The 144,179-nt window shown below is 44.3% G+C and overlaps 1 protein-coding gene and 1 pseudogene across 1 annotated transcript; both read left to right on the forward strand.

The window, feature by feature from the left end:
* Nucleotides 1-58,810: 58,810 nt before the first annotated feature.
* Nucleotides 58,811-110,441, forward strand: LOC123124948 (cycloartenol synthase-like; annotated as a pseudogene).
* Nucleotides 110,442-116,399: 5,958 nt separating this feature from the next.
* On the forward strand, nucleotides 116,400-118,289 carry LOC123124066 (cytochrome P450 94B3). Its single transcript, XM_044544769.1, has one exon. The coding sequence runs from the start codon at nucleotides 116,576-116,578 to the stop codon at nucleotides 118,100-118,102; it is 1,527 nt and encodes a 508-aa protein (XP_044400704.1). The 5' UTR covers nucleotides 116,400-116,575; the 3' UTR covers nucleotides 118,103-118,289.
* The last annotated feature ends 25,890 nt before the right edge of the window (nucleotides 118,290-144,179 follow it).

Below are 144,179 nucleotides of genomic sequence, written 5' to 3' on the forward strand. Positions count from 1 at the left end.
ATATCTCCTACAACTATTGCTTTCTTCATGACTTATACATGTTCCTATGACTATGAGATTATGCAAGTCCCGTTTACCGGAGGAACACTTTGTGTGCTACCAAACGTCACAATGTAAATGGGTAACTATAAAGGTGCTCTACAGGTGTCTCCAAAGGTACTTGTTGGGTTGGCGTATTTCGAGATTAGGATTTGTCACACCGATTGTCGGAGAGGTATCTCTGGGCCCACTCGGTAATGCACATCACTATAATCCTTGCAAGCATTGTGACTAATGAGTTAGTTGCGGGATGATGTGTTACGGAATGAGTAAAGAGACTTGCCGGTAACAAGATTGAACTAGGTATCGAGATACCGATGATCGAATCTCGGGCAAGTAACATACCGATGACAAAGGGAACAACGTATGTTGTTATGCGGTCTGACCGATAAAGATCTTCGTAGAATATGTGGGAGCCAATATGGGCATCCAGGTCCCGCTATTGGTTATTGATCGGAGAGGTGTCTCGGTCATGTCTACATAGTTCTCGAACCCGTAGGGTCCGCACGCTTAACGTTACGATGACAGTTATATTATGAGTTTATATGTTTTGATGTACCGAAGGTTGTTCGGAGTCCCGGATGTGATCACGGACATGACGAGGAGTCTCGAAATGGTCGAGACATAAATATTGATATATTGGACGACTATATTCGGACACCAGAAGTGTTCCGGAGAAGTTTCGGATTAAACCGGAGTGCCGGAGGGTTACCGGAACCCCCCGGGGAAGTATTGGGCCTTAGTGGGCCTTGAGGGGAGAGAGAGGGAAGCAGCCAGGAGGTGGTGCGCCCCCTCCCAGGAGGAATCCTAGTTGGACTAGGAGAGGGGGGCGCAGCCCCCTTTCCCTCTCCCTTTCCCTCTCTTTCCTTCCCCCCCTCTTTTCCTAGTAGGACTAGGAAAGGGGAGTCCTACTCCTACTAGGAGGAGGACTCCCCCTCTCTCCTTGGCGCGCCTAGGGCAGCCGGCCTCCCCCTTGCTCCTTTATATACGGGGGCAGGGGGGCACCTCTAAACTCACTTGATATACGATATTTTAGCCGTGTGCGGTGCCCCCTCCACCACATTACACCTCGATAATACCGTTGCGGAGCTTAGGCGAAGCCCTGCGTGGGTGGAACATCATCATTGTCACCACGCCGTCGTGCTGACGAAACTCTCCCTCAACACTCGGCTGGATCGGAGTTCGAGGGACGTCATCGAGCTGAACGTGTGTAGAACTCGGATGTGCCGTGCGTTCGGTACTTGATCGGTCGGATCGTGAAGACGTACGACTACATCAACCGCGTTGTTATAACGCTTCCGCTGTCGGTCTACGAGGGTACGTGGACAACACTCTCCCCTATCCTTGCTATGCATCACCATGATCTTGCGTGTTCGTAGGAATTTTTTTGAAATTACTACGTTCCCCAACAGGCGTGTACCGCAGATCGGGACGTGCTGCCTCGGCGCCGTCAAACGGAGAAACGATGCACTTCCTCCCTTTCCCCCGGCGAACGGGATGCGGCCGGAGCAGTGACCAACGGTGAGAGAGAGAGAGAGAGGCCACCGCACTCCCTTTCCCCCGGTGGACGGGATGCGGCCGGATTAGTGACCAACGGTGAGAGAGAGAGAGAGGCCACCGCAGCCTTGTGTGAGATACTTTGAAGAGCGACAAACCAGGCAGGCAGGCTCCATTGTATATAGTGAGCGGACTACCTTTTTCTCCATAAAAATCGTTTTATATTCTGTGTACGTGCCATTGAGCGCTATAACTTTATTTAAAAATAACGCGACAACGCGTCAAGTCGAACTTTGTTTCATGCACGCGTGGTACACGACCTCCCTAGGTAAACAACCGCTACAGGCATTCAAATTAGCACGTGGGCTGTCATTTCGTAAAGAAATGAGCTCCACCGTGTACCCGCGCGGGTGTGGCTGGGCACGAAGCGTGAGTACGTGCACGGTGCACCTATTCTCTTCTTGTATACGTACACCACCTACGTGGGGTTGTGTGAGAGAGATACAAACCTAGAGAGATATAGTGTGTGGGTTCTTGAGAGTTTTTTTGGGGGGGAGGGTCAATAAAAAAATGTAACATATGCAATGTGTGTGAAATAGAGTCTTGGATATAACATATATATAGAGGGGGCGATCCACGAGAAGTGAGTGGAGGTATCATCGGCTTGAGGTGTCCATAGAATCGAAGAGAGGGATGATGTGTGTGTGTGTGCGCGCGATCGATAAAGAGTGCCATCGAATTTGTGTGTGCCCACGTCAAAGATATAGAGTGGCTGGCCTACTGGAACGTGAGATGGGACATGTGCAGTTTGTCTCTGTGGCATGGATACCTACCTGCAGCGCTCGACTATCGGTGTGTGGTGGGGGAAGAGGGAGGCCCAATTAACTATAGAGGTACAATGGCTGGTATATGTGTGGAGGAGGAGAGAGGCCTACCTCATGTATTAAGGAGATCGATCTGCCTCATGTATTAAGGGAGATCGATCGGCATCCATGCATATGTGCAGGAGAGGAATAATGTTGGGAGAGAGACAGAGCTAGAGTGCTGGAGGGGGGTGGTAGTGGGGTTGCTTCTAACAAATGGTGGGATAGGCTTGCTAGACAAACGGAGGGCACGCCCGCAATATCAATAAGAGAGGAGATGGCTGCTTGTTGTCTGTGCACGTGCGTGTGAGAGACGGGTCAGGAGGCATGCACGAATGATGAGGGGGGACGATGTGGCTGTGGTAAGCAGACGTAACTACATAGGAAGATCAATCGCCCTTTGTTAGAGAAAGGAGAGACATAACTTGTGAGGTACGTCGATCGATGGGGGGGGGGTAGTTAAAGTCGATCTAGGTATATGTTGGGAGATCGATCGGTATACATGCATGTTTGTGTTAGAAGCAAATGAGGCACGAGGAGAAGGATAGAGAGAGAGGGATGCATGTAGGAGGTGGTACGAGAGGCATACTATATCGAGGGGGGAGGAGTGTGCGAGTACGAGAACGACAAAAAGAGTGGTGGGAGTGAGGCATGGACGGTGACAAGAGAAGAGGGGAAGCTTGTGTTTGTGATAGGCACACCTGGCTAGAGAGGCATATCGATTGATGTGTGCCGTAAACAAGGAGCTGGGGGGGGCCTACACACACCGTGGGTGAACGACCTAAAGTGAAAAGACGAATTTGTGCGATGGAGCTAGAGAATGCTGAGGGAGGGTGAGAGGGATGCGGGCGTGTGCATGCACAAGAGAAAGTTAGCGCTAGCTACAAAGATAAGAGGGTTGTGTGGGTGTAAAAGACGAATAGAGATCATATATACTTCATTATAAAAAGCGAATTCGGATATTTGAAGAATTTATCATAGTGTTTCAAACCGACACATGTGTGAATATATATAACGGTGATACACATGGTGTGGTTATGAACATGTTATACTACATTTAATATATTTTATCTCTACTCTTATAAGAAAACGGAGTTGTTGATGATGGTGTGCCTGCCATCCTGCATTATAGGCCGTCCGATTTATATCTGGCGGATAGCAAGGAAACTATGATGGTTGAAGTTGGCAACAATGATGATTGTAGATTCTTATTGAAATAGAGAAACGAATTCAAATTTAGTTCGAATTGCAGCGGTAGTATAGACATTTGGAATGCACTAAAATGTTGGTATGAGTAGGTTGCATGCATTATACAGCAAGCAAAAAAATTTAATCGGACATAACATGGATTCATACTCCCTCCTTCCATCTATATAGGGCGTAATGAGATTTTTAAGACCGCCTTTGACTATTGACAAGATTAATAGTACATGACATGCACAATGTGAAAATTATATCATTGAAAGAACCTTTCACAGACGAATTTAACGGCGTGATTTGTGTAAGTTGCATGTCATATATCATTGCTCTAATATTTGGTCAAAGTTAGCATCAAAAAACGCATTAGGCCCTATATAGATGGAAGGAGGGAGTAGCTTTGAATAGCATTTGTATAATAAAACGGGGCAAGACACCCTCTTTGTGTGGTGTGAATAGTTTTATTTTTTTTGTTTTCTTTTTGGTTGAGGGAAGTGCGAATTGATTTGGTACGTACAAGTACAATATTACTACACGTTAGGCTTGTCCCTAAAATTCAACCCGTGTCTTGTTATATCCCGAAAATTCAGATATCGTGCTCCCAAAACTGGCGCCTTCACAACCCGCGCCTTGCTATCCCGAAATTACAACGCGCGCGAAAACTCCCTCCAGCTGCCAAATCCCGACACGCGAAATCCCCCTTCTAACCCTGAGCCGAAAGGGCCGCTAGTTCAAATCGGTGGGGGGTACTTTTGTAACACACCCTACATTTTGGACAAGCGCGTCCCTAAGTCATGCTTCACCCCCTCCCATCGCCCCCTTTTCGCCATTCGGAATCCCAGGCCGCCATAACCTCTCCGCTCCAGCCGCGAAACCCCACCCTCCTCCATCCGCCACATCACCGCTGCCCAGCCGAAGCCTCTTCCCCGACGACATCGTCCACCGCAACAGCTCGACGTCCCTCGTCCACCTCCCCGGATGAGGATCCGTCGTCCATCTCGCCGTCCCGCCGGTTCAGCCGCCCCGTCCTCCACCTCCAAGGAGCTGCTCCGACGATCGCCTCGTCTATCACGGCTGCTCCATCCCCACAGCGCCGCCTTAACCTGCTCCACCGGAACCATAGCATCCTCCTCGAACGAAGCCGAGGCCTACTCGGCGCCACCAAAGAGGTTGTACACTCATCGCATCGCACCTTCTCCTTAACTCGACCTCCCGGCGCCGACGGTGCTCCATCCCGCACCCCCATGGAGCGGCTACGTTGAAGCCGGTGCCACGGGCGACATCTCCACGGCGGCTCTCCCCCAGTGCGAGGCCCCTTCAGCGGCGGCGTCCATACCAGCCGGATCTGCTGCTGCTCCGGCTCTCGCTCGCTCGCGCTGCTGCTGCTGCTCTGGCTCTCGCTCGATCGCTTGCTCGCCCAGCTGCTGCTGCTGCTCTCCCCCTCGCTCGTGCTGCTGCTCTGCTCCGATTAAGCCACACTTCAGTCGACTGAATCGACTTTTGGGTCAGTCAATTTTCAGGGGTTGGGGGGGGGGCTCGCCGGAGTTAAGGAAGAACCACCCGCAGCGGGGACGGGGGCTCGCCGGAGAGGTACCCCACTATCTATCTTAGGGTTCAGGGTGGGGGGCGGGGGGCCTAGAGGGCTGGCCGGGGCGGCGGTGGCGAGTTGTTTCGGGGCGGCGAGGCGGCGCTGGGGCCGGCGGTTCGGCCGGTGGTGGCTGGCGGCTCAGGGGGGTGCAGGTTGAAGATGAACTGCAGGCCCTCCCTAAACTACATGTCAAGTGCCTCTCTGCTACCATTGCGTTCAGTTTCGACAGTAGCATTCAGATTCCACAGTAAATTTCAGTTTCGACAGTTAAGTTCAGAGTCAACAGTTTTTACCTCATCTGTTCTAGTCAGGTGGTTTTTGGTGATGTTAATTTTACATCCATTTTACATCATCTATTGGAGATGCTATTAGAATCCCACTTGAGATTGACGATGTCTGTCTTGTGCTGCTTCAGCCTTGACGTCTTACGGCTCACCGGAGCTGCTCCAACGACAGAACGATCCATCACAACAGAGCAGTGCCCTGGACGCCGTCTACAGATTCCTCAGATCTTCCTCCACACCTCCGACAGCCACCTCTGCCTCAACTGCTTCAGCGACCAACCCAATGATGCTGAGGTCGACACGGCTACGGCAAAGAGGTTGTACACTTGTTGCATCACTTATTACTATACATTCACGTCGATCCATTAGGGCTATTTTGGTTCAACGGAAAAACGTCGATCCACTGGTTGTTACCATCACTCTAAATTTCTGCATGCTCTCCTTACATAATCTCACCATATTTTTTTCGTATGCATGTCAGATATTGTACACAGTCATGCTGAACATGTAGAGAAAAAGAGAAGAGTTTTGCGCGGCAATACAATGTCATGCAGACATCGCTCCATGGTGGGTTCAATGGCAAACCCTCCCCACCCCTCTCCAGATTGTAATCCAGAGGAAGATATCTGTTCTGAGGCGGATTCAGACGCCGCTGACCACTCCTATTTACCCCCCAAGGTGTTTGCTCTACCTTGGCATGATGATGTTAGTCATATCATGCATATGTTGCCTTGCAGTGCCTACTTTTGACATCATATATGTCATCTGCTTAGTTTAGACATGTTCTGTAATGCCACCTGTTTAGTTTCTATATCATATATGGGAATTATGCAGTCTCATGTCTTTTAGCCAGCCATAATATATGTGAAATGTGCAATGCCATCCTGTTTAACCAGGCATCATATATTTGAATGATATCTTGCCCATCCTTTTCTTCATTACATTTCCATTTGTCGACAATGTTTGTACATTAAACTACTCTTCCTGTGAATCAGCCATTTGGGTGGGAGATGGAAAAATCTGGAGTGAAAACAAGGCCTTCAGAGCAGACAGTGCTACCTGTCGAAGCAGATCTCTTGTTGGGTCCCGATAGCTCCTCAGAGATGGATTCAGAGACAGATGACCAGTCCTATTCCCCCACTGAGGTGTATGCTCTAACTTGGCACGGTTATACTGCTCATATCATGCATACGGTGTCTTGCATTGCATAGTTTAGACATCATATACACAATATTCAACACCATGTTCTTAGTTCAGACATCATATCGAATGCCCTCTGTTTAGCATATAAATCACATATGTGAATTAAATGATGCGATCCTGATTACTTAGATAACATGTAGGTGAATTATGTCATGCGATCCTGTTTAGTTATTCATCATATCTTTGAATTATGTTATGCTATGCTATCCAGTTTAGATAGACATCATATATGTGAAATTATGTCATGCTATCCGTTTTAGTTAAACAATATACATGTCAACTATTTCATGCCCTCTTTTTTCCACACTATCTATTGCATCTGTCTCTCATACAATGTCTGTACATTCAACTATGTTTCCTGTTTATCAGCCATTTGAATTGGAGCGGGTGATGCCAGTATCTAGCGGACTAAAAACACGGTCTTCAAATAAAACAGTGCTACCTCTTGGTGGAGATAGCACCCCGGTTGTACATGCACAAGAACCAGCCCTACCACACATAACCCAAACTCTCGCAGATTGTACCCCTACTGCGATGGACAGAGAACCAGCTTCACCCAATCTAACCCCAACCCCAGCCGATAGTAACCCAGTTCCTGTTGACACAGCACCATCTCCACCACAGAGCTCCCAAACAAGAGCAGTTAGTAAGGCAGCTCCAGTGCCCAAAGGGCCAGTACTATCACGGCGAACCCCAACTCCACCAGTTAGTACGCCTATTCCTGTGGAGGAAGCACAACCAGCTAGTCGTAGTTTAGCATCTATCGCATTTGATGTTGTTAAATCGTATGTGCGTATCTTCCCATCTTGGAAATATTATACTGAAGATGAAGGAAAATGCCAGTTGCAGGTGTTTGTCCAGGAGTTATGTGTAAGTAATGTTATTCATGGCAATTACTTTGCTTCGTCCCATACATCCTACCTCCATGATGGTTATAATACAGCAAATTTTCCCATTTTTCTCTATAGAGAAGGACCGATTTGGAAACTCAGGATGAGGTAACCTGTGCTAATACCTCTGCTATCTTCAAGAATGCTTGGTGGCAGTATCGGAATTACCTGAAGAAAACGTACTTCACCGGCAAAGAAACTCATCAAATTCCCTTACGTTCTCCTGAGACACATTTACTGGACGATGACTGGGAACGCCTTGTTCTGTACTGGTCCCGAACCAAGAATGTGGTAAGGTCTATGAGCTCATTTTCTATTTTTAAGTATTATATTCTTGCGTCTTACTGTACTCTGTTCATGTAGAACAAGTGCCTAAACCTGAAGAACAACTGTTCTAATTTAAGATTCCATTGCTATCATAGTTCAAAAAAGCGCTAGGCGTTAATTGTGCGTTTTGCCACCGCCTTGCGCTTTACTGACCAAAGCGCATGCTTATGCGCAGTTATGCACAGATTATGCGTAGTTATGCGCAATGCGTTTTGCCAACGCCTAGAGCCTAGGCGCGCTTAAGCGCTCGCTTAGGCGCGCCTTTTTTAACTATGATTGCTTTGCTCTTGTATCACTGTATTTACTCATACAAACTTATTTTTAAATTGAAGGATCCAATCGAAACTCCAATGGCACAGCAGGTATGTTCACGCATGTTTCTTTAACAGGTTTGCTCTTATCAATAGCTCTGTTGATTTCAATTTCAATTGTGTATACAGTTGACTTTCATATCATGCACATTACTAGCATCACAACAGAGCCAATAGTGTTGTTGTACATGTAGACCCGTGGTACCCATCTGAAATCTTGTTGTGCCGTGTAGTTTCCCACGCTTTGTATTCTTTCACTGCTGCTTTGTCTTGAACTGATATGATTTGAACCGTGTCTCTATTTTGATTTGGCAAGACAATGCAGTGACCATAGGACATAGATATATGTTTGTTTGATGCTTTTATTATGTACTAGTACTTGGCAATAGAAGACTTGGTAGTTTAATCCTGTCCACCTTACTAATGAACTGGTTCACCGAAATGAGTTTCATATACTAGTACATGCTAAACTTGTTATGTGTCTGCTTGTTTCTTCTTTTAGAATGCTGACAGAATATTGGGGAAGAGTGCCTTATTAAGCAATGGTAAAGGAAGTAATGCAGATAAGGTTCAGGATAGTGACACATCCTTGTTGGTCTCCAACAAAGCTGATAAAACAGCTAAGGAAGACTATCTTGAAGACAGCGAGACAACCCCAAAGTCCTGTCTTGGTTTAGTGTTCGAGTTACTGGCCACTACCGCTTGCACAAGCTATTCAAACTCACTGTCTGAATCAGTTCGGTTTCTTGAGTCTCAACTACAAGCTGAAAGACATCGATCAGCTGTGCTGCGACAAGAAGCGGAAGGACTGCGGAAGTCCCTGGAGCATTCAGATGCATACTTTCTGGTGCAACAGCAAGCGTTGGAGGATTTTAGCGCCAAACAGGACAAAGCTAATCAGCTTGCTAAGCTTATTGCCAGCATGGTGGATACCCAGGATAACGTTTCTTGAGCTCTTCTGAAGTTGTTTCAGTTATGCTCTTGTTTTGCTGCCGCGTTTATTTGCACTGGTGGCCAATTTTGACGGCCAGTGTATGTAATGTGCTGCTTTGTTCCCTATATTTGCACTGGTGGCGAACTTTGATGCCCAGTGGATGTAATATGTGTAATAGCGGTAATAGGCTAGCGTTAATTGCTTGCTTATTTATTTCCTTATTGTCTTGTTTAGTTGTTTGCTTGTAGTCACTGCAGTTCTTTTTCTGTTTGTTTCTAGTGGCCACAATAGCCTATTTTTGGTAACTAGGCCAAAATAATCGTGGCAACACACGGACTGTTGTAACCATGGGCCTCCTGCAGGCCATATGATCCATGGGCCTTCGTCCGGCCATAGGATCCATCGGCCTTCTATACGGGCCTTAGGGTCCATGGGCCTTCTACGGGCCGTAGGGTCCATGGGCCTTCTACGGGCCGTACGATCCATGTGCCTTCTACGGGCCGTACTATCCATGGGCCTCATACGGGCCGTAGGATCCATGGGCCTTCTACGGGGCGTATCATCATTTCGCCAATCATGGGCCGTACTATTCATGGACCATAACGGGCCGTTAATAGGCCGTATTTGATAACTCTATGAAAACAGCCCAGCGGGTGTTTTGACATGAAAACGGCCCAATGTATTAACGGTCCGCAAACAGGCCGACTGTAACGACGGGCTGAATTTGGCCCACAAGCAGAAAATGACAGTAACGAGCCGTATGTAACCGAATGCTGCAAATGAGCCCAAGAATCAATGGGCCCTGAGAAGGCTGAAAGATAACTTGGGCTGGAAACGGCCCAATAGAATAACGGGCCGTTAATGGGTATAAAGTGATACACTGTTCATTACGGGCCAGTTTCACCACGGGCCGTTAATGGGCCAAGAGTTACAAAGGTCCTCATATGGGCCGAAAGAAGTCATGGGCCACACATGGGCCGGATGTTAAAACGGGCTGAATCATATTGGACAGCCCAGATGACGCTACTGGGCCTAATTCGGATAGGGCGTAACAGGCCCTGGGTTAGCAAGCTGTAAATGGGCTATATGCGAACATGCCGTTAACAGGCTTTCCGTGGGCCGGCCCGCCACCTTTTGACCAAGTCAAACGGGCCGGCCTTTTCACAGGAATGGGCCTCTGTTGGGCCGTGCCACGTGTCGCCGTATCATAGGCGCCTTCGGTCCAATGAGCGGATGACATCTGTCCCAACGGTGAGCCGACACGTGTTTCCTCCAGCCAATGATGATTTGACACATGGAAAATCCCCATTGGTCGGGGCTGTTAACGGGTTATCGGATCCAAAACCCGACCCGATAGCTTAACGGCGTTCCGTTACGGTGGATGCCATGTGTCGGTCACCCTTGACGAAAGCACTTCTGTGACGCGCGATTTATCGTCATGGAAGTGGACACTTCCGTGATGATAATTTTGGTAATGTCATGGAACACTTCTATGACAGCACAGGTATGACTATCTTGATTCTGTCATAAATTTGTCATGGATGTACATGCATGACAAAAAATGTAACCTACTGTGACAAACACGTATCATCACGGAAGTGTATTTTTTTGTAGTGTTGGTTAAGGAAAGGACTCGCACACCTACGAAGTCTTCAACAACGTCCACCACAAAGTTGTTGAAACTGTAGATGTGCGGTTCGATGAGACTAATGGCTCGCAAAGAGAGCACCTACCTCGTGTGCTAGATGAACAGTCACCTGAGGAATCCATCAAGTTCAAGGCTACTGAGGATGTCATTCCTACCGAAGAATCTGCTGAAGAAGTCATTCCAGAACGCGAGGAACATCATGCTGATGCACCTGAGGAAAATGGTGCTGAAGAAAATGCTGATCCAATTCCTTGACGACAACCCGCTCATCCTCGCGTCGCAAACAAAGTGCAGATTGAGAAAATCATCAGCGACATAAACGCACCAGGTCCTCTCACACGCTCAAAAGCTTCACATTTGTCTAACTTTTGTGGGCACTTTGCTTTCGTCTCTATCATAGAGCCCACTAAGGTAGATGAAGCGTTTTTGGAGCCTGAGTGGATTCAAGCTATGCAAGAGGAATTACATCAATTTGAGCTCAACAACATCTGGGAATTGGTCAAACGTCCAGATCCTCGCAAGCACAATATCATTGGCACAAAGTGGATCTACCGCAACAAGCAAGATGAAAATGGCCTTGTGGTGAGGAATAAGGCACGGCTTGTAGCTCAAGGCTACACACAGGTTGAAGGAATTGATTTCGATGAAACTTTTGCACCTGTTGCTAGACTTGAGGCTATTCGCATATTACTTGCTTATGCTAACCATCATAATATCATGTTATATCAAATGGATGTGAAAATTGCATTCCTCAATGGTAAGCTTGAGGAAGAAGTATATGTTGCTCAACCCCCAGGTTTTGAAGATCCAAAGCATCCTGACAAAGTCTTCAGACTCAATAAGGCCCTCTATGGCCTCAAGCAGGCCCCTCGGGCGTGGTATGATACTTTGAAAGAATTCCTCATGAAGAAAGGCTTCAAACCCGGTTCACTTGACCCAACTCTTTTCACTAAATCTTATGATGGTGAATTGTTTGTGTGCCAAACATATGTTGATGATATTATCTTTGGCTGTACTGACCAACGTTACAGTGATGAATTTGCCTATATGATGAGTGAAGAATATCAAATGTCTATGATGGGAGAATTGAAATTCTTCTTATGTCTTCAAATTCGTCAACAACGCAATGGCATATTCATATCTCAGGAGAAATACCTCAAGGATGTACTGAGGAAATTCGGCATGCAAGACTGCAAAGGCGTCAAAATCCCGATGCCCACAAATGGCGATCTATGCACTGATGAAAATGGTATTGACTTCGATCAAAAGGTATACCGCTCCATGATTGGTTCTATATTGTGCATCTAGGCCAGATATTATGCTTAGTGTTTGCATATGTGCCCGATTTCAAGCTACACCAAAGGAATCGCACCATAAGGCTGTGAAGCATATTCTTCAATATCTAGCTCACACACCAACACTTGGATTATGGTATCCCTAGGTCTCGGCTTTTGATCTCATTGGATATTCAGACTCTGACTATGCTGGTGATCGTGTGGACCGCAAGTCAACATCAGACACATGCCATTTCCTCGAACGATCCTTGGTCTGTTGGTCCTCGAAGAAACATAACTGCGTATCACTGTCTACTGCTGAAGCTGAGTACATTGCTGCTGGTTCTTGCTGTGCTCAATTGCTATGGATGAAGCAAACCCTCAAGGACTACGGCGTCAACATGAAGAATGTGCCTCTCTATTGTGACAATGAGAGTGACATCAAGATTGCTAATAACCCAGTTCAGCACTCGAAGACAAAGCACATTCAGATTCGTCATCATTTTCTTCATGATCATGTGTTGAAGGGCGACATTTCTATTGAGCATGTGAAGACTAAAGAACAGCTAGCCGATATCTTCACAAAGCCCTTGGATGAGAAGAGATTTAGCAAATTGCGGTGTGAGCTAAATATCCTAGAATCTTCGAATGTTCTTTGAAAAGGACACACATCCTAACACTTATGCAAAATTGATGACTTTGATGTGCATCACACGAAGAAACATTTGTCTTCAATCAATGAAGACTAACACTCTAAGTGTGAAGAAATTAATGAAGAATTTGATTCTCAGAACCCTACGACAATTGTACGCGGTGTCTGAAATCATCATTCTTATACGGTGGGTCACGCCACCAACAAAAGTTGAAAATCTTCAATTTGAGTTTTTCTTCAATTTTTTGAAATTCCTCAGTTGTTCAATTTCTTCAACTTTTAGATGTCTTATATATATATATATATATATATATATATATATATATATATATGAGTTTATGTCCTCTACAACATTCACTTATTGCTACTTCTTCAAGTTACTTTTTCTGCTAAGTGAATGTGATCGGACCCTTCCCCCTCTATGCTAAACTCAACCCAGTCTATTCACAAATTCTTCATGTGCGTTCTATTTGAAACTCGTTCAAACTCTTCACTGTGTCCTTGACAGCTGAAGAATTCACGAACGAAACTTTAAAATTTATCTTATCTGAATTTTTGGCTTTTGCCGCTCAAACCGTTCCACATTCCATGATGAACTTATCTATTCACCCACGATCTCGCACGATTGCCACCACTCAGTACGAGGGTGACACATGTCACGCGAATGAGAAGGGTCAGGGGCACGTTCGTCCAATTTCCTCGGGCGAGCAGTTTTTCACTTTGGCTATAAATACCCCCTCCCTTCCTCACTTCGTTTTTACTCCGCTCGACCTCGCTCCCTCGCTCGAGCTCTCAAAACCTAGGGCCACCGCTAGTTCCATCGTCGCCGGTGAGAAGAGCTTCGCTGCCTCGACCTCGTCGCTGTCGTACTCGCGTCGGCCACGGATTTCTTCACTTCGCCACCGCCGTAGCTGTCTTCCTCTACCAAGTTAGGGCGTGGAAGATCCGAACTGACAAACTTCTAAATCTACACCTCACAGTTCTTCGTGTTCCCCGTCAAGGGTAATTAAAATTTGCTTTTACTGCCCTTGTTGATTCTGATGTTTTGTACAAAATCTTCAAAAGGTGTTTATTCTTCAAATCTTCACACACTAAACACCTCACACAACATCTATTCTTGATCTGTTTCCCTAAGCAACATTTTTTCTTCAAGATTCCTCAATTATGTGGATTTTCAATCTATACAACTTTGGAACCTAAGTCAAAGAATGCTTAGTGAAATTCCTCAAGACTCATCTGGTCAAATTCCTCAAACTTGTTCTATTTGCAAAAACTTCTGAGAACGCATATGACCTCTCCAAATTCTTCGCAACTATATTCTGTTCACAGGTACACATGTCCGCTGCTGAATCTCTAGGTTCTCATCAACTTAACTCATTTGCAGCATTCCTCGAAGAAAATTTGCACACCTCTTCAAAGAATTCTATTGTTCAGATTCCTCAGCTGAAGAAAATGGCTGATGGCAAGAAACCTCAGAAGGGTGGAAAGAAATTGGAAGTCAACACAGCGTTTGAAATCCTTGAGGATATATATGATGAATATTGCACTCCTGATGAGGCCAAACATGGCAAGGAGACCAAGAATGAGCGCAAGGTGCACATTCAGAGGATAGAGAGGAGATGGGCCAGAGAATGGAGGCAATATCGCTACGTTACACCCAAGTACATGAAGAAATTCTCTATACACCCTCCATGCCCAAGACCTCCATTGGAACCAGGCCAAGTTGCTGATGCATCTAGCATTAGAAGAGGTGAAGAATTCCCAAAGGAATGGGCTAAGCAACAAGCCAAGCGGGCCAAAGTGGCAAAAGAAGTAGTGAAGAAATTCAATGAAGATTCTGCTGCTGCTGCTGCTATTGAGGCCTTTGATAGCAAGCCTAAGAAGGCTATGCCCAAGAAGCCCGCACACAAGACCATGGCCTCTGCATCAAAGTCCTCACAGCCAAGCTCATCTGCAATGCCCTCACGGCCCAGCTTCGCAAAGCCCTCACAGCAAATTCCTCAAGCTGCACCAGCTCCTCCAAAGTCCTCAGCTCCTCCTTCCAAATCCTCAGCACCTGTGCATCTCGCCTCGTGCCAAAGGACAACAGGCATCTCAATTGCCTCAGGAGCCTCTGCAAGTTCTTCTGGTCCTCCGCATGCTTCAACTGGCCCCACTCTGCTGAAGACTAAGGACACTGCTGGACGAGGCTCTCGACCAAGTCCTCACAAGAAGCAGGTCGCCTTCCATGTGCCGTCTGATGATGACGAAGCTGATGATGAAGAACTCGCTGAAATAATCAGAGACAGGTAGCACATGGCCGCTAGAGCCAAAGGCTTAAATGTACCTCTGATTTTGGATCCAAAGTTGATCCTTGAGTACATTGATCTCTGGCACAAGGACCCCAACACTCCTATGCCTGACTTCAATCTTACTCCTGGTCAAAGCCACGTGCTTTCCGCCTTCATAGGCGAAGAAACATGGAAATTTGAAAAGGCCAGGTAGTTGAAGAAAGCACAGTACAAGAAGGAGTGCCTTCTGAAGAAGAACATTGTGAAAATGACCACTGATGAACTCATTGCTGCTCAAACTGAGATCAAAAACCTCAGTGATGAATTTGACACCTACCGTGCAGACTGGCTTGGAGCCAAAGTCAGATTTGTCAAATTGGCGAAAGGTTTTTCTTCAAATGTTGCTTCAACGCACATTGAAATTCCTCAGGCTGAAGCATCTGCCCAGCCGACTGAAGAACATGCCAACACCGCGGATGAAAATCAGGCTACTGATGGAATTGCTAGTACCAGGGCTGATGACAGCATTCTAGTCGCTGATGAAACTGCCAGGGCAACCACTAGTGTTGCACCTGAAGAACAAGTCAGGCCAGCTGAAGCTTCAACCGCTGTGCCTGAAGAAACTGATCATGCCAGGGCAACTGCATCAGTTGTGCCTGGAGAAAATGAGCCAATTTCCTCTGCTCCTCCTGCACCTACACCAAGTCCAATTCTTCCTTTTGCATCAGATGCGAAGAAGACCAAGGCTGCGGAGCGTGCAGCCGTGAAGAAAAGGAAAGCATCAACTTCATCAGAATCTTCAGCTCCGAAGAAGATGAAGAAATTGACAAGCTCTCTTGAGAATCCAATTGATGTTGTTCCAGTCTCATGCATGCCATCAAAGGAACTTGTTCCCTTTGGTGAGGACTATGCGATCCCAAGCGGATCCGATGAACATATTCCTTCTACTGCTACTTCAGAGCAGTTGGATGAAGAAATTGAAGTGGATACAATCCCTTCAACTCTAGTTGTCTCATCGCCCATGCCTCAGTTCATAGCTGAAGAGGCAGGCGTTGAAGAACTAAGTGAAGAAGATGAGGATGTGGACATTGGGAGCACAACACCTATGATGAATGATGACTTTTGGGAAAGTCAGCACCCCAATTCTCCCTTGTTCACTCCATTGCAAGAAATTCCTCAGTCCCCTGTGCATACTGAAGTTCAAATGGGCTCTGAAGAACCTCACCCCACTCCGTCTATTCATGAAGAGATTCCAGCCACTAGTGCTGATGAAATTGCTGCTGAAGAATTGAAGACCCAGGCCGCAACTGAAGAAGGAACTGAAATTCCTCAGCCTGTGGATCCTGAGATTGTGATTCTAGAGGTTGTGATGCAATGGACTAACACTCCTCAGCCCAAGCCAAAGGATCCTTTCTCAAAGAAGCAAAACTTCAAGGCTGATGACTTCTTCCACGAGCACGTGTTCTTCATGGAGTACAACCCATATGACTCTGCTCGTCTTAGAAGGAAGCGTTTCTGGACTGCCAGCCAAGCCAACTTCCATTCTTCGCTGCTCTTCAACAAAGAGAAAGTGTTCGATCATGAGCATATTCCTCATGTGGACATGGAATCACTGCCTTGCTTCACGCCAGTCCTCAGTGTTCTTCATGACGCCGGACTGCTCAACTTTTGCACCGATATTGTTGATTGGAATGAAGAGCTAATTCTTCAGTTCTATGCAACGCTGCATATCACAGGAAATGCTGCAGATGTGAACTTTTGGGTGTTGGACTGGATGACAGAAAATACTCACTTCAAAGCACCAGCCTTTGAATTGCTTCATGCCCTGCCTGTGAGTCCTCCCCTTGAAGGTGCTCGTTGTATATACCATAAACTTGAGCTTACAGATCACTACATGCAAGTGTTGATGAAGCCGCTGAAGCCCGTTCAAGCCCCAAGGACCAAATTCTTCGTGAAGGAATTGCAGTATGTGCCTCGGACTGTCTATCGCATTCTGACAAAGACATTGAGTCCAATCAAAGGCCACGAATCGAATGATGAAGAGGTCGTTGGCATCATGAAGAATCTGCTTTTCAACATCATTCATGGCGTTCCTGTCAACTACCATGATTTCTTCATGAGGACTCTGGCCAATGTTGTCTCCATTTGAGTTGAAGCCTTACGCTCCTTGGATTATGAGATTCCTCAGAACAAGGTCTTCACTCAACTACAAGGCTGACTTTCAAAATCATCTCAGCTACTTGCCCCCCATTGAAGTCCTCAAACGAACATTTTCCTCAGCTGATGAAAAGGGCAAGGCCACTACTGTTATTAATGAAGGCATTCGTCCATTGGATGGTCAATTTCGCAAAGCTGCATCCTACTCCACCAATGATGACTCTGCCACTCATGACTCTGCCATGAATGCTTCTAAGCAAAATCCTCAAGGCATAGCTCCAAGGGTGATGACTAATCGTGAGCTTCTCCTCAGTCTTCACCAGAAGGTCGATCGCGACCACAAATGGGTTAAGCGTCAGTTTGGTTCAATTCTTCACAACATGACTGCTACACACAATGCAGTGAAGAAAAATCATTACTACCTCCATGAAGTCTTCGGTCGCACCTGGGCTGTTCTGTCACATCTTTATGGTGAAGAAGATCTGAAGCAAATGGGTCTCAAGCAGGACTTTGACTGGTCTCAACCACCAGCGAAGAAATTCAAGAAAGTCAAAGTTCCTTCCTTGGTGGCCAGCTCATATTCTTCATCGCGCGACACGGATGAGCATGAAGATTTGGATGACACTGCGGCATGCCCTACTACAACAACCGACCCCAACAACACTGGCGCTCCTGCATCAACATGATATTCTTCAGGGGCGTTAGTCCTCATTTTTCGATCCTTTTGGTCATTCAATGACAAAGGGGGAGAAATTTGAGTTAGTATTCAAGCGGGTCTACATATATGGGCGTTTCTTTGCTAAGTTACAACTCTCGTTCTTTTGAAGACTTTGCTGGATCGAGTTGTAAACTTAAACCTGATGGTGGTCTGATACTTTTGCTGTGTTCTTCTGCATGCTTATTCCTCATATATGTTAATGCACGCATGCTGAATTACATCAGTCACCATATTTCATCATGCATTTCAAATTCTTCATATTATATGTTAAATGCGTGTATGAATTACAAGATATAGGGTGAGATCTCCATGATTCTACTCTTCAAGTGTGCACTGCTTCAAAAGCAAATTCCTTACTATGCACATCTTCAGGGGGAGTTCTTCTATATCTTGCAATCAAATTCCTCAATATCAGTATTTACACTTCATATGTTCCATACCCGTTGAAACCTTAACCTATATTGTCATCAATCACCAAAAAGGGGGAGATTGTAAGTGCATCTAGTGCCCCTTAGTGATTTTGGTGTATTGAAGACTTATAGGTTAAGGGACTGATGCGTTTGTGAGTGTACACATGTCTATAAGTCTATGAGGAGTTTGATATTTACAGAGAAAGTCGACCCCTAAAAATGAATGTCTTCGACTAAAGACTTTGGATTTCTGAAGACTTTGAAAGTGAAGAAATTGGTGTGACCCTGACGACTTGGTATTCATACGAGGAACATGAAGCGTGAAGACTTTTGTTTTCGTAGTTTCATTTTCTCTTTCTTGAGTCATAGGAAACACCATACTGTTAAAGGGGGTTGAGGAAATACTAAGGAAAAATTTCCATGTGATGCTCAACTCAAAATCCTACACCTACCAATCCCTTCGAGTGAAGCCATTGGAAATCTCATACAACTCAGTCAATTTCTTCAGTGACAGAGACGAAGTTCTTCTGGTCTCTGAGGAATTTGTTCTGACTGAGGAGTTAGGAATTCGCCAGTGCGGATTGCCTACAAGTGAGGAACATGATAGCCCTGAGGAATTTGATAGTCAAATTTCCGTCCGTTGCTGTGCTACACGCCAGCTGTCCCAAAATATCTACCCACCTAATGGTCATATCATTGAAGGGCATTTATGTCTTATCATGTCGGGCTGCTCCCTAGGCTATAAATAGCCCCCCTACAACCACTAGCTGGTTGGCTGCTCCGAGAGAAACTAACACTTGTCATTCGAGAGCATCCCATCCTCCGAGGACTTTGAGCGAAAATCATCAAGTGAGGAAAACCCAAACCCAAACACCTACAATCCAAAGTGATTGAGCATCACTGAAGAGATTGATCCTGCGTGGATCCGACGCTTGTTACCTTTGAAGACTGTGTATCTTCCAGACGGTTAGGCGTCATGGTCTAGAGCATCCAAGAGGAAATTGTGGATCGCCGAGTGACCGAGTTTGTGAAGGTTCGGAAGTCACCTGAGGACTTACCACGAGTGATTGGGCGAGGTCTGTGTGACCTTAGCTCAAGGAGAATACGGCGAGGACTGTGTGTCCTCAGGTTTAAATACCTAGCTGCTCCAACCAGACATACAACTATCACAACAGTTGGAACTGGTCTACTAAATCTTTGTCTTCACCAAGCCTACTGGTTCTATTTCCTCAACTCTTCCATTTCCTCATTACTATGTTGTGTGCTTGTCCATATATGTTTGAAGACTTTGACTAAATACTTTCTCAATTTCCTCAGTCCAATTTCTTCAGTCTGTTTGTCTTCATTCTGTTTATCCCGTGTTTACGCTTTCTGTACTCTATGCGTGTTTTCATTTCATCATGATGACCATGCTTATGCTCTTCTATGTTTGCATCTGAGTACTTATTCCGCTACAAGTAGTTCTTCTCTTAAGAATTTCCTCACCCTGAAATTCCTCAGTGAAGAATTCAAAAAAATCGCCTATTCACCCCCCTCTAGTCAACTTAACGCACTTTCATTATTCATGCTAGAATTGTATTGATCGGAAACCTAAATACATGTGTGAATACATAAACAAATACCGTGTCCCTAGTAAGCCTCTACTAGACTAGCTCGTTGATCAAAGATGGTTAAGGTTTCCTAACCATAGACATGTGTTGTAATTTGATAACGGGATCACATCGTTAGGAGAATGATGTGATGGACAAGAACCATCCGTTAGCTTAGCATAATGATCGTTCAATTTTATTGCTATTGCTTTCTTCATGTCAAATACATATTCCATCGACTATGAGATTATGCAACTCCCGGATACCCAAGGAATACCTTGTGTGCTATCAAACGTCACAATGTAACGGGGTGATCATAAAGATGCTCTATAGGTATCTCTGAAGGTGTTTCTTGAGTTGGCATAAATCAAGATTAGGATTTGTCACTTCGAGTATCGGAGAGGTATCTCTGGGCCCTCTCGGTAATACACATCATAAGCTTGCAAGCAAATGGCTAAGGAGTTAGTCATGAGGTGATGTATTACAGAACGAGTAAAGAGATTTGCCGGTAACGAGATTGAACTAGGTATAAAGATACCGACGATCGAATCTCGGGCAAGTAACATATCGATAGACAAAGGGAATTATGTATGTTATCATAATGGTTCGACCGATAAAGATCTTCGTAGAATATGTAGGAGCCAATATGGGCATCCAGGTTCCGCTAGTGGTTATTGACCGGAGATGTGTCTCGGTCATGTCTACATAGTTCTCGAACCCGTAGGGTTCGCACGCTTAACGTTCGATGACGACATAGTATTATATGAGTTATGTTATTTGGTGACCAAATGTTGTTCAGAGTCCAGGATGAGATCATGGACATGACGAGAAGTCTTTAAATGGTCGAGAGGTAAAGATTGATATATAGGACGATGGTATTCAGACACCGGAAGTGTTTCGGTGGTTACCGTCTACTTATCGGGTCACCGGAAGGGGTTCTGGGCACCCCCGGCAAAAGATATGGGCCTTATGGGCCAAGAGAGGGAACGCACTAGCCACAAGGGGCTGGTGCGCCCCCCATATCATGCCGGCCTAGGAGGAGAAGGAAAGAGGGGAAGGGAAAGGAAAGTGTGGAGTAGGACTCCCCCTTCCCTCTCCCCCCTCTTTCCTTCCTCCTCGGTTATATTTGGCAAGGGGGCTTGGGAGGGACTCCAAGTAGGATTCCTCCTACTTGGGCGCCTCCTATGGCTCCTCCTCCCTCCCTCCCACCTATTTTTATGTGGGAGGGGGGCGCCTAGCACACACCAGACAATTGGCTAGCCGTGTGCGGTGCCACCCTCCACTGTTTACACCCCCGGTCATATTTTCGTAGTGCTTAGGCGAAGCCCTGTGGAGATCACCTCACCATCATCGTCACCACGTCGCCGTGCTGCCGGAACTCATCTACTACCTCGCCATCTGGCTGGATCAAGAAGGCAGAGGACGTCACCGAGCTGAACGTGTGTAGAACGCGGAGGTGCCGTACGTTCGGTACTTGATCAGTTGGAGCGCGAAGAAGTTCGACTACATCAATCGCGTTGTTAAACGCTTCCGCTTATGGTCTACGAGGGTGTGTAGAAACACTCTCCCCCCTCGTTGCTATGCATCTCCATGTATAGATCTTGCATGTGTGTACAATTTTTTTGTTTTCCATGCAACGTTTCCCAAAGGTGGTATCAGAGCCAGGTCTATGCGTAGATGATATGCACGAGTAGAACACAAAGAGGTGTGGGCGGTGTTAGTCATACTGCTTACCACCAACGTCTTATTTTGATTCGGCGGTATTGTGGGATGAAGCGGTCTGGACCAACCTTACATGTCCACGCACATGAGACCGGTTCCACCGACTGACATGCAACTAGTTTTGCATAAAGGTGGCCGGTGGGTGTCTGTTTCTCCTACTTTAGTTGAATCGAATTTGACTACGGCCGATCCTTGAAGAAGGTTAAAACAACAAACTTGACGAATCACCATTGTGGTTTTATGCGTAGGTAAGAACGGTTCTTGCTAGAAGTCCGTAGCAGCCACGTAAAACTTGCAACAACAAAGTAGAGGACGTCTAACTTGTTTTTGCAGGGCATGTTGTGATGTGATATGGTCAAGATATGATGTGATATATGTTGATGTATGAGATGATCATGTTTTGTAATATCGACAACCGGCAGGAGCCTTAGGGTTATCTCTTTATTGTATGAAGTGCAAGCACCATGTAATTGCTTTACTTTATCACTATGCGTTAGCGATAGTTGTAGAAGCAATAGTTGGCGTGACGACCTCGACGCAATGATGCTACGCTGGAGATCAAGGTGTCGAGCCGGTGATGATGGAGATCATGACGATGCTTTGGAGATGGAGATCAAAAGCACAAGAAGATGATGGCCATATCATGTCACATATTTTGATTGCATATGATGTTTATCTTTTATGCATCTTATTTTGCCTAGAATGGCGGTAGCATTATAAGATGATTCCTTCACTTAATTTCAAGATAAAAGTGTTCTCCCTGAGTATGCACCATTGCTACAGTTTGTCGTTTCGAGACACCACGTGATGATTGGGTGTGATAGACTCTATGTTTACATACAACGGGTGTAAGACAGATTTGCAGATGCAGAATACTTGGGTTAAACTTGACGAGCCTAGCATGTACAGACATGGCCTCGGAACAGTGGAGACCGAAAGGTCGAACATGAGTCATGTAGTAGATATGATCAACATAGAGATGTTTACCATTGATGACTACCCCATCTCACGTGATGATCGGACATGCCCGTGTCAAGAGGTATGAGACCTCTGACAAGTACTTTGCCTACAAGATGGAGGAGAATGGCTCAGCCAGTGAGCATGCACTCAGAATATCTGGGTACTACAATCGCTTGAATCAAGTGGGAGTTAATCTTCCAGATAAGATAGTGATTGACAGAGTTCTCTAGTCACTATCACCAAGCTACTAGAACTTCATGATGAACTATAATATGCAAGGGATATCAAAAATGATTCCCAAGCTCTTCGCGATGCTGAAATCGGCGAAGGTAGAAATCAAGAAAGAGCATCAAGTGTTGATGGTTAAACAAGACCACTAGTTTCAAGAAAAAGGGCGAGGGAAAGAAAGGGAACTTCAAGAAGAATGGCAAGCAAGTTGCCACTCTCGTGAAGAAGCCCAAAGCTGGAACCAAGCCTGAAACTGAGTGCTTCTACTAGGAAGGAAATGGTCACTAGAAGTGGAACTGCCCCAAATACTTGGCGGGTAAGAAGGATGGCAAAGTGAACAAAGGTATATTTGATATATATGTTATTGATGTGTATTTTACTAGTGTTCGTAGTAACCCCTAGGTATTTGATACCGGTTCAGTTGCTAAGATTAGTAACTTGAAACAGGAGCTGCAGAGACTAGTTAAAAGCAAGGTGACAATGTGTGTTGGAAATAATTCCAGGGTTGATATGATCACCATCGCACACTCCCTCTACCTTTGGGAATAGTCTTGAACCTAATAAATGTTATTTGGTGTTTGCGTTGAGCATGAATATGATTAGATCATGTTTATTGCAATACATTTATTCATTTAAGTCAGAGAATAATTGTTGTTCTGTTTACATGAATAAAACCTTCTATGGTCATGCACCCAATCTGAATGGTTTATTGAATCTTGATCGTAGTGATACACATAATCATAATATTGATGCCAAAAGATGCAAAGTTGATAATGATAGTGCAACATACTTGTGGCACTGCCGTTTAGGTCATATTGGTGTAAAGCGCATGAAGAAACTCCATGCAGATGGTCTTTTGGAACCACTTGATTATGAATCATTTAATACTTGCGAACCATGCCTCATGGGCAAGATGACTAAAACTCCGTTCTTCGGAACAATGGAGCGCGCTAATGACTTACTGGAAATAATACATATTGATTATGTGGTCCGATGAGTGTTCAGTACTAGGAAAAGGGCTATAGATGGAATGGCCACTAATGGCGCACCAGACATGTGGTGCGCCATTGCTATATAGCAATGGCGCACCATGTGCTGGTGCGCCATTAGTGTGAAAGACACTAATGGCACACCAGACAAACGGTGCGCCATTAGTAACATTTTGTTATTTTGCCAGACATACTAATGGCGCACCAGGACATGGTGCGCCATTACTAGTTGTAACTAGTAATGGCGCACCAGCAACATAGTGCGCCACTATTTTTTTTTACTTTTTTGCAAAACTACTAATGGCGCACCGGGTGCAGTGCGCCATTACTAGTTTAAGCTAGTAATGGCGCACTGCTTCCCGTGCGCCATTAGTGTTTTTTTGCAAAACTACTAATGGCGCACCACCAGCAGGTGCGCCATTAGTAACCAGGGTTACTAATGGCGCATTGTGTGGTGGTGCGCCATTAGTAACCTGGGACGCTAATGATGATGATGATGATGAGGCGAAGCAGGACACGGAAAGTCGTCACAAAGGCAAAAAGGCCAAGAAGACCGGAAATGACTTCCCTCCCGCGTGCTTCACTCTAAGTCAGGAGGAGATCGATCAGTTTTTCACCTGCCTCGTAGGAGTAAAACTTCCTTACGGTTACGCGGGGAAGATAAGCAGATACCTAGACTCAGTGAAGCAGAAGTTCAGCGGGATGAAGTCTCATGGCTGTCACGTGCTGATGACGCAGATACTTCTAGTTGCAATCCGTGGGATCATGGACGCGCACGTCCGTGAAACGCTATTTGGCCTATGCAACTTTTTCGACGTCATCTCTCGGAAGTCGGTTGGCGTGAGGCAACTCAGAAGGCTACAGGAAGAGATCATGGTGATACTATGCGAGCTTGAGATGTACTTCCCTCCCGCATTCTTCGATGTTATGGTGCATCTGCTGGTCCATATCGTGGAGGATATCATCCAACTCGGTCCGACGTTCCTGCACAGCATGATGCCGTTCGAAAGGATGAATGGTGTCATCAAAGGATACGTTCGCAACATGTCACGTCCAGAGGGAAGCATAGCCAGGGGCTTTCTGACCGAAGAGGGCATCTCCTACTGCACGAATTATCTAGGCATCGAGAGCCCCGTTGGTCTGCCCATCAACAGGCACCTTGGCAGGCTCGCTGGATGGGGTCACCGTGAGGGTCGCCGCGAAATGCATGTCGACTTCGATGGTCGACTCGCCGACTTTGAAAGAGCAAACCTAGTCGCGCTATAACACATAGACGTGGTCGATCCTTGGGTGGTAGAGCACAAAACGTTTATTGAGAAGACGTACAATGACCGAGGCCAACAGAGGACAGATGGAGATATAATCAAAGAGCACAACTCATGTTTCACGCGTTGGTTCAAGCAGAAGCTTCTGTCGTACCCTTTACATGAGGATTCTTCCGTGGAAGAACAACTCATATTCACCTTGTCACAGGGCGCCGAGCACAACCTGATGACGTATGAGGCGTACGATATCAACGGCTACACATTCTACACCGAGGACAAGGACATGAAGAGCGATGGTTATCAGAACTCCGGGGTAACGATGGAATCCTACACCGGTAACGACAAGGATAGATACTACGGAAGGATCGAGGAGATCTGGGAGCTGAGCTACGCTGGAGAGAAGGTCCCGATGTTCCGTGTCAGATGGGCCAAGAGCGTCATAAAAGAAGACCGGTATTTCACCACCATGGTTATACCCGAAGCCAAATCCAAGACCGCAGGCGCGAACGTCACCGTGAAAACTGAGCCATGGGTACTGGCTTCCCATGTGGACCAATGCTTCTTCATTACCGACCCATCAAAGCCCAGTCGTGTTGTCGTGAGGAGAGGCAAAAGGAAGATCATCGGAATGGATGGAGTCGCCAATGAGCAAGACTTCGACAAGTACGGCGACCCGAAGATGGAACATGACGACGACGATGAAGTATTAGCATACACCACAAGAAGAAGCAGGACCACCCTACCTAAAGGATGTCCGTTCAAGAGAAGAACTCCATTTACGAAAAATAAGGGCAAGAAGATTGTGAACAGATAGCTAGCTAAGATCGATTGTATTTAAATTGTAGCCTTCATTTCTCGATTGTATTTCATGGGCACTTTTTGAACTCATGAATGTTTTTAAATTTCATGGACACTCGATTGTATTTCTCGATTGTAGCCGACCCCCCGCACCCTCCCCCGCTCCACCGGCCGCCGCCGCCGACCCCCAGCCCGCACCCCCCCACTCCACCGTCGCCGACGACCCACCGCACCCTCCCCCGCTCCACCGGCCGTCGCCGACGACCCCCCGCACCCACTCCCCCGCACCCTCCCCGGCCCGCTCCAGCGTCACAAATGAATGCAACTAAATTTGCAAAAAAAGCATAAAAAATTATTACTGTTATGATTTAAACAAGTTTGAACATATTTAAACACAAATAAATATCAAACAGCATTTTAAATGCATAAAAAAATTGGGGAGCCTGGGAATCGAACCCAGGACCTCCTAGTGTGTGTGCTGCGTGCTGACCAGTCGGGCTAGTGGGCGTGTTCTGATGGAGATAGGGTTAGGTGGGATATAACCTGACCAGTCGGGCTAGTAAGTAAAACAAAATTCTAATGGCGCACCACGGGGAGGTGCGCCATTAGAATCGACGTACTTATGGTGCACCAGGGGAGGTGCGCCATTAGAATAGACATACTTGTTCCCCTCGCACTGTCGCCTCCCTCCCTCCCTCGCTCGCCAGATCCCCCACTCCTCGACCCCAACCGTACGCCGCTGCCCCCTTGCTCCGCCCCCTCCGTCCGCCGCGCCTGCACGTCGTCCGCCGCTGTGGTCTTGCGCTGCCTCGACGCCGCCGCCCCGACCCCCGCCGGACTCCACCCCGCCCCAGCACGTACGTCCCCTCCCTCCCTTCCCCCATCCCCCTAGCTTCTCCTCCTCCTCCTCTCACCACCCGTGCCTTCTTCTGCTCGAACGGCCAAGAAGGCGGCCAAGGACGCCGACGACATCACGGGCCCCTTCCTCCGGATCGCCGCCCGCAGCCTCCTCGACGCCGGCGTCCACCGGAGCACCATGACCGCGTCTGCGACCTCGTCTCTGCTCCACTGCCGTCTACAACCTCGTCTGCGACCGCGTCCATCAAGGTGAGTTCTTCCATGGATCACTTCCAGGCCGTAGGTGCCATCCTGTTAATCAAGAGTGCTACTCCATCTAACTGTCATGAGGGATTATGGTGAATTTGCAATGCAATGCCAGTACTACACCTGACGATTTGCAATGCCAGTGTGAATTTGCAGTGCAAAAAAATTGCCAGGTCTGCACAATTGTTGTTCTAGTTACTTTCGAAACAAGGAGAGCTTTGATGTTGACTAGCATGCTGATAAATTATGAGAAATTAAAGTTTCTCAGATATGCCAGCAAGAAAATTCCTGTTGTTAAATTCACTGAAAATTCAGTTAATTTGGCTTTACTAAAAACCTTACTGAAACTAAATTCAGTTAGCTGGGTCATCTTCCACTTGAGAGGCTGGAATGATATCAGTGGCAATTATTTCCTATGATATGATGTAGCAGTAGTAGTAGTATATTGTGCTTAGGGCATGAATCATATGCAGCAGTAGTAGTAGTATTTTGTGATGAGGTTGGAGATTATGACCCCCAAACTAAATCTCCTAGGACCACAAATCATACCATCTCATCCATATAAGAAGCTTGAACAACACCTTAACAATGAGGCACTACTAATTGGGCTGCTGTTTCCTCCCCAAAAGAAGGCATCTGTGTGTTGCTTCTCAACCCTGGTGCCTTGCAGGTGAGATCACCTGCTTTACAGCTTTCTCTTGCTGCATAGGAAAGGTACTTTGCAGTGCTCAAGCAAAGTGAGGATAGTTTTTGCACAACAGCTGAATGTAACTGAAATTTTGAACACATGAATTGTAGATAGTTTCAGTTAACTAAGATTGGCAAAATATCTTGTTTCAAATATAGCCTATGCATGTCTTGTTTTCTGGTTATGGATATTGTATAGTACTGCATATCTTGTTTTTTTTTTGTAATATAATGCTTACCAAAGGTTTCAATATTTTGCTGTTACCATTGTTCTTTGAGCATAATTCTTTTTCATTTCCTACTATCCTTATTCTCTTAAATTTTGAAGCTGGAAATAAACTGCCAAAACTGAAAGAAATTGGAGTGTTGAAGATATGCTAGTGCTGAATTTTAGTAGTAGACTAAAATAAATTTTAGAATGACTGAATGTATGCAGCCTGCAGTAGTGTAGCTGTACCAAAATCACATATGCCCTAATGTATGCAGTCATGTTTTTATGCCATTCTGACTTGTCCACAGGGACTTCTCTCCTGTGATGTCTGTTTTGTTTCTGCAAAAACCCATTCAGTAGTGTGGGACTGTGGATCATTTGCTGGGTTTTGTCTCCGACCATCGTGTCGTGATGATTTTGCAGGTACCCCGAGAGGCCCTTGAGTTTGCCGGAATGTCGATTAACTTCCGTTCCGGCAAATTCGGGTACTCCATTTGTCCTATTTTCAGCAAAGGTCATGCTGAAATTTTCCCTATGAGATTTAGCATGACTTTGCTAAAAATAGGACATATGGGGTACTTGCGACTAATGCATGGGCCGGGGTATCTTAGTACTTAATTAAGTAGGATCAACTGCCCCGCCATTCTTGCCGCATTAAACCATAGGTGGCAATAGAGCCAAGTGATTACGCCCAACTTAGAATTCTCCTTAGCATCGATAAACCCTAGATGATAAACCCAACATAGGTGGCAATAGAGCCAAGTGATTAGTGCCAAGTGATTAGCCCCAACCTAGGGTGCCTCGGCATCGATAAACCCTAAATGATGAAAACTTAACTTAGCATTTAGGGTGCCTCGGCGTCGACAAACCCTAAATGATGAAACCTTTGCTTCTATAGGGTGCCTCGGTGTCGATGAGAACCTAAATGATGTACGCTTAGGCTTTTAGGGTGCCTCGGCGTCGACAAACCCTAAATGATAAAAGATTAGCTTTTAGGATACCTCGGTGTCGACAAACCCTAAATGATGAGACCATGATCTTGTTCCTTGACAATAACCAACTTTTTGACCAAACTTTTTTCCTATTTAGAGCGAAACATGGCCCACAACGATGAGGCCAGCGGTTCGGGTGGCAAGCAATTCTGGGAGCTGTCCCAGGAGATGGAGGAAGAACCTCACCACTATCGGGACGATGCCGCGGAAGACACCGATCCTGACTACACAACCCCTTGTGGGGTCGGGGATGATGACACCACTGATGGTGCCACCGAGGATGCCACCACTGATGATGGCGGCGCACGCCCAGATGGCAGCCAACCGAAGAGGCAATGGAAGGACCGGCGCCCGAACATGCTCGGCACCGTCAAGGAGGAATTTACTGAAGTGAACTCCGACGGGCATCCAACGGCGCCCAAACATGTAGTCAAGGGGTACTTGGTTCAGCTCGGGTGCATTCTCCGGAGCACCGTCTCGATCAACACCGAGAACCTAAGGCATAAGGACCGAGGGAATTTGCGCTGCCTCCTCTTCACGAAGCTGCACGAACGATACAAGTTCCCCAATGAGTTTGCAAACACACGCCTCTCAGGGAATAAAGTGAACAGTGCCGCCCTCACGAGGATGAGCACGGCCCTGTCTACATGGAGAAGCACGGTGAAGGCAATGATTGAAAAAGGTGATAGTTATGAGAAGATCAAGGCGAAATATCCTTTGATGAGCGAAGATGACTACAAGGAGTTCAAGATCAAGTGCGAGAGCAGCGCAACCTCCGAATCAAGTCAGTGGGGGAAAGAAATGCGGCAGTTGAACTTAGGGGTCCACCAACTCGGTCCCGGCGGTTATAGAGTGGTGGAGCCTATATGGGACAAGGAGGACGCGGAGCGTGCCGAGCAAGGCCTACCGCCCCGCTTCGAGAAATTCTCTGACAAGCAGACCAGGAACTTTGTCAGGGCCCGGTACAAGGAGGACCCGGTAACAAAGGAGCTTACCACGGATCCGAAGACCAAGGCGCTTGAGAAAGTTCTGGTAAGGAATACACCCCCACGTAATTAGCTACATATATGGTTGCATTCTAGTTAATGAAGCCAAATTTCTAAATGGTTCACATTCCTTCCGCAGGAGGCTGAAAGCAGTAGCGCGGGGTCATCTCAGAGCTCCCCTTTTGACACCCCTTTAAATAGGGCGTTGAACGTAATGAAAAACAAGGATAAGCTCAGTAAGCCGTCGTCAGCTGGTCGTGTGGCCGGCAAAGGCTTGTCCACAAAATGGTCGTCATACTATACCGCTGGTGGGCGAAAGGAGAAAAAGACCATCTCGGAAAGCCAGTCGCGCGAGGTTCAAGAACTCAAGGCACAAGTGGCGCGGATTCCGGAGATTGTCCAAGAGCAAGTGCAACAACAACTGGGAACGACGCTCACCGCCATTGTGCCTACCTTGATTCAGGGGCTGACGACGTGGATTGCGGGCGGCCAACAGGGGCCTCCCCCGGTTGCCAACTTCACGGCCAGCAACTCGCACAACGCGCAGGCGGCGCCATTGGTGTCTCCGGCGGAGGCGGTATTCGTGTCTCCGGCGCCGGCACGGGCATTGGAGCTTAATGCACCTGGGTGTACGCCGGCCGGCACCTCGCCAGCAAGCGGCCCCTCCGTCAGTTGCACGCGCACGCCCGCCGTTGGCGGTGCCTCGACATTAGCCGAGCTCGACGGCATCACGGTAACTAAGCCTCTCGGCCGATGACTTCATCTCCTTGCCTTTGACTGGGCATCCCTGACGCCCTACATGTTTTCGCAGGGCGCCACCGATGTTCCTTGCACTCTCCTGCACTTCGTGGGCGGCGAGTTGGTCGATGTCGCCAAGGGCAGAATCGTTCAACCGGGCAACCGCGTGTTCCACGGTAATCCGATGCCACCCACCTTCTATAGGGTTGAACTGGTTCGGGTACTGCCAGGCTGCGACAAGTTGTTACCTCCGATTCGACCCGCTGGGGCCGACGAAGATGATGTGATGACCCTCAGCGCCTGTGTAAGCTGGCCCCTGCTTTGGCCGAAGAGCCAGATTCGTTTGGGGGCGGGGGACACCACCCCACAGACAAGACCGCCAGTCGTGCCAGCGCCAAGCCATGGCAAGAACGCCGCAACGCTACCGGACCTGCCGGACATCCCTATGGCACAGGATCTGAACATGCATATGGCACAGGATCCGGACGACGACGACAACGACGACGGTACATTTACCAACGTCGATAAGTACTTTTCCGAGCATGGGTACGGTGACGAGTTCTGCGGGCCTCCTTCTCAAGAACCCAACCCTCAAAAAGACGACCGCGATCTAGCTGGTACGGCGGAGAAACCCAATTGCAACAGGTGTCGTCTGGCGTTCAGTTCTCAGGAGACGCCTCCAGCTGCCGCCTTCACCGAGCCTCAGATAGCTGAGGTGCCAAATATTATCAGCCCCAACACGCTCAAGAAGGCGGTCTGTGAGCAGAACTCGATCCCATTACAGCAGATCAAGAAGAAGGGACGGAAACGAAAGACTAACAAGGGCGCCAGTGCGAGCCAACCGGCACCGAGTACGATCCGTGCTCAGGACGGACCACCTTCACCTAAGGATATCTCGAGGAGGGTGCATGTGGCGGGTAGGCCGATGCTACCGACAAATATGCTCAATGCTGCAACCGGTGCTATGCGGAGTCTGCATGATAGTGTTCTTTCTTTGGAGAAGCGGCGTCTCAGAGAGAATGATGTGGCATACCCGGTTTTCGTGGCCAAGGTGCCAGAGGGCAAGGGCTTTGTGGATAGCGCCGTCGGGGGTACGATCGTCCTGCGATTTGATGACATCTTTGCTATGCTTAACCTTCATCCGCTGCACTACACCTTCGTTCGGCTGTTTTCGCTGAGTATGGAGATGCGGATCATTAGAGACAAGACCCCGGACATTGTGATAGTCGACCCCTTCTACATGCGTGCCAAGATCTTGGGCAGCGCTGGGGACCGGCAAGTCGCGAGTTCACACCTCGAAGGCGTCATTCTGGCAAACCCAGATAAGGATAACTTCCTCGTGCCTTACTTTCCCGAGTAAGTCATCTCCTAACCGCCCCGTAACATATGATTTCTTAGATTTCGATCGTTCTTTTTTTTCTAACATTCCGTGTTCTGTGCAGTGACACACATTGCACACTCATCCTCTTAAGCCCGAAATATTCCATGGCCACGTATCTCGACCCGGACCGTGACTCCAAGATAGACTACACAAATATCAAGAAAGTTCTTGATGATGCTCTCCCCGGCTACGCCGCATCTGGAGGCACCTTTAAGAGGCCAGTTCGTAGGTACGGCAAACACGTGTTCACCCACAATACGACGTTCCCCTGCGTCAAGCAGCCGCCTGGCGGTCAGAAGGATGCCTACTAAGCCCTCCATCACATGCGGGCGATCGTGCGGGACCATAATCACCTTCTCCTACCAAATAATCTCAAAGATTGGGCCGCAAGCTTGGGGGCAATCCAGGACGCGGACATCCGACAAGAATTCTTTCGCATCCAGTCGGAGTTTGCAGAAATCATCCATCAAGATGTCCTTCGTACCTCGGGGCAGTTCTACCTCAAATTTCAACCATCCAACAGCGAGATAGACACAACGCTACAAATGCAGGCTGACAACGCCCGCGACTTCATGACCATCACGACAGATGGCGGCTTCATCCACGCTCCGGTCCCATGAGTCGAGTCGAAACTTGTGATGCTATGTGTAGTTCTGAAACATTCATTAGCTCATGTTGTAATTAAACTGTAGTGAACTTGTATGTCTCTTTGGTTTGGACAGTCGTTCAACTTAGATGTAATCGATGCTATTTGTTAGTAGGACCATGAATCGTGCTATGGATGTCTTGCTTTTCTCTTCCGATCCTTTTGTTGCATACTTATATATTGCTTATGTATTGTCTGTTGTTTGCCTAGTGCATAGAGATGCCGTCGTATGTCGTGTACAAGGGTAAGGTTCTCGGAGTCTACGACGACTGGGAGGAGTGTCGGAGACAGGTTCACCGTTTCAGCGGTAACAGTTACAAAGGGTACACCACTAGGGCGGAGGCGGAATCTAGATACGCGCTCTATCTAGCGGGAGAGAGGAGGGAGCGTTGGAGGAACCGGATGAAGACCAGTTTCATCGCGATGATGCTCAGCGTGATGACCGCATCTCTCTTCTATGTGATGGTAGTTTAGATGATCGATATCGACTTGTAATGTGAAGACAAACTCGCTACTCGCGGTCTCGAGACTTGTAATGTTCTATCTTCGTTCGGTCTTTTGAATTCGGAGGCTAATATGATGAATTGTATTCGGAGACTAATCTTCTATTGTATTCGATGAATCTGCTGTTGCTGTGTCCTGCTGCTTATTTTCTGTCCAATAATATATTTTGTAATCTGTGCAAAAATCAGAAAAGAAAAAAATAATAATCCCTAATATACATACTAATGGCGCATCACGCCAACGTGCGCCATTAGTATGCCAAAGGATACTAATGGCGCATCCCAGAGCAGTGCGCCATTAGTATGCCAGAGGGTACTAATGGCGCATCACCCAGCAGTGCGCCATTAGTATGCCGAAGGATACTAATGGCGCATCACACTGCAGTGCGCCATTAGTATGGCAAAGCACATGGGTATATATGGCCCCCTGGGAGGCATACTAATGGCGCACCGTGGCCTATACTAATGGCGCACGGCCCGGTGCGCCATTAGAGTACCAGATACTAATGGCGCACCAGCGGTGCGCCATTAGTAAAAATTACTAGTGGCGTGATGCTAGTGGCGCACCAGTAGTGCGCCATTAGTACGCAAAACTGGTGCGCCACTAGTAAGCCTTTTTCTAGTAGTGGTTTAAGCACGCGGCCGGTATCGTTATTTTCTGACCTTCATAGATGATTTGAGTAGGTATGGGTATCACTACTGCAGGATGCTGCTAACGCGACACTACGATTAGAGACTCTCTGAGGAAACTGTGTGCGATGCATTAATCGCAAACGATGATGTAAAAAACCGTCAAAAAAGATGCAAAACGTTTGCGATGGCGGAGCCATCAAACACGATTCCGATTTTAGTTACGTGTGCGATGCAAAACAACAGAAACAGGCAACCATATCAATGTGTGTGTGATATACGGTATACAGTTCGCTCCGATGAACTATTTGCTATTAGGGAGTGCAACAGAAACGGTTAGCCAGATCAAGGTGTGTGTGATATACGGCATACAGTTCACTCGGACGAACTGTTTTTGATTAGGGAACACAACAGAAATGATTCAACTTAACAAGATGTGTGTGATATGCGGCATATAGTTCACATAGATGAACTGTTTGCGATGAGCCAAAAGGACACAAATGAGTCGTGTAAACAAGATGTGTGTGATACGCGGCAAACAGCCGACTCGGATGAACTGTTTGCGATGAGAAATTACAACACATACATTTACTACAGTTAGTTCGTGTGCGATTCTGTCTGTACAAAAAACTTTGAAAAACTAGTTGCTTGCGATGGCTAGGAGTATCGCACACGATGAGTCTGCGAGTACTCGTGTACGATGATTAGTAAGTTACACATACGTTTTCTTATGTTAACACTTGTGTGAATTTGCAATATGGACAGTTAATATGCAAATGCCTTCTGGACATCGGGCACACGCTTAAACTCAATGAACTATGTACGATACTAATATTTTCCATGAAAAATTTAAGAACTTGGCTAACAACATTTGAGTAACATATATATAGTGGTTACACTATTCGGCAAAAGGAGGATCTTTGTAACACGGTTTTGACAACCATATGGTCCATATCTACATACTTAACATAGTAACAACTATCACATTTTAAGAGGCTGAGGGCCAACAACCATATGGTCCATATCTACATACTTAACATAGTAACAGTTAGCACGTTTTAAGAGGCTGAGGGCCAACAACCACAACTATCCGCTGGAAGCAGCTTGATGACGGCGACTCGACATCTCGTCAATGAAAAGGAAGAGCCCTCATGTGCCTTGGTAGAGCATGAGTAGAACAATGTCTCCAATTTTCCAATATGGATGCATTGCCATGACAAGCGAGAACTTGTTAATTTAAATGGTTCCATTTCTGCGGGAAATGCAATACCTTGCAATCACTTTGGCGTTATTAGCAGACACAAGTGTAATTCGACCGCGCCGGGAAATCGATCCAGGAACTGCTACAGCGGGCAATTTCTGTTGAAATGTAGAATAAAAACCAATTGTAACATATCATTGAACATATATATAGTTTATGAGCATCAACATTAAAATAAGACTTTTTTACCAGCGTTTTGTGCACACAATTGGTCTTGTTCAATGTGTGCACCATAGGTATAATTAATCCCATCCAAAATCCAACGTTCATATGCTGTGCTATCTCTGTCAGATTATCAACAAACTTTATGAGATGCTTCAAGTCCTTCCAGTGAAATTTGGTATGCTTAGTAATGTATAGATCGTTCACTATCCATCCAACATATCTTGCTTAAAAGGTGGAAAGGTATTATTTATTCAAAATATGGCAGAGGAATATATAGTGCGCATAAATTGGTAAATAGAATTTGTTACTGCATAGGAACGGAGTCAGAAATTGAAATCACAATTGGTTGCTTAAATAGTGATCAATTAGTTAGAACAAATACCCCGATTTTGCTAAGTAATATGCGAACATGGAGAAAGTTGAAAGGACACTAACCTTGATCAGACTTTGATCGGCTGATGACGTTGGGAAGTAAACATCCATGTTAATTAGACCAGGATGTGGTGCACACACTAGAATTTTATTGCGAGCTTTCAGTTCATAACACTTAGACATTTTTCTCCAAAGGTCCGCATCAAAATAGGAGTGACCATCTTTATCAAGTTTTACGCTAACCATCATTGTAAATCCATGCTGCGTTGTCAATATGACATCCGTGGAGTCATCAACAAAGTAAAGCCAAGATTTCCTTCTACTCCAGTTCTTGCAAAGCAAGGGATGTACTGCTTGAAATGAAAATTAAGGTCGTAAATTAGATATATTGAAATAACAGAGCAAGATGCAAATATGAGAGTAACTCATAGAACAGATCAATATATAGATGAAAGCAAAGTACAAAAATATATAATGTAACAAAGATTTGATGCAAATATGAGAGTAACTGAATGAACAATACATCATATATTTGCTTAATATAGGGGGGGGGGGGCGAATCGGCTTCGACATCTAGGCTGCACGTAGCACCGTACCTTTTATCCAAACGTAGCAACAGATGGTATATGTTCACAAATTTAGGCCATGCCGACCATGGTAGGTTGAGATTGAACATACCGAGCGCTCCCTGAAGTCATCCGGAATGGTGAGATAGAACTTCGTTTCTGACTGGCCGCGACCACACTTGCCCGATTTGTGCTCGCATCGTGGACACATGAATCAACACCCACAAATCAGCTAGAACAAAAATGAATCCACAGCAATTTACGCCGGTTGATTAAAAGCGACGGACGGACTGCGATAAGAGATGAGTGAATATTTTGCTAAGTTGATTACCTTCTCCATGAGAAAAATCCCCGGCCCAATCCCGCAGAAAATCCCAATCAACCAGAGTCTAGAATGTCGGTGCAGATAGGCGGCGGAAAGCGGTAGGGGCGAAATCCCATGCCGTTTGGAGCGCGACCTCCGCCCGCCGACAACAACCGTCGAGCTTAGGGTGGCTGCCGCGATAGAAGTTGATGAGGTGCAGAGTTGCGGAGGAGTCCGCGGCTAGTGGGTGGGGACGAAGTGGGCGAGGGTTTTCTTTTTTCCTTTTGCATGTGTGGGTGAACACACACGGTTTACAGAGGCGATGGAGATGAATCGTGTGCGATAGTAAATCATCGAGATTGAAGGGGAATCCAAATTTCCTTTGTCCATGAGTTTTTTCTATGATGAACATAAACCCTGCAAATCACTATGTCCAAATTTGGCACTTTTCTGGGTTCATCTATAATATTTAGGGGATTATATGCATTTTCTAGGCATTAATGCACATAATTCAAATTCAAACAATCGATGCATGAAAAGGTGCATGAGAACGGTCTGGAAAACCATGATCATGCTATTTAGTAAATTCTCATGACTTTTACAAGGAATGGGAAGATATTTCAAGGAAATGTGTGGCAATAGTCAACCATAAACGCGTCATTTACTGGGTTAACAACTATACAAAAATGAAATACATGCTTGGAAAACATGACGCCTGGCGTGGTGCCATGGTATGGTCTCACCATGCCCTGGTAAAAATTTGAGAATGTTTGCCTTATGTTTTCATGCAGGCCATTCATAAATCGAACCATTACCGAGGAAAACTCATGGTTTCGAGGGGGAAATCAACAAGATTGAAGGGGTCGGGAATCCAAATTTCCTTCCTAGCTTGTCATTCAGTTTTTTCTACAATCAACATACCCCCTCGAATGCAACGTGTTCAAATTTGGCATTTTTCCAGGCTCATTTACCATATTAGGGGATTATGTGCATTTTCTAGGCATTAATCCACATAATTCAAATTCGAACAATCGGTGCATGAAAAGGTGCACAAGAATGGTCCGGGAAAACCATACTCGTGGTATTTAGTAAATCTCAAGCCTTTTACAAGGAATGATAGATATTTGAAGGGAATGCGTGGCAATAGTCAACCACAAACGCGTCATTAACTAGGTTATCAACTATAGAAAAATGAAATACGTGCTTCAAAATCATGACGCCTGGCATGGTGCCATGGTATGGCCTCATCGTGCCCTGGTAAAAAGCTGAGAAGGTTTGATTTATGTCATCATGCATGATGCGGCTTGAACTACATCGGTATTTCCCCAAAGAGGAAGGGATAATGCAGCACAACTACGGTAGGTATTTCCCTTAGTGATGAGACCAAGGTTATCGAACCAGTAGGAGAACCACTCAACACTACGTGAACGGCACCTGCACACAAATAACAAATACTTGCAACCCGATGTATTTAAGGGGTTGTCAATCCCTTTTGGGCAACGGTGCCAGAAATTGGCAAGTAGACGGGATAAAAATACGATAGATGGATAGATGCAAATAAAAGCAAATAAAATTCAGCGAGGTATTTTTGTATTTTTGGTTTAATAGATCTGAAAATAAAAGCAAATAAAATAGATCGCGAAGGAAAATATAATAAACAAGAGACCCGGAGGCCGTAGATTTCACTAGTGGCTTCTCTCGAGAAAAATAACAAACGGTGGGTAAACAAATTACTATAGGGAAATTGATAGAACTTCAAATAATCATGACGATATCCAAGAAATGATCATTATATAGGCATCATGTCCAAGATTAGTAGATCGACTCCTGCCTGCATCTACTACTATTACTCCACACATCGACCGCTATCCAGCATGCATCTAGTGTATTAAGTTCATGGAGAAACGGAGTAATGCAATAAGAATGATGACATGATGTAGACAAGATCTATTTATGTAGAAATAGACCCCATCTTGTTATCCTTAATAGCAACGATACATATGTGTTGTTTCCCCTTTTGTCACTGGGATCAAGCACCCTAAGATCGAACCCATCACAAAGCACCTCTTCCCATTGCAAGATAAATAGATCAAGTTGGCAAAACAAAACCCAATTGTTGGAGAAGAAATACGAGTCTATAAGCAGTCATGCATATAAGAGATCAAAGAAGACTCAAATAACTTTCATGGATAAAAAAATAGATCTGATCATAAACTCAAAGTTCATCGGATCCCAACAAACACACCGCAAAAAGAGTTACATCATATGGATCTCCAAGAGACCATTTTATTGAGAATCAAAAGAGAGAGAGGAAGCCATCTAACTACTAACTACGGACACGTAGGTCTACAAAAGACTACTCACGCATCATCAGAGAGGCACCAATGGGCATGATGAACCCCTCCGTGATGGTGTCTAGATTGGATGTGGTGGTTCTGGAACTTGCGGCGGCTGGAATTGATTTTCGTCGACTCCCCTAGGGTTTCTGGAATATTGGGGTATTTATAGAGCAAAGAGGCGGTGCGGGAGGCCACCGAGGTGGGCACAACCCTCAACGCCATGGTATCTTGTGCTCACCTCGGGCTCCCTCTTTGGTACTTCTTTGGCACACTGGATGTCTTCTGGTCCATAAAAAATCCACAAAATGTTTCGCTGTGTTTGGACTCTGTTTGATATTGATTTCCTGCGATGTAAAAAACATGCAGAAAATAGCAACTGGCACTGGGCACTATGTCAATAGGTTAGTACCAAAAAATGATTTAAAATGATTATAAAATGATTGTAAAACATCCAAGAATGATACTATAACAACATGTAACAATAAAAAATTATAGATATGTTGGAGACGTATCAGCATCCCCAAGCTTAATTCCTGCTCGTCCTCGAGTAGGTAAATGATAAAAATAGAATTTTTGATGTGGAATGCTGCCTAACATGTTCATCACATATTCTTTTCTTTGTAGCATGGGCATTTGGACCTTTACATGGTTCAAATCAATAGTCTAGTTTTGACATGAGGACTTAAATACTCAAGCATATCAACAAGAAACCATGTCTTTCAAAATATCAACGCTGAAGCAAGTTATCCCTAGCCCATTATGCTCAATCATGGATCTATTCATGAAACACACTCGCATAATAGCTACACCCAATGCACAGGTACAATCATAGTGCCCCTTAGTTGGTGCTTCATAAGAGAAGATGGAGACTCAACTAAAAATAAAAATTGCATAAAGTAAAAGAAAGTCCCTTCACGGAGGGAAGTAGGGATTTGTAGAGGTGCCAAAGCTCAAAGCGAAAAAGATAGAGATAAAAACATTTTGGGAGGCATGCCTTTCCTGTCAACGAAAACGATCGAGTAGTTCCCAATACTTTCCGTGCTAGATATATCATAGGCGGTTCATGTCGGTGTCAAAACCGGCGGATCTCGGTTAGGGGGTCCCGAACTATGCGTCTAAGGTCGATGGTAACAGGAGACGGGGGACACAATGTTTACCCAGGTTCGGGCCCTATCTATGGAGGTAATACCCTACTTTCTGCTTGATTGATCTTGATGAATATGAGTTTTACAAGAGTTGATCTACCATGAGATCGTAATGGCTAAACCCTAGAAGTCTAGCCTGTATGATTATGATTGTTCTTCTACGGACTAAGCCCTCCGGTTTATATAGACACCGGAGGGGTCTAGGGTTACATAAGGTCGGTTGCAGAGAAAGGAATCTACATATTTGATCGCCAAGCTTGCCTTCCATGCCAAGGAGAGTCCCATCCGGACACGGGTGGAGTCTTTGGTCTTCGTATCTTCACATCCCATCAGTCCGGCCCATGGCTAACAGGCCGGACGCCCGAGGACCCCCTAGTCCAGGACTCCCTCAGTAGCCCCTGAACTAGTCTTCAATGACGAGGGGTTCGGCCCACAGATTGTCTTCGGCATTGCAAGGCAGGTTCCTCCACCGATGATTTCCAAGTAACGTATTCGGCCTTCCATTTAATGTCGTACTCCTCGGCTTCTGTGTATCGACAACTTCAGCTTCCACGTGTCGAGCGAATGCGAGAGGTCAGGGTATTTTTGCTCATAACACCCCGGCCACGCAAGAGAAAGCGTCTATTTAAAGAGATTGGATCTCAGATCCATTTGGCACCTCACGGAAAAATCCTCAGAGATTGCCAGGAAAGACCACTCCAACATGGGGCCCGCTTGGTCCATCACTACTTTTTGCCTGACAACAAGAGAGGTTAATTTGACTTAGGAGGGGATTATTATTTTTGCTCTGGGATGACATGCATGATACAGTTTGAGCACACCCACATGCATGTGTATGCATGAATCCCTCCCATCGAGTCGAAGTGGCTAGTACAACGACACATCATGAACCGATCTCGCTCTGTGTGGGGAGCTAGTGTTCGATTTTTGACACACACGCCACATCAATGTTGTGTATTCAAACATGCATGCACGCATCACCTCCATACATATGCATGTAGTGGTTGCCTTCGATACACTCCCTCGCATGGTTATCGGCGACAAGCCTATATATTCGTGGGCCTGCGTGGACATCCATGATCACCTTGACCAACAACAAGATAGGGTACCATGGCGGGTTCTTCATTTGGTTCGTGTTATCGTAGTATAGGTCATGGTGAGATTCAGACCTAATTAAGTTTGAGCGCATATACTCTGCACGCATGCATGAATCCCCGTCGTTGGCTTGAAGTGTGGTGTAACATACATATGCATCGTCAACCTAACCCTCACTCAGTGTGTGGATTTCTAGTTCGAAATCATGGTGCCACATCAAGTTCCATTGTTACTCAAAACCACACCTCTCCATACATATGTTTGGGCCACACGCATGTAGTGGTTGTCTTTGGGGACTATCTACTTGCATGATTATTGGCGAGCTAGCCCATCTCCGGGGTCGCATGGACGGCCATCACTTTGACCAACAACAAGAGAGAGGTTGTACGACCAAGGTGGATTATTCTTGGTCCGTTTAATGATCCATCTTGGTGAGATATATGCCTCTTTGGCCCGCCGACTGAAAGTGTGTGTGTGTGGGGGGGGGGAGGGAGGGGGGTTGCTACTTCGCACTTTGCTAGGTGAACCTCGGTTGGCGGGGGGGGGGGGCATGCATTCATAGCTTAGGATTCCCTTCGTGGCGACACGAGGGGGTGGGGGGCTGCTAGCTACTTCGCACTTTGCTAGATGAACCTCGGTTGGGGGGAGGGGGGCATGCATTCATAGCTTAGGATTCCCTTCGTGCCGACACGAGGGGGGGGGGGGCTGTAGCTACTTCGCACTTTGCTAGGTGAATCTCGGTTGGCGGGGAGGGGCATGCATTCATAGCTTAGGATTCCCTTCGTGCCGACACGAGGGACGGGTGGCTGCTAGCTACTTCGCACTTTGGTAGGGTGAACCACGGTTGGGGGGGGAGGGCATGCATTCATAGCTTAGGATTCCCTTCGTGCAGACACAAGGGAGCGGGGCTGCTAGCTACTTCACACTTTGCTAGGTGAACCTCGGTTGGGGGGGCATGCATTCATAGCTTAAGAATCCCTTCATGCCGACACGAGGGAGGGGGGCTGCTAGCTACTTCGCACTTTGCTAGGTGAACCTCGGTTGGGGGGGGGGGCATGCATTATTCATAGCTTAGGATACCCTTCGTGCTGACATGAGGGAGGTGGAGGGCTGCTAGCTACTTCGCACTTTGCTAGGGTGAACCTTGGTTGGGGGAGGGCATGCGTTCATAGCTTAGGATTCCCTTCGTGCCGACACGAGGGTGGGGGGGGTGGTAGCTAGTTTGTACTTTGCTAGGGTGAACCTCGGTTGGGGGGTATGCATTCATAGCTTAGGATTCCCTTCGTGCCGACACGAGGGAGGGGGGGCTACTAGCTACTTCGCACTTTGCTAGGTGAATGAACATCGGTTGGGGGGGCATGCATTCATAGCTTAGGATTCCCTTCGTGCCGACACGAGGGAGGAGGGGGGCTGCTAGCTACTTCACACTTTGCTATGTGAGCCTTGGTTGGGGGGGGGAGGGGGCCTGCATTCATTGCTTAGGATTCCCTTCGTGCCAACACGAGGGAGGGGGGCATGCATTCATAGCTTAGGATTCCCTTCGTGCCGACACGAGGGAGGAGGGGGGCTGCTAGCTACTTCGCACTTTGCTAGGTGAACCTCGGTTGGGGGGAGGGGGCATGCATTCATAGCTTTGTATTCCCTTCGTGCCGACACGAGGGAGGGGGGCTGCTAGCTACTTCGCACTTTTCTAGGTGAATGAAACTCAGTTGGGGGGGCATGCATTCATAGCTTAGTATTCCGTTCGTGCCGACACGAGGGATGAGGGGGGCTACTAGCTACTTCGCACTTTGCTAGGTGAACCTCAATTGGGGGGAGGGGGCATGCATTCATAGCTTAGGACTCCCTTCGTGCCGACACGAGGGGGGGGGGGTGGGGGCAAGCAATACCGTGCGCTTTGCGAGAGAGGTGCCACATCGAAGTTACATTTGGTATTTGAAAATCAAACCACCCTTTTGATACATAAATTTGGTCCACATGCAAGTGTGTTCGTTTTGTGACCCTCTCCCACGTCATTTTTCATCAAATGTATGAACATTAGACAAGTCGGATGACACAACAGACACGGTTCACTCAAACTAACCGTGTGCCACACCGGTGCACCTGTCACGCACACATCCGCACAGTACATTGGGCTCCATGAGGCCCCCCTCTCAAAAATATCTGCCCGCCTCGAGGGTTTTTCTGTTTCATAACACAGGTTGTTATCTCCAGACCGTGTGTGATGTTTCTTGTTCCCAATCCCGCCTGCATCCCTAGAAAATATTTGCCCGCCTCGAGGGTTTTTCTGTTTCATAACACACGGTTGTTATCTCCGGACTGTGTGCGGTGCACTATCATCAAAATTTTCAATAGCCCGGCATTTCACTCTCGCGTTTGACTCCTGCATAGTAAAATTTTCAGTACCCACGTCATTTTCTCAAACACCCCGCGCCCCCCTCCACACACACACACAACAACAAAACCTCCTCGGGCATGCGCGCGCGCACACACACACACACCCTCCCTCGCTCGAAACCCTAGCAAGGTCCCCGCCGCCGCCACCGCCGCCGCAAGGCCTCCATTATCAACATCTGTCGGTTTGCCCGTGCAGCTTACCCACCGATCTCATACCCAGGCCGCCCTGAGTTTCTTAGATGACGCCTACCAAACGCCCCCTTTCCCACAGATCCCCATCCCCCACTCCAGAGCGTCGCAGCCTAAGCCCGGCTACGCTTCCCGTGGAGCTCGAGGAGCGACTGGCCCAAAAGAGGTGTATAGCGGTCTCTTCGCCCGGCGTCGCCGAGGAAGCTGACGACCATTACTGACGGCAGGCACTCAAGCAGCGGGCTAGAGTATGCGGGCATGTCTCGGCCGCCGGCTAGGACATCGAGGTCATCGACAGCGACGGCCTGAGGTGGGCTGTGTCACAGCTTAAGTGGCCCACCCCCAACCCCTCGGGTTCAATCGCCGTTGATCTCATCCATGGCCTCGCCGCTGATCTCCTCTCGTTCGTTGTCAACAATTTGCCATTCTACATCGCCATCGAGCCCCTTTTGTAATTTCTGAAGGACACGTTCTGCGACGCTGCCTTGGGATCCACAGCTCCCAAGTTAGACCTCATCGACGACAACCATGAGGAGGGCACCCTCTCCGGCTCTTCCAAGGGAAAAGAGCCCATCTGCTCTTCCAAGGGGAAAGCGCCCGTCTGTGACATCAGGGAGGGCACCCTACAGCCATGATCTTCCAAGGGGAAGGAGCCCATCTGCGACAACATGGAGCGCATCCAGGGTCCATGCTCTTCCAACGGGAACGAGCCCATCTGTGACAAGTGAGGAAACCCATTATTTGTTTATTTTAGTTGTTCACAATGTGATGCTCTATATGTGTAATTATTTACTGTGCAATACATTTCATCATCCAGTTTTAAACATACCGATAGGAATGCATATATTTGCTTGCTGTTAAGCCTGTTATAGCTAGCATATGCCTCTTTTAAAGTTTTTTGATTGTTCGGTTGTTTGTAGTTAGCATATGTTCAGTTTCAAATGCTATCTTTGGTTGTTTGTAGTATGCCTTGTTTATTCCAGTTATTCACAACGTGATGTTCTATATGTGCAAGTATGAACTGTGCAGTTCAATTTCATCAGTACCAGTTTCAACAATACCACTATGAATGACTACATTTGGTTGCTTCAACTTGTATTTAACACGCCTTTCCATTTTTATTTAACCATAACCAGTGTACTTAGACCGACACAATACTAGTTTGAATGACTCTGTTTGCTTGTTGTTAAATGTTAGGCCTATTGCAGTTAGCACACCCTTCCACTTGTTTTGCTTTACTAGCGTGCTTAAACCTGCACACTGAAGCTATCTTTTGGAGATTATTTTGTCTGCCATGTATAATTTTGGTTGATTTTTAGCCTGTTGTGCTTAACATGCTTCTTGATGTACCTACACAGGACAATTTTGGGAACGGCTGATGTTTTCCATCGAGGTTAGTTTCATCCCATGGCTTATATCTGCTCACTGTTCAGGATATCGGTAGCTGGTACCATATAGGCCGGCGACTGATAAGGGACTAATCGGTGAATCAGAATTTTAACTGAATATATCTGCAACCCATTTTTCGTTAGGTTAAGTAGGGCCATATGTAACATATCTGAGGCTACATAGCAACATGCACTGTACTTAATGTCTAAATATGCAATCCTAGGCTACATAGCAACAAGGAAGAGTGTTACGTTAATGTTCTAATGATGTCTAGATATACGTAGAAGAGCAGAAGCAACAACAACAACAACACAACCCTGTTTGGATACTCAACTTAGCTAGAGGTTAGAGTTAGTTTTTAGCTCATTACTAACCCTGAACTAACTCCATCCAAAGAGTTGTTTGTATGGCAGGGTTAGATTGACAATAAATGCACTAGGAGAACTAGCTCCAATTAGCACCTCTTGGGTTGGATAGTTTTTTTGGGTGGGTTATAGATGCAACTAGCTCAACCTAGCCCTCATGTTTAGATATACTTTAGGGCTAGTTGAGCCCGAACTAACTCAAACTAACTGTAACCCATGGATACAACAACAGTTAATCAGCCGATAATTTGTAAGAATGAACTAAACTCCTTCCGGCCCATAATATAAGATGTTAATTCATCTAATATGTGAGTATATTGGATGTTATAAGATACTCCCTCCATTCCTAAATATTTGTCTTTTTAGAGATTTCAAATGGACTACCACATACGGATGTATATAGACATATTATAAAAGAGTGTTGTACTACATCATTGTGCAATTGTTGTTTAGCTTCTAATATTAACTTGGTGCTTTTAGGTACATATGTCATTGGTAAAGATCTGCGTTTTGACCCTTTCTGCGTATAGGGCAATGAGATATCGATGAACCAGCATCAAGTGAGTAAGCTGATAAAGATTGTTAGTAAAATGGGTCCAAAGATGGCAATTAAACTATTTGTTTACACTTTATCCAAGACAACAGCGAACTGCAGGATGGTAAGTAAGAACTCTACAGCCTTCTTTTTACTGCCCATAATGAGTTGTGTAGATGACAATGTCTGAATCTTTTTTCTTTGCAGTGGTTGCCACATCGCAGTTTACTCAAGATTACCTCTCAAACTACATGATTGGTGGGCATACAAAGGTTAAAGTATTTCTACCAGAACACGATGATTATCTAGATGTTTTCATGAAGACCGTGAAGGATGGGCGGTCGGCTATCACAAGGGGTTGGACTAGAGTCGTGCGTGCCTTCTGCATGGAGGAGGGCACAATATGGGCATTCCGCTTCACCTTGTTCAGCAACCAGAATATATTTCACCTCTTTCTTTACCGTCTTTAATAGTACAAATATAAAACTGTGGTTCATCATTCTTTATTTGGTTCTTATGTAATTCTTGAACATATGTACCTATGAATCGAATAATGCATTGGTTGTTTGAACCTGATGGATATGAATAAAGCTGTAGCATACATTCAAATTCAAATCCAAATCCGGTACAATTTGGAAAAACAACAATTAAATTATGGTGAAATTACGCTCTCCAGGTTGTTACGGGACACACGGTTGGTAAAACACAAACGTTTGCGATATGCACCATAATCCGAGACGGTTCACAGAGAGGAAACGTGTGCAAGCATGCACATAGTTGCCGTTGCAAAGCGTGTGCGATGTCAGACAATATCACAAACGGTGCGGGCAAACTAAACGTTTGTGTTAGTTGCCTTATCGTACACGATTCGCAACCATGAACTGTTTCTGATGAAGTATGCATCGTAAATGTTGCACCACAGAATAGCATGTGCGATAGTTGTCGTGTACGACGATGTTACGACGGTCCGACGTTTCGTAATCCTGTCCGACACTCATGCGATGATTAGCTAATCTTCTTAACGGTGAACCATTTGTGATGGGATGCGCATCATACACGTTCTATAATAGTGAACCGTTTGCGATGGGCCGCGCATCATAAACGTAGCACCACAGAATACTGACTGCGATGGAAATGCGAGCAGAAATGAGTAGGAGTACTGTAGGGGCCCTATCCCCGACGGTTTCTAGGTCGTGTGGAAAGGACCCCCTATCGCCCACACTCGCTTGGCGACGGTTCCAAATGCCGTCGCGGAAAGGGGTTAAAAACCGTTTGTTTAGGACCGACGCGCACCAGTACCTGTTGACAATTCAGATTCTACACAAAAAGATCATTGATGATCAATGTATTTTTGATGTATATTTTTACATGTTTACACATAGCAGTAGCGCGTTTTGGCTGAAAGGCGCTACTGATCAATGTATTTTTGATGTATATTTTTACATGTTTACATAATCTCATTCGAAGTATGAGGGTTTCGGACAAAAACTCATCTGTTACAAAGGCCGACACTTCATTTTGTAAAACTTATTAAAAACTCCAGACCTTTTTTGCTTTCAGTATGCACCATTCAAAGCCACGTCATCAACTTTCAACCCTTTCTGACATCATTTGCTATTTTTCATGCATTTACTGATTTGTTTTGAGCTAAATGACCCTGAAATTGAAAAGCACTACAAATGAGCTCTCAAAAGGTTGTATCATCATTTCACCCACATAGCATATGCAAAAAAGTAGAGAGGGTTACGGCAAAAACTGGATGCACTTCGTGTACAAACCGGACAATCTCTTTTGAAGTATCAGGGTTTCGGACCATAACTCATCTGTTACAAAGGCAGGCACTTCATTTTTTAAACTTATTACAACTCCAGACTTTTTGTGCATTCAATATGCACCATTCAAAGCCACATCATCAACTTTCAACCCTTTGTGACATCATTTGCTATTTTTAATTGCATTTACTGATTTGTTTTGAGCTAAAGGACCCTGAAATTGAAAAGCACTACAAATGAACTCTGAAAAGGTTGAAACTTGGCATGGTATAATCATTTCACCAACATAGCATGTGCAAAAAATTAGAGAGGGTTACGGCAAAAACTGGATGCACTTCGTGTACAAACTCTTTCGAAGTATCAGGGTTTCGGACGAAAACCCATCTGTTACAAAGGCATGCACTTCATTTTTTTAAACTTACTGCAACTCCAGACTTTTTTTGCGTTCAGTATGCACCATTCAAAGCCACATCATCAACTTTCAACCCTTTCTGACATCATTTGCTATTTTTCATGCATTTACTGATTTGTTTTAAGCTAAATGACCCTGAAATTGAAAAGCACTACAAATGAACTCTAAAAAGATTGAAACTCGGCATGGTATCATCATTTCACCCACATAGCATGTGAAAAAAGTAGAGAGGGTTACGGCAAAAACTGGATGCACTTCGTGTACAAACTGGACAATCTCTTTCGAAGTATCAGGGTTTCGGACAAAACTCATCTGTTACAAAGGCTGGCACTTCATTTTTAGAAACTTATAACAACTCCAGACTTTTTTTGCGTTCAGTATGCACCATTCAAAGCCACGTCATCAACTTTCAACCCTTTCTGACATCATTTGCTATTTTTCATGCCTTTACTGATTTGTTTTGAGCTAAATGACCCTGAAATTGAAAAGCACTACAAATGAACTCTGAAAAGGTTGAAACTTGGCATGGTATCATCATTTCACCCACATAGCATGTGCAAAAAACTAGAGAGGTTTACGGCAAAAACTGGATGCACTTCGTGTACAAATTGCACAATCTCTTTGGAAGTATCAGGTTTTCGGACAAAAATTCATCTGTTACAAAGGCCGGCACTTCATTTTTTTAAACTTATTACAACTCCAGACTTTTTTTGCGTTCAGTATGCACCATTCAAAGCCACGTCATCAACTTTCAACCCTTTCTGACATCATTTGCTATTTTTCATGCATTTACTGATTTGTTTCGAGCTAAATGACCCTGAAATTGAAATGCACTACAAATGAACTCTGAAAAGGTTGAAACTTGGCATGGTATCATCATTCCACCCACATAGCATGTGCAAAAAAAATAGAGACGGTTACTGCAGAAACTGGATGCACTTCGTGTACAACTTGAACAATCTCTTTCGAAGTATCACGGTTTCAAACGAAAACTCATCTGTTACAAAGGCCGACACTTCATTTTTTTAAACTTATTACAACTCCAGAATTTTTTTGCGTTCAGTATGCACCATTCAAAGCCACGTCATCAACTTTCAACCCTTTCTGACATCATTTGCTATTTTTCATGCATTTACTGATTTGTTTTGAGCTAAATGACCCTAAAATTGAAAAGCACTACAAATGAACTCTGAAAAGTTATTCACAAACTAGTGATTCACCCAAATTCCAAATAATTCAAATTTAAACCATTCAAATTTGAAAACTACTGGCACTAACAAAAAGTTTGTAATTTTTTGTACCTAAAGCAAAAATATTCACAAAGAAACTCTAAATACAGCAAAAAACAACTTAGAAATAAATAAAAGAAAATAAATAAAGCAAAAAAGAAAAAAATATAAAAAAACAAATTTGCGTGCTGCCCTGTGGGCCTGCTTGGCCTTGGGCCTGGATGCAGGCCCGTAATGCCCAGCAGGCCCACAGGGCAGCGTGGCAAAGTTAGGCCCAGAAGCCTGCTATAGAGAGGAGCTCGAGAGAGCTACCGCACTGGGGTTTATAAACTAGTGCGGACGCTCCTCGGCTAGCGAGGTGGGACTAAACTTGCCACACCGCACCTGCGCCAGCGCACGCCTTTAGTACCGGTTCGTGGCTCCAACCAGTACTAAAGGGGGGGGGTCTTTAGTACCGGTTGGAGCCACCACCCGGTACTAAAGGGGTGCCCTTCCCGCCGTTTGGCCTGGCCAAATTTGACCTTTAGTACCGGTTGGTGGCTCCAACCGGTACTAAAGGCCACTCCTATATATATAGCACTTACGAAAATTTAAGTTAGTTTCTTCTTCATCTGCTTCGTCGTCGCCGTCCCCGTCGCGCGCCCGTCGCCGTCCTCGTCCCTGTCGCCGTCGCCGTCCCCGTCCCCATCGCCTCCCTCGTCGCGCGCGCCCGTCCCCGCCCCCGTCGCCATGCGCGCCTGTCCCCGTCGTCGATCGCGCGCGCGCCGCCCCCGGCCCGTCCCTGTACGTCGCCACCCCGGCTCGTCCCCGTCGCCGCCCCCCGTCGCCTCGCATCGCCGGCCGTCGCCCCGCAGTAAGACTGCCCCCAGCCCTGTCGCGCCATGGCCGGCGGCCCTCACACACACAGTACACACAAAACAGAGACAGATTTTTCTTAATTATTTTTTGTTTTTTGTTTTTTTGTTTTCTATACTTTTAGTTTATATAAATGTTAGATTTTTTTGACTATTTATATAAATGTTAGATTAATGTCAATTGTTAGATGATTATATATATATATATAAATGTTAGATATTAATGTCAAATGTTAGATGAATTAGATCGAAATGTTAGATATTAATGTCAAATGTTAGATGAATTAGATAGATATTAATGTTAGATGAGTTAGTTTTTTTATAGTTTTAGTTATAGATGAATTAGATATATTAATGTTAGATGAATTAGATATATTAAATTTAGGTATATGAGATTTGATCATCTAATTAAAATTTTACTATATAGAACTAGCTACTTTATTTTTAGTAAGAAAATTAATAGAACTAGTTTATTTTTAATAAGTGCTTAGTTGAATTAATAGAACTAGTTGAATTAGTTGAATTAGTTGAATTAATAGAACTAGTAAGTGTTTATCAATTAATGTTTCAACTATGAACATAGGAAATGTCGTCTGACGATGAAAAGGATTTCGGTATGAGCGAATACTGCGAAGACGAACGCGGCCTGTGCGACAGAAATTTCCTAGTTGATGATAGGCGCTTCAGCATCAAGCTGGATGAGACCTTCGAAGTGGATACAGTAAGTCACAATGACAAGTCTTTTTTTGTAATTAAGCATGATTTATGCTTCATTTGCTTCAACTTATAATTTTAATTTTTTACTATTCTACTAGCGTATCCCCTGCCATTCAAGAATTTTTGTCTTGGATAAGATAGGTTTCAGTCCTAAGAAAATTATGGAGGTAGAGAGAGTTTACTTGAAGACCGAGCATGGTTATACTTTCAACGTCAAATTATACAATGCAGACACCTACACCTATTTTGAATGCAAAACTTGGCAAGCACTATGCAAGGCTTATGCATTTGAGCCTGATATGGTTATCACCTTTGATACTCGCTCGGAAGATGATATTGAAAGTAATAGAGACATTTGGGTCGATGTACAGACGCCTCCAGTTCTACCATTATGTGAGTTTCTCAACCATATTTATGTCTTCGATATTGTTTATTCAAAAATAGTTGACAACTAATTTCTATTGACAGCTTATTTCCATTCAAGCAAACATGTCCGATGCTTGGTAGATAGGACCGTCCACTGTCCCGGGGCTGAACTAAACTGCGAGGAGATGAGTCATTATGTTTCATGGCTTGAGGATATTGATGCTGTCAAGAGAAATTATTTTCCTGAATTTGAAAATCTTAGTACTCAAAACGTGTGACCAATTGTGTTTGTATTGAACTACGGTCACATCTATTTAGGAAAGATGGTAAGGTTTTTACTATTTGTCCTCAGTGCATCTTTTGCGTACATTATTTTTCAAGTTAAACTTCATTGCTAAGTATGTTACTATACGATGTTCTTTAACAGGGACTCCCGATGATAGTTGTGCCTCAGTGGATCGGTACTAAAGGTCGCATGTCAATGGTTAGCTTACGGCCAAGACATCCTACATCACACATGAGTGCATTCAGGATTTCTAAAACCGAGGAATGCTTAATAGTGAAAGACTGGAGCAAAATTGTGAACGATTGCAGAGAAGTACTAGGGGGCAGCAATCAGAGGTGCAACCCACGATTAGGAGATAGGTTCATCTCCAATATGATGAATCAGGAGAGCTACACATGTTCTATGCTATTTTACTTGAGAGGGAGCAGCAGGAGTGATTAGCTAGGTCCCGCTCTTAGTACTTGTCCTCTCATGTCCGTGTTCTTCGTCCTGAACTTAATCTATCTCAAAGTGATTTGCTTTTGTGGTCTTATGAATGCTTATAATCTCATGACCATGTTGAACTCGATGATATCTTTGCTTCTGGTACAAGTGAATGTTTCTTCTTTAAGCTAGTGTTGGTGGTGTAGCGGTAATAACTATGATGATTAAATAATGGTAATGACTATGATGATTATTACCTAGAGTGTTGTTGGTGATGATATGATGCAAGAGTTTTTATATTAATATGATGATGGTGATGATGATGATGAGTTATATATATCATTTATGAAAGAACCGCGGATATCAGTTTCAACTGGATGGATCCTAGCTAAGTGATGAAGTAATATGGATTATCAATAATCCATATTACTTGATCACTTAGGATCCATCCACTTAAAACTAACCCGTGGTTCTTTCACCTAGTGATTTAATAAATCATTAAAATGTAAAAACGATCTCAAAATTAAATGGAAAACACAAAATTAAAGGAAAAATAAATAATAAAACAAAAACCCCCAAACCTTTTAGTATCGGTTGGTGTTACAAACCGGGACTAAAGGTCTCCCCGCCCCCGGTGCTGGCTCATGCCAGGTGGTGGCCCTTTAAGCGGTTCGTGTTGAACCGGTTCTAAAGGGGGGACCTTTAGTCCCCACCGTTTAGTGCCGGTTACAGAACCGACACTAAAGGGCCTTACGAACCGGTGCTATAGCCCGGTTCTGCACTAGTGATGGTAATGTTACTATCTACAAAGCTCGACTTGTTGCAAAAGGTTTTCGACAAGTTCAAGGAGTTGACTACGATGAGACCTTCTCACCCGTAGGGATTCTTAAGTCTATCCGAATCATGTTAGCAATTGCCGCATTTTATGACTATGAAATTTAGCAAATGGATGTCAGAACTACATTCGTTAATGGATTTCTTAAAGAAGAGTTGTATATGATGCAACTAGAAGGTTTTGTCGATCCTAAATGTGCTAACAAAGTGTGCAAGCTCCAGTGATCCATTTATGGACTGGTGCAAGCCTCTCGGAGTTGGAATATACGCTTTGATAGTGTGATCAAAGCATATGATTTTATATAGACTTTTGGAGAAGCCTGTATTTACAAGAAAGTGAGTGGGAGCTCTGTAGCATTTCTAATATTATATGTGGATGACATATTGTTTATTGCAAATGATATTGAATTTCTGGATAGCATAAATGATACATGGATAAGAATTTTTAGTGAAAGACCTCGGTGAAGCTGCTTATATATTGGGCATCAATATCTATAGAGATAGACTAGGACGCTTAATTGGACTTTCGCAAAGCACATATCTTGATAAAGTTTTGAAGAAGTTCAAAATGGATCAGTCAAAGAAAGGGTTCTTGCCTGTGTTACAAGGTGTGAAGTTGAGTCAGACACAATGCCCGACCACTGCAGAAGATAGAGAGAGTATGAAAGTCATTCCCTATGCCTCAGCCATAGGTTCTATCATGTATGCAATGCTGTGTATCAGACCTGATGTGTGGCTTGCTATAAGTTTAGTAGGGAGGTACCAAAGTAATCCAGGAGTGGATCACTGGACAGCAGTCAAGAACATCCTTAAATACCTGAAGAGGACTAAGGATATGTTTCTCGTTTATGGAGGTGACAAAGAGCTTATCGTAAATGGTTACGTCATTGCTAGATTTGACACTGATCCGGATGACTCAAAGTCACAAACCGGATACGTATTTATATTGAATGGTGGAGCTGTCAGTTGGTGCAGTTCCAAGCAGAGCGTCGTGGCGGGATCTACGTGTGAAGCGGAGTACATAGCTGCTTCGGAAGCAACAAATGAAGGAGTCTGGATGAAGGAGTTCATATCCGATCTAGGTGTGATAACTAGTGCATCGGGTCCAATGAAAATCTTTTGTGACAATACTGGAGCAATTGCCTTAGCGAAGGAATCCAAATTTCACAAGAGAACCAAACACATCAAGAGACGCTTCAACTCCATCCGCGGTCAAGTCGAGGGAGACATAGAGATTTGCAAAATAAATACGGATCTGAATGTTGCAGACCTGTTGACTAAGCCTCTTCCACGAGCAAAACATGATCAGCACCAGGACTCCATGGGTGTTAGAATCATTACAATGTAATCTAGATTATTGACTCGAATGCAAGTGGGAGACCGAAGGAAATACGCCCTAGAGGCAATAATAAAGTTGTTATTTATATTTCCTTATATCATGATAAATGTTTATTATTCATGCTAGAATTGTATTAACCGGAAACTTGATACATCTGAATACATAGACAAAACAAATTGTCCCTAGTATGCCTCTACTTGACTAGCTCGTTAATCAAAGATGGTTAAGTTTCTGTACCATAGACATGTGTTGTCATTTGATGAACGGGATCACATCATTAGGAGAATGATGTGATGGACAAGACCCACCCGTTAGCTTAGCATAATGATCATAAAGTTTTATTGCTATTGCTTTCTTCATGACTTATACATATTCCTTTGACTATGAGATTATGCAACTCTCGAATATCGGAGGAACACCTTGTGTGCTATCAAACATCACAACTTAACTGGGTGATTATAAAGATGCTCTACAAATGCCTCTGAAGGTGTTTTTTGGGTTGGCATAGATGGAGATTAGGATTTGTCACTCTGAGTATCGGAGAGGTATCTCTGGCCCTCTCGGTAATGCACATCACTAAGCCTTCCAAGCAATGTGATTAATGAGTTAGTTGCGGGATGATGCATTACAGAACGAGTAAAGAGACTTACCGGTAACGAGATTGAACTAGGTATGAGGATACCGACGATCGAATCTCGGGCAAGTAACATACCGATGACAAAGGGAATGACGTATGTTGTCATTGCGGTTTGACTGATAAAGCTCTTTGTAGAATATGTAGGAACCAATATGAGCATCCAGGTTCCGCTGTTGGTTATTGATCGGAGATGTGTCTTGGTCATGTCAACATAGTTCTCAAACCCGTAGGGTCCGCACGCTTAACGTTCAATGACGATTTGTATTATGAGTTATGTGTTTTGGTGACCGAAGATTGTTCAGAGTCCCGGATGAGATCACGGACATGAAGAGGAGTCTCGAAATGGTCGAGAGGTAAAGATTGATATATTGGACGATGGTATTCGGACACCGGAATGGTTTCAGAGTGGTTCGGGTATTTTTCGGAGTACCGAGGGGTTAGCGGAACCCCCAGGGGAAGTATTGGGCCTACATGGGCCATAGGGGAGAGAGAGGGGAGCCCGCAAGGGGTGGCGCCCCCCCAAGGGAGTCCGAATTGGACAAGGGGGAGGGGGCGCGGCCCCCTTTCCTTCTCCCTCTCCCTCTCCTTCCCTTTTCACCCTCCGAAAGAAAGGAGGGGGGGCGACTAGAATTGGGAGTCCTAGTCAGTTTCCCCCCACTTGGGCGCGCCCCTAGGGCCGGCCTCCTCCCCTCCTTCTTTATATACGGGGGCAGGGGGAACCCGAAAGCACACCAATTGTTCTCTTAGCCGTGTGCGGTGCCCCCCTCCACAGTTTACTCCTCCGGTCATAGCGTCGTAGTGCTTAGGCGAAGCCCTGCGTGGATCACATTACCATCACCGTCACCACGCCGTCGTGCTGAAGAAACTCTCCCTCGACACTTTGCTGGATCAAGAGTTCGAGGGACGTCATCGAGCTGAACGTGTGCTGAACTCGGAGGTGCCGTACGTTCGGTACTTGATCGGTTGGATCGTGAAGACGTTCGACTACATCAACCGCGTTAAACTAACGCTTCCGCTTTCGGTCTACGAGGGTACGTGGACACACTCTTCCCCTCTCGTTGCTATGCATCTACTAGATAGATCTTGCGTGATCGTAGGAATGCTATTGAAATTGCATGCTACGTTCCCCAACAATACGCGCATACACTTATGAACACATGCACACACACCCTATCCCTATTGAGAACCTCCATACATGATTCGAAAGAAAAAGAGCCCCGTTCCATGATATCGTCCAGTTGCCAGCCATTTTCCGTGTTGCTACAAGTCGCCGACAGGTCACCATCCAATTCACCGTATGTCCGTCCCAACAGTGATTTGGAAGAAAAAGATCTACGCTCCAAGCTGGTATCAAGTCGCCGCTATCCACTGGCCGATTCATTCTATGTCCTCTCTTCCGTGATTCTAAATACTACCACATATGCGTTGCAATGGAATAAATTGATGTTTTGTGCAAGCATAATGTCCCACAGCACCGGATTTACTATAAAGAACATGCTGCAACGCAGCATCCTTCTATAAAATGAACATAAAAAATACGTTGCAATTTAGCCGTGTTCATATTTTTTTGCTGGGCATAATCTCCCATTGATTCCATTTAAGTATATTTAATAGCATTTAAATTTAACCCTTTCATTAATTACCATGACATCATCACCCGTTTTAGTTGGGAATCAAATCCTTTCTTTTTTAATCGAAAAAACTAACGCCCACACGTGTGGCATCTTGCACATCGCCCACAAGCCCCCATCATGAGTCATTTTGCCACGTATGAACATATGACATTAGCAGGAATCTTTTTGGTTTTCGGCTTAAAAATATTTTATCTCCTAATTAAAAAATCAAATTAAAAATCCGTTTTCACCATTAAATCCATCTCGACGAGATCTTTAAAATTAGACCCCATGTTGATATGTTTCGATGAAATATTTTTTGCCCAAAAGTTGCCATGATGTTTAAACTGTAGTTGTCATAGTGCTTAAACTAAAATTGCCATGTGACAATTTTAGTTTGTAGAGCATGTCGATTTTAGTTTTTTGATGATGGCAATTCCAGTACTTTGACCATTAAAATTATTATTTTTATGAACCAGGTCAATTTTAAGTGCATGTATCATAGCAATTTTAGTTTACGGTTCATGGCAAGTCTAGTTTCTTAATTCCCCGTTTTATAATATGTCAAAATTTACTTTTAGATGTATAAGAAAATATCTTAAACATATCATGGCAACTTTAGTGTAAACATCATGGCAATTCATATGCAATAGACATGGCAACTTTTAACCCAAAAAAATTCATCGAAATACATTGTATGAGCACTAGTTTTGAAGATCTCATTGCGAGGGATTTAATGGTGAAAACGGATCTTAAATCGGATTTTTCATTTAAGAGATACAACATTATAAAAACTAAAAATCCAAAAAAGTCTCACATGCATGCATGCGGTGACGTGGCACAGTCTGTGTGTTATAAGGCGTGTGGGCGGGTTTGGCTCCCACCACACATGTGGGCGTTAGCGTTATCCTTTCTAATTTAGTAGCTCCAACACATTGAAGCCTACAAATACTTCCTTTTAATTATCCTATATTTTTATCTCAAATCCTTCATGTAGAAATTTATTAAGACCACAATCTTTATTTTAGTTATTCCACCGGTTTACACATAATTATTTGTTTAATTAGCCACATCCGTTTAAATATATTATTTAGGACGCCGATAACGCCCACACGTGTGGGCGTTAAGGGGTTTGCCCACACGTTTTGTGTGGTGTCTAAGAGGATCAGCCCACAGGCCTACGTGTGTGCAAAACAAGTAATGCCCACATGCCTCTTTTTTTCCTCGCGGTCCCTCTCACACCCCTACGTGTGGGCAAACTAGATAACGCCCACACGCCCGTACGTCAGGCCTCCTACCTCATGGTCCCGCACGCCCGCGTGACAGTCACCACGTGCCCGACAGTTGCCATGGTCCGGACCCTCTTCCATGTTCGTTTAACTGCAATTGCCATGTCGCTGGACTACAGTTGCCATGGTTGCTCAACTGCAGTTGCCATCTCAGGTCAAGTGCCAGATGCCATTTTGGACAACTGCAGTTGTTGCCATGTATGGTCTGGTTTACTACAGTTGCCATGATTTGAAAACTTTAGGGGTTGCCACCTACTAACACTAGGCAGTTGCCATGTATGGTCTGGTTTACTACAGTTGCCATGATTTGAAAACTTTAGGAGTTGCCACCTACTAACACTAGACAGTTATCGTGTAGCGCTACAAAGAGACATGGCAAAATAACATGTTCGGGTAAAGAGAGAGTTGCCATCTGCGCACAAGCACACTAGGGTAATTGCCATGTACCTGCAAAACACATGGCAACTGACATGTTCGGGTAAAAGAGAGTTGCCATCTACTTACAAGCACACTAGGGTAGTTGCCATGTACCCTGCAAAACACATGGCAACTGGCAGCTTTGAGTCTGGGAGAGGAGACGGGCGTGTGGGCGAACTGATAAATGCCCACACACCAGCCCCTGTGCGTGAATGAAAACTAACGTGTGGGCGAACTGCTAAATGCCCACACACCGGTCCCTCCGTGTGGTGAAAATGGACGTGTGGGCGACCGGATGAATGCCCACACACCAGCCCAGTCCTACGTGGCACCACAAATATGCCAAGATTCGTGCAACCATAAATGAACGTGGATCCACGTATGTGGGCGAGATGCAAACGCCCACACGTGTGAGCGTTAGTATTTCCGTTTATTTAAGCCCGCAATCCTTCCTTTATTAGCTCAGATGCATAATTAGCTCGCCCTAAACATGATGACTGACACTCGTATATTTTGAGCAAGTTGAGATTAGTAAATATGAAAGCTGCATAGATCGTTGGTTGTTACATGAAGAGCTAGATAGGAGGTCCTATGTTCAATTCCCACAATGTTGATTTATTTTGACCCAAATATTTTTCACGGTCTCTATGAAAGCCCATAAAAGGCCCATCAACATACAAGTACCTGACCCAGATCGCTTAGCGTGTGTAAACCAAACGAAAAGGACTAGACCAAACCAAGAATACCTATTTTCTTTAATAGTAGGTATAGAAAAAGAACCCCGTCCCATGCGACAATCAACCGTCGCCATGGACCTCGAGCAATTCACGGTATGTCCTCCCTGTCCATTGCTAGAAAAAATAAAAGTACATCACGGGCTATCCCAAAAAACGAGAAACAGAGTCAAAAATTTCACATAAATCACAGATATCGGACTGTTAAGATTTTAAGTTATGTATTGTCGTCATTAGATCATCCAAAACCTTATTTCATGAAGTATTCTAGAAAATTTCAAAAAAAATCAAGGATATCAGACCGTTAAATTGTTTTATGTTATGTAATTGTAGCCATTAGATATTCCAAAGCCTTAATAATTCAAGAAAATTACCCACCTAGGCCACGGAGGTATCCCACATAAACATTGTACACCCCGTCAGTACGTTATCGGAAAGAAAATCTAAACAATGTCCTCACAAGCCATACGGTATTGGAAAGAAAAAGTCTTGTTTAATTTCCGTGCTCCTAGCAAGTCGCCAATTCATCATACGTCCTCCCCATATGTAACTGGGAAGAGAAACATCTATATTCCATTATGCTATCAAGTCACCGCTAGTCGCCGGCCGATTTGTTGTACGTCTTTCCCGGCTTTGATTGTAAAGAAAAAGATCTCCGTTCCAAGCAACAGTCGAGGCCGGCTGCCCATCAATTCATGGTACTCCCTCCATCACAATTTATACAGCGTGCTTCAATTCTCATGCATTTTCACCGTCGAAGGGATTTTAGGCGCGTTTGGTTTAATGCCCAATTAATTACGGCATGGTAACCGGAATCAAGCCCACAGTTTTCTCTTCATGCATGTGTGTATACCAGGTGGAATAAATGTATGTATGTCTGAGCGTAGGGTGGAAGCACTCCATGCATGTGTGTGCGCATTAATTTTTCCAACAATTAGGTGTTGTGGTACAACTCTCAATGCTATTTTTCAGTTCAATAGGTAATCAACTTGGTCCCAGGAATTGTTGAATCGCGCCATGTAAACTATGACGGAGGCAGCACATCCTTCCCTTCCACTAATAGAATAACGGTAAATCATGGGCTAACACGAAAAAAAAGAATTAGTGTAACAAATTGCATATAGATCTGAGATATCGGATCGTTAAACTTTTGGACGCGTCTAGCGAGCGGCAGGGCACTTGCTAGTGCTCCACAACGGCTGTCACTTTTAGCAAGTTTATGTCCCATCAAACAAAAAAAGAAAGATTCTTTCTCATTGTAAAAAAGGTAGAAAGGGCATGCAACATGTTTTAATTTACGGATTGGAAAGCAACCAGGCGTGAACACATTAATTTAGAGTTCCTTTTCATTTTAAAAGCCATAACTTTTGGACCAAACATCGAAATTAAAATCCGCTTTCACCGTTGGAACCCTTACGACGTGCTCTTCGAAACTAGATCCCGCATGGGTATGTTTCGATGATTTTTTTTGTGCAATTTAGTACCTCGTTTTGTGCAACTGCCTAGTAGTCGGGTGCAACTAGCTGACTGTGGATGTGCAACTTTCCGCCTACCCTGTGGATGTGCAGTTTTCACTGATGTCACCTCCACCCCCTCAAACTACCCCTTCCAGTGAGATGAGCAATTTCGTCCGTTGCTCGGGCCAACTACCTAGTAATTGACGTTCAACTTTCCGCTTGCCCGTGGATGTGCTTTCACTATTTACTGCATCCGCCAACTTTCTAGTAGTGGTTGTGCAACTTCGGATACTGCCACGACGAACTGTCTAACAGTGATTTGCAACTTTCTCCTATACCCCCATGGACGTGTAGTTTCCCTGCTAGCACACGGTCCAAACCACCCCTGCTAGTGAGATTCGCAACTTTCGCACTCTGTCTATATGTAACTTTTCACAACCCTCATGAATGTCAATTTTTTACCATTCAACTGTCCTTGCTTGTGAGATGTGCAACTTCGTATGTTGCCCTGACCAACTACCTAGCAGAGTATGTGCAACTCTGTTTGTTACCCCCGCCAATTGAAAATACATGTCCACAAATATGAAGGGGAAGGAGTTGCACATTGACTAATAGACAGTTGGCTTGAACAATAGACTAAGTTGCACAAATCGCTTGCAGGGAAGGTGGGAGTAGGGTGCACCGACAGTGAAAAACTACGCATCCACGAGTAGGGAGGAGGGTTACACAACGACTACTTGATAGTTGGTCGGTATAGTAGACTAGTTGCACATCAAAATTGTCATGGTTGCTACATTGCAACCTCATGAAAGTTGAATCATGCAGATCCAAAAATTGGTTTTGGAAAAAGTTGCATGATGTAGTACTAAAATTGCACAATATAGTATTAAAGTTGCACAATATAGCACGAAAGTTGGTATCGAAAAAATTCGTCGAAACATGCCCATGCGGGATCTAGTTTCGAAGATCTCGTCACAAGGAATCCAATGGTGAAAAAAAAAATCTGAATTTCGATGCGTGGTTTAAAAGATGAGTTTTTTAAAAATTGAAAATCCGAAGTAAATACACGTTGATCTGTTTTTTCTATTCATATGAAGTATAAGTCTGATCGCATTTAATGCCATCAATCATATGCACTAAGAGACAAAACATGCCCATGCATGCATTCAATAAGTGAGGGAGCCAGTGTGATATGCGGACAAGAGCCGGCCGCTCGATTCGTCTAAATAGTGCGTAAGCACTTTTTAGATTTCAGGTAAACTTTTAACTTACGTAATTGTAGCCATTAGATCATCCAAAGCCTCAATAATTCAAGAAAATTACCTACCTAAGCCACGGAAGTATCGCACCTAACATTTTCCACCCCCTCGATACATGATTGGAAAGAAAGCCTAAACTTTGTCCCATACGTGATAGGAAAGAAAAAAGAGTCATGTTCCGTGCTGCTATCAACTCGCCGTCAATTTATGTACTGCTAGCAAGTTGCCGCCAGCAGATTCGACATATGTCCTCGCCGTCCGTGATTGTGAAAGAAAAGATCTGCATTCCTTGGAGCTATCAAGTCGCCGCTAGCTGACGCCGATTCGTTGTACGTCCTCCCCGGTTGTGATTCCTTGGAGTATTAGAGGCTGGTTACTTAGAAGTTGTGTCAACTGATGCGGATAGTAGGAAATACAAATTTTCTCATAAATCAGAGATATCGCATCGTTAAAATTTGAAGTTATGTAATTGTAGCCATTAGATCATCCAAAGCCTTAATAATTCAAGAAAATTACCCACCTAAAACACCGAGGTGTCCTACTCCTACCTAAAAATTGTCCACCCCTCCGTACGGATTGCAAAGAAAACCTAAACATTGTCCTCCCCCTCCATTCATGATTGGAAAGAAAAAGAGTTCCGTTCCGTGCTGCTATCAAGTTGCTGTCGATTTCCATGACGCTATCAAGTCGCCGCCAACCGATTCACTGTACGTCCTCCCGTCCGTGATTGAGAAGAAAATGATCTGCGTTCCATGCGGCTATCAAGTCACCACTAGCCGCCAACCGCATGAGAATGATGTGGGGCATACGTGCCTTGAATGACTAGGATATATAAAAATGTACATTATTATATTTGTTCATTGGCTTAATATTCCGTCTGCCCTTTCAGATCTCTCTCATGAAATTTTGGTTTACCTCCCATGATTATTAAATGACCCAACTAATGGAGACGCACAAAGTCCATCTTTAATATCTCAAAAAATATTGGCTTTATATTCCAAGATTTGCATCCTCCTTCTGAAACATTTTCCCACACAAAACCGATTTTAATGCTCACTACCGAGCAAAAAAGTAGCGCACTATACAAAATAGCGCCGTCTCAGAAAATATGCTACCCCTCCGTCTCAAAATAAATTTCTCAACTTTATAGTCACTTTAGTACACAGTTATACAAAAGTTGGGACACTTATTATAGAACAGAGGGAGTATTAGCGTGCTATATATAGCGCACTATAGCGTTTTATTAGCGGGACATTGTACACTGATCAACTTAGCAAGACAATTCTCTACACACTATACATGCTATTATGGCGCTATAGCATGCTATTTTTTTCAGTGCTACCGATGCATGACCGGTTTAATCTGGTCTCTCAAATCCCACAATTATAATGCATCCCCCACTTGAATTTGGTTTTTAGTGCTCACCACCGATTTTAACCGGTCTCTCAATCCCACTTTTAATTATGTGTCATCAATCTCTCAATCCCACAATTAATGTGTCCTTATTTTAAGTTATGCCACGGCTAATCGTTCGGTCAATCCCATTTAATTAGAGCACACCTAGGAAAGTATATACTCCCTTCGAACCGGTGCATTAGGCATCCTAGGCTGGTCATAGTGGGGAGTAACATATACTAGTATCATGCATATGATACTAGTGTATGGTACTACATCCATAATGCATAGTATCATAAAGTAGTATCATAGGCGGTCTCATTTTGCCATGCATGACACATAGTAGCATAATATTTATTATGTTACGGTATCTATCTATGTTACTATGACTTTCTCTCTCTTCTTTAATTATCTGTCATGTAAGCATGTTCGCGAGTCCCAAGTACATGATACTACTGTTGTTACCCCCACTATGGCCAGCCTTAGATGCTGCATTGCGACCAAGACGAAGAGAAAAATGAGAGAATTTATTTTTTATTTGCTAATTAATACTCTTGCATTTAAAACATCCTGCTAAACTGACCACTGCATGTCGTGCTCGGTATACTGTAGTCATTGAAGGCCCGTACACCCCACAACTCATAGTCATTGAAGAACAGTGAACGAGGCGGAAAATTAATGCATCACGCCTAAGTATTTTGGATTATTTGGTTTCGTAATGTGCCTAATGCACCGGTATGAAGTGAGTATGCAACAAGCACTTTTGCAGACGTCAGACTCGTTCTCTTATTTCGTTAGCTCTGTGTTAAGTCATTTGAAATCCTCTCCTTATCCTGTTCTTATTGCATCCCGAGCGGGCTTACTGAGTTGGCGTTACCTAGGTAACAGAAGACGTATATAAATTGTTGAGGTTGAATGAAGGGGGCGAGGTGGTATTATTCTTGACGGAAAAGCTTACTTTATTATTAATCAAAGGACGGATATATCGTCTGCCAGCAGACTCACAATGAAATCAGGCGGGGCATCAATCCAACGAGATGGATTATTAGCATGTCCCCATCTAGCCAGCTCATGAGCTACATAATTTGACTCTCTAATATAATGCACTCAATAGTAAACCTCCCGAAATCTACTAGATAACTACGACATTCATCAAGAACCACTAGTGCAGAACGGGCCTTTATCACCGGTTCGTAAGGGCCTTTAGTGCCGGTTCTGCAACCGGCACTATGGAGTGGAGACTAGAGGGCCCCCCCTTTTAGTACCGGTTCGGCACGAACCGGCGCTAAAGTGCCACCACGTGGCACGACCAGGCCCGAGTGCTGGTAGAATACTAAATGTTTGGGGGGGGGGGTTTGGTTTTAATTTTTATTTTTCCATTAATTTTGTGTTTTCCATTTAATTCTTTTTTGATTGCTGGTATTTTACGGTACTACATATTGTACACGTTATACATATATATAAATAGATTTTCTTGTAGAACTGATCATATATATATAATCGAATGTCTCACAACCACCATTAATTATTCACACATACACATGTATATATATATATACAATTTCTCCTACATGTTGCCTTGGTGCCTTCGGAGCACGATGACAAGTGGTTCATGGGGCGGTAGCGGGTAATAGTATTCTCCTTTGGGATCTATGACTTGGTCGAGCAAAAATCCCGCTATTTCCTCTTGAAGTGCTCGTATGCGCTCCTCTAATAGGAGCTTGTCCCGCACCTCTTTGAACTGTTAAGAAGAAGATCAATATGCATGTGTATTAGTTGTGTGACTAGATATCGACAATCATGTAAGATTTATGAATAGTGTTCTAGCAAACGTACCCAGTCCTGTCTATCAGATCTGCTCCTTTCGGACGCCATCATGCAAATGTTCTCGCAAACGTAGTATGCACACACTTCAGTCCCCGGCGCCTGCTTCAGGGCCTTTATGGCAATAGAATTTAATCAGATAATAATTAATCAAGCATGTTAATTAATTAATGGTATTGAAACAAGAATTAAAGAGATGGTAGCTAGCTAGCTAGTACTACTTAATTACTTACCTTGGGTCGATACCAACATAGGTTTTGTCGCCATTTTCCTGGAGTCACCTTGATGTACTTTGCCCAAGCCCTACCCGCCGGCAAAGAAAATTAAAAAAGGAGTTATTAACAATAGTTCATATCAGGAAATGACGAACTAAATAGGCCGAGATATAGTTAATAATGATTGAAATAACCCGTCGACTATCCCCTTCACGATGCTGTAGTCACTATTTTTTTAAGTAGTGAGTCCAGTACTTCAACTTTTCCTTCGTCAACTTTAATGTCTAACAAGATCCAGTGGAAGCTGCATGCGCATACGTTTGCATGTATAAATTAAGCGAGCATGTGCATAACACTAATCAACTATAACCCTAAACCCTATACACTTATTAACATGTAGCTAGTAAGCAAAAACAGAATTTGTAGTACAAGACAGTGTGACTCACTCGAAGTTGTAAGGAAGTAGTATATCTTCATTGCTATTGAGGTGCTTCAAGAACTCTACCATGTTTTTCTCTACATCTTGTCTACACCATTCCAATTTCCATGTGTATTCATTAACGGTATTGGGGTCAATGAACCCAATGCCATAGCGCCCAGCTTTTTTCATTTCATACATCTTCATCCTGCATAATACCACAGAAAAGAATATATAGTGAGGATATATAATTACAGGTAATTAATGATCAATCAATGAGCACTAGAGCTAGCTTGAGACTTAAATTACAGAAAGAAATCACTTACAGAAAATAGCAACTGACGATAGATTTGTCGAGTGCATCTTGATTGAATAACTGAAATAGTTCTGAATACTCAACGGCCAGAGCTTTCTTATGGAAGTAATGATCTTCCTCGACTTGCACCATGAGGGACTCTCGATTGGAAATCTTGGTAATTTTCATGTACCAATCATGCAATTCATACATTCTCGTTGGGAGGTTCTTGACCTCCTCGGGCTCGACCAAAGGTTCGCCGCAGACATATTTTCGTTTTATTTCCTCCTCTCTAAGCGGAGGCATGGGCTCGATATCGAGGAGTTGTCCAACAGTGATCTTGAGCATTTCAGCCTGCATTATATGCTCCTCGGTTATTACCACATCACCTAGCTCGGGAATGTAAACGGTTTGCCCACAATAATATTGGGCGCGCGTACTCTCATGTGTTGTTGGCACAACAAGCAGGGGGGGGGGTCGATTGCACCGCCTGTTCTCCCAGCTGAGGAACGGTTTTCCCGCATTTTTTGACAGCTGCTTGTGGGCTCGAGCTCGAGCTCGCTTCTTTCTGTAGTCGTGCTCGATGTGCCTTCCTGATTTGGCGCTCATAGTCAGAGTCAACAGGCTTGGGAGCTGGTGGTCTAGCCATACGAATGAAGTGGTCAATCTTTTCCTCAGGCACTTTCTCCCTCGGCGGCGTTGCCGGTTTCGGTCGAAAATGAGCGTCCACTTCGGCCCACACTATTGCATCGTTTTGCTCCTCGGTCATGTCGTAAGGCCTCTGAGGAAGAGGAGCGAGGCTGCTTGGACCATATTTATATCGCTTGTCTCCGCCTGTACATTCTGTACTACCTCGACTCGTACCGCTACACACCATAGCTGCGGCGTGTCTCTTCTGCGATTGCTTAGGCGGCGGAGACGGCTGACGTGGCTTAGTTGGAGCAGGAGGAGTGGCCTGACGCTGTGCCGGATTTGAAGCAGGAGGTGTGGCCTGACACGGTGTCGGACTTGAAGCAGGAGGTGTGGCCGGACGCTGCGCCAGACTCGAAGCAGGAGGTGTGGCCTGACACGGTGTCAGACTTGAAACAGGAGGAGTGGCCTGACGCTGTGCCGGACTTGAAGCAGGAGTTTGCTCACGCGTTCGTGGACTTGGAGGAGCGGGAGTCTGCTGACACGGTGGCGGACTTCGAGGAGTCGGTAGACGCGGTGTCGGTGGACTTCGAAAGATGATGCAATCCTTTTTCCATAGGATGATACGATGTATGGCCTCTCCCAGTGTTTGCTCGTCGTCACCTCCAGGAATGTCAAGCTCTAGCCCCGAATATGGGCCTACCACCTCATCAACCAAGACACGAGCAAAGCCCGCTGGAATCGGGGCGCAATGGAAGGTTGCTTCGGGGGTAATTGTAAAAGCAACGACGTTCGCCAGCTTCATGGATATGTTCTTCATTTTGAAGTGTAGCTCACAGTTAGTGTTCTCTATGATGTCATCCACAGGGTATGTATCCAGCAGTGCGTCGCCCGGGGCGGAACCAACGCAGCTTCTCGGCATGGATGGGACGGTGCTATCCAATGCTGGATGATCATCCGCTTGCTGCTGCTGCTGCTGCTGAGACCCCCTTTCCTGGCTAAGTGAGTCGATCTGCTGCTGCTGCTGCTGCTGCTGGAATTTGAGTGCCAAGTCTGCGTGCCTTGCTTCTAGGCCTTGAAGGCGTTCCGCGTCCTGCTTCCTCTGCTCCTCCTCCAGCTTCCTCTTCTTCTCCTCCTCCATCTTCTTTCTTGCACGGGTCCTGTAGTCATCGTTTCATTCCGAAAAGCCCTCATACCAGGGAATAACGCCCTTGCCTCGTGTTCTTCCCGGGTGTTCAGGATTTCCCAGGGCGCGCGTAAGCTCGTCGTTCTCTCTGTTGGGCGTGAACACCCCCTTTCGAGCATCTTCTATTGCGTCAAGTAACTTTTGTTCTGCTCCTTTTAGACTTGCCTTCTTCGAAACCAGGCCTGTCTTCGGGTCCAACGCCCCCCCATGCGCATAGAACCAAGTTTTGCACCTGGGGGGCCAGCTCCTAGTAACCGGAGTGACCCCTGCATCCTCCATCTCTTGCTCAGACTTATCCCACTTAGGCATTGCCATCGCGTAGCCACCTGGACCCAGCCTATGGAACTACGTCTTTTTTGCGGCATTGGCCTTGTTTTTTCTCGACCGTTCCTTAGATAATTCTGATTCCTTGAATTTCACGAAAGCGGGCCAGTGTTCTCTTTGCTTCTCCAGTGTTCCCTTGAATTCTAGAGTCTTCCTTTCTGCAGCGAGGTAGTTGGCCCATACAGTTTTCTTGTGGGTGTTGAATGCAATTGCCATCTTCTTAAGAGCAGCGTCCTTGATTTCTGCACATCTGCATCAGTGAAATAATCTGGTAGGGTGAAATGTTCCATCAGAGATCCCAAAGCTTTTGTTTTGCTCTGTCGTCGACCCAAGTAACATCTGGACTTTTAGTTTTTGGCTCTTTCCAATCTTGAATGGATATCGGGAGTTGGTCCTTCACAAGAACTCCGCACTAACGAACGAACTTGCTCGCAATGTTCTTAGGCGTGAGGGGTTCGCCACTAGCTTTGATGGAATCGATGTTGTACTTTACACCCTCCTTCAACTTTTTGCTGGGGCCGCGCTTTGTCCTGCTGTCTGTAGAAGCAGATTTGCTCGATCCGGAGGGCTGAAAGAAGAAAGATCGATTCGTTAATATATCTGCAAATAAAAAAACATGTGATGATCACTAGATGCCTGCGTATATAAATATACCTCGCCGGTAGTCTTTGTTATTTCAAGATCAACATTGTATTCGTCATCATAATCATTGTCTACGTCATCATAATCATAATCATAGTTCATGACTTCATCAGCTCGGTCGTCGAGATCGAATATCTTATCATCACCCTCCCCGGTATTGTTCAGATATTGGGAGCCGTCATTTGCTTCATTCAGATCATCTGGCCTGCTAGGGCTGCGTATGATCTCGAACAGGGCCTCTTCTCCCTCTCTGCCAGTATTGTCCGCCATAGCTTTTAATTAACTAATACATAAGAAATATAAAACAATTTAGTATTCAAATTACAATGCATGGATGCAATCAATAAGGAAAAAATGAATCATATAGTACATAATATGCATCATCTCAAATAATATATAATCTCGAATACATCGTCTCGAATAATATATAATCTCGAATACATCGTCTCGAATAATATATAATCTCGAATACATCGTCTCAAATAATATATAATCTCGAATACATCACTGGCTAGGTAGCTAATAAAGATCGAATACTATAGAAGAATCTAGGCCACTCGCGGTTCCTGGGGCGCGGGCGGTGGGATCATATCTCCGGTCATCTGCTCAAAGAACCTGCCAGGTATTGGAGAACCTGACGTCCATAACAGCCATGTAGCGATGGACGTGCTCGTCCTCCTCCCTGACACGACGACGCACCACCTCCGGCGGGGCCGGCTCCCTCTGCACCGAATGTGGCCCATGCGAACGCCACCAAAGGAGACCAGGGTCGACGACGGGACCCGAGGCCGGTTTCCTCACCAAGCGTCGCGCCCCTCCAGGTAGCACCTCCCAGTGCCAGCCCGGCGGAGCCCAATCCCGGACATGGGTCCTCTGAAGCAGGACGTCGTCACGAACGGGTCGACGGCGAGGATGCGGGCCGGGCATCGTCGACAACAAATACTATATGCCGCAAAAGTAAAGTAACATTTTTTAAATGATTGGGTTGTGATTTCTTATATGCAAATTCTAAATTTTATAACTAAAAATATAATAAACTAAAAAACAACGACCATATCTAAAACTAACATTTCTAACATTTCTATAACTAAAATTGTATAACTAATTTTTCTTTAACATTTCTATATAACAAACATTTCTATAACATTAATACAGAAAAAACTAACATTTCTATATATAACTAACATTTCTATAACATTAATACAGAAAAAACAGAAAAAACTAAAAACTAATAACAGAAAAACTAAAAACTAAAAACAGAAAAACTAAAAACTAAAAACAGAAAAACTAAAAACTAAAAACAGAACAAAAATTGTGTATGTGTGTGTGTATGGTGTGTGTGTGTGTGTATGTATGTGTTGTGTGTGCAGGCGACGGCGACGGCGAGCCAAGGCGACGGCGCCGGCGGCGTGCGCGGCAGCTTCGATTGGAGGGAGAGGAGAGGGGGGACAGAGGCTCACAGCGCGGGCGAGGTCGAGGCGACGGCGACGGCGACAGCGACGCGTGCCGGTGCGGGGACGGGGACGCGGGCCGGTGCGGGGATGGGGACGGGCCGGCGACGCGGATGGCGCGACGAGGACGAGGGCGGCGTGACGGCGGCGGCGACGGCGCGGGACGGGGCGGCGGCGATGAAGAAGAGACAAGTGGGAGGAAACTGACGAAATTTTCGTAAGTGTTTCTTATATAGGATGGTCCTTTAGTACCGGTTGGAGCCACCAACCGGTACTAAAGGTCGATTTTGGCCAGGCCAAGCGGTGGGAAGCGCCCACCTTTAGTACCGGGTGGTGGCACCAACCGGTACTAAAGCCCCACCCTTTAGTACCGGTTGGTGCCACCACCCGATACTAAAGGGTGTGCGCTGCCAGGCGAGGGGCGCAGAAGTTTAGTCCCACCTCGCTAGTTGAGGAGCGCCAGAACCAGTTTATAAGCCCCGACGTGGGCACTGCATTGAGATCCTCTCAATAGCAGGCCTTCCGGGCCTACCTCTCCTACTCTGCCTGTGGGCCTACTGGGCTTGCGGGCCTGCATCCTGGCCCAACTACAGGTTGGGTTTCTAGTCGTATGCAGGCCGCTCTGGCCCAGTAGGTGGGCTTTTTTATTTTCTTATTTTTTTGCTTTATTTATTTTTGGTTTATTTAATTTTGAGTTGTTTTTTGCTGCATTTAGAGTTTCTTTGGGAATATTTTTGCTTTAGGTACAAAAAATTACAAACTTTCTGTTAGTGCCGGTAGTTTACAAATTTGACTAGTTTACATTTTGAATTATTTGAAATTTGTGTGAATCACTAGTTTGTGAATAACTTAACTTTCAAAATAGATTTTCAGTGATTCTTTTTTCTTATGTTTAATATTAGTGTGTTTTATCATTATATTCAATTTGGTAATGCTTAGGTTATTTAAAAAATGAAATCCCTTTGTAACGGATGAGTTTTCGTCTGAAACCCAGATACTTCGAAAGAGATTGTCCATTTTATACACGAAGTGCATCCAGTTTTGCGGTAACCCTCTCTACTTTTTTGCGCATGCTATGTGGGTGAAATTATGATACCATGCCAACTTTCAACCTTTTCTGAGTTCATTTGAAATGCTTTTCAATTTCAGGGTCATTTAGCTGAAAAAATCAGTAAATGCATGAAAGAATTTGTTTGGACATAAAATTTCTTCGCGTTTCAAATGCCAAAACACATAACTACCCTAACTATTACAGAGATTCCCTCCTGGGTGTGAAACACAGAAGAAAGTGATGATAGTGAAGCCGATCACATCCCAGATCTTTGGGTGTGAAACTTTTTCTTCGCGTATGTCCCTTTGCGCCGTAGCCATGGAAAATCTTCATCATTTAACTGGATGCTCGGGTCAATATTCACTGTGAATGGAGCAATTTCATCAAACTTTTCATAATCAAAGCGGACACCACTGTTTTGGTTGGTGCTCTTCTTATCTTGGGCGATCGTGTAAAATGTATTACCATTTATCTTGTACTATTTGAAAGTCATTATATTCGAAGATGGTAACTGGGACAGCGAGTACAGGTCATCTTCAATAGAGGCGTTATGCATGGTACGTGTCTGCAACCAGCCGGCGAAACTCCTGGTTTGTTCACGTGTAATCCAGTCATCAGACCGCTCCGGGTGTTTGGAGCGTAGAAAATTCTTGTGTTCGTCCATATACGGAGCCACCAAGGCGGAATTCTGTATAACTGTGTAGTGTGCTTCAGTGAGAGAATGTCCGTCAATACATATTTTTTGATTCCCTCCTAGCGTGCCTTTTCCATCCAGTCTGCCCTTATGCCGCGATTCAGGAACACCAATCGGCTTAACATCAGGAATAAAGTCAATACAAAACTCAATGACCTCCTCATTTTCATGGCCCTTGGAGATTCTTCCTTCTGGCCTAGCACGGTTATGAACATATTTCTTTAAGACTCCCATGAACCTCTCAAAGGGGAACATATTGTGTAGAAATACAGGACCCAAAATGCTAATCTCTTCGCATAGGTGAACTAGGACATGCGTCATGATGTTGAAGAAGGATGGTGGGAACACCAACTCGAAACTGACAAGACATTGCACCAAATCATTCTCTAACCTTGGTATGATTTCTGGATCGATTACCTTCTGAGAGATTGCATTGAGGAATGCACATAGCTTCACAATGGCTAATCGAACGTTATCCGGTAGAAGCCCCCTCAATGCAACCGGAAGCAGTTGCGTCATAATCACGTGGCAGTCATGAGACTTTAGGTTCTGGAACTTTTTCTCTGCCATGTTTATTATTCCCTTTATATTCGACGAGAAGCCAGACGGTACCTTAATACTGATTAGGTATTCAAAGAAGATTTCCTTCTCTTCTTTGGTAAGAGCGTAGCTGGCATGACCCTGATGTATGCCGTCTTTTCCATGCATATGTTGCTGGTCCTCCCGTGCCTCAGGTGTATCTTTTGTCCTCCCATACACGCCCAAGAAGCCAAGCAGGGTCACGCAAAGATTCTTCGTCACGTGCATCACGTCGATTGCAGAGCGGACCTCTAGATCTTTCCAATAGGGCAGGTCCCAAAATATAGATTTCTTCTTCCACATGGGTGCGCGTTCGTCAGCGTCATTTGGAACAGGTTGTCCGCCAGGACCCTTTCCAAAGACTACCTTCAAATCCTTGACCATATCATGTACATCAGCAGCAATACGGTGGCGAGGCTTCGTCCGGTGATCCGCCTCACCTTTGAAATGCTTGCCTTTCTTTCTTACGGGATGCCTGCTCGGAAGAAATCGACGATGTCCCAGGTACACATTCTTCCTACAATTTTCCAAATATATACTGTCGGTATCATCCAAACAGTGCGTGCATGCGCGGTATCCCTTGTTTGTCTGTCCTGAAAGGTTACTGAGAGCAGGCCAATCATTGATGGTCACGAACAACAAGGCCTTTAGGTCAAATTCTTCCCCCATGTGCTCATCCCACGCACGTACACCTGTTCCATTCCACAGCTGTAAGAGTTCTTCAACTAATGGCCTTAGGTACACATCAATGTCGTTGCCGGGTTGCTTAGGGCCTTGGATGAGCACTGGCATCAGAATGAACTTCCGCTTCATACACAACCAAGGAGGAAGGTTATACAAACATAGAGTCACAGGCCAGGTGCTATGGTTGCTGCTCTGCTCCCCAAAAGGATTAATGCCATCTGCGCTTAGACCAAACCATACGTTCCTTGCGTCATCTGCAAACTCCTTCCCGTACTTTCTCTCAATTTTTCTCCACTGCGACCCATCAGCGGGTACTCTCAACTTTCCGTCTTTCTTACGGTCTTCTCTGTGCCATCGCATCTCCTTGGCATGCTCTTTGTTTTGGAACAAACGTTTCAACCGTGGTATTATAGGAGCATACCACATCACCTTGGCAGGAATCTTCTTCCTGGGGCGCTCGCCCTCGACATCACCAGGGTCATCACGCCTGATCTTATAGCGCAATGCACCGCATACCGGGCAAGCATTCAAATCCCCGTACTCACCGCGGTAGAGGATGCAGTCATTAGGGCATGCATGTATCTTCGGCACCTCTAACCCTAGAGGGCAGACAGCCTTCTTTGCTTCGTACGTACTCTCGGGCAATTCGTTGTCCTTTGGAAGCATATTCTTTATCATTACCAGCAACTTTCCAAATCCCTTGTCAGATACACCATTCTCTGCCTTCCATTGCAGCAATTCCAGTGTGGTGGCCAACTTTTTCTTGTCAGCTTCGCAATTGGGGTACAACAATTTCTTGTGATCCTCTAACATGCGCTGCAACTTCTTCTTCTCCAAATCACTTGCGCAGTTTCTCTTTGCATCGACAATGGCCCGACCTAGATCATCAGCGGGCTCATCTGATGCCTCTTCTTCAGCTTCTTCCCGCATTGCCGGCTCAGCTTCTTTCCCCATTGTTGTATCATCGTATTCAGGGAACCCATGGCCAGGATAGTTGTCGTCGTCCTCTTCTTCTTCATTGTCTTCCATCATAACCCCTCTTTCTCCGTGCTTGGTCCAAACATTATAGTGGGGCATGAAACCGGACTTAAACAGGTGGACGTGAATGGTTCTTGACGTAGAGTAATTGTGATCATTCTTACAGACTAAACATGGACAAGGCATAAAACCATCCGCCCGCTTGTTGGCCTTAGCCGCAAGCAGAAAAGTTTGCACGCCATTAATGAACTCAGGAGAGCATCGGTCATCGTACATCCATTGTTGGCTCATCTTCATTACACAACACCGAATAGACCAAATTAATACAAGTTCATACATAAAGTTCATACAAGACCTAAATGCAACAAACAAATAACTCTCTAATAAAGAATTTAAATGCAACAACAAATGCGATCAAGATCGCAACTAAGGTAACAATTGATCCAACAGCATAATGATACCAAGCCTCACTATCAATGGCATATTTTCTAATCTTTCTAATCTTCAAGCGCATTTTCTCCATCTTGATCTTGTGATCATCGACGACATCGGAAACATGCAACTCCAATTCCATCTTCTCCCCCTCAATTCTTTTCAATTTTTCTTTCAAATACTAGTTTTCTCTTTCAACTAAATTTAACCTCTCGACAATAGGGTCGGTTGGAATTTCCGGTTCACAAACCTCCTAGACAAAAATATCTATGTCAACTTGATGGGCAGAATTTTTCATAAACATGAAATGCAACAACTAGTTTTAAAAGAGAATATACCACATCCGAATCATAACAAGGACGAGGGCCGACGGGGACGGATATCAAAACCATGGCACTATGTATAACAAACAACGTACGGGTAAGATAATTATATGAGTAACTATATATCCAAATCACACAAACATCAATTTGGTAATGTAAAACATTCATGAACAAGAGGCTCACCACAAGGTGGTGCCGGCGATGGAACGGTGCGGACGATCGACTGTGGTTACGACGGAGATTTAGAAGGCACTAAGTAAACCACACCTACATATGCAAACTAAGTGTTAGTTTTGACCACAAATTGCATATAAATCAAATACTAGCACATATATTTTCTACCAAATTACTAAACTCATAAATTAATCACTATTCAAAGCATTGCAAGAGCTAATCTAGCAATGAGAGATGAAAGGACAAAGTTGCTAACCTTTGTGATCATTTGAATGGATGGGGGCCTTCAAATCTTGACAAATTTTGGGCAAAATGTGTGATGAGCTCGAGAGGAAGAGGGGAAGAACAGAGAGGAGAGGGGAAAGGGGAAGAACAGAGCGAGCTCGGGTGGACGAAGGGCTTATGTAGGACGAACTTTAGCACCGGTTCAAGCCATGAACCGGTACTAAAGGTGCTGGAGGGGCCCCGGACTGACAACATCCTGCCACCACTCACTTTAGTACCGGTCTGTGGCACGAACCGGTGCTAAAGGTCGGCCACGAACCGGTACTAATGAAAGCGGCTGGCTAGCCGTTGGAACCGGCACTAATGCACACATTAGTGCCGGCTCAAAAGCAAACCGGCACTAATGTGCTTGACATTTGACCCTTTTTCTACTAGAACCGGCGCTGCCACCATAGAATAACCTTCATTGAATCTAAGTGCATCCACCACCGTGATATTATCCGATCTCACCACCAAGTTATTGCATCCTGTATCTCTTGCTAGCTTCAGTCCTTCAAGCAGAGCTGCCGCTTCTGCCGTCAACACATTAGCTACATGTTCTAGTCTCGCAGTGGACGCCGACATGAAAGATCCCCGATGATCATGGATGACAACACCACAAGACCCTGCATAATCTCCCTCTGCGAATGAAGCATCGACATTAAGGACAAGTTGTCCTGCTAGGAACGTCGGCCATCTGTTGATCTTGGGTGTAGATTTAGCTTGTACTCCGCGCACATAATTAATCGCTAGGGCAACCACCGCCGACGCTATTCGTTCTGGAGTCAATATTTCTTCGCCTCGCACGAACTGTCTTCTTTGCCACCATAAGAACCAACAAACTATTGATATGAGCTATGGTAGCTCGATCAATCAAGAATATTGTCACCGATAAGAATCATCACATAAAATGAACTCCAAAACTACCGAACCTGCTCGATCAGTCAATGAAGCAAAGTTAATATCTGTTGCGATTCCCAAAGCTTCGCAAACTGCTTGCACCCTTGCACACTTAAACAACATATGTGCTAAGTCCTCCGCACCATCTGTACAGTATGGGCATTGGGACATGTTTCCAACATAGTGATTCATAAGAGTACTCCGGCATGGGATGACATTGTGCAAGCATCTCCAGATATAAATTTTAACTTTCGCTGGCACTCTCAAACTCCACAACTTCTTCCAAACTGGAAGGGGCGCCATGGAGAAGCGGGCCAGACCACTGTCATCTCTATCGTAATTCACTTCCCATTGCTTATAATAGGTAGAACGTAATGAAAAAACGCCGCTCCTCGTGAGATGCCATGCAACATAGTCGTCTGTCTCCACATGGAATAATGGGATTTGTAGTATGCGTTCAGCATCAAGGTGCCAGAAATTCTCCTGGATTAACAACTCATCCCATTCTCCCGTGATTGGGTCAATTAACTCATTCACTTTAGTAAGTACTTGATTCCCCCTTACTGTTAAAACTTTTTTGGAGACGCTGTTAAGGATCCAACAGTCATCCCATATATTAATCTTTTCTCCATTGCCTACTCTCCAAATGTAACCCTTCTTGAACGTTTGAATTCCAGACCAAATGCTTTGCCACACATAGGACGACCCCTTCTTCAGTTGACAATTCAGAATGTCTCCTGTAGGGTAGTACTTGGCTCTCAGAACTCGTGCACATAATGAACCAAAGTTCTCAATTAGTCTCCAACACTGCTTTGCCAACATTGCCAAGTTAAAGCTATGAATATCCCGGAATCCCATACCTCCCCTCTCATTCGGAATACACATCTTCCACCATGCAAACCAATGCATCCTTTGTTGGTCCTCCTCATCACCCCACCAGTATTGAGACATTGCATCAGTGATTCCCTTGCAAATTTTGTTCGGGAATTTAAATATGCCCATCGCATAAGTTGGGATGGCTTGGGCCACCGCTTTCAGCAAAGCCTCTTTGCCTCCGAATGACAGAGTTCTCTCTTTCCATCCATTCACCATTGCTTGAATTGTTTCTATTATGTGTTTAAAACAATCAACACGGTCCACCCCTATCATGGATGGTAGACCCAAATATTTGTCTCAAATAGACTCCGTCATAATATTCATAATTTGACATACTTCTGCCTTCACCTCCGCATTTGTGTTAGGACTGAAAAATATAGAGCATTTTGATTCACTCACCAATTGACCTGAGGTTGCACAGTACTCATCTAAAATCCCACGCAGGGTGTTTGCATTGTGGGCATCTGCTCTCATGAGAATAAGAGAATCGTCAGCAAAAAGTAAATGAGAAATCGTTGGCGAATCTCTACACACCTGCACACCATTCAAGTTACCAGCCTCCTCTTCATGAGCAATAAGGGCCGATAGTCCGTCAACACATAAGAGAAACAGATATGGGGAGAGGGGGTTCCCCTGCCTCAAACCTCTCATTGATGAAAAAGGCAACGTTTCATTTGAGTTGAACCGAACCTTATACTCAACCGACCTTACGCAAGTCATCACCATTTCAATCTACTGAGCATGAAATCACAATTTGGTGAGCATGGCCTCCAAGAATACCCACTCAACTCTGTCATATGCCTTGTGCATATCTAACTTGATTGCACATGTTCCAAACTTCCCCTTCTTTCTCTTCTTCATCGTATGTAAGCACTCATATGCCACTATGACGTTATCAGTAATGATGCGCCCTGGCACAAATGCACTTTGTGTCTCATTGATTATATCTGGAAGAAAAACCTTCAGGCGTGCTGCAATCATTTTTGAGATCACCTTATAAACCACATTACATAAACTGATAGGCCTAAATTGGGTGATCTTCTCTGGGTTGTCCACTTTGGGAATCAACATGATAGTACTAGAGTTCCAACCTTCTGGGATCGTACCAGTATTGACAGCCACAAGAACCTCCTTCGTTAGATCTCCTCCGAGTAGGTGCCAAAACTTTTTATAAAAGATAGCATGTAATCCGTTTGGTCCCGGTGCTTTCAAATCACCAATACTAAATAAAGCTTTCCTGACCTCCTCCTCTGTGTACGGAGCCATAAGTGAGTCATTCATATAATCCGCAACACGCCTCTTAACTTTAGTTATAGCATTCATCGCGGTACATTAACTTCAGCAGAGAAGAGATGCTGAAAGTACTCAGTAATCAAACTTCGCATAGCTTCATTGTTCTCTCTCCATACACCTGAGTCATCAAGCAAGCGTTTAATGTAATTTCTTTTCTTCCTAGCCGATGCAAAATTATGAAAGAAACTAGTGTTCCGATCACTGAAATTTAGCCAGTTTGCGCGGCTACGTTGTACCCAATAGATCTCTTCTCCAAATTTTCTTCTATCTCCATTAGCAATATTCTCTGCATGTCTCCCGCCTCGTCAGTGAGAGGGCCTGACCGCAGCAATTCCAACACCGCCTTCAGCTCCTTCAAACGCCGATGGGGAGCCTTCAAGATCGAACGATCCCATTCGTGCATGGTGGCGTGTACACTTGATGTGCGCTCTGCAATGGGTGCCAACGGATTGGTTCGATCCCAAGCTTCAAACATAATTTGCATAACATTCTCCTCTTGCAGCCACCTAGATTCAAAGCACCTCTGATGGGTTCGCTGATGGTCCCCCTGTACATGTCCCTCTGTATCAATGAATATCGGTCTGTGATCAGACTTGGTGTGTGGAGCATTAGTAATATTTGCTCAAGAAAAAGCTCATGGAACTGACCATTACATACCGCTCTATCGAGGCGTTCTCTAAGCCTCCTCCTCCTCCAACTATATAAATCACCACTACAACCCATGTCCTCCAATTCACAATCAACAAGGGCGTCTCTGAAATTTTGCATCATGTGCATTAGCCTCGGTTCACCGCCCTCCTTCGCGTGGGAGTATAAGATCTCATAAAAATCCCGGCTATCAACCACGGGAGTTTTATTCGTTGATGTAGATCACACAAACATGACCATGATAGATGTTTATCTTCCCACTTCGGCTCACCATAAAACCCTATAAACCTCCAAACCTCATCCGTGCCATCCCCCACGGTAACTGCTTCTGGACGTCCAGAAGCGCTGTTTGTGCTGCGGCATTAGCCATGCCACGGCAGTTCCGACATATGAGTTTCATTATTCACGACGATCACCCACCAGTCAAACAAGCCAAAATGTCATACGTCCAAACCCTAACTCGCAAGGAGCAGAGTAGATGGAAATCAAGACTGCACGAACCTTGCCGAGGGATCGGCCAGAGCTGCAGGACAGAAAACCGATCGTTGCCGAAAACAACAATGGGACAAAACACCGCTCGCTGCCGAAGCCAACGCCGGGACAGAAAACTTGGACGATCTTGAAATTGTCTCCTAATCCGGTCAGCAGCCAAGTTCCTGATGCATAAGCACCAGAAGGACCAAACGCAACAACGCCGTGGTAGTAGTCATCATGACAAAGAGGCAACACGTGAGAAAAACCAGCCTGCGTCGGCGCGGCGAGGTGGTATTATTTAATAGGAGGACCAACTGTTAATCCATATCTATACTCATATAGAGTATACAAATATAAGGTATATGGACCATTGGATCTGTGCACTAGTAGAAAACAGGGCTTTCGTTCAGGCCTGGCCAGCCCATTAGTCCCGGTTCCGCACGAACCGGGACCCATGGGGTGCATTAGTCCTGGTTCGTGAGCCCAGGGGGCCGGCTGGGCCACGTGGGCCATTGGTCCCGGTTCAACGCACGAACCGGGACCAATGCGCCTCGCCCCTGGCCGATGACCATTAGTCCCGGTTTGTGCCACAAACCGGGACTAAAGGGTGGGTCCTCGTTGCGGCCAGAGTTTAGTCCCATGCCAACTTTCAACCTTTTCGTAATTCATTTGAAATGCTTTTCAATTTTAGGGTCTTATAGCTCAAAATAATTAGTAAATGCATGAAAAATAACAAATGAAGTCAGAAAGGATTGGAAAATGATGATGTGGCTTTGAATGGTGCATTTTGAACACACAAAAAGTCAGGAGTTCAAATAAGTTTTAAAAAATGGAATCCCTTTGTAACAGACGAGTTTCCGTATGAAATCCTGATACTTTGAAAGAGATTGTCCGTTTTGTACACGAAGTGCATCCAGTTTTTGCCGTAACCCTCTCAACTTTCTTGCACATGCTATGTGGATGAAATGATGATACCATGCCAACTTTCAACCTTTTCAGAGTTCATTTGAAATGCTTTTCAATTTTAGGGTCTTATAGCTCAAAATAATTAGTAAATGCATGAAAAATAACAAATGAAGTCAGAAAGGATTGAAAAATGATGATGTGGCTTTGAAGGGTGCATTTTGAACACACAAAAAGTCAGGAGTTCAAATAAGTTTTAAAAAATGAAATCCCATTGTAACAGACGAGTTTCCGTATGAAATCCTGATACTTTGAAAGAGATTGTCCGTTTTGTACACGAAGTGCATCTAGTTTTTGCCGTAACCCTCTCAACTTTCTTGCACATGCTATGTGGATGAAATGATGATACCATGCCAACTTTCAACCTTTTCAGAGTTCATTTGAAATGCTTTTCAATTTTAGGGTGTTATAGCTCAAAATAATTAGTAAATGCATGAAAAATGGTGCATGAAAAATAATAAATAAGTAATTAGAAACAAAATAATATAAACTTTATTAAAATATATAAGTAGAAACAAAATAAAATAAATTTTAATAAAATTTATGAAACTAAAATTAACAAAGTATTTTCTGTTCAAAACATTATAAGAAACCTCTAGTATTATTGAAACTAAAATCATATAAAATTGATGCAACTAAAATTATCGAAGTATTTTCTGTTCAAAATCTTTAAAAGCAAAAAGAATTTTCATAAAGAACTTTTTTGATAGAAACTTTAATAGCAAAAAGAATTATCATAAATTAAAATAAATATGTCATTAGAAACAAAATAAAATAAAATAAATAAGTATTTTGTTGTAAGTAGAAACAAAATAAAATAAATAAAGCAAAAAAGAAAACAAAATAACTGGGAAAAAATAAAAAAATGCCACCTACTGGGCCACCACGGCCTGAATACGACTAGAAACCCATCCATGGGCCAGGATTCAGGCCCGCAGAAGGCCCAGCAGGACATTGGTCCCGGTTGGTGCCACGAACCGGGACCAATGCGCCCCTTTGGTCCCGCTTGGTGGCACCAACCAGAACCAATGCCCACCCGTTAGTCCCGGTTGGTGCCACCAACTGGGACCAAAGCCCTCTGCTTCCCGCCCTTTGGGCTGCTGAAAAAGAGGCCTATGGTCCCGGTTGGTGGTACCAACCGGGACCAAAGAGGGGCATTTGTCCCGGTCCGTGACAAGAACCGGGACTAAAGCTTCATGTATATAAGGCACACTTGTGAAAATTTTGGTTTGCATCTTGCAGTTCGCCCCCGACGACGCGCGCGGAGAGGACACCGCCAGGCTGCCGGACGCCGTCGCCATCGCCCACGCCGACGCCGTCGCCGTCGCCCCCGCCTCGGAGCCCATGCCGACGCCGTCCGCCCCCACGCCGTCGCCATCCGCCGCGCCCGTGCCCTGCTCCGCGCGCCCGCCCGGATCCTCTGCACGCCGACGCCGTCCGCCGCCGCCACCGTCGCCGTCGTCGACGCCGTCGCCGCCCCCGCCGTCGCCCTAGCCGGCCGGCCCCGCTGTGAGCCGCCGCCGCCCCGAATCCTTTTTTTCATTTTTTTGTATATGTATTTTTTCCATGTATATATACTAGTAAGTGTTTAATAGAATTAGTTAGATTAGTTGAATTAGATGTTTTTCCATGTATTTTAGATTAGTTGAATTAGATGTTTTTTTGTCAATTTATGTATATACATGTGCATATTTAGAAAAAAAATGTGTTGAAATAGTTAAATATAATAGAATTAGTTAAACAAGTTTATTTTTAGTAAGTGCTTAGTAGTTGAACTAGTTGATTTAATAAAACTACTTTATTTTACTATACAAGTAGTTTATTTTAGTAAGTAGTACTTTATTTTATTTATAGTAAGTGCTTAATTAGTAGTTGAACTAGTTGATTTAATAAAACTACTTTATTTTACTATATATAGAAGTAGTTTATTTTTAGTAGGAACTACTTTATTTTATTTATTTATAGTAAGTGCTTAGTAGTTGAACTAGTTGAACTACTTTATTTTAGCAAGAAAATTGATAGAACTAGTTTATTTTTTTTAGTTCAAGCAATTAATCCCGCATCGACGTCGACGATGCCTATCCCGCATCCTCGTCGTCGACTCGGCGGAGGAGGCCGGCTTGATCAGAGGGGCCATGTCCGGGACTGGGCTCCACCGGGCTGGTTTTGGGAGGTGCTACCTTCCGGTGGGCGTAGGTTGGTGAGGAGCCAGCCCGTCGTTGACCCGATCCTTGTTTGGTGGCGGTCGCGTGGGCCAGTGACGGTGCCGAGGCTTCCGGACACCGCGGAGGTGGTACGTCACCGTGTCAGCGAGGAGGACCAGCACATCCGTCGCTACATGGTTGCGTTGGAGGGTAGGTTCGACAATACCTGGCAGGTTCTTCAGGGATCTCACTGGAGCTATGATCCTGTGATGGTTCCGTCCCTTTGGGTGTCCACCGCCCACGCCGATACCCGTCAGGCGCTACTGTCTAGCTGTACTAGCGATGCTATATGTATGATAGTATTCGAGGTGTATTAGTGATAATATTCGACGATGTACGGACGCATGGAGATGATGTAGTTTTGCTTATAATTGAATGCATCCTAATTTGAATACTACTTTATTTTATGATTTGATTTTGCTTATTGAATGCTCAAAGTGGAAAACTACTCCTACTTTGAATGCTAAAATTGGAGAGCACTATGCAAGGCGTATGCATATGATTAGTTGATAGCTTATAGGGTTTTTGTTTTCGCAGAAATCTAGGAGCCCCCGGCCCCTCCATCATCCCCGCCGTCGTCCCCGTCACCGCCCCCTCCGACATCAAGGTGAGACTAGCCAAATCCTCTTTTAGAAAGATAATTAAACGATATTTCGGGTTGACTGTAAGTCTGTCGAGTCTCCACCATATATGAGAGGACGAAGAATCCCGACTGTTGTCGTGGGGGTAGCTTCTCCTTCGTTCCCGTGTGTTAGAAAATTTGGTGTAATGCACTCGAGAACGAAAGGAGGAGCTACCATACCATCACCGACGGTCGCAAATGTCAGAGAGGAATCAGTGAGGGAGAGTTCCACCATATATATATGAGAGGACGACGAATCCCGACTGTTGTCGTGGGGGTCGCTTCTCCTTTGTTCCCGTGTGCTAGACATTTTGGTGTAATGCACTCGGGGACAAATGGAGGAGCGACCATCACCAACGGTCGAATGTATACACCACGTGAGCTGAGAGTTTTGAAGAAAAGACTCGACAAACCGATAGTCAACCCGTGATGAATAATAATGATCTAACTTAGGTTTTTTAGTACATATATTTAATTGTATACGTTTAATATTTGAATTATGAACATAGGAAATGTCGTACTCGGACGACGAAAGTCTCCCGGGGGAGTGTGACTGGTGCCACGACGACCGAGGTCAGTGCGACAGGCCTCACCTGGACGAAGATCGGCGCTTCAGTATTAAGCTGGAGGAGACCTTCGATGTTGAAACGGTACGCAATGACGACAAGTGTTATTTTTTCGTAATTAAGCACGACTTCAACTATTTTAACGTGTACTTTTCATCTTTTACAATTCGGCTAGCTTATCCCATGCCATGCAAGACGCTACGTCTTGGAGAGGATGTGTTTTGAAGACCATGAAAGTATGGAAACAAAGAAAATTCACCTAAGGACCCATCATGATATAGATTTTGAAGTAAATCTGTATAATTCTGAGAGCGTAACCCATTTTGGTTGCAAAAATTGGGAAGCATTTTGCAAGATGTATGGTTTTGATGAGGGTATGCTTGTCACCATAGATCTTGGTGATCCTGACATCGAGCAAGACAATATGGACATTTGGGTCCGTGTTGATACGCCTCCAATTTTACCGCTATGTGAGTTTCTCAAACATAGTTATTAGCTAATTTATATTGTTCATTTCAAAATAGTTGACAGCTTATTTTCATTGACAACTTATTTTGATTGTTCAAACAATGTGCGGAACATGGTAGACAGAACCTACTACACCGATGGCTCTGAGTTAACTTATAAGGAGAAAACTCATCTGGTCGGATTTTGTACTGATCTTGAGAATTACAATATCTATTGTAAAACTTCTCCACATTATGGTCAATACGTGCCACTAGTGCACGTGTTGAACTACGGTAACTACTATGGAGATACCCTGGTAAGATTTCTTACTATTACGACATCCGTGCATCTTTTGCGTACTTCTAAAACTAGTACATCATTGCTAACTATGAAGTTATTACTATGTTTTTCAACAGATAATCCCAGAGGATTGTGTGCCTCATTTGATGTATCAGAATGGTAGGCTTGATGTTTTAAACATACAACCAGGTCATCCCACGAATCTCAACTGTCCATACCGGATTTCTAAAAGAAGTGGAGACATTCAAATCAAAGAATGGAAAAAATGTATGGACAGTCGAAGGAGGTTCTTGGAAGCAAAAGGAAGCGAAGCGCAAGAATTGGAGACAAGATGATCTCCATTCTTCATAATGGAGAGTCAGGGTCTATATTGTTTTATGCTATTTTACCTTAAAGAGGGTATTTCGGTCCTACCTAATACTGATGATCATGTGCTAAGAACAATTAAGTAGGGTTGGTTCGATGACTATGAGGATGATGATCGTATGACTGGTTATTAATAATGAGTAGAAGTTGTATGATGATGATTAGTAGGACTTGTTATTATATATGATGATGCATGATGCGCGCATGAAGAGTTATTATATATCAGCGGGTGAAATGAACATGGATTGGATTGAAGTGAAGGCAACATGCATGTGGTGCATGTCGAAAGTAGTACAATCCAAACTTGGTCAAGTTAGGATTAGTATTACTTTCGACATGCACCACATGTTGCCTTCACTTCAATCTAAGCCATGTTTAGGCATAGCAGTACGTAGCGTTGATAAACCAAGCATGGAGATATAAGAAAGGACACTTCTCTCTAATAGCTACCTAATAACAACCTAAATTAACCCCCAAAACCCCTAAATCAGACCCTTTAAAAAAACAAAAACCTCAGCTCCAGCCAGATACTGACGCATGGCACCAACCGGGACCAAAGGCCCCCCGGCCTGGGCTGGCCGCAGCGGCCACGTGGAGGCCCATCTGTCCCGGTTCGTGTAAGAACCGGGACTAAATGGTTAGGGCATTAGTAACGACCCTTTAGTCCCGGTTCAAAAACCGGGGCAAAAGACCCTTACCAACCGGGACAATAGGCCCTTTTTCTACTAGTGGTGTAATCCAACGGCTCACATCGATCCAATTGCTTTAGATAGAGGACTACGTGGCCACATACAAACCGTGGGATAGGCTAATCTAACGGCCCACTATGCAGGGATTCGCGGTGGGTGGCCATCCTTGTGCTGCAAACTGACACCGTGCATGCAGGCTCGCGATTCTCTCTTCTTCTATACTGGCCACTGCTACCTAGAAATCTCTGGCAAGCTCATGAGAAAATAACTGCTGCCCTACAGTGGAGTACTACTTGCAAGCTACTAGCAGGAAGAAAAGAACGCATGCAGCATGCAGCCTCGGAAGAGTGCATTTAACATATTAGAAATGACATTAGTTTCTAAAACTTACATAGGTTCTCAGGATTTTTTTGGTTTGTTAAAAGTCATAAAAAAATTCAAACATGTAATGGTCTACATGTTTGCTGAACTGATATTTTCTTATAAAATTATTATGAAGAATACGGCAATGCTTCATCTCATGGTCGGGAGCCCTTCTCCTCCCTTCCTGATCAGTGCTTCTCCACCGGTAGGTGTCTGTTCTTCATCCTTGCCTTGCGTCCTCTATCGCCAGATCCATGACCATGGAGGTAAGAAGCAGAAGTCAAGGCTGCCTCATCGACATCAAGGTTCGGGGTGATGATGCTATGCATCGACAAGCAGCAAGTAGCAGCATCGCCACCATTCTGGGCAGCTCAGTGGTGGCGATGTCTATTCATTGAGGCATCACCACCACTCCTCCGGCAAGCACGCGGGTGGTTGGCAACTCTTCCTCATCTTCCAACTAAAATTGTCTAGGTAGCAGAGATTCATCTCCTTGTTTTCTGAACAAGCCTATTATTTTCACAATCTTTTGAGATAAATCTGTTTTCATGTGTGATTGTCTCTTCTCTGTGACTACATACCACTAAGGTCAATAGCGATAGGCTTTGGTCAACGTCCAAACTACGTCTGCTAACTGCGCGAATTCTACCGCCATAGCCGGTGGTGGTAGCTCATTAGCCTACCGCCAGTGACAGTGACGGTAGGCTTCCATCGATTGCAAGTGTGTGTGTGTCGTTGCATGCATACATGTTCATACAGAGCACTCCATCACCTTGCTGCTGATATGCATGTCTATTCGTAACTTTTTTTTGACGGGAATGCCTTCAGGCTAGCTTTATCTATACGAGAGAGGAATTTCTACCACGCACCGGACCTCCCGTGCATGCATCCAACACCTCTTTTATTGCTGTGTGGGACCACTAACATCATGAGTGTTTTGTGTACTCATCAAGTTTCATTCAAACAAATAGACGTCCAATATATGTTGCAGTAAAAGTTTGATTTTGCATTCTGTTTGCACAATTGAATTTTTTTCTGACAAGATTTTTAAAACAAGACTAATATTGAATATATTTGTAGAAACTACTCCCTCCCTTCCTAAATATTTCTCTTTTTAGAGATTTCAAATGGACTACCACATACGGATGTATATAGAAATATTTTAGAGTGTAGATTCACTCATTTTGCTCCGTATGTCGTCAGTTGTTGAAATCTCTAGAAAGACAAATATTTAGGAACGGAGGGAATACCTTTTAGGCAACTAAATCACCATACTTCAAACATGTTTCGTACAATATTTTTAATTCCATGTGAAAAAGTAAAAAAAATTATTCTATTTCGTAAAAAAATCTTACTGTTTCACTATGGTTCGCCGTGTTCCGTTGCATATCATAATGTTACATTGTGTGCCAATGTGTATCAAGCTGATTCTTTTTAATTTTACACTGTTTTACCATGTTTCAATGCTTGAATTTTAAAACTTGTTGAAATATATTCAAAAGTGGTCTCGTATTAAAGTTGTCGTCGTCATAAACACAAATATGGAAATGGGTCACAAATTGCACTTTTGGTTCAAAACATAAAATAGATTCTAACTTGGGAATAAAATTAAAAAGTATTTGATGGTGGAGCCTAGCCAGAACAGTGTGCTTCCATGTGGTCAGAGAAAGATGTAACCAACTACCAGCAGTATCAAACTATCAATGCATTTCATGGCATCGGATCTCCAAACAAAATCAACGGTTGTCCCATGCATGGGACATCCCGTGCATGGGAGAATTTCTTTTCACTTATCTGTTCTTCCTATATAGTGCAGGAATAAGTTTGAATGCTAGCCATTGCTATTGTTGCATCCAACGGCATAAAAAGTTAAAAACTAGCGAATACCTGAGTTTTAAGCCATGGTTAGACTGTATCGGACGGTGGACATTCTCTTGGAGCTCATCTCTAGAAACTTCGCTTGCACCCACGTGCCCAACAGCAATCGGCCTCTGTTCTCTGAGCTGTCTGTCTCCTCGCGACCTAGCCCGTAGAGGCGTCCTGTTTCTCCCTCTCCTCTTTGACTGGGAGTCCGGTAACACAGTTCCATATCCATTCTCCCGGGTCCTAATCCATCTCTCTAGCCTTACTGAACATAAAACCCATCGTTCCGCCGGCAGAAACAAGAACCTGAGCCTCGGTCTATATGGAATTAGAATGGGGACTAAATTAAAAAATGCAAACACGAAACTTTGGAAACAAATGCTAAAGTACTCCCTCCGTTTCATAATGCAGTGCCTATAGATTTTTGGAAAAGTCAAACCTTACAAACTTTGACCATCTTTATGGCGAAAAACATTTACATTTTGAATGCCAAACATATATTATTAGATTCACCGTAAGATGTATCTTCGTATTATATATATTTGACATTGTATATATAAATAGTTTTGCCTATAAACTTGGTCAAAGTTTGTAAAGTTTGACTTTATAAAAAATCTATAGGAACTACATTATAGAACGGAAGGAATAACTCTTATGATTGAACATCAAAGCAACATGCAAATTACAGCTGGAACGAAAACGGTAAGAAAGTTTTGCATGAAGAGGCTAAAGAGTAAAGAAACTTCCAATTTCCTTCGAAGCCCCCAGCACCCTCGCTCCAGCATCCCCATTTATTGCCACTTCGTGGTGGCTTCAAGCAATTGGACACCACATAGAGCAGTGCCAACTTCTGTCCATTTCGAGATTGACAGCGCCGCCACACAACAAGAAGCACTAGTGCAGAATTGGACTTTAGTCCCAGTTCGTGAGGCCCTTCAGTGCCGGTTCTGAAACTGGCACTAAAGGGCGGGGACTAAAGGTCCCCCTTTAGTCCCGGTTCAACACGAACCGGGACCAAAGGCCCACCACGTGGCACGAGCCCGCGCTGGGGGCTTGGTGTGACGCCCGGATAATTATGCTACAGTAAACCTACGCTAATGATGTCACATCACCTCTGTTAGTGTTGATAATCTCGCGTTAGTTCAAAACCGGATCAAAATTCAAATTCAAAATATAGCAAACAATAAAAGTTTTTAAATATTAAAACTAAAATGTTCGGAGTGAACCAAATATTGCATAGATAATAATGGTGGAGAAACCTAACTTTAATAAAGTGTTTAAGTGTTCAAAATAATTAAAATAGAGGTTTAAATATTAAAATAAATGCCTTTTGAATTTTACAAAATATTAAACTATTTTAATTTGGGTTGAAAATTAATGTGGCAATAGTATATTTAAAAGTATTAATTTAAGTGCTAGTGATAATTTTTATAAAACAAAAGAAAAAGAAAACTAAAAAAACTAAAAAAAACCAGGCTAGTTGGGCCTCGGCCCAGCGAGTGGCCTGCCAGGCCGGCCCACTCCCTCCCCTGGCCTATAACCCCCTGGGCACCGAACCCTAGCCCGATCCCCCCTTCCCACTCGCCCCCACTTCCTCCCTCGTCTCCCCCCCTCATCCCGATCCAGATCGGGGCAGCGCAGCTCGCCGCCGTTCGCCCCGCCCCCCCGACGCCGTCGGTGCCCCCCCCATCGCCGCCTCGTCCCACCACCACCTCGCCGGTGCCACCTCCCCATCGGAGCGCCCCGGCGCCATTCGCCACCATGCTGGCGCACGCCTCCTCGTCCCCGCCACCACGCCAGCGCCCCTCGCCGAGGCCACCTCACCGCCGGACCCCGCCGCCCGTCTTCGTCCTCCGCCTCGACCGCGCCTCCTCGCCGGACTCCTCCGTCCTTGCGCCGCTGTCCTCGCCCAAGACATGGAGGGATCTCGCGCCTCCCCGACGCCCCCACGACGCCGCCCCGTGCTGGGCTTCCTCCTCGGGCCGCCGCACGCCGCCACCGACTCCGGCCACCCCGAGCCTCCCTCGAGCCTGCTGCCAAACCCTACGGCTCCACTGTGAGCTCCGCCGCGAAATCCCTCTCCCCCCCCCCCCCGTGCTCGATTCCGCTGCCTAGCCCTCATCCCGTTGAGCACCGAGCTTCGGCCGCCGCCATGGGCGGCGAGCACCATGCTCCCGAACCCCCCTCTGCCCCCAGCGGCCTTCGGCCCGTGCCGCGTACGCGCTCGACCCGCCGGGCCCGCGCCTCGGCCGCGCTCACCGTGGCCCCGCCTCCATCGTGCCCGCACCGTCGCCCCGCTCCCCCCCCCACGATGGCCTTGCCGCTGCTCCACCGGAGCTCCCCGCCGTTCGCCGCCCCGCACGCCCAGCTCGCCGGCACACCGGCGCCCGCGCCCGCCAGCCGCCCCGTCGGGTGCGCCCCCGCGGGCCAGCGCCCGTTCGGGGCTATGCCCGTTAGCGCCCATGCCTGCTATGGCCTTTGGGCCAATGACACAAGGGGCCCAGCCCATTGGAACGTTTAAAATATATATATATATATATATATATATATATAAAAGAAAATAAAATAATAATAATAAATAATAATAATAATGATTATAATAAATTAATTAATAAAAATAAATAAATAAATAAATGAAATAAAAATAAAAATAAAATTAATTAATTAATTAACTAAATTAATTAAGTTAATTACTCTTATTTAAATTAATCTAATTAGATAATTAATTTAATTAAACAGTAATTATTTAGCTAGACCCTAATTAAACTAAACAGGGAATGACAGGTGGGTCCCACTGGACCCACATGTCAGTTTGACTTAGTCAACCCCTATTGACTGCTGATGTCAGCATGACATCATGCTGATGTCATAAATCCATATTTCGAATTAAATTAAATAAATAATAAAATTCTAGAAATTAATAAAATCTTTAGAAAATCATATCTTTTAATCCGTAACTCGGATTAAAATATTTTCAACATGAAAGTTGCTCAGAACGACGAGACGAATCCGAATACGCAGTCCGTTCGTCCACCACTCCTCCCTAACCTATCGAACTCGCAACTTTCCCCCTCCGGTCCATCTGTCCGAAAACGCAAATACATCGGGAATACTTTCCCGGATGTCCCCCCCCCTTCGCCGGTACCACCTACGGTCGCGTTAGGACACACCTCGCACTGTTCATTGTCATGTCACGCATCGTCATGCTTATGTTTGCATTGTATTTACTGTTTCTTCCCGCCTCTTCTCTCCGGTAGACTACGAGACCGACACTGCTGCTGCCCAGTTCGACTACGGAGTTGACGACCCCTCCTACTTGGCAGAGCAACCAGGCAAGCCCCCCCCCCCCTTGATCACCAGATATCACCTATGCTTCTCTATACTGCTTGCATTAGAGTAGTGTAGCATGTTACTGCTTTTCGATATCCTATCCTGATGCATAGCCTATCCTTGCTACTACTGTTGATACCTGTACCTGCAATCCTACATGCTTAGTATAGGATGCTAGTTTTCCATCAGTGGCCCTACATTCTTGTCCGTCTGCTGTGCTATACTATCGGGCCGTGATCACCTGGGCGGTGATCACGGGTATATACTTATATACTATATACATGACACATGTGATGACTAAAGTCGGGTCGGCTCGTAGGAGTACCCGCAAGTGGATCTTTGTGGCGGAGCGACAGGGCAGGTTGAGACCGCCTAGGTGAGAGGTGGGCCTGGCCCTGGTCGGCGTTCGCGGATACTTAACACGCTTAACGAGATCTTGGTATTTGATCTGAGTCTGGCCATTTGGTCTATACGCACTAGCCATCTACGCGGGAGTAGTTATGGGTATCCCGGCATCGTGGTATCAGCCGAAGCCTTCGTGACGTCAGCGACTGAGTGGCGCGCGCCGGATTGGACTGGAACGCCACTAGGCTAGGTCTGCTTCCGGCCGCGTACGCAACGTGCAGGTGTGCATAGGGCGATGGGCCCAGACCCCTGCGCGCATAGGGTTAGACCGGCGTGCTGACCTCTCTGTTGTGCTTAGGTGGGGCTGCGACGTGTTGATCTTCCGAGGCCGGGCATGACCCAGAAAAGTGTGTCCGGCCAAATGGGATCGAGCGTGTTGGGTTATGTGGTGCACCCCTGCAGGGAAGTTTATCTATTCGAATAGCCTTGTCCCTCGGTAAAAGGACGACCCGGAGTTGTACCTTGACCTTATGACAACTAGAACTGGATACTTGATAAAACACACCCTTCCAAGTGCCAGATATAACCCGGTGATCGCTCTCTAACAGGGCGACGAGGAGGGGATCGCCGGGTAGGATTATGCTATGCGATGCTACTTGGAGGACTTCAATCTACTCTCTTCTACATGCTGCAAGATGGAGATGGCCAGAAGCGTAGTCTTCAACAGGACTAGCTATCCCCCTCATATTCTGGCATTCTGCAGTTCAGTCCACTGATATGGCCCTTTACACATATACCCATGCATATGTAGTGTAGCTCCTTGCTTGCGAGTACTTGGATGAGTACTCACGGTTGCTTTTCTCCCTCTTTTCCCCTTTCTATACCTGATTGTCGCAACCAGATGCTGGAGTCCAGTAGCTAGAGATCCCGAGGATGATGCTACATGGAGTTCGGCTTCGAGGAGTAGTTAGGAGGTCCCAGGCAGGAGGCCTTGCCTTTTCGATCGTTGCTACTTTTGTGCTAGCCTTCTTAAGGCAAACCTGTTTAACTTATGTATGTACTCAGATATTGTTGATTCCGCTGACTCGTCTATGATCGAGCACTTGTATTCGAGCCCTCGAGGCCCCTGGCTTGTATTATAATGCTTGTATGACTTATTTATGTTTTAGAGTTGTGTTGTGATATCTTCCCGTGAGTCCCTGATCTTGATCGTACACATTTGCGTGCATGATTAGTGTACGGTCAAATCGGGGGCGTCACAAGTTGGTATCAGAGCCGACTGCCTGTAGGAATCCCCCTTTCCACACTCCTTGGCCGAAGTCGAGTCTAGACATTACAAAACTTTTACTAACATGCTGTGTGTCTTACGGGCCCACATCGCCATTGGGTGGTACTAGGATCTTTTACTCCTCGACCTTTACTCTGGGACTCTGATCTCTCTTCTATTCGGGTTAAATGATTTTACTAAATCTAACATTAGGATCTCGTTATCACTTTCACCCGGAGAGCCCCTTATTACTGATGATCGTCTGTTGCACGTGAAGACCCTGAAGATACTCTCCGCTGATAACCCGAGAACTTGTGTTCATCGCTTTGGCAATTCCCTTTCATCGATAAACTCCTATGGATAACCACGTATACTCGCCATTCAAACAATGTTTCCCAGATGATCTTGTTATTACAAGATAACCCGAAATTCTCTCTGTTGTTCCGAGAATCCTTTGAGCTTACTACCTTGCTGTTCATTGTCACCTGAATACCCCTACGGATAATCCTCGCCCTTACCGAGTATCCGCTCATCCCCAGTGGATTCAAGTATATCACAAAAGTGTTCAGAATGACATTCGATCTTCCGAAAATCCTCAGGAGCCTATTTCTCTTGAAATTCTTGCTTACTAGCATTATGATTAATCCCATAAGTCTCGAAATCTTATTAGCACCCCTTGTCATTATCTTTTTGAGTCCATTGATTCAATATGTTGCGAATGCTCGCAATCCTCAATCAGATCCTAGAATTCATCCTTCCGGCTCAGACATCATTTTGTGTTTTCCATTTATTAATTCCTTTTCGTTTGAAACATATTTTACGCTACTACATATTGTACACGTTATGCATATATAAATAGAATTTCTCGTACAACCGATCATATATATCACATTGAATTTCTTGCACACGGCCATTCACGCATACACACACACACACACACACACACACAGATATATATATATATATACAATTTGGTATATACAATTTCTCCTACAATTTGCAGATCATTACATGGAGGCATTACTGCAGTAGCGGGTAATGGATTTCTCCTTTGGGATTTATGACCTGGTCGAGCAAAAATCCCGTTATTTCCTCTTAAATTGCTCGTACACGATTCTCTGGTAGGAGCTGATCCCGCATGTCCTTCATCTTTAAAGAAGAGATCAAAATATGCATGTATTATTAGTTGTGTGTATATATATAGATAATGATGTAAAAATTATGAATAGTGTTCTGGCAAACGTACCCATTGCTCTTTATCAGTTCTGCTCCTTTGAACGTCATCATGTGAATGTTCTCACAAACATAGTATGCACATAAATCAGTCCCCAGCGCCTGCTTCAGGGCCTTTACGAGAATAGAATTCAATCGGATAATAATTAATCAAGCATGCTAATTAATGGGATTGAAACTAGAATTAAAGAGATGTTAGCTGGCTAGCTAGTACTACTTAATTAATTACCTTTGGTCGACACCATATCAGCTTTTCTTTCCAGTGGGCATCAACCTGTTTGATGAAATTTTCCCAAGCCCTGCCCGTCGGCAAAGAAAATGAATAAAGGAGTTATTAATTAGTTGATATCAGGAAATGACGAACTAATGAAGCCGACATAGAGTTCAATAATGATTGAAATCTGTTGACCATCCCCTTCACGATTTCGTAGTCAACAACTGCTTTAAGTAGTGAGTCCAGTACTTCAACTTTTCCCTCGTCAACTTGAATGATTAACAAGATCGAGTGGAAACTGCATGCGCACACGTTTGCATGTATAATTAAGCGGGCATGTGCATAACTCATCAACTACCCTAAACCCTATACACTTATTAACATCTAGCTAGTAATTAAGCAAAAACAGAATTTATAGTACAAGACATTGTGACTCACCCGAAGTTGTAAGGAAGTAGTATGTCTGGACAGGTATTAAGGCGCTTCAAGAACTCTAGCAAGATTTTCTTTGTGTCTTTTCGTTCCCATACACGCGTCCATGTCTCTTGATTAATGGTATTTGGGTCAATGAACCCAATGCCATAGCGTCTAGCTTTTTTCATTTTATGGATCTTCATTTTGCATAATACCACAGAAAAGAATAGTGAGGATAATTACAGGCAATGATCAATGAGCACTACAGCTAGCTAGAGACTTGATGAAATTACAGAAAGAAATCACTTACACACAACAGCAACTGACGATAGATTTGTCGAGTGCGTCTTGATTGAATAACTGAAACATTTCTTGAAACTCAACCCACAGATCTTTTGCATGGAAGTAATGCTCTTCCTTGACTGCCACCATGAGGGACTCTCGACCGGTAGTCTTGACTTCTTTCATGTATCATTCATGCAATTGATACATTCTCGTTGATAGAAGCTTGACCTCCTCAGGCTTCACCAGAGGCTGGCCGCGGGCATATTTCCATTTTAGTTGCTGCTCTGTAAAATTTTCCATGGGCTCAATGCCTAGGAGTTGTTCTATAGTGCATCTGATCTCTGCAGCCTGCCTTCTATGATCGTCGGTTATTACCAGCTGATCGTCGCCGGTACTCACATGTGTTGGTACAATGAGTGGGGGGATCGATTGCACCGCCTATTCTTCCAGCTGGGGAACAGTTTTCCCGCTTTTTTGGCAGCTGCCTGGCTGGAGATCGAGCTCGACTCATTTTTGTGTGCTTGATATGACTTCTTGATTTGGCGCTCATAGTCGGAGTCCCTATGCTTGGGAGCTAGCTAGTGGTTCAGCCATACGAATAAAGTGGTCAATGACATGCTCATGTACTTTCTCCTTTGGCGGCGGTCGCGGTTTTGGTCCAAAATGGGCCCTCAGTTGGGGTTGCACTTCGGCTTCGTTTTCCTCCACAGTCAGGTCGTAAGTCCTCTTCGGAAGAGGCTTGAGGCTTGGACCAAATTGGTATCTCTTGCCTCCTGTACTTGTACCGCTAGCCGCCGTAGCTGCGCGGCTCTCTTCCGCTGTTTCTTAGGCGGCGGAGATGGCTGATGTGATGCCTGACTTGGAGGAGGAGGACTGGGCTGATGCGGTGCCGAACTTGGAGGAGGAGTGGGCTGACACGGTGCAGGACTTGGAGGAGGAGGAGTGGCCTGACGCATTGGCAGACTTGGAGGACCAGGACTCTGCTGAGGCGGTAGCTGAATTAGAGAAGCGGGAGTCTGGTGACGCGGTGGCGTGTTGGAAATATGCCTTAGAGGCAATAATAAAATGGTTATTATTATATTTCCTTGTTCATGATAATTGTCTATTGTTCATGCTATAATTGTATTAACTGGAAACCGTAATACATGTGTGAATACATAGACCACAACTTGTCCCTAGTAAGCCTCTAGTTGACTAGCTCGTTGATCAATAGATGGTTATGGTTTCCTGACCATGGACATTGGATGTCGTTGATAACGGGATTACATCATTAGGAGAGTGATGTGATGGACAAGACCCAATCATAAGCATAGCACAAGATCGTGTAGTTCGTCTGCTAAAGCTTTTCTAATGTCAAGTATCATTTCCTTAGACCATGAGATTGTGCAACTCCCGGATACCGTAGGAATGCTTTGGGTGTACCAAACGTCACAACATAACTGGGTTGCCATAAAGGTGCACTACAGGTATCTCCGAAAGTGTCTCTTGGGTTGGCACGAATCGAGACTGGGATTTGTCACTCTGTGTAAACAGAGAGGTATCTCTGGGCCCACTCGGTAGGACATCATCATAATGTGCACAATGTGACCAAGGAGTTGATCACGGGATGATGTGTTACAGAACGAGTAAAGAGACTTGCCGGTAACGAGATTGAACAAGGTATCGGGATACCGACGATCGAATCTCGGGCAAGTACTATACCGGTTGACAAAGGGAATTGTATACGGGATTGATTGAATCCTCGACATCGTGGTTCATCCGATGAGATCATCGAGGAGCATGTGGGAGCCAACATGGGTATCCAGATCCCGCTGTTGGTTATTGGCCGGAGAGTCGTCTTGGTCATGTCTACATGTCTCCCGAACCCGTAGGGTCTACACACTTAAGGTTCGGTGACGCTAGGGTTATAGAGATATTAGTATGCGGTAACCCGAAAGTTGTTCGGAGTCCCGGATGAGATCCCGGATGTCACGAGGAGTTCCGGAATGGTCCGGAAGTAAAGATTTATATATGGGAAGTCTTGTTTTGGTCGCCGGAAAAGTTTCGCGCATTATCGGTATTGTACCGGGAATGCCGAAAGGGGTCCGGGGGTCCACCAAAGGGGTCCACATGCCCCGGTGGGCCACATGGGCTGTAGGGGTGTGCGTCTTGGCCTATATGGGCCAAGGGCACCAGCCCCAAGAGGCCCATGCGCCAAGAGATAAGGGAAAGGGAGAGTCCTAAAAGGGGAAGGCACCTCCTAGGTGCCTTGGGGAGGATGGACTCCTCCCTGGCCGCACCCTTCCTTGGAGGTAGGGCCAAGGCTGCGCCCCCCCTCTCCCTTGGCCCTATATATAGTGGGGGGAAGGGAGGGCAGCCACACCCCAAGCCCTGGCGTCTCCCTCCCTCCCGTGACACCAATTCCTCCCCGCTTGCGCTTGCCGAAGCCCTGCTGGGATCCCGCTACTTCCACCACCACGCCGTCGTGCTGCTGGATCTCCATCAACTTCTACTCCCCCCTTGCTGGATCAAGAAGGAGGAGACGTCCCCGCTCCGTACGTGTGTTGAACGCGGAGGTGCCGTCCGTTCGGCGCTAGGATCATCGGTGATTTGGATCACGACGAGTACGACTCCATCAACCCCGTTCTCTTGAACGCTTCCGCTCGCGATCTACAAGGGTATGTAGATGCACTCCTCTCTCTCGTTGCTAGATGACTCCATAGATTGATCTTGGTGATGCGTAGAAAATTTTGAATTACTGCTACGTTCCCCAACAGTGGCATCATGAGCCAGGTCTATGTGTAGATTCTATGCACGAGTAGAACACAAAGTAGTTGTGGGCGATGATTTGTTCAATTTGCTTACCGTTACTAGTCTTATCTTGATTCGGCGGCATTGTGGGATGAAGCGGCCTGGACCGACCTTACACGTACTCTTACGTGAGACAGGTTCCACCCACTGACATGCACTTGATGCATAAGGTGGCTAGCGGGTGTCTGTCTCTCCCACTTTAGTTGGATCGGATTCGATGAAAAGGGTCCTTATGAAGGGTAAATAGCAATTGGCATATCACCGTTGTGGCTTTTGCGTAGGTAAGAAACGTTCTTGCTAGAAACCCATAGCAGCCACGTAAAACATGCAACAACAATTAGAGGACGTCTAACTTGTTTTTGCAGGGTATGCTATGTGATGTGATATGGCCAAAAGGATGTGATGAATGATATATGTGATGTATGAGATTGATCATGTTCTTGTAATAGGAATCACGACTTGCATGTCGATGAGTATGACAACCGGCAGGAGCCATAGGAGTTGTCTTAATTTATTGTATGACCTGCGTGTCAATGAAAACGCCATGTAATTACTTTACTTTATTGCTAAGCGTTAGCCATAGTAGTAGAAGTAATAGTTGGCGAGACAACTTCATGAAGACACGATGATGGAGATCATGATGATGGAGATCATGGTGTCATGCCGGTGACAAAGGTGATCATGCCGCGCCTCGTTGATGGAGATCCAAGGCGCAAGATGATATTGGCCATATCATGTCACTTTATGATTTGCATGTGATGTTTGTCATGTTTACATCTTATTTGCTTAGAACGACGGAAGCATAAATAAGATGATCCCTCACTAAAATTTCAAGAGACGTGTTCCCCCTAACTGTGCACCGTTGCGAAGGTTCGTTGTTTCGAAGCACCACGTGATGATCGGGTGTGATAGATTCTGACGTTCGCATACAACGGGTGTTGACGAGCCTAGCATGTACAGACATGGCCTCGGAACACATGCGAAACACTTGGGTTGACTTGACGAGCCTAGCATGTACAGACATGGCCTCGGAACACAAGAGATCGAAAGGTCGAACATGAGTCGTATAGTAGATGCGATCAACATGGAGATGTTCACCGATGATGACTAGTCCGTCTCACGTGATGATCGGACACGGCCTAGTTTGACTCGGATCATGTATCACTTAGATGACTAGAGGGATGTCTATCTGAGTGGGAGTTCATTAAATAATTAGATGAACTTAATTATCATGAACATAGTCAAAAGGTCTTTGCAAATTATGTCATAGCTTATGCTTTAGTTCTACTGTTTAAGATATGTTCCTAGAGAAAATTTAGTTGAAAGTTGATAGTAGCAATTATGCGGACTGGGTCCGTAAACTGAGGATTGTCCTCATTGCTGCACAGAAGGCTTATGTCCTTAATGCACCGCTCGGTGTGCTGAACCTCAGCGTCGTCTGTAGATGTTGCGAAACATCTGACATACACGTTTTGATGACTACGTGATAGTTCAGTGCGTAATGCTAACGGTTTAGAATTGTGGCACCAAAGACGTTTTTGAAACGTCGCAGAACATATGAGATGTTCCGAAGACTGAAATTGGGATTTCAGACTAGTGCGCACGTCAAGAGGTATGAGACCTCTGACAAGTTTCTTAAGCCTGCAAACTAAGGGAGAAAAGCTCAATCGTTGAGCATGTGCTCAGGTTGTCTGAGTACCACAATCGCTTGAATCGAGTGGGAGTTAATCTTCCAGATGAGATAGTGATGGTTCTCCATAGTCATTGCCACCAAGCTATTACAGCTTCGTGATGAACTATAACATATCAGGGATAGATATGATGATCCTTGAGCTATTCACAATGTTTGACACCGTGAAAGTAGAAATCAAATAGGAGCATCAATTGTTGATGGTTAGTAAAACCACTAGTTTCAAGAAGGGCAAGGGCAAAAAAGGGATACATCATGAAACGGCAAATCATTTGCTGCTCTAGTGAAGAATCCCAAGGTTGAACCCAAACCCGAGACTAAGTGCTTCTGTAATGAGGGAAACGTTCACTGAAGCAGAACTGCCCTAGATACTTGGTAGATGAGAAGGCAGGCAAGGTCGACAGAAGTATATTGGATATACATTATATGAATGTGTACTTTACTAGTACTCCTAGTAGCACCAGGGTATTAGATACCGGTTCGGTTGCTAAGTGTTAGTAACTCGAAATAAAAGCTGCGGAATAAACGGAGACTAGCTAAAGGTGAGATGACGATATGTGTTGGAAGTGTTTCCAAGGTTGATGTGATAAAGCATCGCATGCTCCCTCTACCATAGAGATTGGTGTTAAACCTAAATAATTGTTATTTGGCGTTTGTGTTGAGCATAAACATGATTGGATTATGTTTATCGCAATACGGTTATTCATTTAAGGAGAATAATGGTTACTCTGTTTATTTGAATAATACCTTCAATGGTCTTGCACCTAAAATGAATCTCGATCGTAGTGATACACATGTTCGTGCCAAAAAGATATAAAATAGTAATGATAGTACCACATACTTGTGGCACTGCCATTTGAGTCATATTGGTATAGAACGCATGAAGAAGCTCCATGTAGATGGATCTTTGGACTCACTCGTTTTGAAAAGATTGAGACATGCGAACCATGTCTGTTGGTATATATGCATGAAGAAACTCCATGCAGATGGATCGTTTGGACTCACTTGATTTTGAATCACTTGAGACATGCAAATCATACCACATGGGCAAGATGACTGAAAGGCCTCGTTTTCAGTAAGATGGAACAAGGAAGCAACTTGTTGGAAGTAATACATTTTGATGTGTGCAGTCCAATGAGTGCTGAGGCACGCAGTGGATATCGTTATGTTCTTACTTCACAGACGATTTGAGTAGATGCTGAGTGTATTTACTTAATGAAACACAAGTCTAAATTACTGAAAGGTTCAAGTGATTTCAGAGTGAAGTTGAAGATCGTCGTGACAAGAGGATAAAATGTCTATGATATGATCATAGAGATGAATATCTGAGTTACGAGTTTGGCACACAATTAAGACATTGTGGAAAGTGTTTCACAATTAATACCGCCTGGAACACCATAGTATGATGGTGTGTCCGAACATCATAACTGCACCCTATTGGATATGGTGCATACCATGATGTCTCTTATCAAATTACCACTATTGTTTATGGGTTAGGCATTAGAGACAACCGCATTCACTTTAAATAGGGCACCACGCAATTCCGTTGAGACGACACCGTATGAACTATGGTTTAGAGAAACCTAAGCTGTCGTTTCTTAAAATTTTGGGGTTGCGACGCTTATGTGAAAAAAATTTAGGCTGATAAGCTCGAACCCAAAGCGGATAAATGCATCTTCATAGAATACCCAAAACAGTTGGGTATACCTCCTATTTCAGATCTGGAAGCAGAAGTGATTGTTTCTAGAAACGGGTCCTTTCTCGAGGAAAAGTTTCTCTCGAAAGAATTGAGTGGGAGGATGGTGAAGACTTGATGAGGTTATTGAACCATGACTTCAACTAGTGTGTAGCAGGGCACAGGAAGTTGTTCCTGTGGCACCTACACCAATTGAAGTGGAAGCTTATGATAGTGATCATGAAACTTCGGATCAAGTCACTACCAAACCTCGTAGGTCGACAAGGATGCGTACTACTTCAGAGTGGTACGTAATCCTGTCTTGGAAGTCATGTTGCTAGACAACAATGAACCTATGAGCTATGGAGAAGCGATGGTGGGCCCGGATTCCGACGAATGGCTCGAGGCCATAAAATCCGAGAGAGGATCCATGTATAAAACAAAGTATAGACTTTGGAAGAACTACTTGATGGTCGTAAGGCTGTTGGGTGCAGATGGATTTTAAAAGGAAGACATACAATAATGGTAAGCGTCACCATTAAGAAAGCTCTACTTGTCGTTAAGATGTTTTCCCGCAAGTTCAAGGAGTTAACTGCGATGACACTTTCTCACTCGTAGCGATGCTAAGAGTCCGTTGGAATTGTATTAGCAGTTACTGCATTATTTATGAAATCTTGCAGATAGGATGTCAAAACATTGTTTTCTCGACGATTTTCTTGAGGAAAGGTTGTATGTGATACAACCAGAAGGTTTTGTCAATCCTGAAAGATGCTAACAAGTATGCAAAGCTCCAGCAATCCTCTATGGACTGGAGTAAGCATCTCGGAGTTGGAATGTACGCTTTGATGAGATAATCAAAGATTTTGGGTTTATACAAAGTTTATGAGAAACTTGTATTTCCAAAGAAGTGAGTGGGAGCACTATAGAATTTCTGATGAGTATATGTTGTTGACATATTGTTGATCAGAAATGATGTAGAATTTCTGGAAAGCATACAGGGTTATTTGAAAAGTGTTTTTAATGGAAAACCAGGATTAAGCTACTTGAACATTGAGCATCAAGATCTATAAGGATAGATCAAAAACGCTTAATAGTACTTTCAAATGAATACATACCGTGACAAGTTTTTGGAGGAGTTCAAAATAGATCAGCAAAGAAAGGAGTTCTTGGTTGTGTTACAAGGTGTGAGTATTGAGTAAGACTCAAGACCTGACCACAGCAGAAGAGAGAGAAAGGACGAAGGTCGTCCCCTATGCTTTAGACGTAGGCCCTACAGTATGCTATGCTGTGTACCGCACATGAAGTGTGCCTTGCCATGAGTTAGTCAAGGGGTACAATAGTGATCCGGGAATGGATCACATGATAGCGGTCGAACTTATCCTTAGTATCTAGTGGACTAAGGAATTTTCTCGATTATGGAGGTGGAAGAGGAGTTCGTCGTAAAGGGTTACGTCGATGCAAACTTTGACACTAATCCGGATGACTCTGAGTAGTAAACCGGATTCGTATAGTAGAGCAGTTATTTGGAATAGCTCCAAGTAGCGCGTGGTAACTACATCTACAAGATGACATAGAGATTTGTAAAGCACACACGGATCTGAATGTTGCAGACTCGTTGACTAAAACCTCTCTCGTAAGCATGACATGATCAAACCCTAGAACTCATTGAGTGTTAATCACATGATGATGTGAACTAGATTATTGACTCTAGTAAACTCTTGGGCATTAGTCACATGGGGATGTGAACTCTGAGTGTTAATCACATGGTGATGTGAACTAGATTATTGACTCTAGTGCAAGTGGGAGACTGTTGGAAATATGCCCTAGAGGCAATAATAAAATGGTTATTATTATATTTCCTTGTTCATGGTAATTGTCTATTGTTCATGCTATAATTTTATTAACTGGAAACCGTAATACATGTGTGAATACATAGACCACAACTTGTCCCTAGTAAGCCTCTAGTTGACTAGCTCGTTGATCAATAGATGGTTATGGTTTCCTGACCATGGACATTGGACGTCGTTGATAACGGGATCACATCATTAGGAGAGTGATGTGATGGACAAGACCCAATCATAAGCATAGCACAAGATCGTGTAGTTCGTCTGCTAAAGCTTTTCTAATGTCAAGTATCATTTCCTTAGACCATGAGATTGTGCAACTCCCGGATACCGTAGGAATGCTTTGGGTGTACCAAACGTCACAACGTAACTGGGTGGCCATAAAGGTGCACTACAGGTATCTCCGAAAGTGTCTGTTGGGTTGGCATCATAATGTGCACAATGTGACCAAGGAGTTGATCACGGGATGATGTGTTACGGAACGAGTAAAGAGACTTGCCAGTAACGAGATTGAACAAGGTATCGGGATACCGACGATCGAATCTCGGGCAAGTACTATACCGGTTGACAAAGGGAATTGTATACGGGATTGATTGAATCCTCGACATCGTGGTTCATCCGATGAGATCATCGAGGAGCATGTGGGAGCCAACATGGGTATCCAGATCCCGCTGTTGGTTATTGGCCGGAGAGTCGTCTTGGTCATGTCTACGTGTCTCCCGAACCCGTAGGGTTTACACACTTAAGGTTCGGTGACGCTAGGGTTATAGAGATATTAGTATGCGGTAACCCGAAAGTTGTTCGGAGTCCCGGATGAGATCCCGGACGTCACGAGGAGTTCCGGAATGGTCCGGAGGTAAAGATTTATATATGGGAAGTCTTGTTTTGTTCGCCGGAAAAGTTTCGCGCATTATCGGTATTGTACCGGGAGTGCCGAAAGGGGTTCGGGGGTCCACCAAAGGGGTCCACATGCCTCGGGGGGCCACATGGGCTGTAGGGGTGTGCGCCTTGGCCTATATGGGCCAAGGGCACCATCCCCAAGAGGCCCATGCGCCAAGAGATAAGGGAAAGGGAGAGTCCTAAAAGGGGAAGGCACCTCCTAGGTGCCTTGGGGAGGATGGATTCCTCCCTGGCCGCACCCTTCCTTGGAGGAAGGGCCAAGGCTGCGCCCCCCCTCTCCCTTGGCCCTATATATAGTGGGGGGAAGGGAGGGCAGCCGCACCCCAAGCCCTGGCGCCTCCCTCCCTCCCGTGACACCTCTTCCTCCCCGCTTGCGCTTGGCGAAGCCCTGCCGGGATCCCGCTACTTCCACCACCACGCCGTCGTGCTGCTGGATCTCCATCAACTTCTCCTCCCCCCTTGCTAGATCAAGAAGGAGGAGACGTCCCCGCTCCGTACGTGTGTTGAACGCGGAGGTGCCGTCCGTTCGGCACTAGGATCATCGGTGATTTGGATCACGACGAGTACGACTCCATGAACCCCGTTCTCTGGAACGCTTCTGCTCGCGATCTACAAGGGTATGTAGATGCACTCCTCTCTCTCGTTGCTAGATGACTCCATAGATTGATCTTGGTGATGCGTAGAAAATTTTGAATTACTGCTACGTTCCCCAACATGGCGGACATGGAGGAGGAGCCGGCTGACACGGTGTCGGTGGCCTTGGAAAGATGATGCAATCCTTTCTCCATATAATGATACGATGTATGGCATCTCCCTGTGTGCGCTCGTTGTCACCTCCAGGAATGTCAAGCTCTAGCCCCGAATATTGTGCCACTACTTCATCAACCGTGACACGAGCATAGCCAGCTGGAATCGGATTGGAACGAAAGGTTGCTTCAGGGGGATTTGTTTAAGCAACGTCGTTCGCCGCCTTCGTGGATATGTTCTTCATCCAATATTTCTGCACTGGCCTGGCAGCAATTTGCGGAAGAGAGCTCTAGACAATGAAACATATAAAGTACGAGGATGAAACTACTTAATACTAATGCATTGGTCCTCTAAATAAGGTAAAGGAGGGGTTACTTTGAGAAAATTTTGCATCATTGTTTTCCTTATATAGGTCCAAACTCCAAGTGGTTCCTATAGTTTATTTAACTTTATTAAATTCATTCACTATTTATCAATTAATTAATTTATTTTATACTTTGTTTCTCAATTGACTACTAGAAATTTGTAAGAAGATGTTGAATATGATTTGTTGTTGGGTAGAAGATCCAAACTAAGAGGCATTCAAACTCCATGTTGAAAGAATATATGATTTCTTATGCGTCGCCGAAGATGCCATGAAGTTGAAGGTGTTTACGAGATCTTCTGCATTTCATTAAAAAACTCATAGGGGCATTTATGTATAGATTTAACTAAGGTGGTGGCAAAAAATTAATACACGTTGTACAAAATTTGAATCAAATAATATCTATGGTGTCCCTTTTACTTCAAATATATCTATACATACCACAACATGTCAATTCTCAACAACCTTTATTATACTATAAATTGGCCCCACTCAGCTGGGTGAGGGAGTGTATGTAGATTCCAACCATGTTCAAGTCCTCTCTTCTTGAATTTTAGTGCGTATTTTTCCTCTCCTACTGGTTAGGAAAAACTATCTATTGGTCACTTACTCACTTTGCGTTTTCATATAGAATGTATTTTGAAGCAAAGATTAAGGTGCTAGCAATTTCAACTAAATTTGGCTGTATGAGACATGAATATGAATAATTAGATTCATAATATGAACTAAAATATAAATTAATATTACATCATTTGAGGGTAATATATATTTTATATTTATTCATTATTTTGCAGTTGAAAATATTTATTGAGTATAATAATGGGAACTTTTTCCCGTGCAAGTTGTGGTGAGCCTTTGATGAGATGGTATGTGCGCATCTTGAGATAAATAAAGGTAGTGAGAATTAACTACTTAGGTATACTATTTGATACCTCGCACATTAGTGTGGGAATAGGGCCGTCTCTAGAAATTTGAGGCCCGAGGGCGAAAATCAAAACATGACCAAAATTCTAAAAGAACCATATAATGGAAAAACTAATATAATAAATGCATAATGTCACTCTATTAGATAATTTTGCGTCTGTTTTATTTTGCACAAAGTTTAGATATATTTCAAATATTAATGCTAAAAACAATAAAGGGGTACTAAAACAATAAACTAACCTCATGTTCTACCTAAAAGCAGCAACCATCTATTGTTCCTTAAAATTAATTCATATTCACACATGAAATAGCCTAATTAGTGTGAAAATAAATAAATCAAGTACAACCGATCCAACCTCGTCGACAAATAAATAAATTACAAACACCTAGCCCCGTTGATAAATAACTTGTCCATAGCCCCACCCTAATTTAGCCTTCGTGGGGATCAAATTAATAAGTACTAGTGGTCAATTACCAATACCTACTAGTGGATGACTGGAGGAAGAGGTCGTGCAATTATAGGCGATCGTCGATCGGGTGCAAGCAGGTGGTGTCCTGGCGGCTGGGCGATTAGCCGCCGGTGGAGCTGTGGTGGTGAACCTATGGAATAGTGAAAAAGGATACCTACTTGGACGATTAGCGGAAGCATCATGTGCTATTGGCGGATGGCCCTGCAGCGTCATGGGCTTATTTGCTGGTGGACTGGTCCTTTTTCTTTGGTTGGTTGATTCTGCCGCTGGATTAAGGCATTAAGCCAACTTTTTTAGCATTAAGCCATCTATACACGTGTATATGTTGTATACTATACCATGGTGATTTGGGGGCCACAAATATTTGGGGGCCCTGTGTGGTCGCCCATCTTGGCCTCCTCAATCGACGAGGTTGTGTGAGAATATATTGCAATATATTTCAAGGACATTTGGTCGTATGGAACATGAATATGATTAGTAATACGAGAAATAAAACTAAAAATACAAATGATTTAATGTGTTTGATTATTTTATAGTTGCAAAATGATTATTAATATAAATATCATACTATATTAAAAAGTTACCATGCATTTTTGTATGTTGATGAGCCCTTTACTTATGCATGGTGGCATGTTGTGACGGGTTGCATGTTGAATGATGAGGTGGCATGCTTGCATGTTTAGAGAAATAGGCTTGTGGGGGCTAGATGTTTACATATAGAAGATATAAGATATGATAGGGAGTAGATAACTCAAGACTCTCTTGTAGTTGTTTTGGAAGGTCATGAATGATAGCTAGTATGAGTGGGGATGAATAAGTGCATATGTTTGGCAGGAAATTCAAATGCATTGCAATCCACTTGCTAAAATAGTTGATTTTTACATTGAAATAAGGATAGTGTGTACTTTTTAATTTACTCATAATCTTATACCCTTTTTGTAGTCTTACAATGGCAGCCAACTATGGGACACAGTTTTGACAGTTCAGGCTATATTTGCTACTGGCTTGACAAAAGAGTTCCCCCATACAATAAAACTTGCCCACGACTATATAAAACGTTCACATGTAAACATAAAAAATGCTACATGATAATGTATTTGTTGGAACTAATCAATAAGGTTTAATTACTGAATAAAATTTAGTAGCAGTTATGTTTAAATATTCATGTAGATTTGTGTGAATTTTCCTAGAGATCAAAGCAAGTGGCATCGTCATATATCTAAAGGTGGATGGACACATTCAACCACTGACCATGGGTGGCCAGTATCAGACTGTACAGCAGAAGCATTGAAGGTAGTTCTCCCACTTGATTTTTGTATTATCCAAAACCTTTGTGTCATACCATTCATGTAATCAAAATTAGCAGAATACCCTTGCGTAATATGATTCATGTAGTCAAAATATGTAATACCATTCAGGAAGTCCATGTCTTTCAGCTTTGGTAGTCAAAATTATTATAAGGCAAAAATCCCCTTGATCTTGGCTGGCTTGCATGCACACAAACTAGGTTAAATTAAATGTGCAACACCCTGACTTAAATTATACCCCGTCTATGTATGAAGCGGCCAAAAAACGCATGCCACCCTGCTTGTACTTTTGGCCCACTTTGTTTAAATGGTTATCCTTGAGGAGGGCAGGGGTTCTTGTGTTCATTAAGAAGAAGAGAAATGGTCCAGTTTATAAGAAAAAACAGACTAAAAAAATCAAACATTCAGGGCTAATCAGGGAAAACCAAGTGAAAAACCAAAAATAAAAATGATAAAACACAAGAAAGAAAAAAGACACTAGAGCCTAGGAATAGGGGCAAGACAAATGCAGAGTCAAGGAACATCGTCTGGGCCCGACACCGGAGCACCAAGGTCCAAAGGAATTGGGTGTGGCTCAAGTGCAAACAAATTGACCACCAGTGGCCGAAGAGAACTCATCCATGTCGAATCACGCCTCTAAATCAACATGGAAGCATCATGTGCCGTCATTCATGTGTGGGAATCAGCCTGCAAGGTCCACCTTTGACTTCCAAGTGATGCCTACCAAAGTGATTAACGCCGCGGTCACTTGCGGTAAAAGTGGTATTTTGTACATGTCCAAGTATGCTTTCATATTTTTCTAAGGGCCCTCCACTTTTCTCACATTTGGCAACTCACCAAAAACCTCCAACAACCTATACTCTGCACGCTTAGTCGCTGGGATGTTGCATGCCTTGTTCTTTTTTTCAGATGTCCACTTCGTCGCCCCCATCCTTCTCCGTGTGCGAAGGTGTTGGGATCCCAACCAGAGGGTGTGGGGCCTCACAAGTAACCTTGTTCAAAAAATCGTTTGCAGCCTTGATTCCATGAGCTAAATCAATGGCGCATTGATATAAAATAAACTAATATTGCATTTCTCTTAAGGCATTGATATGAATAAGCTAATATTGCATTTCTCTTAAGGCTATACTATTGTTGATTAAGCTTCCTCCTAAATTGGTTGGCGAGCCTATGGAAACAACCAGGCTTGATGATGCAGTCAATATTCTATTGTCTTTGATGGTTAGTACCTCCTAGTTCAAACCCACTCTTTTCTTCATTCATTTTTCTCTCATAGCTAGTTTCAACTCATTACTCACATTTTCTAATCAATAGTCTCATTTCTTGAATGTTTTTATGAAACAATAATGTACATTTTAAAATTCTTACTCGATACTCCTTTGCAGAACGACGATGGTAGTTTTGGTGCATATGAGCTAACAAGATCTTATGAATGGCTTGAGGTGAGTTTGAATAAGCTTCTAGGTACATATTATTTTTTCTTAAAACAGAACTCATAAGGAACATTTTTCATATACTATGTGGGGGGGGGGGGGGGGGGGACACTTTGTTGAATTTATCATATTAAGTTCATGTATAATTCTTGGTTACATCAACCGATAAGACTATAAGTTTCCTCTATGAAATGATGATCATTTGTTTTTCATATACTTCAGTTTCTCAATCCTTCCGAGAGCTTTGGGGACATAATGATGGAGCATTCGTAAGCGACTCTGACCATTGGTTTCTTGCTTAGTTATCTACGTTGCTATTTTTTGTTTATTTGATGCATTTTCAATATTTCTTCGCACACAGGTACGTTGAGTGTACATCATCAGTAATTCAGGGTCTAGTGTTATTTAGAGAAATGTACCCCAAACATTGTCGCATGGAAGAGATAGAAAATTGTATCCAGAAGGCTGCAAACTACATTGAGAGCATGCAAAGGAGTGATGGATCATGGTTTGAATTCTCACTAAATTTTCACTTGAAGTTTCCCTCTTTCTTTATTCTTAAATAATCGAAGATTAAACTCCCAACCTCTATATCATTTGAACTTCTCCAGTTAATTTCCAACTGTAGGTACGGCCATTGGGCTATTTGTTTTCCCTATGGTACACGGCTTGGGGTGAGAGGATTGATTGCTGCAGGCAGAACGTACAAGAATAGCCAAGCAATCAGAAAAGCATGTGAATTTCTGCTATCCAAGGAGCTTCTCCTATTAGGGGGTGGGGAGAAAGTTACCTCTCCGGTCAAGACATGGTAAAAGTTTCTCCTTCCTCTTTTTACTCTCATGTCTTAATTACTCCAATTAATCGTGACCGGTGAAGCTTTAATAAACTTACAACACAGGTTTACACCAATCTTGAACGCAAGCGGGCTCACGCAGTCAACACTAGTTGGGCCATGTTGGCCCTAATTGATGCTAGACAGGTGATTTTGTTCCTTTGAAGCTTGCCTTGTACTTAAATCCATTTAGTGCATGCATGTCCTATAGTATTCATTTGCTACACTACTTGTGAACTGCAACTTGTACACAACTGCATAGACATCTCCATTATTAGTTCATAGGTACGATCAACATATATCATTCTGTATTGAATTGGTTTGTAGGCTGACAGTAGTACATTTTTTTGAGTGAACAGGACCAAAGAGATCATGCATCTCTACATAGGGCAGCCACGGTTCTGATCAACTTCCAGTCGGAGGATGAGGAGTTCCCTCTGCAAGTAAGTCATTCCCTTTTATATTATGAGCATCATGTGCTATGCTTGTAAGGGAAAGCAATAGTACGGAAATATATCTCCATAGAAAAAAATAGTGGTTGAACTATATAAACTTCAATTAATTAATTGATTGCAACTTGTCATTAATTAGTGAGTACAAATATAACAACAAGATCTAAGTTAATTCGTAGTAGCTAGTGTGCTTTGGAATAACTTTGGGATGTTTCCTCACTTGACAGGACATTACTGGAGTTGCCAACCGCAACCTTATGCTCACTTACGCCCAATACAGGAACATCTTTCCTATTTGGGCTCTTGGAGAGTACTACCGTAGAATGGTCCTGACAACATAAAGGGAGCATCTGCCGTGTATATGTAGCCGTTGAGAATTACACACTGTTCGATGATAATTTGTGCACATAATGTTCCACATCTCCATGGAGCATGGAGTGCCTATTCCCAAAAAATACATGATACCATTATCAACATATCTACAAACTTGTTATATTTAGTTCAGATGATTCAGTTATTACAATATTCGCTGGGTTCCTCTAGGTGTTATTAAAATATTTGTTGTGTTCCTCTAACTATTTCATTTTACCTCGCAACAGTTAAAGAACATCCAGGAGCGGAGCCCGTTACACGCAAAGCATTCTAATAAGACAACCAAACATAAAAATTCTAACAATAGGCTTGAGTACGGGTCAATTCACTGACTGAGTGGCACATTAAATTGCATAGAAGGGAAACTCGTGCTTCCCAAAGGAGCTTTTGTCCGAGATTTCGTTTCTAGGTTGGTGTCTTTTTCGGTAATCAGTAAAACAATAATTGTTGGTCTGCTTACAACACAAACATTATGTAACAACCCATATCACAGAATTCATTCATATAAAATTAGAAGCACGCTAGTCTATGAAACTACTATAAGTACCTTTTTGTATTTTACACACTTTTAAGTAACTGTTTAGTAGCATTACACACACACACACACTCATACACACACACAAACACACACACACACACGGCCACATGGAATTATCTGCAGCAAAATCAAAACCACTATTGTGATCTATAGAACGCATGGTGATACAACATATAGGGCTTGGGCCGATGGGATCATTCGCAGCAGTACGTACGCACGCGCCGCTGCCTAGCTAGGCCTGCTGACCTTGTATGTACTCTATGTATGTTCGTTCATTGAGAAAAATATAGTCGGGAAAAGAAGTATTACGGTTTCGCCCTCCGATTTCCATTGCTGGAAAGAAATTAATGAGCTGGAGGAAAAGCGCACTGACCTTATATTTCCTTGTAGTAACCGGGAGAGAGATGGTGTGGCGTCCGGGCTCCTGGTCGACGGCGGCGGCGGCGGCGAAGAACCTGGTGGGCGGTGGCGTCTTTCTCACCCTGTGTGTGTCACGGCTGAACTGGGTGGGTTTGTCGCTCTTTCTTGTCGGCTTCTCGTTAACGCAGTTAAGCCCACCGAAAATCAGGCCCAATATGAAATTTAATATCAGGCGACTATTGACAACCCCTAACACCGTTGATCACCAGCAGGGCTATGGGTTAGTTTGATTGTGTCCTAATCACAAGATGCCTCGCCTGGAGCCTGCCTCTGACATGCCTGGAGATTGTTTGGTCGCTATCCAGGAAAAAAAGCTACGAGCCTGGCCTGGAGAACCAGGCAACACAATTAGCAAAGCAGGCACCCCCGTCCGGTCGCCTGGAGTCGGGATGACACCTGCCTGACACTAGATTACAAATGGGTAGTATGAGCTACTTTCGTCAGTTATAATATTTTTTTAATGCACCCAGGCCAGGTCCTAATTCAAACAAGTCCTCCCCAAGCATGCCTGCCCAGGCCGAGAAAAGCAAAACCCTAGTCCTCCCCAAACAAACCCTTATACATTTAAGATTATATTACTACTAAAGTTGATTACATTGAGTTGCAAATGTTTTTGCAATTGCCAGTGTCAATCTCATGATAATATTTTTGAATTTACATAATATTGAATTGTGAAAGAAAGATAATTAAAATAAAAAGGCATATTTAAGATATTTGGGCATAGAAGATTGAAGAGCTACAACATATATATATTCTTTTGTATCTGGCTTGGTTATGTTTAAAATATCAGCATATATATTATGAGTAATTGAATTTTCAATAGACATGAGGGAATTCGTGGACTTCCATAATATAAGGGAAACTATAAGAATGAATAATGTTCATGTCTACATATCTTTGTTTTCTTCTTCACAAAGTTCTTTCAATTATTATCGATAATATGAATTTTCATCATAATGATATACACAAATACCTAGCCCGTGCAACTGCATGAGTTGATGAATAGTATTATATAATCGGCAGTCGACACTGCAAATCTTCTAGTACCTAACTAAGGATAAGTTGGTTAGGAATAGACAGTTCAAAATAATAAGTAAAGTGGAGACTTTGAACCGATGTACGACGAAGACAAGTCATACTAAGAATAAAAGCTGACACAACTAGCTTTTTTTTATGGAACAGTCAAGGAATGTTAAACTGCACTTATATTTTTTGCAATCTAGGCGCGGTAAGACATACGCTCACAACTGTCATGTGGGGCATTTAGCTTGCTTGACATAATATATATAAAAAACGCACACAACTAGCTTATTAAGCAAGTAATCGAGGAATCTCAGACTTTATCTATACCATTTTCTAGCTAGACAGGCATGTAATTACCCATACTCACGCCATCATCCGGGCTTCCTAGATGCTAATGGCAATATATACAATTGCACCAATGCACACCAGCTGGCGCCTTTGATCGCTCAGTTCATGTTTAAGTAGTGTTTGATTAGCTCCCTTTGGACCAGTTCACAAGCAGCCTCCCTCGTATTCCTTCCGGGGAGAAGGTCCAAAGGAAACAGTAGCACAAAGTGTCGACAGCCATTAATTTGTCTTTCTGGCCATGTTGACCTATCAATAAGGCCCTCTCCAGTGCTTCACCGTATACATGTGCTAAGCATTGCCACATATGCCAAAAATCTGAGGTGGCAAGGTAGTTAAGTGGAGAGAGAGAGAGGAGTCTGGTAATCCCACAAAGAACCAACACCAAGCACGCGGATATATGCAAAACACTTAAATGAGAGAAGTTTACCCTATGCATGGAAGAGTTCTGTTGTCAAACAATTAAATGAAGGAAGCTTTGTATCAACAAACCAAGCACATATGCATTGGGGACTTTAGTTGCTATATACATTTTAATGCAACTATCCCTCCATCTAAGCACCTGTACATTGGAATAGACCTGAGTTGCCAAGCAGAGACGACCTTTTGGCAACCAATAATTGACCTGGGGATCCGGTATGATTGAATATCTATAACGTATGAAACTCACGTGGGTGTCCTGTGTGTGTAGCACTACTAAGATTGCAGCCCCACGACATTCCTGGGAGTCCTTCAAGGATATCAGATCTTGCTTGAAATTGATTTAGTGATCTAAAAAATCTTATATTACTTTAGAGATGGAGTACTTCATAGATGCCTCCTCGAGCCACTTTGACAGCAAACAAATGTTTCTGACTCTCATATCAACCACCATAATCTTTAGGGGTGCATAGGTGTTCCCATCTGACCATGTGAAATTTCTTCTTCTTACTCCAAGTAGAAGTTATTTCTTATTGTATCAACTTTTTCCTTTGTTTTGACAGGCAAAGTGTGGCAACCCAGAAGGTACATAGGGACATTTGATAAACATGCATTGATCAATATATCTCTTCCTCCATAAGAGAAATGTTTGCATTGCCAAGAGTCCAACTTCTTTTATACCTTTTAATTAAAACAATCATAGAAGAGATCTTCTCTTTGCTGATTGGTAATCCCAGATTTTTTTTTTTTTTGGAAATTTGCTTTCATGCCAGACATTTCCTCTAAACAGCAGATAAGGAGTTAGAATCCAGTAATAGACTCCATGTCATTATGCAAAAAAAGAAAGTTGATTAGGAATAAACAACACAAAATAATATGTACCGATGGAGACTTGAATCCATGGATGATGAAGGTAAGCCATGGAGAGAGGAAAAACCAACACAACTACATAATTAGGTAATTGATTAAGGAAAGCGAGAATGTGTTCGTAATATTTTATAGCTATTCATGACACGTAAGTATGTACAGTCATATCTTCATATCCGGCGGCTAGCTTGCTTGAAATAATATAACACCGGTAGTCTAAGTACCAATATGCGAGTTCCTAGCTAATTATAAGGTTAATTTATATAGGAAAGGACACTAAAAATAATTACACGTCGACACTTAAATCGATACACGACTAACATAAGTCGTATGGAGAATATGCACAACTAGCTGATATTGGAATTAGTCGAGGAATTCAAGATTGTACCGATACATTTTCTAGCTAGGCATGTATGTAAGACAAATATACTCACATAGTCACATCTCTGGGGCGGCGGCTAAGTTGCTTGAAATAATATATAATCTGTAGTCAAAGCCGCAAATATCCTGGCTGCTGAGTAAAGGACGAAGGCAAGCCACTGGGAGAGAGAGAGAGCCGACACGACTAAATAATTAAGTAAACCAGAATGTATTTCTATTATTTTATAGCTTTTCAAGACACGAAATAATATGAAAACGGTAGTCTAAGTCACAAATATGCAATTACCTAATTAAGGTTAATTTAGTTCTGAATGCACACTGAGAAACAATAAGTACACATGAACACTTAAACTGATACACGACTTACATCAGTCGTAGGGAGAATATGGCAAAACTAGTTGATATTGGAATTAGTCGAGGAATGCTAGTGTACCGATACATTTTCCAACTAGACACGTAAGACATACACATACTCACACGTTGGGGGCGGCTATGTGGCTTGAAATAATACATAATCAATAGTCAATATCGCAAATATGCTGGTAGCTAATTGAGGTCAGCTGATTAGGAATAGACACACTAAATAATAAATACAAATGGAGACTTGAATCGATGGAGGACGACGACAGGTCATAGAGACAATAGAAGCCGGCACAACTAGCATATTAACGAAGTAATCAAGGAATGTCAAACTGCACTTATATCGTTTTCTATCTAGGCACATAAGATGTATACTCACACGTCATATGTGGCGGCTAGCTTGCTTGAAATAACATACTCATTCCGTCCTATAATATAAGAGCGTTTTTGACACTAGTGTAGTCACTGGATCATGTGGGTAACCCAAAGAACCGTATTAAAGTTCGCTCACCAAGATTTTTTCTAGCATAAAATAATAATTTATTGAAACTCCATGGGCACTCCTTTTCAAAAAGTTGATTTATAAAATAACTTGTATTGAAATACCATGGCCAGTCATTAAAATGTTAGGTATGAACTATCCTATCACATAAAATAATGATTTTACGTTAAATGGTCTACAAATTTTAACCCTAAAAACAAACTAACATCATACCGTTTCAAGTAATCTAGATCTTCTCACTTCACATATTATAATTATAAAGCATAGCTAGAATAATGTACTAATTAAATATCCCCATAAGTATATTTGTCAAGATTTTATATAATCATACGAGGAGTAGAATGATACTAAGTACAGTAATGTTTACAAGGGAATGGAATGTGTGTAATAATATACGTTTGGTATCCCAAGCACAAAAAAAAATTTAAGAGATTGATCATTAACACGTTATCTCCCACACCCAAGAGGATTCAAGAGCTCTGAGGGCAAAATAAGAATTTCATGTATAAAGTGAAGGCTCGGATAGTATTAACCTTGTCGTAGGAGCTTAACTAGCTTGTTTATTCTCCACGTAAATCTCCTACCACACTCTGTTAATATACTACAGTAGAATTTGTAGAAGTGAGTCTTGAAAATAAGAGGTCGCACATTGAATAATTTGTAGGTGTGGGTCTTGAAAATAAGAGGTCGCACATTGCAATTTGTAGGTGTGAGCCTTGAAAATAAGAGGTCGCACATTAATTTCCTCAACCGCCTAATCTGAGGTGCAAAAGCAGTATGGGATTATTCCAACGAGTCGAAGCTACTACGTCTCTGTCTTGGGTTTGTTGGCTCCAACGAGCAGCAGCGATGATGGTGGCTATACGGTTCCTATCAACAAGGAGATGGCGGCCCACATATCCCGAGCCCAATTTGTCATAATGTGAGAGAGGAGTAATCTTTCCAAGGAGGATTGAATAAACCGTAAGCTAGAGGATCGAACTGATGGATGGATCGCAGCTAGGTACTAGCTTAATTAGTTCTTTTTTTTAGGGGAAGGTGGCTTAATTAGCTGCTACTGTGTTGAGCTTCTTTCTTTGTTTGTAGCTCGCTTTGCATCACGAATTAGTGAATTGATTGATGCTTTAGGGCCTAAACGAGCGACGACCCGGGAAGGAAAAGAAGGTACACCTCTCGGTTCGGGGCCTTACATATACCCCTCCATCCATCCAACTCATATAGCCATAGTTCAACACCAGAAGAACAAGATGCTCCTGCTCCTGCTCCTGCTGCTTCCTGCCATACTCTACATTTCCCACCGCATCGTGCGGCGTACTCTGGCCAAGAAGAAGCCGAGCAGCCATGGCCTCACTAGCCACCCGCTGCTCGGCCACCTCTATGCGTTCCTCAAGAACCGCCACCGCTTCCTCGACTGGTCGACCGACCTCATCATCGGCAGCCCGGAGCGGAGGATGGGCTTCTGGATTCCCGGGATGATCACCTGCATCATCACGGGCAACCCGGCCGACGTCGAGCACGTCCTGCGCACCAATTTCGCCAACTACCCCAAAGGCGACAGCACCATCCCCGTCATGGGCGACTTCCTCGGCCACGGCATCTTCAACTCCGACGGGGAGCAGTGGCTCTGGCAGCGGAAGAGCGCCAGCCGTGAGTTCACCACGCACTCGCTCCGCGGTTTCGTCATCGATTCCGTGCAGTCCGAGGTCAGAAACAGGCTGCTGCCGTTGCTGCGACGCGCGGGGGCCAGCGGCGGCCACAGGGTTCTCGACATGCAGGACGTGCTCGAGCGATTCGCGTTCGATACCGTCTGCATGATCTCCTTCGGCCACGACCCGTGCTCCCTCGCCGACGACGGTGTCTTGACAGACGGCAAGTCAGACTTCATGCGTGCCTTCATCGAGGCGCAAGAACTCACCGTTAAGCGGTGGCTGGAGGTCACCTGGAAGATCAAGAGGTGGCTCGATGTCGGCAAAGAGCGCCGCCTGAGGAAGGCCATCGCCAACGTACATGGGTTCGCCATGGACATCGTCCGCGCCCGCCGTCAAAGCTCGTCTGGGAATAACAACAGAGGCGACCTTCTGTCAAGGCTCGTGGCGAGCGGCGATCACGGCGACGAGGCGCTCCGGGACATCGTCCTCAGTTTCCTGCTCGCCGGCCGCGAGACGACATCCTCGGCGCTGACGTGGTTCTTCTGGCTCGTGTCGTCCCGACCGAACGTTGTCGCACGCATCGCCGACGAGGTCCGCTCGGTTCGGTTCACAACGGGCACCCACCCTGGCGATCCATTCACGTTCGATGATCTCCGGAGCATGCAGTACCTGCACGCCGCGCTCACCGAGTCGATGAGGCTCTACCCACCGGTGGCGATTGACTCCTCCGAGACATGTGCGGCAGATGACACGCTCCCTGATGGCACGCACGTCGGTGCCGGCTGGTCCATCACATACAATGCGTACGCCATGGGGCGGCTCGCCACGATATGGGGCACAGACTGCGCCGAGTTCAAGCCCGAGCGGTGGCTCGACGACGATGGGGCTTTCCGGCCGGTGAGCCCGTTCCTGTACACGGTGTTCCACGCCGGACCGAGGACGTGCCTTGGGAAGGAGATGGCATACGTGCAGATGAAGTCCATTGTCGCCAGTGTTCTCGAAGAATTCGTGGTCGACGTCATGGCAGATAAGGCCGGCAGCGGCGTGCCAGAGCACGCGCTTTCGATAACCCTGAGGATGAAGGGTGGCTTGCCTGTCCAAATAAGGAGAAGGCTGGAAGCCTAGGACGACCAGCAAGCTGCTGGAATGCTGCTGAATGTTCAGGGCACCCTATCACGTGGTAGTAATGCTTGCATGCGCTGACGGCGCTGCGCTCGTTGTGTTGTGTAACTATCTTGTGAGTGACAGTGAGTCGATAAAATATAATATATCTATACCTATCAATAAATAAAGGATGTAATATTTATGGTCTCGTCTTCGTACGCTCGCTACTCTGCCGCACTCCATGCAGTTTCGTGTTTTGTTACATGATCGATGGAAAGCTTTTGTCCCTAGCTTATCAAGCTGACCGCTTGGTTGTTACGTGATCGATCGGCTGTACTCCCTCCTTTTATTTATACAAGGCCAGTATAAAATATACGTTTTGCATCTATATAAGTCATCAATGATAATCGAGGAAATAATTAATGATATTTCCTCGTACTAGCAATCTATTTAATACAATCGACACTTTTTCTCATGACGGATCCAATCGACACTTTCTCGCCCGACATCGATCCGATCATCCTCGCTCTCTGGTGCGGCATGTAGCCCCAATTGCTGCTCCACGAAGGTGTTTTGCCGGATGAGTATCGCGATCTCCATGATCCTCTCTGTGTCCCGTCTGCGTGTCGCTGCACCGTTCACCTTCCCGTCCGTGTTTCCAGTGGGCTCGTTCGTTGGTGCTCAACCTCCAATGAAGCCGGCACCGACACACCCACGTGTCTAGCTAGAGAGGCTTGATGACATCCATCCAAATGGATGCGTGGTGTACGTCTCTTTTGCAAGCTGCAAGTCATTGACCGTGCAACAAATGACCGACCTCACTGCAGGATTGGAAGCGAGCGGCCACCGATTCCTTTCGGTCGTGAGGATGCATGGCAACGACGGAGACAACACAAACCCATTGGCGTGGTTCCCATAGGCTTCCTGCAGAGGATCGAGGACATGGGGTGGCAATGGCAATGAAGCCAAGCCTTCCTCAGCAACACGTTCACTTGTTCCCCGTCAGATCCAGAATAATTTTCATAATCTACGGCTTTGTAAGCTCTCGCAGATGGTGCCCTTGCAAACAGAAGTGTGTAATGCATGTGTTTTAAGGCCATTTTGGAAGTGTTGGAACATGAACGCTTGCTATCTGATAAATCTTGGCAACTGATATTCAGTTGGCCTTATATTATTCTTTACTTTCTAAAGAAAGGTATTATTCTATACACACTCCTCAAAGAAAAATAATGTTTTGGCAAGGTACATGCGCAATCTACTTATTATGATTCCATATGTATATAAAAAAATTAATTTTTACTTTAAACTTTATAGGTCGGGCATGCATGCAAGGTCAGAAGAAATTTCCTAGTCACTAACGGACATCTGGTAACCTACTAATTAAACCTTAGTTTATTATTCACCAATTTGTTTTGTTGATGTAAATAAATGTACGATGTCCTTGTAAGTTTAATCTCTCAACAATATTTCAACTGATGATGGTAATGGCTCCTTGCACTTGGTGAATGAACGGGAAAGGTAATTTTGATATTTATAAGCAGTGCTTTTGTGAATATAGGTTTTTTTCCCTCTTTTCCTTGTATTGGTCTATGTCCCAAGGGATGCACATGTCTCCTGGAGAAAAAGAGACTTAGTAAACCAAAATTGAATTCATCGAGGTAAGCTACTCCATGATTTTATGATTGAAGGTGTAGCACTTTATGCATGCACTTCTTAAATTTATTATCGATAAATGCTTTATATGGCTGACGCTCCGTGAAATGTTCCAATGACAGGGTGCACATGTCTCCTAGGGACAAAGAGAAGGAGAGAGGCAATATCTTAATGGTATAGTATGATTTGGTCTTGAGCGATTGAACTAGGGGAGCATAATTTTCCTTCTCCCGTCGCAACGGAAGGGCATTTTTGCTAGTCTAATAGTAAAGGACGATGCATTTATTCGAAATTTTCTTCCGTCCCACCTGGGACAGCAATGTGGCCCACTCAGCATTTTCTGGTACCTGCCCACTCGGCATTTTCTTGTGCGGAAGTAACCACGCGCCACTAATGTCTTCTCCATATAGGCTGTACGCCGGCGGCATAGTGCCATCCCAACCATATCGATAACCCAGCTCATTTTCAGCGCACAACAGGCGCACGTCTCGTGCTCTGTATTGTGGAGACCAGAGAGTGATCTGGCTATAGCTAGCTAGATAGCTCTCTTGCGCATGCACGGCCATCGGTGGCGGCAGAGATGAGCGGCGCCTGCCTCTCGGTGTGACGCCAGTGTAGAGGTCCCGGTCTTCACCGCTAGATACAATATATGATCTCTTACAATCCTTAACATCTGAAGTCAAGTTCCACATGGTATTCTCCGGCTTTATTGATGACGTGGTCAAGAAATAATCCCGCCAATTCCTCTCTAATTGCTTTTATGCGATCATGTGGTAGGAGTTCATCCCGCATCCGCTAGAGCTAAATTGAAGAAGAGGGTCAATACATGTGTATGAATGAAACTGATCAACACAAATGATGGTAATAAAATAAAATTGTGAATATTTTTGCTTACGCACTTCATATTCTTTTTCAGAGTAGCCCCGCTTATTAGAGGCTGTCATATTATAGATGAACTCGCAAACGTAGTGTCCTCAGAAATCATTCCCGGCTTCCCGCCACAAGCACTTTACGAGAAATAGAGGTCAATCAAACTGATAAGCAAGCATGCTAAATGGTATTGATGAAACTAGCTAGAATCAATGGGAGATGCGCGGAACTAGGTAATAGTACTTACTTTCGGGTGTTTAAATCGCAGCTCGGTCGGCAGTCCCGGAGAAATTATGGTGAACTCTTTTCAAACCCTGCCAGACAAAGAAAATAATTACTTGATATCAGGAAATGAACAAAGTTGCCAATATGGTGCGATAATGATCGATTGAACTTACTTCTCGAGCATTCGAGTCATGTCCGCATACTCCTCAGGATCTTTTCGTCTGGAGTCTAAGACGGTTACTTCTCCCTGCTCAAGCTTAATATCTAGGAGAATAAAGTGGAACCTGCGCACGCATGCATAACTCATCAGTTACATTACTATAACCTCGAGTAATAAGGGAAACCGAATGTGCACAGACAGTAACACTCACTTGAAGTTGTAAGGAAAGAGTATTTTGAGCAACGATTTTAGCAAGTTGTCCTCGGTTTCTGAGACATTGTGTTTAACCATAAATTCATGTATGACATTTGGGTTAATGAACCCAATGTCATAGATTTGTGCTTTTCTCCATTCAACGATCTTCAATCTGCATAATATAGTGAGGATAATTACAGAAAGTAGTACTTACAGACAGTAGCAAGCCACGAGTGATTTGTCGAGGGCCTTTAGATTGTAGAGCTGGAAAAACTCGTCAAAATCAACAGTTAACACATCTTGTCCAATGAAGTCGTGGTCATCTTTAATTCTCATCGTCAAAGCATCCTTCCCAGACTCGCTGCAGGTTTTCATGTACCATTGATGGAATCTTCGCATCATCGTTGTTAGAGAAGGACTTCCATCTTTGACGAGAGGCTTCCCGTACTGGTATCTAAATTCGTCCACCTCCATTGTACCAAAATGTGCATCGTCGGGCAGGTAATCTCCAGGATTGGTACCGGGCACCATCCCCGGCAGATTTGCGACGATATCGCTAGACACCTTGAGCGGGGGGCACGATTGGTTCTCCTGTTCTCCGAGCTGGGGATTTTTTTCCCACTTCTTCGTTGTGCTAACCTTTTGTCACTTGAAGTAGTTCCCGACAGGCGCGCTTCTGGCAATGTCTTTTTAAGACAACGGACATGGTTGTCATCCGGCGGAGGCGGTGGTGGTCGATTTAGGGCATTGATAGTGCGTTGAACTTTCACCCGATCTTCTCCTCCGAAGGTGGATGTTTCATAGCTCTTTGCGTTTCAAAGAAGTCCTTCACTTGGGTTTCACAGATCTTCGCGTTTTCCTCCACGGTCCTCTCGTATGGTAACTTCTCTAGAGGCTTGAGAGATGGACCGAATCTGTATTGCCTCCCGTCTCTGGCTGTATTGCTAGACGCCGGAGCAGCCGGAGAGGCGGCGTCTGTCTTCCTTTGTTGCTTACAAGGCGAAAAAGGAGGCGGAGTGCTATGACGCGCCGGAGCAGCCATAGTGTGGCTTGGAGGAAAATGGACGGACCGCTAAACCTAGACAAATCTTAAAGAAAATGGAGCTTGGAGGTCGATCTTGGAGAGGAGAACGCTTAAGTAGTGTGGCTCGGGCATTTCATCGAACACCTCATGTGCATAGGAGGTGAGCTAGAGCACCACAAAGCTCTCCCCTCGCCGGCTAGAAAAACATAGCAGTGGAGTGCTCTGCTCGCGGGTGAGGGGTATATATAGCCACCTCATTGGTCCCGGTTCCAGCCACGAATCGGGACAAATGGATGTGGGCCAGGAGCGAGGCCCATTGGTCCCTGTTCGTGTCTGGAACCGGGACCAAAGGGGACAGATGAACCGGGACCAATGCCCCACGAGGCCCGGCCGCCCCCCTGGGCTCACGAACCGGGACCTATGCCCCATGGGTCCCGGTTCGTGACTGAACCGGGACTAATGGGCTGGCCAGGCCTGGACCAAAGCCATGTTTTCTACTAGTGGAGGACATACAGCGCACCGTCCGGCGGCTAGCAGCAACTTGATAGCAACATTGAACACACATTGGGACTCTTTACCTTTCCCATCATGTATGGATGGGTAGGACAGTATTTAGGTATGATTTGGTAACATTTGTTTGCATAATTACATTTAGTATGGACAAGTAAATATGGACTAACGTACTAAAGTATTTATACCTCGTAGCAATGCACGTACAATTATCTAGTATACTTGTGAAAGCACTAATTTGGTGAACCCAAATGATGTAAGTCATGCAACCATCTATATCCAACGTCTCACGTTGCTTCAATGATGTATATATGCATCACATCATCAATAATTTAGAAACATGTTAATTGCATTAATCAAAATTTGGAAACAAAATTAGCTGCATTAAATACAAATAATCTTGGAGTCAGCATTAATTGCAGTTAATCTTGGAAATATTATTACTGCCAAACTGAGCATGTGTTTCATGCACACAATTACTAGTAAGTGTAACCACCGACAAGAGGGTCGTGAGCCCTCGGAATCAGTAAGTCCCTGTGCACACCTATCATATTTTTTTCCCCGGCATTTCCTCTCATTAGCTAGCTTGGCTGCTATTTACTTGATTTTTCAATTTTTGTATTGCAGCTCCATAATGTGTTGCCAAAAGGTTATTTCTTCTTGGCAATTTATTGATCGGTCATCATGGCCAGAAAGACAAATTAGTGGTTGTTAATGTTTAGTACTGTTTCCTTCAGATCCTTTCTTCGAGAGAAAACAAGGGAGGTTGTGTGTGAACCCGTTTGGGGGGAGCAAATGATACCCTACATAAACATGAACTGAGCGATCAAAGGCACCATGTGTGCAAGGTATGTAATTCTATACATTGCCAATAGCAAGCTAGCCACCCCGGATGACGGTGTGAGTATACTTACTTAAATGCATGCCAAGCTCGAAAATGATATAAGCACAAGATGATATTCCTCTATTATTATTTTTGAACGGCACTAGTGCAGAACCGGGCTACAGCACCGGTTCGTAAGGGCCTTTAGTGCCGGTTCTGTAACCGGCACTAAAGGGTGGGGAGTAAAGCCCCCCCCCCCCCCTTTTAGTACCGATTATGCAGGAACCGCCGCTAAAGGTCCACCACGTGGCACGAGCCGGCGTCGGGGACGGGGAGACCTTTAGTACCGGTTGGTAACATCAACCGGTACTAAAAGGCTAGGGGGGTTTTGGGTTCAGGGCTTCTTTTTCCTTTAATTTTGTGTTTTTCATTTAATTCTTTTCGTTTGCTGGTATTTTACGATACTACATATTGTACACGTTATGCATATATATATATATATAGAGAGAGAGAGAGAATTTCTCGTAGAACCACTATATTCACACATACACATGTATATATATATATATATAAATAGAATTTCTCGTAGAACCACTATATATATATATATCATCGAATGTCTCGCACCACTATATTCACACATACACATGTACGTATATATATGTATATACAATTTGATATATACAATTTCTCCTACATGGAGGCATTACTACAGTAGCGGGTAATGGAATTCTCCTCTAGGATCTATGACCTGGTCGAGCAAAAATCCCGTTATTTCCTCTACAATTGCTCGTACGCGATCCATTGGTAGGAGCTTCTGCCACACCTCATTGAACTGTTAAGAAGGAGATCAATACGCATGTATTACTTGTGTGACTAGATATCGATAATGATGTAAAAATTGTGTATAGTGTTCTCGCAAATGTACCCATATATGTCTATCAGATGTGCTCCTTTCGGATATCATCATGCGAATGTTCTCGCAAACGTAGTATGCACATAAATCATTCCCCGGCTCCTGCTTGATGGCCTGTACGAGAATAGAGTTCAATCAGATAATAATTAATCAAGCATCATAATTAATGTTATTAAAACTAGAATTAAAGAGATTGCATGTGAGCTAGCTAGCTAGTACTACTTAATTAATTACCGTGGGTCGATACCAATACAGATTTTCCCTGAACGGGCCTGGAACGTCTTTGATGATCTTTTGCCAAGCCCTGCCGGCCCGCCGGCAAAGAAAATGAATAAATGAGTTATTAATTAGTTGATATCAGGACATATATATATATAATGATTGAAATTACCTGTTGACTATCCCCTTCACGATTGAGTACTCTTTAGATTTTTTAAGCAGTGAGTCCAATACTTCAACTTTTCCTTCTTTAACTTTAATGTCTACCAAAATCCAGTGGTACCTGCATGCGCACGTTTGCATGTATAAATTAAGCGAGCATGTGCATAACACTCATCAACTAACCCTAAACCCTATACACTTATTAACATCTAGCTAGTAACAAAAACAGAATTTGTAGTACAAGACAATGTGACTCACTGGAAGTTGTAAGGAAGTAGTATATCTGCATTGGTAATGAGGCGCTTCAAGAACTCTAGCATCTTATTCTCTACTTCTTGTTTATAATGTTCATATGACCATGTCCCTTCATTAATGGTATTTGGGTCAATGAACCCAATGTCATAGCATCCAACTTTTCTCATTTCAGACATCTTCATCTTGCATAATACCACAGAAAAGAATATATAGTGAGGATAATTACAGGTAATCATCAACGAGAGCACTACAGCTAGCTTGAGACTTAAATTACAGAAAGAAATCACTTACATACAATAGCAACTGACGATAGATTTGTCGAGTGCGTCATAATTGAATAACTGAAACAGTTCTGTATACTCAATAGACAGAGCTAGCTTATTGAAGTAATCCTCTTCCTTGACTTTCACCATGAGGGACTGTAGATTGTGGGTCTTGCAAATTTTCATGTACCATTGATGCAATTTATACATTCTCGTTGGGAGGTTCTTGACCTCCTCGGGCTCGACCAAAGGTTCACCGCGGACATATTTCCGTTTTATTTCCTCCTCTCTAAGCGGAGTTGTCCAACAGTCATACCGAGCATTTCAGCCTGCATTATATGCTCCTCGGTTATTACCAGATTGCCCAGCTGGGGAACGTTAATGGTTTGCCCACATATATATAGGGCGCCGGTACTCTTATGTGTTGTTGGCACAACAAGCGGGGGGATCGATTGCGTCGCCTGTTCTCCCAGCTGGGGAACGGTTTTCCTGCATTTTTTGCCAGCTGCTTGGCTCGAGCTCGAGCTCGACTCCTTTTATACTCGTGATCGATGTGCCTTCCTGATTTGGCGCTCATAGTCTGAGTCGACAGGCTTGGGAGCTGGTGGTCTAGCCATACGAATAAAGTGGTCAATCTTTTCCTCAGGCACTTTCTCCCTTGGCGGCGGCGTCGGTTTCGGTCCAAAATGGGCGTCCACTTGGGCCTTCACTGTGGCTGCGTTTTGCTCCTCGGTCATGTCGTAAGGCCTCTGAGGAAGAGGAGCGAGGCTTGGACCATATTTATATCGCTTGCCTCCGCCTGTACCTCCTGTACTACCTCGACTCGTAGCGCTACGCACCGTAGCTGCGGCGGCTCTCTTCCCCGATTGCTGAGGCAGCGGAGATGGCTGACGTGGCTGAGTTGGAGCAGGAGGAGTGGCCTGACGCTGTGCCGGACTTGAAGCAGGAGGAGTGGCCTCACGCGGTGTCGGACTTGAAGCAGGTGGAGTGGCCTCACACTGTGCCGGACTTGAAGCAGGAGGAGTGGCCTGCTGCTGTGCCGGACTTGGAGGAGGAGGAGTGGCCTCACATCGAGGAGGAGTCAGATGACGACGCGGTGTCGGTGGCCTTCAAAAGATGATGCAATCCTTTCTCCATAGGATGATACGATGTATGGCCTCTCCTAGTGTGTGCTCCTCGTGCTGTCCAGGAATGTCAAGCTCTAGCCCCGAATATTGGTCCACCACCTCAGCAACCACGACATGAGCATAGCTGGCTGGAATCGGGTTGCAATGGAAGGTTGCTTCGGGGGGGTTTGTATAAGCAACGGCGTCCGCCACCTTCATGGATATGTTCTTCATTTTGAAGTGTAGCTCACAGTTAGTGTTCTCCATGATGTCATCCACAGGGTATCTATCCAGCAGTGCGTCCACCGGGGCGGAACCAACGCTACTTCTGGGCATGGATGGGACGGTGCTATCCAATGTTGGATCATCCGCAAGCTGCTGCCGCTGCTGAGACCCCCTTTCCTGGCTAAGTGAGTCCATCTGCTGCTGCTGCCGCTGGAATTTGAGTGCCAAGTCCGCGTGCGCTGATTCTAGGCCTTGAAGGCGTTCTGCTTCCTGCTTCCTCTGCTCCTCCTCCATCTTCCTCTTCTTCTCCTCCTCCATCTTCCTTCTTGCACTGGTCCTGTAGTCGTCGTTCCATTCCGAAAAGCCCTCATACCAGGGAATAATGCCCTTGCCTCGTGTTCTTCCCAGGTGTTCAGGATTTCCCACGGCGCGCGTAAGCTTGTCGTTCTATCTGGTGAGCGTGAGCACCCCCTTCGAGCATCTTCTATTGCTTGAAGTAACTTCTCTTCGGCTCCTTTTAGACTTGCCTTCTTGGAAACTAGGCCTGTCTTCGGGTCCAACGCCCCCCCCCCCATGCGCATAGAACCAAGTTCTACACCTGGGGGGCCAGCTCCTAGTAACTGGAGTGACCCCTGCATCCAGCATCTCTTCCTCAGGCTTATCCCACTTAGGCATTGCCACCTCGTAGCCACCTAGCCCCAGCCTATGGAACTTCGTCTTTTTTGCGGCATTGGCCTTGTTTTTTCTCGACCGTTCCTTAGCTAATTCAGATTCCTTGAATTTCACGAAAGCGGGCCAGTGTTATCTTTGCTTCTCCAGTGTTCCCTTGAATTCCGGAGTCTTCTTTTCTCCTTCGACGTAGTTGGCCCATACAGTTTTCTTGTGGGTGTTGAATGCAACTGCCATCTTCCTAAGAGCAGCGTCCTTGACTTTCTGCACATCTGCATCAGTGAAATGATCTAGTAGGGTGAAATGTTCCATGAGAGATTCCCAAAGCGTTTTTTTCTCTGTCGTCGACCCAAGTAACATCTGGATGTTTCTTCTTTGGCTCTTTCCATTCTTGAATGGAGATCAGGAGTTGGTCCTTCACAAGATCTCCGCACTGACGAACGAACTTGTTCGCAATGTTCTGAGTCATGAGGGGTTCGCCATTAGCTTTGATGGAATCGATGTTGTACTTTACACCCTCCTTCAACTTTTTGCCCGTGCCTCGCTTTGTCCTGCTGTCTGTAGAAGCAGATTTGCTCGATTCGGAGGGCTGAAAGAAGAAAGATTGATTCGTTAATAAATCTTCAAATCAAAAAAACATGAGATGATTGATATGTCTCCGTCGTATCTATAATTTATGATTGTTCCATGCCAATATTATACAAATTTCATATACTCTTGGCAACTTTTTATATTATTTTTGGGACTAACATATTGATCCAGTGCCCAGTGCCAGTTCCTGTTTGTTGCATGTTTTATGTTTCGCAGAAACCCCATATCAAACGGAATCCAAACGGGATAAAAACGGACGGAGAATATTTTTGGAATATTTGGAGAATTCCGGAAGAAGAATCAACGCGAGACGGTGCCCAAGGGGGGCACGAGGCAGGGGGCCCCCTGGGCGCGCCCCTGACCTTCGTGGGCCCCCCGTAAGGCAGTTGCTTCTATAGTTTGGATACAAGAAAACTAATTTTTGGAGAAAAATCTGGGCGAAGGTTTCAATCCAATCGGAGTTACGGATCTCCATATATACACGAAACGGTGCAAGGGCAGGAGACAGAACGCAGAAACAGAGAGAAACAGAGAGACAGATCCAATCTCGGAGGGGCTTTCGCCCCTCCCACACCATGGACGCCAAGGACCAGAGGGGGAACCCTTCTCCCATCTATGGAGGAGGTCAAGGAAGAAGAAGACGAAGGGGCCCCCTCTCCCCTTCTCTTCCGGTGGCGCCGGAACGCTGCCGTGGCCATCATCATCACCGCAATCTTCACCAACAACTTCACCGCCATCATCACCAACTCTTCCCCCCTCTATGCAGCGGTGTAACCTCTCTCTTACCCACTGTAATCTCTACTTCATGGTGCTCAACGCTATATATTATTTCCCAATGATGTATGGCTATCCTATGATGTTTGAGTAGATCCGTTTTGTCATATGGGCTATTTGATGATCAAAATTGGTTTGAGTTGCATGTTTTATTATTGGTGTTGTCCTATGGTGCTCTCCGTGTCACGCAAGCGTGAGGGATTCCCGCTGTAGGGTTTGCAATATGTTCATGATTTGCTTATGGTGGGTGCGTGAGTGACAGAAGCACAGACCCGAGTAAGTAGGTTGTTTGCATATGGGATAAAGGGGACTTGATGCTTTAATGCTATGGTTGGGTTTTACCTTAATGATCTTTAGTAGTTGCGGATGCTTGCTAGAGTTCCAATCATAAGTGCATATGATCCAAGTAGAGAAAGTATGTTAGCTTATGCCTCTCCCTCAAACAAAATTAAAATAATGATTACCGGTCTAGTTATCGATTTCCTAGGGACAAATAACTTTCTCGTAACAAAAAGCTCTCTACTAAAACTAATTTAGTTGTGTCTTTATCTAAACAGCCCCTAGTTTTTATTTACGCTCTCTTTATTATCTTGCAAACCTATCCAAAAACACCTACAAAGCACTTCTAGTTTCATATTTGATTCCGGTAAAGCGAACGTTAAGCGTGCGTAGAGTTGTATCGGTGGTCGATAAAACTTGAGGGAATATTTGTTCTACCTTTAGCTCCTCGTTGGGTTCGACACTCTTACTTATCGAAAGAGGCTACAATTGATCCCCTATACTTGTGGGTTATCAAGACCTTTTTCTGGTGCCGTTGCCGGGGAGTCATAGCGTGGGGTGAATATTCTCGTGTGTGCTTGTTTGCTTTATCACTAAGTAATTTTTATTTGCTGTTCTTAGTTGTTTTCTATCTTTAGTTATGGGTAGGAAACGCAAAATACCAAAAAAATTAGTTGTACCTACTGAACCAATGGTTGAAGAACCACTCAAAATCTATCACACTCCTGAAGCTTATTAGTTGGATCGTATTCGATCCCTATGTGCTCGTGCTGAAACCCCAACTAGCTTAGTTGAGGGCAAATCTTTAGATGAGCATGCTTGTTATGTGCGACACCGCATATCTAAAAAAGGGAAACTTTTACTGGATCAAATTCATCGTTTGCAATGCTATGCTTGGAATTTATGTGAAATATATGATGTTGCTTGTTGTTCTGAAAACCCTAAGAAACACCTTCCATACCAATGTGAGTTTATTGATAATGGAATTGTATCTTCGTATGCTAAGGGTGTTTATAATTACTATGATGTTCAACAAATTGAAGAATTTGTTGCTTTTAAGGGTGCTTATGTAATTGCTTCTTTGATTGAAACGTATGATGCTACTCTTTACAAATCTTAAAATTTTGCCATACTTAAATATTGCTATGATAATTATGCTTCTAATGCCTATGTTGAACCATATATTGAGGACTACTCCGCTGTCCAAGAAGAGACTAATATTTTGCAGGAGTCTATGGAAGAAGAAATTAATGAAACTGTGGGCTCATTGGATGAAAAAGATGAGGAGGAGAGCAAAGTACAAAAGGAGGAAGAGCGGATTGGCTACCCGTTCCCACCTTCTAATGAGAGTAACTCTTCAACTCATACATTGTTTAATTTCCCTTCGTGCTTACCGAAGGATGATTGCTATGATGATTGTTATGATCCCATTGATTCTTTTGAAATATCCCTTTTTGATGATGCTTGCTATGCTTGTGGCCAAGATGCCAATATGAATTATGCTTATGGATATGAACTTGCTATAGTTCCTTATGTTAAACATGAAATTGTTGCTATTGCACCCACACATGATAGTCCTATTATCTTTTTGAATTCTCCAAACTACACTATATCGGAGAAGTTTGCACTTATTAAGGATTATATTAATGGGTTGCCTTTTACCGTTGCACATGATGATTTTGATGAATATAATATGCATGTGCTTGCTGCTCCTACTTGCAATTATTATGAGAGAGGAACTATATCTCCACCTCTCTATGTTTCCAACACGATAAAATTGCAAGAAACTGTTTATACTATGCATTGGCCTTTACTATGTGTGCATGAATTGTTCTTTTATGACATGCCGATGCATAGGAAGAGAGTTAGACTTCGTTGTTGCATGATATATGTTACTTTGTGCTCATTACTACATCACAAATCATTGTTAATTAAAATTGGCTTTGATATACCTTGGAATCCGGGTGGATCCATTACTTGAGCACTATATGCCTAGCTTAATGGCTTTAAAGAAAGCGCTGCCAGGGAGACAACCCGGAAGTTTTAGAGAGTAATTTATTTCTGTTGAGTGATTTTATATAGTTTAAAAACAAAAAATAAATAAAGAGGGGAACCCGAAACTTTTCAAAAAGAAAAGTGAAAGTGAGAAAGACGAGCATTGTTAAAGTGGGAGCTAGCCTTGAACTTTGTTCATGCTCACGGAAACTTTGTGAATCTTGATTACAGAAACTTTTCAATAAAAAAATTATCCCCTTGTACAATTCCATTGTATTATAAAAATAATGTGTCAAGGTTTGCCTATAGGATGTTTGGCTTGTTGGTTTGTGTGGTGCAGGACAGAAACTTTGGCTGTAGTGCGCGATTTTACGTTTTTTACTGGAATGTCAAATGGTTCTGAAACTTTTTGCACTGTATTTCTATACAAATTTTGTATTTTTCCTAATTTTGGCAGAATTTTTCAAGTATCATAAATATGGTGAATGTTCAGATTATTACAGACTGTTCTGTTTTAGACATATTCTGTTTTTGATGCATAATTTGCTTGTTTTGATGAAACTATCAATTTATATCAGTGGATTAAGCCATGGAAAATTTATATTAAAGTAGCTACAATGAAAAAACAAAATATGAATTGGTTTGCAACAGTACTTAGAGTAGTGATTTGCTTTATTATACTAACGGATCTTACCGAGTTTTCTGTTGAAGTTTTATGTGGATGAAGTGTTCGATGATCGAGGATGTCTCGATGTGAGAAGAAGGAAGAGAGGCAAGAGCTCAAGCTTGGGGATGCCCAAGGCACCCCAAGTAAATATTCAAGGAGACTCAAGCGTCTAAGCTTGGGGATGCCCCGGAAGGCATCCCCTCTTTCTTCAACAAGTATCGGTATGTTTTCGGATTCGTTTCGTTCATGCGATATGTGCAAATCTTGGAGCGTCTTTTGCTTTAGTTTTCATTTTTCTTTTATGCACCATGCTGGTATGAGATAGTCCTTGGTTGATTTATAGAATGCTCTATGCACTTCACTTATATCTTTTGAGTATGGCTTTATAGAATGCTTCATGTGCTTCACTTATATCATTTGAAGTTTGGATTGCCTGTTTCTCTTTGCATAGAAAACCGCCATTTGTAGAATGCTCTTTTGCTTCACTTATATTTGTTAGAGCGTGGGCATATATTTTGTAGAAAGAATTAAACTCTCTTGCTTCACTTATATCTATTTAGAGAGATGACAGGAACTGGTCATTCACATGGTTAGTCATAAAATCCTCTATAAAACTTGTAGATCACTGAATATGATATGTTTGATTCCTTGCAATAGTTTTGCGATATAAAGATGGCGATAGTAGAGTCATGCTAGTGGGTAGTTGTGAATTAGTAGAAATACTTGTGTTGAGGTTTGTGATTCCCGTAGCATGCACGTATGGTGAACCGTTATGTAACAAAGTCAGAGCATGAGGTATTTATTGATTGTCTTCCTTATGAGTGGCGATCGGGGACGAGCGATGGTCTTTTCCTACCAATCTATCCCCCTAGGGGCATGCGTAGTAGTACTTTGCTTCGAGGGCTAATAAACTTTTGCAATAAGTATATGAGTTCTTTATGACTAATGTGAGTCCATGGATTATACGCACTCTCACCCTTCCATCATTGCTAACCTCTTCGGTACCGTGCATTGCCCTTTCTCACCTCGAGCGTTGGTGCAAACTTCGCCGGTGCATCCAAACCCCGTGATACGATACGCTCTATCACACATAAGCCTCATTAAATCTTCCTCAAAACAGCCACCATACCTACCTATTATGGCATTTCCATAACCATTCCGAGATATATTGCCATGCAACTTCCATCATCGTCATATACATGACTTGAGCATTTATTGTCATATTGCTTTGCATGATCGTAAGATAGCTAGCATGATGTTTTCATGGCTTGTCCGTTTTTTATGTCATTGCTATGCTAGATCATTGCACATCATGGTACACCGCTGGAGGCATTCATATAGGGTCATATCTTTGTTTTAGTATCGAGTTGTAATATTGAGTTGTTAGTAAATAAAAGTGTGATGATCATCATTATTAGAGCATTGCCCCGGTGAGGAAAGGATGATGGAGACTATGATTCCCCAACAAGTTGGGATGAGACTCCGGACTTTATAAAAAAATAAAAGAGGCCAAAGAAGCCCAAATAAAAAAAGAGGCCAAAGAAGCCCACCAAAAAAATATTAAAAAAAGAAAAAAAAAGAGAGAAAGAGATAGAAGGGTCAATGTTACTATCCATTTACCACGCTTGTGCTTCAGAGTAGCACCATGTTCTTCATATAGAGAGTCGCTTGAGTTATCACTTTCATATACTAGCGGGAAGTTTCATTATAGAACTTGGCTTGTATATTCCGATGATGGGCTTCCTCAAATGCCCGAGGTCTTCATGAACAAGCAAGTTGGATGCACATCCACTTAGTTTCAGTTTGAGCTTTCATACACTTATAGCTCTAGTGCATCCATTGCATGGCAATCCCTACTCCTCACATTGACATCAATTGATGGGCATCTCCATACCCCGTTGATTAGCCGCGTCGATGTGAGACTTTCTCCTTTTTTGTCTTCTCCACATAACCCCCATCATCATATTCTATTCCACCCATAGTGCTATGTCCATGGCTTGCGCTCATGTATTGCGTGAGGGTTGAAAAAGCTGAAGCGCGTTAAAAAGTATGAACCAATTGCTCGGCTTGTCATCAGGGTTGTGCATGATGTGAATATTTTGTGTGGTGAAGATGGAGCATAGCCAGACTATATGATTTTGTAGGGATAACTTTCTCTGGCCATGTTATTTTGAAAAGACATGATTGCTTTATTAGTAGGCTTGAAGTATTATTGTTTTTATGTCAAATGATAGACTATTGCTTTGAATCACTCGTGTCTTAAGATTCATGCCATGATTAGATACATGATCAAGATTATGCTAGGTAGCATTCCACATAAAAAATTATCTTTTTTATCATTTACCTACTCGAGGACGAGCAGGAATTAAGCTTGGGGATGCTGATACGTCTCCGTCGTATCTATAATTTTTTATTGTTCCATGCCAATATTATACAAATTTCATATACTCTTGGCAACTTTTTATATTATTTTTGGGACTAACATATTGATCCAGTGCCCAGTGCCAGTTCCTGTTTGTTGCATGTTTTATGTTTCGCAGAAACCCCATATCAAACGGAATCCAAATGGGATAAAAACGGTCTGAGAATATTTTTGGAATATTTGGAGAATTCCGAAAGAAGAATCAACGCGAGACGGTGCCCGAGGGGGGGCACGAGGCAGGGGGGGCGCCCCACCCCCTGGGCGCGCCCCTGACCCTCGTGGGCCCCCGTAAGGCGGTTGCTGCTCTACTTTGGATGCAAGAAAACTAATTTTCGGAGAAAAATCTGGGCGAAGGTTTCAATCCAATCGGAGTTACGGATCTCCATATATACACGAAACGGTGAAAGGGCAGGAGACAGAACGCAGAAACAGAGAGAAACAGAGAGACAGATCCAATCTCGGAGGGGCTTTCATCCCTCCCACGCCATGGAGGCCAAGGACCAGAGGGGAAACCCTTCGCCCATCTAGGGAGGAGGTCAAGGAAGAAGAAAACGAAGGGGCCCCCTCTCCCCTTCTCTTCCGGTGGCGCCAGAACGCTGCCGTGGCCATCATCATCACCGCAATCTTCACCAACAACTTCACCGCCATCATCACCAACTCTTCCCCCCTCTATGCAGTGGTGTAACCTCTCTCTTACCCGCTGTAATCTCTACTTAAACATGGTGCTCAACGCTATATATTATTTCCCAATGATGTATGGCTATCCTATAATGTTTGAGTAGATTTGTTTTGTCCTATGGGCTATTTGATGATCAAGATTGGTTTGAGTTGCATGTTTTATTATTGGTGCTGTCCTATGGTGCTCTCCGTGTCGCGCAAGCATGAGGGATTCCCGCTTTAGGGTTTGCAATATGTTCATGATTTGCTTATGGTGGGTGGCGTGAGTGACAGAAGCACAGACCCAAGTAAGTAGGTTGTTTGCGTATGGGATAAAGGGGACTTGATGCTTTAATGCTATGGTTGGGTTTTACCTTAATGATCTTTAATAGTTGCGGATGCTTGCTAGAGTTCCAATCATAAGTGCATATGATCCAAGTAGAGAAAGTATGTTAGCTTATGCCTCTCCCTCAAATAAAATTGAAATAATGATTACCGGTCTAGTTATCGATTGCCTAGGGACAAATAACTTTCTCGTAACAAAAAGCTCTCTACTAAAACTAATTTAGTTGTGTCTTTATCTAAACAGCCTCTAGTTTTTATTTACGCTCTCTTTATTATCTTGCAAACCTATCCAAAAACACCTACAAAGCACTTCTAGTTTCATATTTGATTCCGTTAAAGCAAACGTTAAGCGTGCGTAGAGTTGTATCAGTGGTCGATAGAACTTGAGGGAATATTTGTTCTACCTTTAGCTCCTTGTTGGGTTCGACACTCTTACTTATCGAAAGAGGCTACAATTGATCCCCTATACTTGTGAGTTATCAATGATCACCAGATGCCTGCTTATATAAATATATGTCACCGGTCTTTGTTATTTCGAGATCAACATTGTCTGCATCATCATAATCATAATCATAGTTCATAACTTCATCCATTCGGTCGTCGAGATCGAATATCTTATCATCACCCTCCCCAGTATTGTTCAGATATTGGTAGCCGTCATCTGCTTCATTCAGATCTTCTCCCTCTCTGCCGGTATTGTCCGCCATAGCTTTTATTTAACTAATCCATAAGAAATATAAAACAATTTAGTATTCAAATTACAATGCATGGATGCAATCAATAAGGAAAAACTGAATCATAGTACATAATATGTCGTCTCGAATAATATATAATATCGAATACATCGTCTCGAATAATATATAATCTCGAATACATCGTCTCTAATAATATATATATCTCGAATACATCGTCTCGAATATTATATATCGAATACATCACTGGCTAGGTAGCTAATAAAGGTCGAATACTAAAGAAGAATCTAGGCCACTCGCGATTCCTAAGGCGCGGGCGGTGGACACCCAAAGAGGAGGAACCATCACAGGATCATATCTCTGGTCATCTGCCCAAAGAACCTGCCATGTATTGGAGAACCTGACGTCCATAGCAGCCATGTAGCAACGGACGTGCTCATCCTCCTCCCTGACACAGCGACACACCACCTCCGGCGGGGCCGGCTCCCTCTGCACCGAATGTGGCCCGCGCGAACGCCACCAAAGGAGATCAGGGTCCACGACGGGACCCGGGGCCGGGTTCCTCACCAAGCGGCGCGCCCCTGAAGGTAGCACCTCCCAGTGCCAGCCCGGCGGAGCCCAGTCCCGGACATGGGTCCTGTGAAGCAGGACGTCGTCGCGAACGGGTCGACGGCGAGGATGCGGGCCGGGCATCGTCGACAACAAATACTATATGCCCGCAAAAAGTAACATTTTTTAAATGATTGGATTGTGATAACTAAAATTCTATATGCAAATTCTAAATTTTTCTATAACTAAAATTATAAGAAACTAAAAAAACATCGATCATCGTCTAACATTTTGACATTAATCTAATTCATCTAGCTAGAACTAACATTTCTAAAATTTCTAACATTTCTATAACATTTCTAATATTTCTATAACTAAAAAACAGAAAAAAAATTCTAACATTTCTATAAATATTTCTATAACTAAAAAACAATAAAATTTCGAACATTTCTATAAATATCTATGTAACTAAAAAACAAAAAAAATACTAACAATTTTACAACTAATTAACAATGTGTGTGGGTGTGTGTGTGGACATGCATGGCGGCCGGGGCAGGAGCTCACCGGCGACGGGGACGGCGACGGGCGGTGACGGGGACGGCGACGGGCGGCGACGACGGGGACGGGGACGGGGCGGGGACGACAGGACGACGGGGACGGGGCGAGGACGACGGGGACGGGGCGGCGACGACGACGGGGACGGCTGGGGACGGGGCGCGGACGACGGCCGGGGCGGCGACGATGTGGACGGGGACGGGAACGGGGCGGCGACGGGGACGTCGACGAGGGGTGGCGACGGGGGCGGCGGGCGACGGGGTAGAGGAGAAGAAGCAGATGAAAACTGACGAAATTTGTAAGTGCCGCTTATATAGGATGGGCCTTTAGTACTGGTTGGAGCCACCAACCGACCGATACTAAAGGTCAATTTTGGCCAGGCCAAGCGGCGGGAAGGGCAGCCCTTTAGTACCGGGTGATGGCTCCAACCGGTACCAAAGACCCTACCTTTAGTACTGGGTGGAGCCACGACCCGGTACTAAAAGGGGTGCGCTGCCACGCGAGGGGCGCAAAGTTTAGTCCCACCTCGCCGGGCGAAGGGCAGCCGCACTGGTTTATAAACCCAGCCGCGGCTGCTCCTTCGAACTCCTCTATATAGCAGGCTTCTGGGCATAATTATGGCGCGCTGCCCTGTGAGCCTGCTGCCCTTCTGAGCCTGAATTTGCACACCCGAGGTCTGGCAGGCCCACTGGGCAGCGCCCCAATAATTTTTTATATCGTTTTTTTTCTTTTCTGCATTATTTATTTTCTTCTATTTATTTCTGAGTAATTTTTTATATAGTTTTTTTCTTTTCTGCTTTATTTATTTTCTTCTATTTATTTCTAAGTAGTTTTTTTATATAGTTTTTTTTCTTTTCTGCTTTATTTATTTTCTTCTATTTATTTCTGAGTAGTTTTTTATATATTTTTTCTTTTCTTCTTTATTTATTTTCTTCTATTTATTTCTGAGTAGTTTTTTATATGTTTTTTTCTTTTCTGCTTTATTTATTTTCTTCTATTTATTTCTGAGTAATTTTTTATATAGTTTTTTCTTTTCTGCTTTATTTATTTTCTTCCATTTATTTCTGAGTATTTTTTTATATAGTTTTTTTCTTTTCTGGAGTTATAATAAGTTATTAAATTTTTGAATTGCCGGTGTAACAGATGAGTTTTCGTCCGAAACCCTGATACTTCGAAAGAGATTGTCCAGTTTGTACACGAAGTGCATCCAGTTTTTGCCGTGACCCTCTCTACTTTTTTGCACATGCTATGCGGGTGAAATGATGATACCATGCCAAGTTTCAACCTTTTCAGAGTTCATTTGTACTGTTTTTCAATTTCAGGGCCATTTAGCTCAAAACAAATCAGTAAATGCATTAAAAATAGCAAATTATGTCAGAAAGGGTTGAAAATTGATGACATGGCTTTGAGTGGCGCCTGCTGAACACAAAAAAAATCCGGAGTTTGAGAGGACAGAGTGAGGGTCACTAGTAGGAAAAGGGGCATCAATGTCGTACAACGTTTCCATTCCACAGCTGTAAAAGTTCTTCAACTAATGGCCTTAGGTACACATCAATGTCGTTGCCGGGTTGCTTAGGGCCTTGGATGAGAACTGGCATCATAATGAACTTCCGCTTCATGCACATCCAAGGAGGAAGGTTATACATACATAGAGTCACGGGCCAGGTGCTGTGATTGCTGCTCTGCTCCCCGAAAGGATTAATGCCATCCGCGCTTAAACCAAACCATACGTTCCTTGGGTCAGCTGCAAACTCAGCCCACTCTCGATTTTTCTCCACTGCGACCCGTCAGCGGGTGCTCACAACTTCCCGTCTTTCTTACGGTCCTCACTGTGCCATCGCATCAACTTGGCATGCTCTTCGTTTCTGAACAGACGTTTCAACCGTGGTATTATAGGAGCATACCACATCACCTTCGCAGGAACCCTCTTCCTGGGGGGCTCGCCGTCAACATCATCAGGGTCATCTCGTTTGATCTTATACCGCAATGCACCGCATACCGGGCATGCGTCAGATCCTTTTACGCACCGCGGTAGAGGATGCAGTCATTAGGGCATGCATGTATCTTCTGCACCTCCAATCCTAGAGGGCATACGACCTTCTTTGCTGCGTATGTACTGTCGGGCAATTCGTTATCCTTTGGAAGCTTCTTCTTCAATATTTTCAATAGCTTCTCAAATCCTTTGTCAGGCACAGCATTCTCTGCCTTCCACTGCAGCAATTCCAGTACGGTACCGAGCTTTGTGTTGCCATCTTCGCAATTGGGGTACAACCCTTTTTTGTGATCCTCTAACATGCGATCGAACTTCAGCTTCTCCTTTTGACTTTCGCATTGCGTCCTTGCATCGACTATGACCCGGCGGAGATCATCATCATCGGGCACTGGTTCCTCTTGATCTTCAGCAGCTTCCCCCCTTGCAGCATCATTGGGCACATCGTCTGGTTCCTCTTGATCTTCAGCAGCTTCCCCCGTTGCAGCATCACCGTATTCAGGGGGCACATAGTTGTCATCGTCCTCTTCTTCTTCGCCGTCTTCCATCATAACCCCCATTTCTCCGTGCCTCATCCAAACATTATAGTGTAGCATGAAACCCTTGTAAAGCAGGTGGGCGTGAAGGATTTTCGGTCAGAGTAAGACTTCGTATTCCCACATATAGGGCATGGACAACACATAAAACCATTCTGCTTGTTTGCCTCAGCCACTTCGAGAAAATCATGCACGCCCTTAATGTACTCGGAGGTGTGTCTGTCACCGTACATCCATTGCCGGTTCATCTGCGTGCATTATATATAATTAAGTGTGTCAAAAACCATTACAGAACATCATGAATAGATAATTAAGTGACCAAATTAATAGAAGTTCATCATCACATTAGAACCAAAGTACATACATAGTTCTCATCTAACAACATATATATAGCTCTCCAGAGCATCTAATTAATTAAACCATACATTGAAACTATGTAAAACATTTCAATGCGAAAATAAATGCGATCATAATCGCAACCAAGGTAACAATTGATCCAACGGCATAATGATACCAAGCCTCGGTATGAATGGCATATTTTCTAATATTTCTAATCTTCAAGCGCATTGCATCCATCTTGATCTTGTGATCATCGACGACATCCGCAACATGCAACTCCAATATCATCTTCTCCTCCTCAATTTTTTTATTTTTTCCTTCAAGTAATTGTTTTCTTCTTCAACTAAATTTAACCTCTCGATAATAGGGTCGGTTAGAATTTCCGGTTCAACCACCTCCTAGATAAATAAAATCTATGTCATGCTGGTCGGTATATTTGTCATAAACAATAAATGAATCAAATAGTTATAAAAGGATAATATATACCACATCCGAATCATAGACAGGGCGAGGGCCGACGGGGGCGGATACCAAAACCATCACACTATGTAATAAGAAGGAATAAAATAGTAAGAAAATTAGACAAGTATCTATCTAAAGTAAGAATTTTTTTCTTTCAAAAAGAAGATAAGAACAAGAGGCTCACCACGGTGGTGCCGGCGACGAGATCGGCGCGGGCGGTCGACGGCGCTGAAGACGGGAATGGGACGTGACGGGCCGCTAAACCTAGACAAATCTCGAGGAAAATGGAGCTTTGAGGTCGAGCTTCGAGAGGACAAAGCTTAACTAATGTGGCTCGGGCATTTCATCGAACACCTCATGTGCATAGGAGGTGAGCTAGAGCACCACAAAGCCCTCCCCTCGCCGGCCAGAGAAAAACAGAGCACTGGAGTGCTCTGCTCGCGGGCGAGGGGTATATATAGGCACCTCATTGGTCCCGGTCTGTGGCATGAACCGGTACTAAATCCGGGCCTTCTGTCCCGGTTCATGCCAAGAACCGGGACAAATGGTTGTGGGCCAGGAGCGAGGACCATTAGTCCCGGTTCGTGGCTCGAACCGGGACAAATGGTTCCATACGAACCGGGACCAATGCCCACGAGGCCCCGGCCGGCCCCCTGGGCTCACGAACCGGGACGAATGCCCCCATGGATCCCGGTTCGTGACTGAACCGGGGCTAATGTGAAAACTGCCCTGTGACCTAAGCCATGTTTTCTACTAGTGGGTGTAAACATGTAAAAATATACATTGATCTTTTTGTGTACAATCTGAATTGTCAATATGAGTCCTCAACGGTTTAGAAACCGGTGAAGACTCATATTGCGGCCACAAATTCTACACATAGAGTTCAATGAAGACCAAGTGCTTGTGATAGTTTGAGAAGTAACATATTTAAGGTGGTAAAAACCATGTTAGCCGAGCGAGGTGGGACTAAAAAGCAGCTGTAACTGCAAACCTCTAGTACCAGTTTGTGGTACGAACCGGTACTAAAGGCGCTGGTGGGGCCCCAGCCGGACCACGGCGTGCTACATCCTCTTTAGTACCGGTTCGTGCCACGAACCGGTACTAAAGGTTCGCAACGAACCGGTACTAATTAGCTCCGGCTGCCTAGCCGTTCGAACCGGCACTAATGAACACATTAGTGCCGGTTTTGTTACAAACCGGTACTAATGTGCTTCACATTAGGCCATTTTTCTACTAGTGCGGGGGGTGGGGGCGGGGGGAGGGAGCTTCCCCACCTGAATGTATTACCACTCAAACAGAGTTTTACAAGAGAAATTACATCAGAACACACCACTCAGGAAGTGGGAAGTCTAGAGGAAAGGTACATAAGCCACTGCCTAGCATAGTCTCTTTGAGCAATGTCTTTAAAGCGGTAAATCCCCCGAGAGAGAAATCAGTTATTATATTTCTTAGAGTGATTCAAGAAAGTTGAAATTCATCCCTGAAGACAGCTGCGTTTCTCGAGTCCAAAATTTTCCAGAGAATGGAGAGAGCAACCATGGGCCAAACATTGGAGTTTAGGCCACATTTGGTGATCTTGTTTCTTGAGAGATATTCCTCTATTAACTATGTATTGTAAGCTGTTTTTTTAGAGAGAGAATCGTAGTAAGCTAGTTGTGTCCGCTTTTATTCTATATTATTTTAAGCAAGCTAGCCGCCACATATGACGTGTGAGAATACAACTTATGTGCCTAGATAGAAAACGATATAAGTGCAGTTTGACATTCCTCGATTAGATAGTTAATACGCTAGTTGTGTCGGCTTCTATTGTGTCTACGACTTGTCATCGTCGTCCATCGATTCTAGTCTCCCTTTGTATTTATTATTTACGAGTGTCTATTCCTAACCAACTTAACCTTGATTAGCTGCCTGGGTATTTGCGACTTTCACTATAGATTATATATATTATACATGAAGCCGCCCATGAGGTGTGAGTATATGTCTTATGTGCCTAGCTAGAATTCCACAACTAATCCCGATATCAGCTAGTTATGCCATACCTCAATTAGCTAGGTACTTGCATGTTTGCGACTTAGACTACCGTTTTTATATTATTTCAATCAAGCTAGCCGCCGGATATGAAGATATGACTGTACATACTTACCTGTAATTAATGAATAGCTATAAAATAGTATGAATACATTCTGGCTTTCGTTGATCAATTACTTAATTATCTAGTCGTGTCGGCTTTTCCCCTCTCTCGCTGGCTTACCTTCGTCATCCATCGATTCAAGTATCCATTGGTACATAATATGTTGTGTTGTTTATTCCAAATCAAGTTAACATCTATAAGCGAAACAATGTGTGATTGGATGGTTAGGAGGACAATGGTATCTCTAGCTCACCAGGGTTCAAGTCCTGGTGCTCACATTTCCCTGGATTTATTTTAGGATTTTCGGCGATGCGCGTTCAGTGGGAGGAGACGTTCCCGTCGACTACGAGACTCCTATGGTGACTTCGTAAAGCTCCAGATGATATGCCGGCTTAGTCTTTCTAATGTGTTCATAGGGGTAGGGTGTGCGTGTGTGCCTTCACAGGGATGATTGTATGTGCGTATATATAAGCGCTTGCGGCTATGCTGTGTTAAAAGAAAAACTTAACATCTATGAAGTACTCTCTGTAAACTGATATAAAACTTGTTAGAGCACTAAACCAGTTTCAAGCAATATGTGATAACCTTGAAGGACTCCCAGGAATGTCCTAAGGCTGCAATGTTAGTAGTGCTACACACAAAGGACACCCACGTGAGTTTCATACGTTATAGATATTCCATAATACCGGAGTATATGTACGTGTAGTATGTGGTATATAAAAATATTTGAATAGTGTATGATGGTAGAATATACCGGGGAGGCTCATTGGCCAGGAACCCGGTCGAAGGCCTACTAGGGGGCCTGCAAGGCCCACCAACAGAAACTGACCGAGTCCAAGTCCACACCTATCATATTTTTTATTTCGGTGTTTCTTCCATTATTCTGAGATTGCTCTCACTAGCTAGATTGGCTTATTAGTTTTTTATTTTGATATTTCAGCTTCATTGTGGGTTGCCAAAAGGTCGTCTCGGCTTGGCAGCTTAGGCCTCTTCAGATGCATAGGTGCTTAGATGAGATGCTAGGTGCATAAAAAAATTTAGCAACTAAAGTTCCTAATGCATATGTGCTTGGTTTGTTGATGCTAAGCTTCCTTCATTTAGTTGTTTAACAACAGAACACTTCGAGGAGTACGGTAAACTTCTCTTATTGTAAGTATTTTGCATAGATCCGCGCTCTTAGCATTGGTTTTTTCGGGGATCACCAAACTCCTCTCTCTCCTCTTAACAACCTTGCCACCTCAGATTTTTTATATATGTGGCAATGCTTAGCACCTGTACACGGTGGAGCACTGGAAAGGGCCTTATTGATAGGTCAACATGGCTAGAAGGACAAATTAATGATTGTTGATGTTTTGTCTACTGTTTCCTTTCGACCTTCTCTCCGGAAGGAATAACAGGGGGGCTGCTTGTGAACTGGTCCTGGGGGAGCAAATGAAACACTACTTAAACATGGACTGGGCTGCTTGTGAACTGGTCCTGAGGGAGTAAATAAACACTACTTAAACATGAACTGGGCGATCAAAGGCGCGCTGGTGTGCATGTGGTGCAATTGTATATATTGCCATTAGCAACTAGCAGCCCAGATGACGGTGTGAATATAGGTACTTACATGCGTGTCAAGCTAGAAAATGGTATAAATGAAGTCTGACATTCCTCGATTATTTACTTCATAAGCTAGTTTTGTGCATGTTTTCTTTATATTATGTCAAGCAAGCTAAATGCCCCGTATGACAGTAGTGAGTGTATGTCTTACGCGCATAGATTGAAAACAATATAAGTGCAGTTTGACATTCCTTGACTGTTTCTTAATACGCTAGTTGTGTCAGATTTTCTTCTTTG

Source organism: Triticum aestivum, chromosome 5D, assembly GCF_018294505.1.
Source record: "Triticum aestivum cultivar Chinese Spring chromosome 5D, IWGSC CS RefSeq v2.1, whole genome shotgun sequence".
In the NCBI taxonomy this organism is placed as follows: domain Eukaryota; kingdom Viridiplantae; phylum Streptophyta; class Magnoliopsida; order Poales; family Poaceae; genus Triticum; species Triticum aestivum.

Coding starts and splice junctions, on each gene's coding strand:
- LOC123124066 (XM_044544769.1), top strand. CDS start 116,576: ATGCTCCTGCTCCTGCTCCTGCTGCTTCCTGCCATACTCTACATTTCC.